Source organism: Solanum verrucosum, unplaced genomic scaffold (assembly GCF_900185275.1).
Source record: "Solanum verrucosum unplaced genomic scaffold, falcon-dt-bn FXZP01000306.1, whole genome shotgun sequence".
Lineage (NCBI taxonomy): Eukaryota > Viridiplantae > Streptophyta > Magnoliopsida > Solanales > Solanaceae > Solanum > Solanum verrucosum.
In genome coordinates this window covers 2,999,515-3,143,693 of record NW_026020398.1, presented here as the reverse complement: position 1 = coordinate 3,143,693, position 144,179 = coordinate 2,999,515, and the positions used below count along the sequence as shown (strand labels likewise).

The 144,179-nt window shown below is 31.5% G+C and overlaps 13 protein-coding genes and 1 pseudogene across 13 annotated transcripts in view; 6 read left to right on the top strand and 8 right to left on the bottom strand.

The window, feature by feature from the left end:
- Window positions 1-8,937, bottom strand: part of LOC125839387 (putative GTP diphosphokinase RSH1, chloroplastic) — a 12,980-nt gene extending 4,043 nt beyond the window's left edge. The window contains exons 1-15 of the mRNA XM_049518369.1: window positions 8,525-8,937; window positions 7,635-7,828; window positions 5,306-5,470; window positions 4,768-4,833; window positions 4,495-4,587; window positions 4,284-4,415; window positions 4,054-4,152; window positions 3,902-3,979; window positions 3,749-3,820; window positions 3,279-3,386; window positions 2,989-3,086; window positions 1,103-1,163; window positions 948-1,010; window positions 379-435; window positions 190-291 (exon numbers count right to left, since the gene is read on the bottom strand). Of these exons, the coding sequence (XP_049374326.1) occupies window positions 190-291; window positions 379-435; window positions 948-1,010; window positions 1,103-1,163; window positions 2,989-3,086; window positions 3,279-3,386; window positions 3,749-3,820; window positions 3,902-3,979; window positions 4,054-4,152; window positions 4,284-4,415; window positions 4,495-4,587; window positions 4,768-4,833; window positions 5,306-5,470; window positions 7,635-7,828; window positions 8,525-8,549 (1,413 nt within the window). The 5' untranslated portion in view covers window positions 8,550-8,937. The remainder of the gene's footprint in view (window positions 1-189; window positions 292-378; window positions 436-947; window positions 1,011-1,102; window positions 1,164-2,988; window positions 3,087-3,278; window positions 3,387-3,748; window positions 3,821-3,901; window positions 3,980-4,053; window positions 4,153-4,283; window positions 4,416-4,494; window positions 4,588-4,767; window positions 4,834-5,305; window positions 5,471-7,634; window positions 7,829-8,524) is intronic.
- An 11,810-nt stretch (window positions 8,938-20,747) lies between these two features.
- Window positions 20,748-24,467, bottom strand: LOC125839458 (uncharacterized; annotated as a pseudogene).
- Window positions 24,468-28,561: 4,094 nt separating this feature from the next.
- Window positions 28,562-30,303, top strand: LOC125839582 (protein SEED AND ROOT HAIR PROTECTIVE PROTEIN-like). Its single transcript, XM_049518571.1, has 2 exons — window positions 28,562-28,803; window positions 29,862-30,303. Exons 1-2 carry the CDS (start codon window positions 28,569-28,571, stop codon window positions 30,245-30,247), a joined length of 621 nt encoding a protein of 206 aa, XP_049374528.1. The 5' UTR covers window positions 28,562-28,568; the 3' UTR covers window positions 30,248-30,303.
- Window positions 30,304-34,621: 4,318 nt separating this feature from the next.
- On the top strand, window positions 34,622-35,833 carry LOC125839653 (ethylene-responsive transcription factor ERF073-like). The gene is made up of 2 exons (XM_049518648.1): window positions 34,622-34,935; window positions 35,018-35,833. The coding sequence occupies exons 1-2, from the start codon at window positions 34,779-34,781 to the stop codon at window positions 35,680-35,682; spliced, it is 822 nt and encodes a 273-aa protein (XP_049374605.1). The 5' UTR covers window positions 34,622-34,778; the 3' UTR covers window positions 35,683-35,833.
- A 7,998-nt stretch (window positions 35,834-43,831) lies between these two features.
- LOC125839686 (60S ribosomal protein L19-3) lies at window positions 43,832-46,157 on the top strand. Its single transcript, XM_049518679.1, has 5 exons — window positions 43,832-44,075; window positions 44,978-45,100; window positions 45,388-45,701; window positions 45,826-45,896; window positions 45,973-46,157. Exons 1-5 carry the CDS (start codon window positions 43,964-43,966, stop codon window positions 45,998-46,000), a joined length of 648 nt encoding a protein of 215 aa, XP_049374636.1. The 5' UTR covers window positions 43,832-43,963; the 3' UTR covers window positions 46,001-46,157.
- Window positions 46,158-47,614: 1,457 nt separating this feature from the next.
- LOC125839685 (probable ethylene response sensor 1) lies at window positions 47,615-54,650 on the bottom strand. The gene is made up of 6 exons (XM_049518677.1): window positions 54,512-54,650; window positions 51,201-52,126; window positions 49,115-49,483; window positions 48,739-49,005; window positions 48,199-48,326; window positions 47,615-48,015 (listed from the first exon to the last, which is right to left on the bottom strand). Exons 2-6 carry the CDS (start codon window positions 52,101-52,103, stop codon window positions 47,775-47,777), a joined length of 1,908 nt encoding a protein of 635 aa, XP_049374634.1. The 5' UTR covers window positions 52,104-52,126; window positions 54,512-54,650; the 3' UTR covers window positions 47,615-47,774.
- Window positions 54,651-59,974: 5,324 nt separating this feature from the next.
- On the bottom strand, window positions 59,975-70,923 carry LOC125839511 (fumarate hydratase 1, mitochondrial). The gene is made up of 18 exons (XM_049518495.1): window positions 70,786-70,923; window positions 70,513-70,662; window positions 66,282-66,399; window positions 65,971-66,120; window positions 64,169-64,279; window positions 63,985-64,068; window positions 62,927-63,025; window positions 62,780-62,830; window positions 62,656-62,705; window positions 62,373-62,454; window positions 62,151-62,245; window positions 61,939-62,005; window positions 61,785-61,835; window positions 61,524-61,619; window positions 60,777-60,875; window positions 60,651-60,680; window positions 60,432-60,497; window positions 59,975-60,353 (listed from the first exon to the last, which is right to left on the bottom strand). Exons 2-18 carry the CDS (start codon window positions 70,656-70,658, stop codon window positions 60,267-60,269), a joined length of 1,482 nt encoding a protein of 493 aa, XP_049374452.1. The 5' UTR covers window positions 70,659-70,662; window positions 70,786-70,923; the 3' UTR covers window positions 59,975-60,266.
- Window positions 70,924-71,990: 1,067 nt separating this feature from the next.
- LOC125839457 (uncharacterized) lies at window positions 71,991-73,492 on the top strand. The gene is made up of 3 exons (XM_049518431.1): window positions 71,991-72,186; window positions 72,472-72,574; window positions 72,916-73,492. The coding sequence occupies exons 1-3, from the start codon at window positions 71,991-71,993 to the stop codon at window positions 73,490-73,492; spliced, it is 876 nt and encodes a 291-aa protein (XP_049374388.1).
- Window positions 73,493-73,828: 336 nt separating this feature from the next.
- On the top strand, window positions 73,829-74,732 carry LOC125839652 (uncharacterized). The gene is made up of 2 exons (XM_049518647.1): window positions 73,829-74,179; window positions 74,292-74,732. The coding sequence occupies exons 1-2, from the start codon at window positions 73,829-73,831 to the stop codon at window positions 74,730-74,732; spliced, it is 792 nt and encodes a 263-aa protein (XP_049374604.1).
- A 902-nt stretch (window positions 74,733-75,634) lies between these two features.
- On the bottom strand, window positions 75,635-81,230 carry LOC125839456 (uncharacterized). The gene is given in 12 exon segments (XM_049518430.1): window positions 75,635-75,863; window positions 75,937-76,517; window positions 76,608-76,743; window positions 76,871-77,295; window positions 77,380-77,447; window positions 77,584-77,698; window positions 77,971-78,075; window positions 78,146-78,346; window positions 78,413-78,508; window positions 78,570-79,013; window positions 79,110-79,925; window positions 81,096-81,230. Coding segments are annotated over 12 exon segments (3,351 nt in total).
- A 14,226-nt stretch (window positions 81,231-95,456) lies between these two features.
- LOC125839494 (probable polygalacturonase) lies at window positions 95,457-99,498 on the top strand. The gene is made up of 5 exons (XM_049518468.1): window positions 95,457-95,660; window positions 96,640-96,957; window positions 97,347-97,732; window positions 97,835-97,905; window positions 98,410-99,498. The coding sequence occupies exons 1-5, from the start codon at window positions 95,565-95,567 to the stop codon at window positions 99,069-99,071; spliced, it is 1,533 nt and encodes a 510-aa protein (XP_049374425.1). The 5' UTR covers window positions 95,457-95,564; the 3' UTR covers window positions 99,072-99,498.
- Window positions 99,499-100,562: 1,064 nt separating this feature from the next.
- On the bottom strand, window positions 100,563-102,188 carry LOC125839495 (uncharacterized). The gene is given in 6 exon segments (XM_049518470.1): window positions 100,563-100,762; window positions 100,860-100,873; window positions 100,875-100,916; window positions 101,032-101,111; window positions 101,372-101,462; window positions 102,044-102,188. Coding segments are annotated over 6 exon segments (384 nt in total). The 5' UTR covers window positions 102,155-102,188; the 3' UTR covers window positions 100,563-100,716.
- A 1,396-nt stretch (window positions 102,189-103,584) lies between these two features.
- Window positions 103,585-111,371, bottom strand: LOC125839558 (kinesin-like protein KIN-14I). Its single transcript, XM_049518546.1, has 19 exons — window positions 110,621-111,371; window positions 110,239-110,405; window positions 109,877-110,020; window positions 109,475-109,705; window positions 109,313-109,381; window positions 108,303-108,371; window positions 107,949-108,026; window positions 107,724-107,840; window positions 107,546-107,627; window positions 107,337-107,432; window positions 107,070-107,243; window positions 106,824-106,930; window positions 106,560-106,738; window positions 106,200-106,358; window positions 105,846-106,099; window positions 105,588-105,751; window positions 105,297-105,479; window positions 104,225-104,712; window positions 103,585-104,052 (listed from the first exon to the last, which is right to left on the bottom strand). Exons 1-19 carry the CDS (start codon window positions 110,742-110,744, stop codon window positions 103,935-103,937), a joined length of 3,003 nt encoding a protein of 1,000 aa, XP_049374503.1. The 5' UTR covers window positions 110,745-111,371; the 3' UTR covers window positions 103,585-103,934.
- A 13,188-nt stretch (window positions 111,372-124,559) lies between these two features.
- Window positions 124,560-137,348, bottom strand: LOC125839396 (nicotinamide adenine dinucleotide transporter 1, chloroplastic). The gene is made up of 9 exons (XM_049518382.1): window positions 136,967-137,348; window positions 136,726-136,821; window positions 136,254-136,360; window positions 127,683-127,731; window positions 127,453-127,562; window positions 125,801-125,895; window positions 125,616-125,704; window positions 125,390-125,484; window positions 124,560-125,081 (listed from the first exon to the last, which is right to left on the bottom strand). Exons 1-9 carry the CDS (start codon window positions 137,037-137,039, stop codon window positions 124,845-124,847), a joined length of 951 nt encoding a protein of 316 aa, XP_049374339.1. The 5' UTR covers window positions 137,040-137,348; the 3' UTR covers window positions 124,560-124,844.
- Between the last annotated feature and the right edge of the window lie 6,831 nt (window positions 137,349-144,179).

The window sequence follows — 144,179 nt, the reverse complement described above, 5'->3', positions numbered from 1 at the left end:
AAACATCAAAGGGGAGTTCAAATTTGAAGAGTGCAATGTATTTGAATTCTTGAAATTGAAATTTTCTAGAAGATAGAATGGTGTTAAACATTTTGGTACATTTCAAAATAGGTGGGACATACATATTGGAATAGAGGGAGTAACTGATATATTTATTATTCCTTAGTTTTGGGGGTGCCATAAGTATACCTGAACCTCCAAACGAAACATGCTCTCATAAAGAAATGGAATCACTGTTGTATGAAGACTTTGATAGCCATTAGGCTTAGGGGTGGCAATGTAGTCTTTCATCTGTTGCAAAATGTTACAGATAGAGCGACAAAAGTCCATTAGCATATGACAGAGGAAACAGATGCAGATACATTATCCAATACTTACAGCACGAGGGATAGGTGTCCAGATTCCATGTACTAGTCCAAGCAGATGATAGCATATCTGTAAAGGAAAAACATGTCAGAGATACCTCTATACAGTATACAGTATACAGTATACATAAAGAGGTGCAAATTTCGGTATTGATTAAATAATTTATATTAGCAATTCTTTCTGCTCAATTTCCAAAGTAATAAAACTTAGGTACGATTTGTATATGATTTACAATACATTATTAAGTGATCTTATTTCAAACCAAAATGCATTGATCACAAAGTGATATCTAATGAACTCTATTTCCACGAACAAAATAGTATACCACCATCACCCCCACCCCCAACCCCTTTTTTTCTCTTTAATGTTAGGAAATACAAGTTGTAGCAAGTTGTACACTTCCCGAAGTTCTGGTCAAAGGTTTGGAAATTGAAACCCACTAGAACTTTGAATAATATACATCATAAACAACCTTAGAAGTTTTACCAATAAAAAATAAAGACAACCTTAGAAGTTCCGTGAAACCAAACAAAGTATTAAACTTCAAAGAAAGCTGTATCTGCATTGTCATAACACATTACCTGCTGTGCATTGCAAAGGGGCCTAACTCCGACACAAGGCTTTGGTTTTATAATAATTCGAAGCTGGCAATCCAAATATACAAAAGTTAATACATAACAGTAGACATAAAGGAACATTATGTATCAAATTTATCAAGTTTATCACAACAGAAGACCTGTGCAATTTGGTTTACTTCGTTTATTGAACTCTTAGACTTGAGTACTGCTTTGTAGATGCTGCAGATAAAATCAACAAAGCTGATGAGGCAATATTCACCATTACAACAATAAGGCAGAACACATAGAAGGCTCTCTAAACTTGCAAGCAATTTTCACTTAGACACCTCAACTGGGGCTTGTACCTACCTTAATTCAAACTAAATTGTATCTATTAGACAACTCACTGACATGAAATAGAGCTTAAATTTCACTACAACAGAGTGCATGAACAGCATAATCTCTTTTGCCTTCTCTCTCCCTAGTCCTCACCGGTCACCACCACCTTCACCACCATATCCACCCTAGGCAGTAGGCTCTCTCCCAGTCACCAACTCCACCACTACATCCAAAAGAGATTCTTCTTAGGTCACATGAAAGTCTGCTTTTCTACACCAAAAGCTCTAGCCTTTGCTTTTTCTTTCTTTATTTTTTTCCTGAACCTTTTCTCGTAATTATCCAGTTTAGTCTAGAAGATTCATGGCTGTGAATAAATGGCCAAGGTTATTGCTTATAATGAGAGTTCTTGAATTTCCCATATATGCTTTAGTTTCTCATATTTGAATGAAAGCTCGAGTTTTCCATATAGGCTTTCTCAAATTTGAATAAGACACCATAAAAAAATGGGGTCCACGACAGATGACAGAGGGCTGTTGGGAGGGGGTCATTGATCCATAGTAAGTGGGGGCATCTGTTGGCCCTTCTCTCTCCATTGTCTTGTGGCTCTACTTTCTGACTCCAAGAGTTTGCTTTTTTTACACCTCAATAACTGATGGACTCAACTGTTTAAGACCTCTTAATTCATTGGTTTGTCGAGCTCATCTCAATCACTCTGGAATAAAGAAAATGGTTTTCAAAAGGAGCTAAAGAAGTCAGTCTTAGAGAACCATCACTGCCAGCGACCACGGTGGGCAGCGGGGGAGTTCCTGGAAAATGCATTTGAGAAGGAAGCGTAATTTTTTTCCCCCTTTATTGCTTCAAAATCCTTCTTCTCAATTTGCTTTCTTAGTGTAGCCAAGTCAATGTGCGTGCAGCAGTTCACACACTGTTTTTGTTAGTAGCTAGTAACGAGTGGTTTAATAGGCACAACTTGAGTTCGGTTGCTCAATAGGTACAAGCCTTGAGGTGTCTAAGTGAAAATTGCTTTCAAGTTAAGAGGACAATTATGTATTCTTCACCAACAACAAAGTACTAACCTATAGGAATGTTACTAACAGGGACATATTTCTAGCATGAAAAAAAAAAAATAAGACCGGAAGAACCGGAAACTTCTTCAATAGGTTTGCTATGGAAAATGCACACTAGCACCCAGGTCATGCCTGAGTTTGGAATGAGCTGGAACAGATCTATGCAAAAAGATCACTATGGTCTAAAAAATATTGCAAAAAAATGCCATACTTTGCTTCATTAGATTTGGAAAGAAATTGGAGAAAATGACTTGTGGGTCCAGTACTGGATATTCCCTAGATCTTAACAGGAGTGCTAACCGTATAACTTTCTCTCCTCTTTCCACTCCAAAAATGCACAACCATTATGAGGAATTGCAAAATTAAAAAGAAAGAGGGACCACTCTTCAGGGCAGAAGAGCAACATGCTGATCCAGTGGTTGTCATTAATCAGCAATTTATCAGCTAACAGTAAACCCGATGATAGAGCAACTTTTTTTTATCAGACAGATGGTAGAATTTCACTCTTTCCTTTGAGGCTGGGAGAACCCACCAGTAAAAAAGTACTACACCAAATAAAGAGAATCTAGAAAGAGAAAGAGAACTGCAAGAATGCCTGAGACGGAAATAAACAACAAACTAAATATGAAATTAGTAGCAGGAAATAGGCATATGAGCACCTGTAAGGTTCCTTGCATATTGATTGAATTTCCGTCTTCACAGTCACAAGTTCTAGGAATTGGTCTTCCTCTATTTTCTTCATCAATATTCTTTTTGCCTAGGGAAAAAAACCCATGCAATTAGGAGGAGGTAACTGATAACTACATAAGAGTTGCCATAAACACCACAGTGATGACAGATAATGTTCTCACTTCTCAGCTTATAAGTAAAAGTTGCATGTCGCAGTGTGGATGGTGGGATGACTGAGGTTTTCTAGTAATCAAATTTCAGAAGGGTGAGGGATAGGTACCTCTTCGAGTTCCTTTTCATGTTCTTTATAAAGTTCTGCAATCCTACGCTGCACCCTGGCATAGTCTTGAGCATTTGTATACATAAATGCTAAGTTTTCAAGCTCTGACTGCATGATGAGAAGTCAAACGTTCATCAAACTAAGCAGATATAAGAATATAAGTTAGAAGAAAAGAAACTGTACATAATGAAACAAGCAACAGTTAACCCCGCCTTAACTCTCTCACCAGGCAAAAGAAACACAGTTCCATTCCATTTAGGATAAAGGAGGCTACGAGTATTACTATCATTAAACATATCCAGCAAAAGGATTAAGAAAATGAGATCCTCCATATACATTAACAGTTATACAGTTCTAAAGGCCACACAACCAGTCACTAGGGGGGAGGAAGAAGAAAAGGAATTTTCAGTTAGGGAAATATCTTAGGCATGTCAAAGCATGTAAAACTCTTGAGGAAGCTAAAGAGAAACCTTGATTTGGTATATTCCGAGAAGTTTTGCCAAAGGAGCAAAAACCTGCAGCGTCTCTGTTGCGATTCCAGACTGATGGGGGCATAGAGCAGCAAGAGTGTTAGAGATTGGATAGAAACAGGCAGAAAAAGGAAAAAAATACCATCTACATACCTGCTTGTGTGGAGGCATGTGTGAAAGAGTGCGCATGTTATGTAATCTATCAGCTAATTTGACAATTATAACACGGACCTGAAACAGAAACATTTGAAGTAACGGATTGTGAAGAAAGTAACGAAATTTGTGCAAGTTATTAGAGGCATTACCTCCTCTGTCATGGAAAGAAACATCTGCCTAAGGTCATCAGCTTTGACATCCTGTACATGGCTTTCATCCTTGCACTTGATCTTTCCCAGCTTGGATACCTAGCACATCAATCCCATTTACATCAAATCAAATTTGTTTTAATTTGTTACCTACACAAACAAATCAACACACACAAGAAAAAGATGGAGAAAAGAAGATTCTACAGTAACTATATCTTCTGAGAAACTACCTTAGTCTCCCCTTCAACAATACGGCGAACTGTTGCACCAAATTCCTTCTCTATTCTTTCAAAAGTAACTACATCTGTGTCCTCTACAGTATCATGTAATAACCCAGCAGCAACCGACTCCCAATCCAATTCCTCAAAATAGAAAAAAGAAAAGTCAAAGTCAGTTTATTCCTTCCTAGCCAGGAGAGTACAATAGTTCCACACAACTTACAAGCTGTCCAAGGATCTGTGCAACTGCAACTGGGTGAATAATAAAGGGCTCTCCACTACGACGCTTTTGACCATCATGTGCCTCAAAAGCTAGCTGTAATAATGATCAGTAGATAAGAGTTTCTTTTAATATAGTGATTTAGATGGAGATCATGGCATACCAAGTATTTGGTAACAGATGCTTATCTTGCACAGACAGAAAAGGAGGAAGGAATTTAAAGCCGGGGAATAAGATCAATCATGTTGAATTTTGATGATATGGGAATATACTTACATTCAAAGCCTTACGAACCAATTCCAATTCCTTGCAAGAAAGATATGAAATAGTAGGTTTAAGATCCTGCACAAGAGATAACTGACATTATCAAAATACTGACATAACATACAATTGAATTAGCCAATGACCATAAAATTCAAGCACTTTGAAGTGAGAGGTTGTTCTGTATCTTCAATTAATGTAGTAAGAAATGCACACTAAAGACCGCACCTGCTTAAGGTTCAACATTGAAAGAAATGAAAGTTTTATGTATGGGAAAAGAACAACAGTAGAATGTGAATTAGACGTTCTGAGACTGGATTGGGCTTTCTACTTCTAGTCCGAACATTTAGCAGTTTGAAATTTCCCATTAGTTCCTTCCAGAGAAATTTTGCTTATTCACAACTGGAAAATCTTAGTGCTTCTTAATTTCAAACAAAAGTAACTGTTAATCACAACTCATGATCTTTCCATCATGACAGAGAGTAAATATTTAGCCAAGCTTTGTCGATGATGCCAGGAATCAGAGATGATTTATAGCTAGAGGATCACAAACCTCCCACAAACTTTCAGGAGATATCGCTACATACGACTCTGAAGAAAATGATGAAGAGCAACACAATTTCCATTTGCTAGAAGCAGATAGTAGAAGCATTGAGCCAGGGACTCCTCGCAGAAATTCAACAGGGTAGCGTTCATCCATATCAGAAGTATAACATCTCTGCCACAAGTAAAAACTAGTAAGACAAAAGCATGTGATAGATATAACAGCTTCTCAAGAAAATCAACTATAAAACCTTTATGTATAACTTCTCAAAAAATACATATATTATGTATGCTCAAAGAAAAATATACATGTCTACGTGAATCCAGCTTAAACTCATTCTAATTGAATCCTTGATTCAGCTCTCGAGAAAAGCGTTTTGGGAAACTAGATAGGGTCCAAAATCAAAGCCTTATCCATGTATTTGCTACAGTATGCCCATTTCTATTTTTATAACGTGTCATTTTATGAATCTCTATGACATTTAGCACTAGGTTGTGTTAGGCATAAGTATTGAAGAAGAGCAGATGTTGTATATCAGAAACTTTGAAACAATTACACCTCAATTCCAATTTGGTTGGGGTACAATATATGAGTTCTTGCCATACACTCCACTCAGTTAAGGTCCTGAAACTTAATAACCAACAAAAGAAATTCTTAAGATACAGAATCACCTTTTTTACCTTTTTTTACCTCATTCATCAAGCCTAGCTAGGTTTACACAGAAAAAAACAAAGGCCACACTAGAAATATATGAGTGCATAATCCATATATGTACTTCAATTATCAGATATCAATCTTCTAATAGATAGCAATCCGTGGCCCTATACAAATCGTATCTTTCCTAAAGGCTTACTCTAAGGTCTAAATAATGTCCATGCTTTGACAAGAAGAAATAAATGAAAGAGCTCACCTAATAACCTGGAGACCAGGGTACAGAAGAGATGAAATATGCTAAGAGCTATTTTATTTTTTTTGAGATAAGGGTAACTTGCTAAGAGATATTTTTCCGTGCATTGGTCGGTAGAGTTGCACAGTACCATTACCGGTGGGAGGTAGTAGGTACCTAGTCAAATATTAGAGGAACGCGCAAGTTGGCTTAAGCAATATTGTTATTAAACAAAACTTTTTAGCTTGCTGAACATAATGTGTCAGTTAAAAGGTGGATGGAATGGAAAGAAAACATGATTCATCTCAACTTAAATTCTGAACATATATCAAGAAGTACTGAGGTCAAGTTCTCTAAGTCGGCCTCCTCATATTAACAAAGAACAAGAATCTAACGAACTACTTATTAATAAAGAATCAAACAAACTAAACTTTAAATGATATACAGATATAATCTATGAATGTTCTAATGAGAATATGAACTGTTCTACTGAGTTATAAAAGAAGTTCTACATTGGGTGTTTTAAAGATTTTGAGATACTCTACTTATTCACTTAAGGTTTCGAGTTAGATGCTTAAAATCTTTCATCTAATATCAAACTCAACCTTTACTAAGTTCATCTTACATCTGTAAGTCCCAATTCAAGTCTACATGTGAACTCAAAATTGAGTTACATTTGGAAGGTTGTTGAGCTCTATAGAAACATGCCACAGTGGGTATCAAAGACATTATAGTGAGTCAGTATAAATCTTGTGCAACTACATACGTTGCCTTAAAGTTCTGAATTGGATTCTCAGATTTCTCCACATGTTCCACAGATAAGTAACGCAATATAAAGGACCAAAATTTGCACAAGGATTATTTATTTATATATGAATGAAACTTGCAGTAGTTACCACCAAATTTCCTACACACTCCTCTAGCAAAGACTACTAATTTAACCATAAACAAAGCAAAAAAGAAAAGAGACCAATTAATAGCAAATCAATCCTCTGTCTCATCACACACAAGTTACTATTACAGGCAAAACGTGAATGACCAACAAGTTTTTTAAAAGTTCAAGGCAGTAAAGCCTCTGAAGCTGAAAACTTAATGGTAAAAAACAAACCTAAACTATCACTTTTTTCACAAGTTTCATACCTCAACTATCACTCCCTTTTTATTAAAACACACCTCGATATTGAGTTGGCCTACTGCGCATGTTGTCAATTGGGAACAAATATTTGGCCAACTAAGCGTTGAGGTGTGTTTTCATACAAAGGGATTTGTAGTGATAGTTTAGGTAGGCAAAGAGAACAATGGATAGTTGAGGTACGGAACTCGTAAAAAAGTGAAAGTGTAGGTGTTTTTGACCATTAACTCAAACTAAAATAAAGCTTTTTGGACTCAAATTTGCTTTCACTCAATGAGATTAATTCCAAACAGTGTAAGTTGGGAGTTGAGTAAACTTACACATCGGCGGAGACGATCTCTTCTTCCATATCGCCCAAAAGGAGTAGAGGAACACTGAGTAGGATGAGTTGTGCTTGCAAGGAACCCAGTCAAGGCCCTTGGTGCCTTCCAGGCACAAGATAACGCACTACAGTCGAGTCTTCCACTCACATCTCCTTTCCAAGACTTACATATATTCACACATTCGATAGAAACTGCAAAATTGAAATTTTAACAAATTTACACATCATTCACGATAGCTCCAATAATCGGACGAGCAATTTTAGTAGATTTAGTGAACCTCCAGTTACAAAAAAAACTCTAATTTTTCCTTGCACCACAAATTGTTTACCAGTGGAATGAAAACGGATGGAATAGACTTCACATAACTTAAATAGCCTGAGTTCGACTAATTCACAATTAAGATGTACGTATCCATTGGTTAACACGCCATTCACGCACAATGAAATGAAATTAATAAACAGTTCACACGTCATTCATGTTAGCTCCACGAATAATCATAAGTAGATTTAGTAAACCTCCAGCCACTAAAAACCTCTTATTTGCCTTGCAACACAAACTATTTAGCAGTGGAATGAAATAGACTTACATAACTTAAATAGCATGAGCTCAACTATTTCGCAATTAAGGTGTATGTATCAATTGATTGACAAATGTTCACACATCATTCATATTAGCTCCACAAGTATATTAGTAGAATTAGTGAACCTCCAGCTACTGTAAACCTCTAATTTGCCCTTGCAACACAAATTACTTAGCAGTGGAATGAAACAGACTTTAGAAAACCTAAATACACTGAACTCGACTAATTCGCTATTAAGGTTTATGTATCAATTGATTAACACGCCATTTTCGCACAATGAAATGAAATTAATAATTGCACTGATTACCTGACATTGAAGTAGCAGAAGCCATATCTATTCAAAAGCATCGGTACACAGTAGAGAAGCAGAATTGAAAGCAGACGCTTAAGAAAAATCAAGCCAACCGGAACAAAAACTCGTTCGTCTGGAAATACAAAGATGCAGCAGATACATACACATATTCGGCCGGAGAGGGATGGTAAAATCACAGCGAGTGAAGAGGATCAAAAGATGATTAGCATTCAGAGCTGCTGCTGCGACGATTGCGGTCAGGTGAAAATTGTGGAATTCAGAGAAATTAGGGAGCAGAGGATAAGCCAATGGTGGAGCAAGCGAGCGAATATGAGAGAGAAACTGAGCCAACAAAATGGCAAGGAGATAATCTAGAGAGAGAGGGGGAGAGATATTTCAGTCACGGAGATTTCACCCTAAGACCACACGATTAAAAAAAAAAGTTTGATAAAAGATATTTTATTTTTTTTTGGAAAAATGATCTAAACATCTTATTTTATTATAATTTCTAAAATTTTATAACATTTAAACAAAAATTCTCTCACATACATAGCTCTCCTCTCTGATACATCCTTCACCCTCTGATACATCCCTTTCCGGTACATCCCTATCAAATCTCTAATATCTTACTCCTCTCTTAGGTACATCTCTCTTATTTATATCCGGATGTGTCCTGATGTATCCAGAAGTATTCAAAATTCATAAATTTTAACGAATTTTTGTAATTGAAAGAAGAATAGGAAAAAATGTAATTAGCTCTTGCCACTATCGAATTTACGTAAATTATACTTTTTCTCTTTTTTTTGTCTCTTTTTTTGGGCTTTGTGTAGCAAAATATATGAAGCGGATATATTTTAAGAATCCTAGATTTATTTTTAATTGATAAAGATTATTAAAAAGGGATAACTTATTAAAGATAGATTTTGCTATTATTTTACTAAATAATATTTTATTTTGATCTTTCCTAAGTAGGCGTTTGGCCATGCTTCATCGAGTGAACCAAGCTGCTCCAAAGAAGACAGACTTGAGAGGAAATTTTGGTTAAGGTGTAGGAGTTGAGTAATTGTAAGACATTTGTTTCAAAGTACCTACACGTGGCTATAAAGTACAATTGTTAAAGCACTTTGGTACAGGCACCTACAGTTGTATTCCTACAACCTCTCATTTTTTGGCTTATATTTGTTTGGCAAAGAGAAGTGTGCACACGTGTATTCATCAATCAATAAATAAGACTATATAAAAGTACAATCCACACAACATGATGTACAATTATATATTGCAATGATAGTCCTTTTCTTGTTGGCTTATATATAAGGGTAATAAATATAAATATATATATATATATATATATATATGAAGTAAAAAATAATTATATTTACACTTTTTGTTTGTTCTTCTTTTCTTCATCTTGTTGTGTTTTCCTTTCTGTTTTCACGGTTAACATATTAATTGTTAGTGTAAGTTCTTATTAGTGTCACCATAATATATAAATTGCATACACATTCTTATTGTTAAAATTAAATGATTATGTAAGTAACTTTTTTAATAACTACGATAATTTAATGTGAGTTATGGCTATTACTAATTAAGAGTAAAAATAATGAAGATGAAGAAGTGTGAATTATGAGAAATATGACTTTTTTTTAAAAATAAAATATAAAAGGGGGATAAAATTCTTGATGAAAGAGAAGTGTTACTTATTATTAATTTCCCTTGTTATTTCTCAACTTTCTAAATATCTCTCATATTTTAAAAGCTAAAAACATCAAACATTAATAAGTAATATCATCCCCTTCCTTGTTCAATAAGTATATTTTTTATTTATTTGTTGGGTCTCAAGTAACCCTAGTAAAACTATTTTAAAATTTTAATTTATCCAAATCTTTTTTTTTTCAATTTCAAAAGGATCTATAATTTAACTTATCTTAATTAAATTATGCATATATAACTCCGATTTTAAAGTAAATCTTGAGTATTTGAGTGGTATTACTTATTATTTCCCAACTTTATAAATATATTTCATATTTTAAAAGCAAAAAGCATCAAATATTAATACCATCCTATTCCTTGTTCAATAAGTATAATTTTGATTTATTTGTTGTGGCTCAAGTAACCGTAGTTACACTATTCTAAAATTTTAATTCATCCAAATATTTTTCAGTTTCAAAAGGATTTATAATTTAATTTATCTTAATTAAATTATGCATTCATAACTCCGATTTTAAAATAAATTTGGATATTTGTAAAAAAAAAATACTATAAAACCTAATAACATCTTTCTCCCCTTTTGATTTTTATCCTTATTTTCTTATTATATTATTGTTAGAATGACTATCTTAGTTAAAATAAAATATTTCTTACTAATTATATCCTTTTTTGGGTAATTAATTCAATTCTCCTTTCCTTTTTGATTATTTTATTCAGAATCCCCAAAATCAATTTCTCCTATCATTATGATAAGTCCATTAGGTCTCTATAAATTCAACAAAAAAGATAAAGAAAATCAACCGATTTATACCATACAAAGAGTTCTTATATTAAAGAAATCTCTCTTGTCAAAGAGAAGAAAACTTTGTCAAAACTAAAAAAATTATAGAAAGTGTAAGGTGCTTCAAGAATATTCTTTAAGATTTTATTTTTATTCATATATCATTTGTTTTGGGATGAAAGAAACAATTATGTATTTTTAATATGTCTTATTTTGAGAGCATTTAGAAATCGTATAAGGAGAGGTTTTGTTTGTGAATAATAATAATAATAATAATAATTATTATTATTATTATTATTATTATTATTATTATTATTATTATTATTATTATTATTATGCAAAATGGATTGGTTTTATCACAACCTAAAATGGCTTTGTTTAAAACAAATGTCATATTCCTTGGTCATAATATTGAAAGAGGTAATATTAGCCCTATTAATAGAAGTATTGAATTTGCTTCAAAATTTCCTGATATTATTACTAATAAGACTCAGTTACAACGATTTCTTGGGAGTCTTAATTATGTTGCTCCTTTTATTAGAGATTTAGCAAAAGATACTGTTGTTTTATATGACAGGATAAAAAATAATCCTAAGGCTTGGTCAGATAATCATACTGAAGCTGTCAAAAGGATTAAGGAAAAGGTTAAAAACCATCCCTGTTTAACATTGGCAAATCCTAATTGGGCAAAAATTGTTGAAACTGATGCTTCAGATATAGAATATGGGGGAGTATTAACCCAATATTGTCCTAATAATAAGCGTCATTATATTGTCCAATTTTATTCTGACAAATGGAATGATCCCCAGAAGAATTATGCTACTATAGCTAAAGAAATCTTGGCTATAGTTAAATGTGTTCTTAAGTTCCAAGGCGATCTTTATAATCAAAAGTTTTTAATAAAAACTGATTGCCAAGCAGCTAGGTTTATGTTTAATAAAGACTGTAAACATGATGTTTCTAAAAAAATGTTTGCTAGATAGCAAGCCCTTTTAGCACCTTTTAATTTTGAATTACAGTATAAGAAAGGTGAAGATAATAGTTTTCCTGATTTTCTTACTAGAGAATATTTAAACTAATAATAATTTTCCTTTTCAAGATGAGACCAGCATGGCCCCCTCCCTCCAGGAGAGGAAGAGGAGGTCATATCCTCGCTCAACAAGGCAACAGAACATTAACATCATTTAATATTAATGATTCAGCTACCTCATCAAGTGGAACTAGTGGCATTAATATAAACCACCCGATGTATAAGGAGTTCATGGATTTTATGAAATCCAAAAAAGAGTTGGATAATAATCCACCATCATACTCTTCAATTCTAATGGACGATGAGAACATAGAGGTCTTTGATATGAATGACAAAAAAGAAGTTATACTTCTTTTAGAAGAAAATGATCTCAAATGGAGGAATGAGCCATGGCAAATAATGGCTAGGTATTTGGATACAGTATCTTATACTATCACTGTTTACAAATACATAATGCATTGTGAGATAATACTCTCATCTACAGGGTGCGAATTTCAGCACTTCTACCCTGCCAATACCAAGAAAGTTTATAACTTTTCCAAAATAATTATAAAAAAGATTATAGCACCTGAAGAATGGAGTATGAGTACATTGAAGAAATTGGATTATATCCACTCAGAACAAAAGATCGCAGTAAAATACAATTACTGGGATTATATTGATGGATTTAATAAAGTCTTTTTATATGAGAATTGCTAATAGAAAGTATTCATGGTTTGTTAAAATATGTTCTAATATATTTGACAGGCATATTCCTAATTGGTTTTGCAAATGGTGGACTTTATATGGTCCTTCGGTAAAAATCTTACCAGAATTATACAAGAAATTATATTTAGAATGGGTAGACATATCCCCAAAATTAATAAATTTGCATGAAGAAAATATATTCTTCGGGAATATCCTTGATGTATTTTTTTTATTGAATTTTCAATTCCTTGGATCATGAAATGGTCAATAGAAATTAATAATACTTCAGAAGGACTTCCTTGTTTGCAGAGGATCTTTTATACAAAGTTCTGGAGTAAGTTACTTCAGAAGAACCCTGAAGGCCAAATGCATGGCCAAGAGATTATTGATTTAATCAATGTTAAAATCAGCAAATATTATGATACTGCCACCTCAGAACCACAAGTAACAGAGGATTTGAGTCCATTCAAAAAAATCACAAGAAAACTTCAAATGAAGAAAGGACTTATCTCCAAATCAGAAGTCATAACATTATATATGGAGGAAGTCAAAAAAGATTTGATGAGAAATCTTGACATAGATATAAAGATTATATCTCTATGGCATCAGCAAGCCATACAAATGAAGAATATGATAAAGAAAATGATTCATGCATTGTTGGGGAAGAACAAGATGTTGATGAAAAGATAGATATTGAAACTATTCTCAAAAGATATCAAAGACAAATAGAAGAGTCTTCTAGTGCAAGCACAACTGGCAAAGAAAAAGAAAAAGCATAATATTGCAGCTATTATTTGGTCACATGTCATAAGAGACCAAAATAATTAAAGTTACTTTTATAAAGATAGAAAGCATTGTCGGCTTACAAAAATAAAAGAAGACCATGTGAAGACCATAGGGGCTTGTTGGTCTTATCGTTTGTTTATTGGCCAATGTAAAGGTTGTGGGTCACTCATTTTATTCATTTTTGGTTTGAGACCTCTATATAAGAGGAAGTTTGTGTTAGTGAAGAGGTAGGTTTTAGAACCCCCTCTCTTTTAAGAGTTCTCTCTCTCTTTTGTAATATTTTCTAACCAATTTTCAATAAAAGTTTGCAATTTGGTTTGGAAGATTTCGTCCAAAGGTATTTCTTACTATTATTTTATATTTCTTTATGTTCATAAGCCCAATGATGGGCTAAATTGTTTGTGTTGAGCTGTAGCATACTAGGTTACTATGATAAATGGTGTAAGTTACAATCATGAATATGGTTTGAACATTCAGATTAAGGTCATACATAGATTATCCCGGCATAGTTATGAAAGATCGCTGAATTAATTCGTTGGATTACCCATGTGGAGGGCGGACCCGGACGCACCCGGATAGTAAGGATTTTCATATATTATAGCCAGGCTAAATCTATGATTAGTAAAGGTTCCTCACAGTCTGAATGTACGATCCGCGTTTGTTTTGGTATCAGAGCCATGGACTTATACTATAGGTGTTATAGTTCAACACAGTTTCTTTAATGAATATCATAAAGAAAAGATCTACTGTTAAAAACAGTAGAAAAGAAGAATATGATATACCTCAACATCTTGATCTACTTAATAAGTGGACTATTCCAAAAATATCGCATAGAATCATATATCAAATGGTACTTTTGAGAAACTAGGTCTCAAACAGGTGGTTAAAACCACTAAAGAAACTATCACTATTGATAGTGATAATCAGATTTTCAGATTATTATCTGATAATGATCTAGCCCCTTATAGGGATATTTATAGATTCATGCATATATGTTTAGTGCAGGTTGCTTTTAAGCGTCTTACTTTATGAGGGTTACCAGAAAGCTTTATAGCAGCTTTACGTGATGGTAGAAATCATAATTGGAAGAAGTCTCTTATAGGGACAATTCAAACTAGTCTAGCATATGGACCGGTCTATTTTAATGTTTATCCTAATTTGCAAATTTCTTTGCAGGATGAGAACTCATTAAGTTCTCTTATGCTAAATGTTAAACTTCATAGTTATGATTATATGTCTGGCACTGAAGTTGTTTATATATGTTATAGAATTTACTATAAATTATTGCATACTTTAAATCCTATGTGTAAAGTAATTGATTTTAAAAATGAAACTATTTTAATAGAAACTAATTTTGATAAATCTAAAGTAGTTACTAGAAGACCTATCAAGTGGGAAGAAATTGATTTTCCACATGAATGGGTTATTGAGAATGCTACCCAACCTCAAAATAATATTAATACTGATGTTTCTGAAATTGAACAGCTGAATGATAGAACTGTTAAAATCAGATTTTCTGAGTCTAATAACATGCTTATTGATAATCGTAGTAGTATGTCTTCTAGAATAACTAGATCTAACTCTTCTTATATATCCCCTGTTGATTACCTTGTACAGGTTCCTTCTCGTGCTTCCACTTCTCAAATTAGAGAAACTTATAGATGTGATAATATAAAAATTGATAAAGATAATATAGCTAGACCTATCCATAGAGCTAGTTCTGATTTAGATATAATTGAATCTGAAATGACTTTTTCAGATGGAATAACAGGTTAAACATGGTTTTTAATGACTGACAAAATTATTGATTTTAATCTGGGATCTCCGGCAAGAGCTCGTATCGCTAAAGATTTTGAGCGAAAGAAATGGAAACTTTTTAGAAAATGGTTTTCAAAAACTTTACTAAAGCTGAACAACATGATTTTCAAGAAGAATTTTATAAAGATCTTATTGATTCAGGAATAAATTGTCTAGTTGCATTTGTTCCATGGTTTATGTGCAAACATGTTCATAACTATGTTTTTATGCTTGAAAGAGATCTCACCTTAAGTAATGGAGAAATTACTAAATCAGTCTTTCCAAATTAATAAAAATGATAAGGTTGTGAATTTTAATGCCTTTTCTAAAATATTTGAAAATGACACTGCTTTAGTGACTGCTCAACATGTTAATGTCATGATTAAGCAAAATAATTATGCTAATATTTATATGAGTATTATGGGTGATCATATTGTCTCTTTACATGACAAAGTTGATAAGATTATTTCCCTTTTACCTACTAAGTCAAAAGGAAAAGAGAAAGTTGCTCATAGCAGTTTGCAACCACCGCTAGAGATTGAAGACTTCAAGATTAAAGATTTTTCAGATCTTGAGCATTTATTGGAAAAGAAATTTAAAGGTGGTGGAGTTCAACCTCTAAATGTTGAAAACTTTGAAGAAGGAGAACTAAGTAGTAAGAAAGAATTTTATGATAGTCTTAATAAGATATCAGAAAAGTATGCTAGGAAACCGGTCCAAAGGATGTACTATTATCCCAGACCTACCCCACATGATGTTTTATTGGAAGAATATGAACATATTATAACTAATAGTTATAATGATAAAGAGATCTATGAATGGAACATAGATAGTTATACCGATAGACAAATTTATACAACTGTCCATAGAATGCTAATGTACAGTACTATCTGTAAAACCAACAAAAATAGTGATAAGACTATTGATGATATAATAACGGCAGGGCTTACTGGCCAATTGAAAGGATGGTGGGATAATTATCTCAGTCAAGATCAAAGAGATAAAGTTCTTTTGGCGGTAAAACAAGAAGGAGAACAATTAACTCAGAAGGCAGTTTATACACTAGTTTTGAATATTATTGAACATTTCTCAGGAAGATGGTCAGATAATAGTGAGACCATTAGAACTCTTCTCCAAAACTTGAGGTGTAAGACCCTTACATCATTCAGGTACTATAAGGATGTTTTCCTTTGTAGAGTAATGGAATAACCGGAGTGTAATAGCGCTCATTGGAAATTCAATTTTATAGATGGATTACCGACTTTATTTGCAGAAAGAGTCAGGAAGGCCATTAGAGGAGATAACCATAGCATTAATTATGATGATTATACTTATGGGAAACTTATAAGTGCATGTGTACGGGAAGGTTTATCCTTATGTAATGAAATCAAGTTGAATCAGCAGATTAAGCGACATCGCTTAAATGAAAGGAAACAATTAGGAGAATTTTACGAACAATTCGCATTTGATATTCCTAAACAAAAATCAAAAGACAAGGATACTCCTCATAAAAAGAAGAAATCATCAAAAAGAGATTATGAAAAATGGAAAAAAAAAGAGGATCGAGAAGAAGCTCAGAAGAGCTGAGGAAGGTAAAAGAGACTCTTCTAAAAGAAAGAAAAGGTATTGCCAGAATTATAATAAATCAAACACTTGTCACAAATGTGAAAGATTTGGTCATTATGCCAATGAATCTGACATTTGTTTTAAACAAAGCTATTTTAGGTTGTGATAAAACCAATCCATTTTGCATAATAATTTTCTTGAATAATTCAAGGTGTTTAAAATGAGTTTTCACATTTTTTGAAAATACTAAAATATCATCTATATAAACTATTATAAAATTACTATAAGGTATGAATATATCATTCATAATCTTCTAAAATTCAGAAGGGGCATTTTTTAGACCAAAAGGCATAACATTCCATTCAAACTGCCCCATTGGCATATTAAAGGCTATCTTAAACCTATCCGACCTAGCTATCTGAATCTATCAATAACATGATTTTAAATCAAACTTAAAAAATATTATAGCATCATAAATTCTATCTAATAAATCCTTCTTATTAGGAATGAGATACATGATCCATCTTAATGCTTTATTAAGAGGTTTATAATTGATTACCAGGCATGGAGCTCCTCTTTCTTGCTCAGCATGTTTATTAACATAGAATGTTGTACAAGACCAAGGTGACTTGGATTGTCTTATAAGACCTTTCTGAAGTAGTGAACTTATTTCCTTTTTGCATAACTCTAAATATTCAGAGTTTATCTAGCAAGGTCTAGCCTTGGTGGGAATATTATTTTCATCAAAGTCATCCTCATAAGGAAGACTAACTACATGTTTTTTCCTGTTCCAAAAAGCATTAAGATGGATCAGGTATCCCATTTCTAATAAGAAGGATTTATTAGATAAAGTTTATGATGCTATAATATTTTCTAAGTTTGATTTAAAATCAGGTTTGTGAATTTTAATGCCTTTTCTAAAATATTTGAAAATGACACTGCTTTAGTGACTGCTCAACATGTTAATGTCATGATTAAGCAAAATAATTATGTTAATATTTATATGAGTATTCTGGGTGATCATATTGTCTCTTTACATGACAAAGTTGATAAGATTATTTCCCTTTTACCTACTAAGTCAAAAGGAAAAGAGAAAGTTGCTCATAGCAGTTTGCAACCACCGCCAGATAAAGGTGGTGGAGTTCAACCTCTAAATGTTGAAAAAGATTTAATAAAGTCCTTTTATATGCGAATGCTAATAGAAAGCATTCATGGTTTATTAAAATATGTTCTAATATATTTGACAGGCATATTCCTAATTGGTTTTGCAAATGGTGGACTTTATATGGTCTTTCGGTAAAAATCTTACCAGAATCATACAAGAAATTATATTTAGAATGGGTAGACATATCCCCAAAATTAATAAATTTGCAGGAAGAAAATATATTCTTCGAGGGAATATCCTTGATGTATTTTTTTATTGAATTTTCAATTCTTTGGATCATGAAATGGTCAATAGAAGTTAATAATACTTCAGAAGGATTTCCTTGTTTTCAGAGGACCTTTTATACAAAGTTCTGGAGTAAGTTACTTCAGAAGAACCCTGAAGGCCAAATGCATGGCCAAGAGATTATTGATTTAATCAATGTTAAAATCAACAAGTATTATGATACTACCACCTCAGAACCACAACTAACAGAGGATTTGAGTCCATTCAAAAAAATCACAAGAAAACTTCAAATGAAGAAATGACTTATCTCCAAATTAGAAGCCATAACATTATATATGGAGGAACTCAAAAAAGATTTGATGAGAAATCTTGACATACCAAAACAAACGCAGATCGCACATTCAGACTGTGAGGAACCTTTACTAATCATAGATTTAGCCTGGCTATAATAAATGAAAATCCTTACTATCCGGGTGCGTCCGGGTCCGCCCTCCACATGGGTAATCCAACGAGTAATTCAACGGATTAATTCAGCGATCTTTCATAACTATGCCGGGATAATCTATGTATGACCTTAATCTGAATGCTCAAACCATATTTATGATTGTAACTTACACCATTTATCATAGTAACCTAGTATGCTACAACTCAACATAAACAGTTTAGCCCATCATTGGGCTTATGAACATAAAGAAATATAAAATAATAGTAAAAAATACCTTTGGACGAAATCTTCCAAATCAAATTGCAAACTTTTATTGAAAATTGCTTAGAAAATATTACAAGGGAAAGAGAGAATTCTTAAAAGAGAGGAGGTTCTAAAACCTGTTTCTTCACTAACACAAACTTCCTCTTATATAGTGGTCTCAAACCAAAAACGAATAAAAGGAGTGGCCCACAACCTTTACATTGGCCAATAAACAAACGATAAGACCGACAAACCCCTATGGTCTTCACATGGTCTTCTTTTATTTTTGTAAGCTGACAATGCTTTCTATCTTTATAAAAGTAACTTTAATTATAATAATAATAATAATAATAATAATAATAACAATAATAATAACAATAACAATAACAATAACAATAACAATAACAATAAAAATAACAATAACAATAACAATAACAATAACACAATAACAATAACAATAACAATAACAATAACAATAACAATAATAATATGTTGATGTAAAATTAATATTTTATTTCTTAAATTTAAAACAGGGCATTTACCCTAGAAAAATAAAAATTTGTTACATTTGATTCACACTATAACTATATACAAGCTTGCAACAGAAAAACACATGTAGATAAAGGTCATATATATGTTGCTCTCTCCCATATTCTAACAAATAAAAATCAGGCATGAAAATTACATACAAAAATAATAATTGTGGAGATAACACTGATAATGCTAAAATAAAAAACAATTAAAAAAAAGGAAAAAAGAAGAAAGAAACTTCTTGAAAAAAGAGTTTCAAATGAAAAGAAGCAAAATAAAAAGAAGAAAAAGGAAATTATGAATGAAAAAGACAGAATGTTGTGTAGTGTAAGACATTTGCTTTAGTATTTATAGTTAGTAAAATAATTAGTAACATACGAATATGAAAAGATAGATAACGTACATTAGAGTAATTATAATTGAATGACTTTAATTGTGACTATCTGCAATATTTAAGTGATTTTTTTTTGTATTTTAAAATTTGAAAAATGGTAAAAAAAACCATAAAAAAAGATAAATATTTTTCTAGCTCTTAGAGGCATGCCACATCAGCGATTCTAGATTCAGATTTATATATATATATATATGTAGATTTTTACAAATTGTGAGGTTTCATATTTATGAGAAAAAATATAACGTAACTTAAGAAATTTAAATTATATGTTCAAATAAAATTTTAACTTTAAGTCAAGTAATTTCAAGTCATGTCCAAACGATCTAGAGATAACTTCCCAGCAAGTGTGTTGGGAGCCTAAAATCCTAGAAGATCAGTGCGTCTTGAATCTTGGCTACAAATAGATTGAGAACAACTCCTGTATCTAGAGTTGAGCCTGGCCCTTCCAAATTATCCGCCACTTAATTTTGTCCAATGTACGAGTAAATGTGTGATTGTAACATTGTGTTTATCGCTCTGATTAAATGTGGATCGCAATTGGAAGGTTCATTTTGGGATGACACTATCAATAATATAGGCTTCTGCGCCCCACCACCAACCCGAACTCCCAACAGAAAATGTAAGAGTGCACACATTGCAGTTGGCTATACATGCTAAGTTCGCATCAATTGTCACAATGAAATACAAATTGGATCTAACTTTGTCTTCAAATAAGGCTTAAAAATACACTTGTCCAACAAAATCAGTTACGTTAAGCATGCGTTTAAAGCATAAGAGCAAGTCAAAGAAAAAGATGTAAGCTGATGAGTCTGTTACATCAGACTTCCTATGGCTCTATACTGATCTCCTTGAAGAAATCTCGTGTTCCATATAGCCAAACTTCATAATGTGTACTCCATTTCACTTTCTTTTACATGTCCATCATTTTTCTCCTCTCGAAGGCAGCGCTTAGTCTACATTGCAGCAGGTGCACGTACACCATTCCTTTTTTCCGCTCAAACTACATATATTTATTTATTTATGTCTAGTCTGACACCTATTATATAAGTGAGTGCAATACTATTTCGCACTCACTGATTTAAAATCTTGAAACCGCCTATAACAGAAGGAAAAATGCCTTTAAGCACAAGGTACCAGATTAGCGCCAGTAGTGCTCCAAAAAGCACTCTCCTTCTCCTGGTGATTGCAGTTATATCATTCAGGTACATGAGCTTCGTTCGGTAGTTATCAATAACATTCATTGTTGAATCATCTTTGCCATCATAGCTCTGTTGGCAACTTGTTATGGCGCCATCATTCTGTGTGCTTTCCAAATTGCAGTTTTCTTCTTCAATTGTGGTTCCTTTTTCCTCTTCTTTCATTTTCTCTACTTTATGTTCCAACAGAAGTTCCTGGTTTGAGTCAGCTGGCCAAATTTTGTCACTGTTGGATTGCTCATAGGAGTGTCTTGCTCCTTCCAAGATGTCATCTTCAACTTCATGTGCATCATCATCTTTGTCTACGTCGTTGTCATTGTCATCAACATCTTCTTCTTCTACTTCTTTTTCTTCATAAACAAAAACACTTTCTTCTATGTCATCCTTCAGTTCTTTGCTGTGCACTTCCAGATCTTTCTCTGCCTCAATGTCCATAGATAGCCTCTTTGTGGCCTCATTGTCTTCCTCTAAAACATTTCCTTGACAATTTTGTTCGAAGCTATACTTCTCAACCAACTGGATAGGGGAATGATCTGCTTCTGGGCTCTGCTCTATACTTGCTGCAGGATCCATCACATTTGTTTCTTTTTCTTTTATCACTTGAATCACTTCAGCAGAATGCTGATCATCTACCGAGGCATTTCTGATTTCAGAGGCTGCCAAATTTTGCGCATCCATAATGTAAGTTCCGCAGTGGCTGTTTTCTGATGTTGCCTCCTCATAGCAGGATTTTGCCTGATTATTCTTATTGGCACGCTCTTTTTCATCACTGAATTGGATTCGTACATCGCATTTCTTGACAAATTGATCAATCTGAGTTTCTGCAGTAGCACATTGTTCTTCAAAATGCATAATCTGCACATGACCTTTATCTTCATCTTCATAAGCTTCAGCAGAATGCTCATCGTCTATCGAGTCATTTCTGATTGCAGAGGCGTCCAAATTTTCCACGTCGATGCTGGGGCTGTTTTCTGATGTTGCCTCCTCATAGCAGGAATTTGCTTGATCATTCTCCTTGGCACACTCTTCTTCATCACTGAATTGCATTCGTACGTCAGACTTCTTGACAATTTGATCAATCTGAGTTTCTGCATCAGCACATTGTCCTTCATCAGCTGCTTTCATTAATTCAAAGGCAGAGTTGAGTGGTTCATGCTCATTAGAAATGCTGGTTTCTTGATCACCCGTGGCTTGTTTTTCTTGTTCTTGAATTAGACTCTCCTCAAGATTATCCGTCTCGATCACACCAGTATGTTGCAACTCATTTGATTCTCCTATATCATTATCTACAAAGATTTCTCTTTTATAATCCATTTGCAAATCAGGATTGCTGAATATTGTCGCGTGAGCTTGATGCACACGCGATAGTACCTCAATCTTCTCATTTCCTTGGATTACATCAATTCTTACTCGAGAAACCTCATCCAGTTCCTGTTCAGGATTAGGGAGCAACGAAATCTTGGTCTCCGATAACTCCAATCTTTCGAAAGATGGAGCTTTTGGATGATCAGAGACTATAGCATTGAGGGTATCCCTTTTTCCATCAAGCTTAGGCTTCCCATCCTGGACCAAATTACTTGCATTATTAGATTTCATTACCTAATACTTCAAGTTGTTATGTAATTTCTCAATTCTTGAACCATGTTAAAATGCTCTTCTTCTTTTTTCTTTTGGGAAAGAAACAAATGAGATAGTTAATACCTGAATTAAGCATGGAATGGAGAACAAGGAGGTGGTAGAATCATTATGACATAACTTGTCAGTCTCATTGCTGAAATTTAAAATCAATTGGACATTACATTAGTTGGAGATGAAGTGACAGTTTTCTTATGGGCAGGACATAATGGAAGCAAAAGACTTAACTATATAAGCTTATACCAAATTAGTTGGAATTATGGAAGCAAAAGACTTAACTATATAAGCATATACCAAATTAGTTGGAATTAAGGTTTAATTAGTTGTTGTTACACTTTCTTAGGTATAAGTTTGTAAAAATTAAGTTTCAAATTTTGCAGGCAAAAAAGTACTTGTGATTTCATCGTATCTGTGTAAACATCGGTAGACAGAATTAGTTGGTATCTATATTGAGTGAGATACCAGAAACCTGATGGAATAATTGAGATATACGTAAGTTGATCCAAATATCACCATCATTAAAATATAGTTTATCGGGAATTTGGGCAGAGCTAGAGAGAAAGCTACGAGTCTTTTTTCTTTTCTTTTTTGGTTTTCCACCCGGTGTCCGGAGCCCACATTGGAGCTCCGATTAAATCCAGATCACGCACTGCAAGGCCCGTTCGGAGGCTCGAACCCGAGACCTCTGGTTAAGGGTGAAGCACTCTCACCAGTGCACCACAACCCATGTTGGTGAAAGCTACAAGTCAAAACTTTCTATTTGTGTTTAAAAAAAAGTCACTTCATAGGTATAAGTTTGTCAAAAGTTTCAAATTTAACAAAGCCGGAAAATTACTTGTGACTTCTTTCTATCTGCCTAAACATCGGTACACAAAAGTTACTTGTGATTTCTTCCTATATGCCTAAACATCGGTAGACAAAAATTAGTTGTGCTTTCTTCCTATCTGCCTAAACATAGGTAGACAAAAATTACTTGTGATTTCTTCTCATCTGTCTGAACATCGATAGTATTTATATTGTATGAGATACCACGAACCTAATGAATAATCGAAGTACGTGCAAGCTAATTCAAACATTACCATCATTACAAAAATAGTTTTTCGGGTCTTTCTTAGGCTAATTAAAAACTTATATTCACCAGCCGAGCTATAGAAAAACTACGAGTCAAAACTTTATATTCATGTCTTTTTTTAAAAAAATCACTTAACATACATATAACTAACTTTGAATTTATTAACTCGTAAACTCAAAATTCTGATTTCGCCTCTGATAATACTACTAGAAAGTTGTTGTTCAGGTAGAATAAAATGAAGCCCTTTATTACTTGATTCATCTTCAAGTTTCTCATTCCCCTCTTTCTTTGTAACATTCTTAGTGGATTTCTTGTTTTTTCTTGAAATAAAAAATGCAGAACCCATAGCAGCAGCTGTTATTAATGCTCCACCAAACAAAATTACACAACCAATGCCACTCACATTTTTTGTTGTGCTAATTTTCATCATGAGTTTTTGATTCTCTAATTTATTTGTTTTTTTGTTGGATTTGGAGTACTCATCCATCATAATTTATCTAACACAAATTTTGTTGCTAGCTCCAAAGTTTTTGGGAGTGAAAATTAAAGGAGAATGGGCTGTTAGGTGAGTTTCTCAAAAAGAGTGCATTTTTTTTTCTTGGGATTATCAATGCTACAACAGCACTTTTGGTATGACTTTGGAAAGAGATGTTACTACTGCTGATTTTGTGCTGAAATATTTGGTGTACTTTTTAAGTGATTTTTAGTTATTTTATTTTATTTTACTTTTTAAGAGAGTTTTACCTTACCAAAAAAATTTTAAAGAATGTTTTATATAATCAAGATATTACTATTTATTAAGGGTCAATTAGTAAAAATATTTTTGATTTTTTAGAATGAGTATTTTTTTAAAGGGGCGTGTCTAAGCTAAAAACATCACTTATTTAAAAACTGTGGGAGTATTGAAATTAACTTTCCTTCTTATCTTTATTAAAATGATAGATAAGAAGATAGTGTTTTTGACTATTTTACCCTCTTAAAAAATCGAACAAAAACTAATTTCTTTTGACATGTGAACTCATAACATTAGCCCATCACAAGAAAAAAGGTACACATGCCTTAAACAAACATTAATAAAGATAGTGTTTTGACTATTTTATCCTCCTAAAAATACAAACCAAAACTACTTTGTTTTTGACATGTGAACTCACAACATTAGCCCATCACAAGGAAAAGTTACACATGCTTTAAACACAACATTAATAAAGGCCTAACCTATTGTTGGTCACCTAAAGTTGATATTAATTTTTATTTACATACTTTAAATAAATTTTGTTCATTTTAGAGATCTCATATTATATCATATTGATGTGACATAGTGAGTGTATCACACTCACTACCAGCACGTCAAAAACTTATTTAATAATTTTTTTATTTAATTTTTTCTTCTTCTTCTTCTTCCCCATTTTTTAATGGACATCTTCCAAAACTTAAACTCCCTTTTAGAGAGAAGTAGATTCGATGGTGGTAATTAGTTAAAACAAAAACAACTACTTTATAGTAGATTTAAACTATAGATAATTAATTATGAAAAAATATAGAACCAGTAAAAAAAACAACTGAGGAAGATTGAACAAAATGAGTCTTGCGTGAGTGAAAAACTGACGGAAAAGATGATTTGGGTAGGGGGTTCAGGCTGTGTGTGTTTTTTTTTTTTTTTTCTCAATTATTTGGGTTTTAAAATGACACATGTCATTGAGTGATTGATCATTTTTTTCCTACTCAAAATTCATTATTTAAAAATTATTTTCAATATATATATATATATATGTCACATGTCTTCATTTAATTCGTCATTTTGACACGTCATCAACGAGTATGTTACACACATTTGATTGATTGTAAAAAAATTATCAAAATGATACAGCGAGGCATGACGTGAGGTATCTAAAATAAACAATGCATAATTAAGATTTCTAAGTGAAAATAAGAGTCAACTTTAACTGTTTACGATGGATTCGACCTTAATAAAGATAGTGGTTTGATTATTTATCCTCTTAAAAATGCAAACCAAAACCCTTTCCTTTTTTTTTTGAAATGTGAACTCGTAACATTAACCCATCACAAAGAAAAAGGACAATTAATTTTTGAGATATGTAACAACTATACGAGCGGACTCATTATTATTATTTTTAATTTAAAAAAATCAATTAGTTCCTTTACAAAATAATCTTGATCTTCCTCTCCACGTAATAATATTCATCACTATTATTTGTCATAATTAAAAATATTATGAATTAAAATTGATCTTCAAATCTATATTTTTACATGCGGGGACAAAAATATTAATAACACAATTGAACCCACTTTAAAACAATCTTTCTATTTATTTTTGAATCATGACAATTATCAATTTGTCCTGAGTACCCCACAAATCCTCATTTATCAAAACCATCCAAATTAGTTGTGAAGATAAGTTAGAAAATAATCATACAAAACGTTAAAAAAAAAAGATGAAGTATTCAAATTCAAATTGGATATACAAACTCGAGTTTGAGTAAAATGTTAAAATATATTTTTCTTCTACTTTCTAAACTGCACTAATATAAATATTTACTTTGTTTAAAGTTCATAAATATTTACTTTTCTTTTAAATTTATGATCTACGATGATTGCAAAAAAAACAAATTATGTACTTTTAGTTTAAGTAAGAATTTTATATCAATAGTATTCCGATGGCAACTAAATATGTACTATTTTACGTGTCAGTTTGTTTATCCTATTTTGATTTGATACAAAAAAAAAAAAAAAACTTTAATTTTTATAATTTTAAATTAAAAATATGTCGAATATAATCAAGCCAACAACTAAACCTTTGGCACTAGTCCAATGGCCATAACATTTTGGTTGGTCTATTTCATCAAATTTGGTCCATCCATCTTGTACATTCTTTTAAGAATGTCCTTTAATGTTAATTTGTATTAAGTTTTTTGTACCATTTAAATTTTAACCTATAAAAAGTTTTGACAAACATCATATAAGTAACTTCTGAAGTTTGTATAGCCAACGTTCATGCGAAAAATTGTTGAATTCAATTATATATGCAGGACTTTCAAATAAAAATACCTAAACTTGACTTCAATCATATATGAAACTTTGTCCGAAGTTTGTTCAGAAAGTGGAAAACATGTAAAATTAATAAACTTAGGGCATAACTTAAATAAAAGTGACATACGAAAAATAATTTTGGAGGTGAGTGATAATTGAACTTTTTACCTCATTTGTCCCATCAACAAAATTTTAAGTTAAACTAGTTTTCTCAATGATCATGGTTAAACCTGTTAACTTTAAACTATGAAGGTTTATCCATATGGCAATCAGAGATCAAAAGTTCAAAATCACTAATTTTCAAAATTTTGGAATGTTATAGAGGCAAGTTACATATTTGACCGGTCAATCAAACAGAATTACATTCTCAAGACCAATATACAAAATATAAACTATTTTGACTTTTAAAAATGTATAACTTATGTATAGCATAAAAATCATCATTATTGGCTATTATTTTAATGTGGGGCTATTTATGTCACTTCTCAATGTTTCATGCCCGCTTAGGATTTGGTGCTGGCCCACGAGCATGCTATCAGTAACAAGCCCATAAGTTGACGATTGTTGTTCCTTTGCCAATATTCTCATCAAATCATAAGTTTTCGAGATAGTCTGTTTGATCAAGTTTTTCGGAGATCAAATATTATTGTTGTCATTTTAAAAAAAAAAAAAAAAAAAAAAAAAAATCTTATATATATATAAAGGAGGTCTTTAGCCAAGCTTTTGGATAAAACTAATTACATATGTTGATTAGAAGAAACTATTTTTCAGAAGCTAAAAAAAAAACTTTTTGCCTTAAAATACTTTTTTCTTTTTGAAATAAACACTTTTTAGAATAAGTTAATTTTAAAAGTTTAAGGAAACATGCATTTTTTATTCTTGACAAAATTTATAAAGATTCTGTCTGTCTATATAGACAATCTAATAACATCTTTTAATATAAGAGTTTCCGAAAGGATTTATAATAATCACAAGCTACAATTATAATTACTCATATACATTTATTCATTGGAAATCCTCGTAAATTATCAAATAAAATTGAAGAAATTACATAATGTGCAAAATTTTGAATCTTCAATCTACACATGAGCTTCAAAATGACTATATAATATATATATATATATATATATATATAGAGAGAGAGAGAGAGAGAGAGAGAACATGGTAAGGAAATTTTATAATGTTTATACAACATCCCAAATTTAATAGGTAAGCTTCAAATATTTAACATCCAAATATATTAGTATATATATAAGGATTCCCAACTTGACTTTATAAGTTGGAGCTTTTACCAATGCTCAAATTCTTTGAGTCCATTTGACAGATTTGTTCGTATAAAAACATATAACTCTTACAACAATTCGTTTGAATCTCCATTTCGAAAAGTATCACATAAATCAAGACGAAAGAAGTAATTACATGAAATGATAATAAATTCCTAATAAAAAATTATTTAAAATTATATCAAATCAACATAAGTCAAGTAAAATAAAAATTAAAAGAGTATAATAATTCAACATATAATTACTCGTGTATATAATTAAAATCCATAAAATAGTAAGTTGAAATGATCATTAAATAAGTTAGTGGTCCACCAAATCATTAAATCGTGCAACCCTCTAATGCTATGACATGACCTCCAATCAAATACGTGCACAACATCACCACAAAATTTTGATAATTTTTTTCTATATATTAAGCTTTGAGAAACAAAGCCTAAATCATCAATTAATCAAAAATCAAATACATTAATGGCTTCAAACAAAAATTTGCCAGTATTTTGCATTGTTTTGTCAATTGTAGCAGCAGCTACTATTGCTTCTGCAAATAGCAATTATGAAAATGGTTATTATGGTTATGAAAATGATGTCCCAAAAACTTACAAGAAGGATGTGCATACAAAGGGATTAGTCCCAGAAGCAAATATTATTGCTGTTCAAGGAATGATTTATTGCAAATCTGGATCTAAACACATCCCACTTAAGGGTAAGTGATTAGTCACATTGCTACGCATTTCGTCGATAATCCATTGTTATTTTGTTCGTAGATAACATAAATTTGTTGCTAAAAAAGATTAGTTGCAGATTTTACTGTTTTGCAATAAATTTTTGTTTGTCGCTATTTTTTTTTAATTTAAAAGTAGTATACGAACTACGAAGAGATACTTGTTTTAAACACACCCCCTAAAAAGAAAATATTAATTTCTCATATTTGGTTAATTTATTTTTCTCGGAAGAAAGAGTTTTGAACTTTATAAATTGAGTTCCTTCCTTTTTACTCGGTACCATTCACAATATAGCCATAAGAGTTCTGAGAGGTTATTTCGCTCGATATTTTGTACTTTTTTTATATGATAGAATATTGCTCATTTCTATATGTAGATATAGGTAATTAACTAATCGATCCACGTTAAATTATTGTCTCATCTGATATATTTCTCTTTTGTTATTTGATTTATCGTGTTTTAATATTTACCTTGTTAGTTTCCGCATGACGTAGATGTGGTTATTTTTATCAAAACATGTCTTTAACTTAACACTATTGTTTCATCTTGTAGTCTTAAACTAAGAATGCGTATAATATAAAATGTCATTTGATCTCGTCAATGACGAAGCCGTTGAGGGGTGTTGAACGACCTTTGCCAGAAAATTACACTATGTAGCTAGAATAAAAATATTTTTTTATGTATATATATTAAATATTGACACTCGACTTCTATGCGATTTTTCTTCTTTATATTTTGACACCTCTTAATCAAAATTCTCTCGTAGTTATAAACTAAAAATACATATAATGCACCAAAATGTCATTTGATCTCATATCTTAAACTAAAAATATGTATAATGCACAAGAATGTCATTTGATATTCTCATAGTCTTAAATATATCATGTAAAATGGTGAAAAATCACCAAATTAGGAAAGAAACATTCCTACAAATTGAAACAGATCAGGAAATTGCAATCTAGAAGATAACACAACACAAAAACATGTTAACTATCAGTACATATAAGTTAAATCCTTTCATCCTTGTTACGTCTTGCAGGAGCCGTAGCAAGGATAACATGCCTTGGCACGGAAAAACACGGACACGAAACAGCTCCATTCTCCTTCTCAAGTTACCAATCGGACGCAAAAGGTTATTACTACGCAGTATTTTCACTAAACGAGCTCAAAGAGTATGATCAATCTTGCACAATTACACAATGCAAAGCCTTCTTAGAAAGCTCTTCACTTGAAGAATGTGATGTACCAACTGATGAAAATAATGGTAAAACAGGAGCTATTCTTACTTCTTATCGATTACTCAATGAATATGCTGAGAAGAAAACAGTATTGTACTCTGTTGCACCTTTTGTTTACACTTCAGAAGATGAAGGCGATGCTGATTACACTAAATCCAATTATTACAAACGTGAAGGGGGTTATTAGATTTTTTTTCTTTGTTTTTTTTTATATTAATAATTTAACATCCATGAGATTCGACATTTTAATTTATGTTTTTGGTTGTAATTTGTAATTTTGATGATTTATTTGTATGCAAGAAAATGGGAGAATTATTTGACTTGAAGTTTGTGTTTTGATAATGAGTTGATCCTTTTTCCTCTATGTTTCGAAAGATTGTGGAGTGGATTAGTTGAGTGACTATACTCTAAACGAGATCAATACTATCAAAAAGAGAGTAGCAAAAATCATAAGAGAAGAAAAGTTTACAGAAGGTTGGGACTCACCAGATAATACTACTGCACGGCCTAATCATACTAAAAAAAAGGATTTGATTCTGGCTCAAAAGAAATGCTAGCAGAACATTGTTTTCGGAGAGCTAAGCAGAAGTAACTTTTATTCATACCAAATAAGTACCTATATTTTCCAACAGAAAAAATAACAAGCTTTTCACCTATAAATATAAAGGTTACAATTATTGGGGGAAAAAATGCAACATTCCGATGTGTGTGTTTTTACTTTAATTTTATCCCCTTTTTTATTTTTAATCTAATAAATACATACATACTAATTAAAAGAGGACAAATCCAACACAATTTTTTCAATGGATCGAGAACTATGATTAATAGTAACTAGTAGTCCATAAAATTTCATTTCTTACCGTCTAACAAAATATAAGACTTTTCGATATTTGCTTCAGCTTATATTCTTTCATATTGGGTGTCTGATCCATAAATAGATAATTAAATTTGTATAAAGTTGAACAAGTAGATACAAATAATTATTTTTTTCGTATGTGATCGTCCGCGGCTGAATTTCAAAGAGTCCCTATTGTGTGAAATTGTGAATAATGTATTAACCTTAAACTGTGACTCCAGAGTTCGTCAATGTTGTATAAAACCTTATTCCTGGTAACAAATTACTCATAAAACGTTATGATCCGTTAAATCTATTTGTTGTTAATTTTGCCCGTTAGATTTTACAAATAAAATAATTCCTAATACATTAATGTAAATTACGTTTACTCTAGTTTTGAAAAAATTCCAAAAAAACGTAGTATTATTTTAGTGAGTTAGTAGAATAACGACTTACTAATTATGTAAAAAAATCTTGTAATCATAATTATGTGACTATTTATGAAATTTACCATTTATTTTTTCTTCATATATTGTCATTAATTAGAGGAAGCCAGACTGGCTTACATAATTCAAAGCTTGCATCATTGCATGCATGCATATGATACATGTTTGACGACAGAAGTTCAAGTCAACCACTCAAAAATATTAGTATCAAATAAGTTTACATAATACAATATGCCAAGTCCATAGGTTTTCAACAAATTAATGAAGCATAACATTAATTATATTTTAAAAACTGATAATTTTAAGATCAAGACAATCTAACTGGGGTCATAATTGATATTTGTTTCGAGTAAACTATGTTGTAGTTGTTAATTAATTATGTATTAAGTATGCTTTTCTTTGACGTACTGCTCGAATTGAAGAAATTAATAGGAGGATGTTTGGTAAGTGAGAGAATTATGTGCTGGTATCACGTAAAACGTGTTTGATAAAAATGGTGAGACCTTTTTTTTGAAGGATTCGACTAACGAAATATGAAAAAATTGAAAAATATTTTTTTACATCGAGCACACCCTTATTAGTCGGTGATGCAGATGTGGTTAGACCTTAATTTGCATTTTGAAAATTCGTTTGGTCAATTAGGTTGCTGAATAAAGTCATATATTTAACAGTCATGTCAACATATATCCTTAAGTCAATTTTGACATAAGAAAATTAGATTTTTAATTGACTAAATAAGGATTATGGAAAATCAAGTTTTTCTCCATCTAAATTGAGATTACTAAAGTTTTTTGAATAGATAGTGGTTACATCAATTCGAGACATTTATCATCCATGAGATTGTGATGGAATGAATATGATTCTTTTATTGTTAATAAAAAATCTTGAGTTCAAGTCTGAATATGAAAATAATCATGATACAAAATGCTTTTCTTTTAAATGAGTCTTACGTACGTGACACAAATTCAAATTAGTCGAACTCGAATAATTAGTAGGCACAGTATAATGTATTATTGCTATCACAGCATCGTCCAAATTGTCTGGTTAATTGCATTGATGAGTAATGAGAAATATGTTATAGGTATTAAGTTGGATAAGATTAATTCTATAATTTTACCCTTAAATTTTAAAGTAAAGTAAGAAATAAAAAGGTAATCAAAGGTTTTATTGGATGGTTGCTAATCTCAATATTAGAATCCCATGTTGAATAATATTGAAATTCTGGTATAAATTAATCTTATAATTATTTAAAATGAAATAAAATTCTAATCACACGCGAAACAAATGATTCTAAATTTTACATTAAAATCACTTTTTAACAAAACAGTGTTTTATTTATATTTTCGTGAGATCATAATGAATATTTTATTATTATATATTATATAATACTTTATTTATATCGGAATTAATTTTCTGTCTTGAATTTTATATGTGGATATTTATATGTAGAATATTTTTGTCAATTTTGTCTAGCTTTATCCTTTGGATATCTATCTTAGCCCAACTTGTTCACCAAGTAAATTCAAATCAACGCTACACTCAGAAATTTTTATAGCGACAATATTTATTCGAAAATTTTATGATTGTACACTCAAACATTTTCTTCTTAAAAATTATACGATGAATGTAATTTTTAGTACAATAAATTAAATAGTTAATAAAAAAATATTAGTCTCTCTAATTCCTGAATACTCTAGATTTAGAATTAAGTTAGAGTTAGTCATTTTTGTCCTTTTTTAGTTATTGTCTTTCAATATGATTTAGTTTATTTTTTATGTTTGCACATCTATAATTGATATATTTTAAAGTATTGTATTTTACGTTTTACTTTTGATTATATTAAAAAGCATATTTAAGAGATTCATTATTATTATTATTTTTAAATTGTAAATATAACTTTGATTATGTTTCTAATTATTGACACATCAAACCGAACCGAAAAAATCAAACCAATCAAACCAAATCAAATTTATTTTGATTCAAATCAGGTTACACTTTTTCAAAGGGAAAATACATAATTACCCCATCAAACTTGTACCATTTTTTTGAAGTAGACATCTAAAGTTTGCGGGGGTCCTATTACCCCATCCAACCATTTTCAACAATTTTAAATACACTACTTTTACAATATTTTATATGTGTTTCACCCCATATAAAATAAATTTTTTTTATTTTTCTTACTTCTTTAATAGTGGGTCGGGTAAAACCCTGACCCACTCACATTTTAACCCTTAAATCTTTTTAGAAAATTCATCGTTCATCTTTCCCAATTCCTTTTCCCAATTCTTTCGATTTACTTCACTTCAAAAGAAATTTTTTTTCTGAATTTCTTTGTAGATATATATTTATGTAAGTTTTGTTTGTTATTGTTCAGTGTTTTTGGTGTTTGATTTCAAATATTTTTCTTCAAAAATTAGTTTAATCCTTTTTAGCTTTGTGGGTATTCCGAAATCAAGACCAACTTTGAGTTCTATAAGTGAATTTCACATTTTTTTGAATTTGTTCAAGTAGATTCTTTGATACTTTTGATCTGGGGAAGCTTTATGAACAGAAATGGGTTCAAATTTCTTTGCTGAAAGGTAAATTAGGTGCTAAATTGATCAAGGATTATGTCGTTGTTAAGTAGATTTTTTTCTAATAAAAGGCTTAAGATGAATTGCTAGAACTTGATGATAGATATACAATAAAAAAATTCGCTTCAAGTAGTAAAGAACCAACTTTTGCTGTTGAGAAAAGCTCTCAACAGCCATTAATGGTGGTTTGGGGAAGAAGAAATGTGGGCCTCTTTTCACTTTGGTTTAATAATGCCATGTGTCAGTTTTCCATTGGATTGGGGCCGCAATTTTACTCTTTCACGCGCTTTTCTAGTGTGAAATTACAATTGCTGTAAAAATGGGTCAAAATGGCATATTTATTGTAGATTTAAATGGTTTCGTGGGGTGATAGGACCTCCGCAAACTTAAGGTGTCTTCTTCAAAAAAGGGTCCAAGTTTGATGGGGTAATTATGATTTTCTCAAAACTAAAAACAGAAAAACCCTGACGGACCAAACTGAAAAATTAAATGCACATCATTAGTATAATGAACAACTATTATTTAACGATACGAAAGTAGTAGGGTACTAGGTACTAGTAATAGTGTATAGATGTGAGAAGAATTCAAAGAACCCAAAGGAAAGGTACACGACACGAAATTTCAGCACTTAGGAGTTATCACCAACCCCCCCTCCCTCCACACTACAAATACCTCTCTGCCCCCTCCCATTTCTCCCTCACACCAAAACCAAAACTAAAACTAAAACCAAAACCAAAACCAAAACCAAACTTCTCTCTTGTTATAAAAAAAAAAAAACTCGACCTTTGTACAAACCATTTTTCATATTTGTATCAATCTCTTTGTTTCTGCCATTTTGAGTAAAAGAGTTTAAATCACACTAAAATGTGTGCTGGTGCAATTCTTTATGATACTATTCCTCCTCGTGACCGCCGTTTGTCATCCACCGACTTATGGCCAAGTTCTGCTGATTTCTGGCAAACTTCTTCTTTTTCCACCCAAAATGTTCCTCCCAAGCCTAAACGAGCTCAACCCTCTAGAGGTAATTAATCAAACATAAAGCTTATACGTGTTTTGTTTTGTTGATTTTATTTTTATGCTCACTTAGGCATTTCTACAAACAGGTAGTGAGCAGATGAAGAAGAGGCCAAGGAAGAATCTTTACAGGGGAATACGACAACGTCCATGGGGTAAATGGGCAGCTGAAATTCGTGACCCGAGAAAAGGGGTTAGGGTCTGGTTAGGTACTTTCAACACTGCTGAAGAAGCTGCAAGAGCTTATGATAGAGAAGCTCGTAAAATCAGGGGAAAGAAAGCTAAAGTTAATTTCCCCAATGAAGACGACGACCACTACTACAGTCATCCAGAGCCGCCTCCTTTGAACATTGCTTGCGAATCTTATGATACTACTAGTACTTACAATCAAGAATCAAATAACTGTTACCCCTTCTACTCAATCGAAAACACTGAACCTGTTATGGAATTCTCAATTGCTAACAAAAACTCATCTGGGTTTGGTTATAATGGAATTGAAGATCAGAATGTGGAAGAAGAAGAGCAGACGGTGAAAAATTCGAACAACAGGGTCGTAGAGGAAGAGGAAAAAACAGAGGATGAAGTGCAGATACTTTCTGATGAATTGATGGCTTATGAGTCATTGATGAAGTTCTATGAAATACCGTATGTTGACGGGCAATCAGTGGCGGCGACGGTGAATCCAGCGGCGGAGACCGCCGTGGGCGGTGGCTCGATGGAGCTTTGGAGTTTTGATGATGTTAGTCGTCTATAACCAAGTTATAATGTAGTTTGATTATTGTTTGTTTAAATAGTTGCATTTTTTTATTTTTCGAATTAGGAGAATTGAGTTTTTGTAATTTTTAAATCAATTGTGTGAAACTATGTTTCTAGTTCATTACTCTATTTACTTGGGTATTTATGTTTTGATATGCTTTATTTGATAAATGAGATTATACCGAATATGTTGTTATAGAACATTATTCCGTTCATGTGCTTTGTTTTTCCGTTCATGTGTTTTGTTAGGGATTTTTTTCATATCCCGATCTCGAATCTATAACTATCGGTTAAGGATGAAGCAATCCACTGCACTAGAAGTCACGTTGTGAAGGTATATAGTTGAAATCTCCTTCTGGAGAAAAAAGGTTTTAAGTAGAATTGTTGTAAAGATTTCAACCTTTCTAGTTTAATTTTGGAAATAAAAATTTGAAGTTGTTTAAGTTGATCTCTAAAGTTAGTAGCAGTAACTTTTGCAGGAAAAATGACTAAAGAGAGGATCAAAATTGTTTTGTTTTATTAGTTTTAAAGAAATACTAATTATTGATTTATTTCCTTGTTATTTTTTTTAAAAAAAGTTCTAATAATCACTTGATGTCAATCAAAAAGATTATAATTTATAAGTAAATGAAGACCAGACAACGCGGAGTTGCAAAAATTAATTCAGCTGATTGAAACCTTTTTGACCATAAAAAAAATAATTCTAGAACTTTGTTTCTCGAAATTTCAGTTGAATCATCGTATAATCGAAGTAGCAAATCAATCGAAATTCCTCGTTGCAATTTTTAATTATTTGATGATATTTCCACTAATCACAAGCTTCTTTAATAATAGTAATAATATATTAGATAGAAAGACCCATTAAAAATTGCAAATATTTCTATCGTCCATTTTTACTTGTCAACGGTACTATTTTGAAATGTCCAAATATCATTTATTAATTGTCAAGTCAATAACAGACAAGGGAGTAATATTTTTATAATTAATTGTTCATTAATAATTAAATTATACCATTACTACTACTATTAAAATCAGAATAGTAATTTTTTAATAAACTTTTCTAGAAAGAAAAAAAAAATAAGCAAGTTGATGATGCAAAACAAAAATTGTCGTCATTCCTAAACACAGTGAAAACTTACGGCGCTACCGGTTTTGTTGTAAAACAAATGGCGCACCTCGTAATAGAATAGTAATTGCCAGTTGCAACGTGTTGTGTGATTCTCATTCCTAACAAATCTACTTCTTAACAAAGCATAATTTATACTTAATGAAGTTGTAACTTTTTCTTTGTGATTTATTTTAAACTAGATATGGGACCCCATGCCAGCACGGGGCCCAATATATGTTACTGTTTCTGTTTTAATTTATGTGCTACATATGAACTTTGAAATTAATCAATTTTTTAGCATGTTTTTATATATTTTAAGTTGCTAATTATTTTTATTTAGAGTATGTTTTACGTAAATATATTATAAATCACAATAAATAACAAGTTAATTTAAAAAAAAACTTATAAAAAATTCATTGACTTTTGAAATTTCATTTGTATCACATAAATCAGGACAAAGCGAGTAATATATATGAAAATGACATAAAACGTACTATAACTCACAATAATTAACAACTTAAAATATCTATATATCTATATTTCTCTCAATTTATGTAGTATAGATGAAATTTTGAAAGTTAACAAAAACTTTTTATATGTTTTCAAATATTTTAAGCTATTAATTATTATAATTTATAATACTTTTTACATAAAAAATTTATTTATATAAAGTATAAAAGAAAAAAATTTTAAAAAGGAAACATAAATGTTAGCAGGAGTCCAATCTATGTTAATTTCTATGTTTTAATTATTGTAATACCGATTGAATTTGGAGAGCCAACTAAATTTTTTTAAAGGATTTTTTTTATAAATTTTAAGTTGTTAATTATTATAATTTGTAATATTTTTATTAATTTTAAACCAATATATGTTTTTCTCTGTCTCAATTACATGAGACATATGGAATTTGGAGAGTCAACTAAAATTTTAAAATATGTTAAGTTGTTAATTATTATACCTTATAGTACTATTATGTGATTTTCAAATAAAATATGTAATTTTTTTATTTCAATTTATATGTCATTGATATAATTACATATATTGAGTAATGAAGAATTAATGTCTAAATTATGTGACACGTATGAATTTTGGAGTGTAAATCAGATTAGTTATATGATTTTTTAAAAATAAAGCGGTTAATTATTACAATTTATAATACTTTTTATATATTTTTTAAATGATATATATATATATATATATATATATATATATATATATATCTTTATGATATTGATATTAGTATTATATTAAATTAAATTTTATTATTTTTAAATTTATGATCTCAATTGTCAGCCTATGCCACGTTATAAAATGTTCCAAAGTAGATATCAGATTTACAAAAATGTCGATGCCAGCTAAAGTAATAAAATAACATCTAAGGGCATGAACCTATATATGTATATATAAAGCTGAATATAGACAATCTGATGTGGCATCTCTCTATGACCAGTATTTCTATTCATCTTTTTTCTCCTTTTTTTGACATTTTATCTTTGTTTTGTATTTCTTATTTGTATTTAAAAAAAAAAGTATTTATATCATACCCGATTAATTATGCCCTTTATAACATCCAATACACAAATATAGATTTAAGTAAATGAAAATAGAAGATGAAAAGATAAAAACTATTCATTTTTCATAACTGTTTATAATTATTTAGCCTATAAAATAAAAAAAATAATTGACCATTTGTAACAAATAAGAACAAATTTCTTCACTTTGGCTCTTCTTCTTCTGACGATGATGATGATCAATATATGGTATCAACTTCTGTCGCTAAGATGTCCATCAAATTTCTAGGTCATGTGACTTTTTTAACAAAAGAGAAAGAGAGAATATCTCATGATTCTTGTGAAGACATTGATGTAAAGAAAGAGATTATGTAACAAAAAGTTCTTTTCAAAATAAAAGACTTTTTGAAAAAATGTTTATTCATCCTACAAGGAGAGAAAATTCATTGTGATTGACAAATTTATAAGAAGGTTGATTATTGTTTCAAAGGGTAAGAAAAATTATTTGGAGAAAAAATCATTCTATTTATGAAATTCGTATCAAATTAGGAGGAGAACAAGCAAAAATTGATTTTGTGATTTGAAAAGAGAGAAAATTAGATATTATTTCTTTCAACCTCATTATTCTTCTATTAAAGTTTTTTTTTTCTTATTTATCTTTAATTAAAGTTTATATATATTTTCTTAAAAAAGAATTTAAAAAGATGATCATATTTAGTTCCTTTCCTCATCAATGCTATTAATCTCATAATTAGTGTTATTTATATTATTTTCTTAATTACTTTTTTTTCTTTCATTTAATTATTCATTTGAAGAAATTAGTTATTATAACTTTATAAGAATTACACATGTATTTTTACATAATTGATTTGTTATTTTAAATTTTTTTGGATCATTCTTCATCTTAAAGTTTCTATCTATATGTAATAATAAAGCCAAAATAGAAAATGTGGGATGACACCTTCTTAGCAATAGATACTTATTTATTCTTATCAATGTTTCTGACATTTTTTGTTATTTTTTCCTTAAAATAATTGTTGCCTCGATTTTTAGTTTTAGTTTTTTTTTTAGCATTTTCTAATTTTAAAAGACTGAAAAATTTATATTGAAAATTTACAAAAAATAAAAAATGATTTATTTAACTCCTATCATCATCAATATTATTATTAATTTGTTTTACTTCTTTTCTTAATCTTCATTTCATCATTAATGTAATTTATATCATTTTCTTAAATATATATATATATATATATATATATATATATATATTTGTGACATTTCTTAGAAGTTAGGATTATTATTTATTTAATTTTTTAAAATTTTGAACTCTTTTGTCATACTAAATACAACATGTTTTATTATAATTACATTTAATATATTAATGAATATGTTGTACGAATGAAAAGAAAATTATCATTTCACAAAAACAAAGGTTAAAATATAATTTATTATGATTAAGGAAAGCTAAAATTATTATTCCAATATCCATAACCATATATAATACATTAAAAATTAATTGAAAAGCTGTAAATGGAAAAGGAATCACCATTTAAGGAATCATTATTTTTAAATTTTTGAATCATTTCTTCTTCTAAAAGTTTCTATCCATATGTAACAATAAAGTTAAAATAGAAAATGTAGTGACACCATTCTTAGTAATAGATACTTATTTATTTTTATCAATTTTTTCTGACAATTTTGGTTATATTTTTCTTTAAAATAATTATTGCCTCGATTTTTTTTTTTAATTTTTAATTTTAAAAGATTGGAAAATTTATGTTAAAAATTTAAATAATAGAAAAAATGATTTATTTAACTTTTATCATCATCAATACTACTAATTTATTTGACGTTTTTTCTTAATCTTCATCTGATCACTAATGTTATTTATATAATTTTCTTAAATCACTTATTTTTTCTTTTTTAACTCTTTTATATATATAAAGTTGGATATGTAAATGATGATGTGACATTTTTTAGAAGCTAAGATTACAATTTATCTAATTTCTCAAATTTTTGAGTTCTTTTGTCATACTAAATACAATATGTTTTATTATAATTACATTCAATATAGTAAACAATATGTTCTAGGAATTAAAACAAAATTATCATTTCAGAAAATAAATGTTAAATTATAATTTTATTATGATTAAGGAAAGATAAAAATATTATTTCAATATCCCATAACCACATTCAATACATTAGAAATTAATTGGATATAACTGTAAATGAAAAATGAATCACCATTTAAGGAAAATAAATGTTTGCAATACCATAATAATTAAGGAGAGAGTAAGATATTATTTTAATATCCTAATTCGGAACTTTTAATCTACTACTCAATTAAAAAGAAAATGCATTTAATAACATTAAAAAGTTATTAGTTTAATATTTTTTCTCATTGTACTAATTCAATTCAATCAAACTTAATTTTAAAGATAAAATAACAGTTTCATTTTAATTGTTATCAATATATTTTTAAAAATTATCGTGAAAAGGCTTTTCTTGCACCTTATTTTAATTTTCATATACTATTATTATTTTTTCTGTCATTTTTCAATGATTTTTTATTTCGATTTAAAATTTAATGTTTATTCTTAAAATTCTGATGGTACAATTAAGGTGGAGTAGAATATAATAAATGATGATTCTTCTACTAAATAAGAAGATATAACGAAATTGAAAAGGTGAAGTTTTTTTTTTTTTTAAAAATGGATAGGAAATTCTATTAAGGTATCATTACGTCATCATTCAATATATTTTTAATATAAATTTCATTTGCTGATGCATTTGTTTAGTACTCCCTCTGTCCCTAATTACTTGTTCACTTTTCCTTTTATAGTTGTCTCTAATTACTTGTCCATTTTGACAAATCAAGAAAGAACATTTTTTTTACCTATTATACCCTCAATTAAATGACTAATTACTTTGAAAATTGCAAAAATTTTCATCTACTTCATAATTAATAGGGGTAAAATGATAAACTCACTATGTCATTAATTGATTTCTTAATAAATGTGTCAATTTAAAAGTGAACAAGTAATTAGGGACAGAGGGAGTATTACAATGTTATTTGACATTATGAGATATTTCTTAGACATTTGAGGAGAATGGTACACCGGAATATATATTATATATTAAAGGATTAACTTCATGCAATGGAAGAATTTGTTATTAGAGCAAATATATTTTAACTTATTTGATAAAAAATATATTCTTCCTCATTTAATAGATGTAAAATTTGTGAAGCTTTATTTTTTTCACAATCTTCTTATTATTAAAACAAATAATAATATTACGATTAAACAACAGAGTAAATATAAAATTAATCAAAAATATTTAATTTTAATGATTGTGCGAAGTGCGGCCAAGTTCTCTAATTTAAAACAAAAAAGTCAAATTTAAATGGGTCTACTATAGAATTCCTACAAATCCAACTTCAAAAATTATGTTAAAAATGGAAACTAAAAAGTGAAATAAATTTAATTGAGAGTTATCCTTCGTCTGTCCCATTTTATGTGACACTTTTTATTTTTCAAGAATCAAATAGTTTAAGTTTGACCATAAATTTGCGTATGATATCTTCAATTTTTTTAAAATGAAATTTATATATTTGTAAACTACGCAAAAATCAAAACATTATAATTCATAATAATTAATAATTCAAAATATTTTAAAGATGTATGAAAAATTTAAGATGAAAGATAAACTAAAGAGAGTAAAAGGGGAGAATGGAAAGTAGAAAAAAAGAATAGTTCATCTTTTTGGTGGGCCTCAATGTACAATTTCTATAGCTTTTAGTCTAACTCTTTAGTGCAATATTGATCCTCCCAAACTCTCATTTCTAAATAAGAGTAAAATAAAAAAAAAAAAAAGAATTGGAACAGTGAAGACATTGAAAATTGTAGGGAATTATTTGTATTTAAAATATTGAAACACATGCAATCCACATATTGATTCAACAATAAAGTAGGCCAAACATATATAGTACAATTCATGATACCTTTTGTACAATTTAATAGTGCAGTGTTGGTACACCTGAACTCTCACTTCTAATAAGTAGTAATATAACTTAAATTTCATAGTATTAAGAGTTAATTACATTATTTTTCTATTCTTTTTCAAATTATAAAAATATTTATGAATTCCGAATACGTCACTGGACTTTCGGATGCATCAACAAATATTCAGATACATAGGAGAGGGATGTATCAAAGATGTGAGGAGGAATGTGAGGTGATAGGGGGAGTGATGTATCCGATAGGGGATTTTTAATTTTATGATAAAATAAAATATGTATTTAGGTAATTTTTCCTTATTTTAAATCACATTTTAATATTTATAATTAATAAAATATTATTACATAAATTTAGATAAGAGTAATTATATTCAAGTTAAATTAAAAAGGGATATATGAAAAGATATTTAAGTGTTTTGAGAAAAAACTCTAAAACTCCAACTAAATTCTTTTTTAATCGAAGGATATCTGTAGACTCAACTCTCAACTTATATGTGTTTCAACCTAATAAATATTAGACTGTCGTATAATGTTTGTATAAATCAACAAAAAAAAAACAATAGTCGTGGTTTAACATTTTCTTATGTGATTTTCAATTTGGTCAAAAGAAACCATAATAATAAGAAATATAAAAAAAGGTTTATTTTATGAAAAATTGTACGAAATAGCAAACTATTAATTCAAATTAAATGTTATAACCACATTTTTTATTTAATTGGAATCCGTAGCAAACACTTGCCATTCGCCTCTCTCTCCAGAGAATCTCGCTTGCCACTCTCACTCGCCTCTCTCACTTTATACAACACAAATGTATAAATTGTGTTTGTGTTTGTATAAAGTGAGAGAAAACTGTATATACAAATACATATACATATATTTTCGTCCTATACACTTATAATTATACAAATACAGATCTTTCCCTATCAATTCTCTTTTGTCTTTCTCTCTTTATCACTTTATACAAACACAAATTATACAAATTACAATGTATAATTTGTGTTGTATAAAGTGAGTGAGAGAGAGATTTGATATACAAATATTTTATTTCGATTCAATTGTATTAAAATTCAAATTTTATGCAGATATACAATCACAATCATTGATACATATACATAATAGTTACATATATACTATTATCTAACCAATATACATATACAATCACTGCGCTTTTATACAAACGAATGTCTGCCTGCGATTTATACAAATCTGATGCTCTATAGCAAACATAAAATTTGTTATGAAGCGCAATTATGCAAACTATAGTTATATCATACAAATATGATTTTTATGTTTGCTAACCTAAAATTTACTCGTTTATCTTACTAAATAACTATTCAAAAGAAGGGCCGAATGATGAAAAAGTTCTCTTTGGTCCTTTCAATTTGTACTAAAAGAAGTATGGGCTTAGCCCAATCTATCTTTAAGGCCCATTTTGAACTCGATTTTGTAAGCCCAATACAATCAACATGGGCCATAATAAACTTTTCTTATTATTTTTGTTTACAAAAAACTAAGCCCTATCAAAAACCCTAGCTTCACTCATTGGTGGCTGAATATATAAGCCTTATCTGAAGCTACCTCCTTTTTTCTCCATTGTAGAAGAGAGCTTTGTGAGGGAGAGAGACCGAGAGAGGAAACAAAAATGGTGTCACTGAAACTTCAGAAGCGGCTCGCCGCCAGTGTCCTCAAGTGTGGGAGAGGAAAAGTATGGCTTGACCCTAATGAGGGCAATGAAATCTCCATGGCTAACTCAAGTATGATTACTTTTGAACTCTGTTTATTTTAAGATCTGTTGATGATTTTGATTGTTTTAGTTTATTTTAACTATACCCTTTATGTTTTCTTGGATTATTATCACTTTTTGTTTTTGTTCTTTTTAACTTTTGGGATTTGACGTGAGCTTGTGATTGTTAGATATGTATATGGTTTACATGATCAGATTACTAGTATTTGTTGCTTGAATTTTTTATGTATACTGGTTTTTAAAAGTTATAGCATAATGGAAGAAAGGATTCACAGAGGCAATCTTATATAGCTAGTTGAGACCAAATTAGCTACCCTTCTGCAGATAGATTTAGATAATTGTTAATTATCTTAATGACAGATTATTTAGTAGTGAAATGTAATGGATGTAGAGGATTTATCTAGCTGATGTCAGTTGATATGGGGTTGAGTATAACTGGAAGATTGATTGATAAGCTAGAGTTTTGGTTATGTAAGTGCTGCAAAGGGTAAAGTTGCAAAGGTGTGGGAAATGTTTCGTTTTCTTATTTGCTTCTTTTTGGTGGTAATGGGCGAAAAGTAGTGTAGAGGATTTATCTAGCTGATGTCAGTTGATATGGGGTTGAGCATTACTGGAAGATTGATTGATAAGCTAGAGTTTTGGTTATGCAAGTGCTGCAAAGGGTAAAGTTGCAAAGGTGTGGGAGATGTTTCGTTTTCTTATTTGCTTCTTTTTGGTGGTAATGGGCGAAAAGTAGTGGTCTTAACACGTTAAACATATAGCTTGACCTCAGCTGGTGTTTGAGCCTTTTTAGCATTCACATTGATAAGACTTGAGAAGGCTCTACTAAATGGATGCATTTTTGCTTGCTTTTTATGTTTGTTCTCTACACATATTGGTTGCCTTTAATCTCCTTGTTTGTGTTGAGTGCAGGGCAAAACATCAGAAAGTTGGTGAAGGATGGTTTTATCATCAGGAAACCAACCAAAATTCACTCACGATCTCGTGCACGCAGGATGAAGGAAGCCAAAAGGAAGGGCCGTCACTCTGGATATGGTACCTCCTAATATTGTGACATTGGTTACTTGATTAAGTAATAGTAGTTCCTGTTTTATGGTAGAAATGCTTCTCTGAATAAATGTAATGTATTCTAATGTGTGTAGTTGACCCCATTAATTTGTGTTTTCATGATACTTCAAACTGAATCACTTATGAAATTAACTTTTGGAATGTAAGCTCAGCTTGAAAAATGACAGAGATTTTCTCTTGGATTCATTCATAAAACAAAAAAAGTAATTTTCTTTTGGATGCCCGTGATACTCAGTATATAAGTCTTTTCTCAGGTAAGCGTAAGGGTACCAGGGAGGCTAGGTTGCCCACAAAGGTGCTGTGGATGAGGAGACTTAGAGTCCTCAGGCGTTTGCTTCGCAAGTACAGGGAGTCCAAGAAGATTGACAAGCACATGTACCATGACATGTACATGAAGGTGAAGGGTAATGTTTTCAAGAACAAGCGTGTGCTCATGGAGAACATTCACAAAACCAAGGCTGAGAAGGCTAGAGAGAAGACCTTGTCTGATCAATTTGAGGCCAGGAGGGCAAAGAACAAGGCAAGCAGGGAAAGAAAGTTCGCTAGGAGGGAGGAACGTTTGGCTCAGGTAATTAAGGTTTATCACCTGAGATTGCTTACTGCCCCAGCACCTTAAGGTTTATCAGTATCAAATTTGACTATCTACAATAGCACCAATAAAATTTTGCTCGTTTTTTTCTTCTAATTCACAGGGACCAGGAGAGAAGCCAGTACAACCTGCAGCCCCTGCCCCGGCAGCAGCACCCCCAGCCAAGACTGCCCAGTAAGTTATCACAAACTTGCTTTTAGTTTATCAAGTACCTTGAAACAAAATTTGATGAATGCTGTCCTTGTTGCAGGGGAGGATCTAAGAAGTCAAAGAAGTGAGGATGTCGAACTTTAAGGAGGGTTGGCTCTATATCTGTTTTTTGTTATTATGCCAGTTTAGTATCTTTTATATGTTCCCTATTTGGTTCATGTACTTTAAGAATCTATGTTTCACCTACATGAAGTTGAATAGATGTTTGGAAGTTTTGATACCTTATTCTTATGTTTCCCTCTGTTTCGTATTCAGTTATGTGCTTCCCTTTGGTCATTACTCACTATGCATCAGATAGAATATGCACTAGGTGACTGCGGATAGTTCGCAGGCAAACTCTGCTGCTCCGTTGCTTGCTTATGCTTTACATAGAGCGTGTTTGGATTGACTTTAAACTTATTTTTTTCATTTTAATTAAGTGCGTTGCCTTAAAAGCACTTAAAATAAGCTAATTCAAGCAGGTAGTGTGTGTTTGGTTGGAAGGAAAATACTTTTTAGGAAAACAAATGGGTGTTTTACTTTTCTGGTATTTGGTACGCAAATAAAATATATTTGTATATGATTTCATCAAATATTGTGAGAATGGAGGTAGGGAATAAAATTAATGTGGAATGTTGTTTATGGAATTTATTATTTTCTCCGTACCTGGCACACCCTAAAACATTATTGATGTATATCCCCTTAATTAGTTTATTACCAATATCACTCAGAGTTAGTTAGGGGTGTTCATGATTTGGATAAAAATCAATCTAAACCGAAAAATCAAACCAAACCGATTAAATGAACCGATTTAATTTGGGTTTTGGTTTGCTTTGGTTTTAGATTGTTAAGAATCGATAGTCATTGGTTTGGTTATGGTTTTGTTCGAAAAAAATCGAAGAAATAACCGAATCGAACCGAACCAACAAGTTATATACATAAATTTTATTACTATACATACATAATATATTATATTCATAAACAATTTTAAAGACTTTACATATATTTCATCAAAATTTATTTATAATTTACTTATGAAAGAAAAAATGTCCAATGTGAGAACATTTTTCTTATTGGTTTCATGTATATGAGTGTCTATGGAAATTCATTGTGAGACTGAAAATGTCCTTGTCTCTTCCTTCTATGCCAAAATAGTGAATTTTGAAGTTTTATTCAGTAAATTCAATGATCCAAAGTTCTGTAATGCCGGTCATTCTAACTATTTTTTTGTTTGAATGGATTGTTGCCACTTTTTTCATGTTTTGAATAAATTGTTTCTTTTATTTTTATGTACAGTTAATAACCGAACCAAACCAAACCAAAATCGAAAACAACCAAACCGATAAATGCATATTATATTTGGTTTGATTTGGTTTTGATAATTTTAAAACCGATTAAGTTGGTTTAGTTTTGGTTTTGACCAATAACTGACCCAAACCAACCCGTGAACACCCCTACTCAGAGTAGTCTATTTCAATATTTGCAGTGCTTTAAATCCATTTTTTTTGCTAGTATATACACGATGATCAATTAAATAAGTTAATATTCATCGTGATTTAAAGACAATTATTTCAAAATGTTTTTCAAATCATATGATATTATGATCTTTTTAAGTACGCAAGACACATTTCTTCACAAAAAGAGCCAGCCTACGGAGCGGACTCCAGTAGTGCTCCTTAGAGCATTGTAGGCCTAACATATTGTTGTCTGAAGCTCGATGTATAAATTCGATAGTTACATTTTCACGATGCTGGAATTCTCAATACTCTCTTTACGAGCATTGAATTAAGTTAGTTACAAGAAACTGTCATTGGAGCGAACAAAACAGTGAAGAAATCTCAAATTCACTAGTCACTTTGTCATTTACAGACTTCTTTGATAGCGTTGAGCGTTCACAGATATCCCACCATCATCTCCACGGAACTGTCTATACCTGAACAGATCATCGCTACCTTTGTTCAACCTACCTCTGGGAGGCACAGGTAGCAGAGGCAATGCACTTGGATGGTTGCAGATTCCGAGTTTCACTACAAACGTGACAGTGGTTCCCTTTCCAGAGCCCTCACTTTCAATCCAAATGTTACCTTTCATAAGTTGAATAAATCTGCATCCATCCGTTTCAATTGTCAAATGAGTACAGATAATGATAACCAAGGCACACAAAGCAACATACAAACAAGGCACTGTACCAAAGAGATAAATGAGGGTAAAAAGAGGATGTCTTATAGAAGCCTTTATAATATGGACACTAGGAATGATGATCCCAAATTTACAATTTGAAACATACCGTCTGCAAATGGCGAGCCCCAGACCTTCCCCTCCAGTACTTCGATTTGACGTAGGTCGTGCCTCTGCAAATTTGGTGAATACTAGCGGTATATCTTGTGGACTAATGCCACACCCAGTATCTCTAACCTGCAAGAACATAATCTGAAAAGGATTAATTTTCAAGTGAATGATATAGATCTCTTTTTCTGAATGATATTCTACTCGAGACGAAATAAGCAAAATCCAGAACTGCAAAGTAAACCTCCCACAACAATAAAAGTAACTGAAACCAAAAGGAGATTCTGTCCTGCAAGACATGGGACAATCCGAAGGGAAGAGGAAGAACATATATCTTCACATTTAATAGAAATATTTAGCAACCAAAGAGGGTTTCAACTTGTATCCTGATTCTTTGCTAGCTTTGGAACAAATAACACACTTTTTCCCTGGACGAGCCAACAAACAGCTCTTAGAACTGCATGCATTTGTATGCAAACTCATTTCATCAAGAAACATGGTACAACCATTAAGCCATGATAAGAGGATAGAAATGCTCAACCTGGACGCGCAAATAAAACTGGCCATCACTTGGCATAGGGAACATTTCAGGAGGATGACAATCTCTCGCATACTCTGGTTTGGCAACTGAAGCCTCGATTGAGATATGACCTTCTTTAGTGAACTTCACAGCATTTCCCGCCACATTTAAGAGAATTTGGATAAGACGTTTTGCATCACCCACAGCAAGAATAGGTAAATCCAGAGCCAAAGCAAGAGTTATAGATAATTTCTTCAAAGATGCAATTGGCTTTATCAAATTAACGGCCTGCAAATCAATGTAAAAAATGAATTCATGCTACCTATTTACTAGAGAAAATCTACATGTTACCAGTGTATGCTAGATATGCATAGGTAATAGGTTTGTCGTCATATACCTCTCTTAAGATTCCATGAAGATTGAATGTTCCATTTTCGAGTTCAAGAATACCATCTTCAAGTCTAGAAAGATCTAGAACATCATTAATCAGTGTTGCAAGAAGATTGCTACTCTTCAATATGGTCTCGATCATAACCCTCTGCTCTGGAGATAAGTCTGTTTCTAAAAGCAGAGAGCACAGAGCAATAACTGCATGCATAGGCGTTCTCATTTCATGGTTCATTACAGCAAGGAAGTCGTTACGTGCACGGATGGCCATCTCTGCTTCTTGTCGAGCTACATCCAAAGCAATATTCTGTTCCATGAGCTGATCATGGGCTCGCATGGAATCTTCTAAAATTGCAGCATGTGAAAGAGCGACAGCAACCTGATAAGCAATTGCACTTAATTAAAATGACAATGCTAATAAGAAATCAAATGCAGAAGTTCTAATTTCTGTTCTTCAGATAATGACATATAGCAGCCTTGTTCTGTTACTATTACAGGATTGCACTTAAAATGACACAATTCTAATTCAAAACGGATATGGACAAGTTCTAATTTGTGTTATGGAGTAAACAACATATAGCAGCCTTGTTCTGTTAGGGTTGCTAATACAAAGTATCTTCAGAGCACAAAACAGAAAGCAAGGGCAAAGATTGGACAAAGAACCAGCATAAATTTAATAATGAAGTAGAATCCAATTGACCAAAGAGAGCGGCTATTAACGCACCTAAACATCCTTACTCACACTGCAATTAATGCATTTATCTGTAGACAAAATTGCCCATGATGATTACAAAGAGAAATAATCATTCTTAGGTTGAAACTCTATGCTCCACTGTTTCTTTCAGTTCCAAGTAAATTAAAAAGAGGTAAGTAAAAGAATGGAAACTCATCTCTCATATCACTTATCTATTAGTTCTGTCTTCTTTCTCCTTCTCATCTCTCTCTAGCAGAAACCATGGCAATATTATGTGACTATCTTTAATGATTTATTTACAGGCAACACTATCCACACCTTAAACATTTATTTGGGGTTACTACTGAAGAAACTTCTTATTGGTAAATTATCAATAAATTGGACGGTGGAATGCATGTTCACGGTATGCATTACCTATTCATTCAATGGCTGCTTCAGCAAGGAGTTTCAAGTCATAAGGCTTCCAAAATTAGAATTTAATTGAAATATCTATGTTGCACAGACTCTTTAAATCCCTACCGCACCCATGTTGGCGTGGGTGTGGGATGGACACAGGAGTTGGCAAACTAACTTTGGGTGCTTTGACTACATCTACGACTGAGGTGTATAGATTGATTGGGTATTTGGTTTGATTTTTGGGTTTGTCATATTTATGGTTATATCAAGTATGAAAAGGCTTTGCTATTAAATGAGATATCTTACGACTATATTGGGTGTTTATAAAGAATTAAATTTTGTCATTCCTAGTTCAAAAACTTTAATTAATCAAAATTTATACTTAATATGTCGTGATATACAATTATTGACCATATCGCAGCACCCGTATTAATACCCCTGAATCCTAAAATTTATATAATGAAGAATTTGACTTCTAGATCCGTACCTATATCAGATATTGACACTAGAGTCCGAGTAACATAGGACATAACCTTACCAAAAAGATTCTGGACAAAGAATTGGAAAGGAGAAAATCACGCAGCTTATCAAAGAAGCGACACATAGTCCATGTGCTCTCATTGGAAAGTAATAGTTACCGACATTGTGCATCTAGCATTATAAGTTCATAACACCCATTAAGACGAGGATAATATAGCCTAAGCAAGTGAATACATTAAAGATAGTGCGGAGAAGTGTATCAAAAGTGGAAATAGATGCTCCGGTGAATAAAGTACAACACTTTAGGAGTAAAATAAAGTAATTGTGCAAGACCTTCATCATTTCCCATTTTATGTGGTCATTTGTCTTGATTCGAAAAAAAAAGAATGAGAACTTTCATTTGCTAAAAACTAATGCATGAAAAACATCTTTTTTAGACCATACTGAACTTTCTACACATCACTGACCTGCCTAGAAACTCGCCATATTAACCAGTGAGTAATAAGATAAAGTTAGCAATTAAAACCTGATCTGCGACAACTTGCACAAGTTCTAACTCATGTTCACGCCACTTTCTTAAGCCATTCATTGGGAGAACCAGAACCATTACCGCATAACTTCTAGTAGACAATTCAGCCCAGTCATTAGTAAAACTTGAGAGGTGTAAAAGAGGTACACGAACAGCAACTACTTCTGGTGGAATATATCTACCAACAGTATTCCTCATCCTTGCCAAAGGATTCGTATGTGGAATCTGTATTGCTTCAGGGCTACTAAAAATCTCATTGATAATAGGAAGATTAATTGGCACAGTAGATCCCAGAGGTATTAGATTGTTCAAATTATGGGAAAGTTGCAAAGTCAGGCCTCCTTGGCATGGCATCCACAAAGCACATTCTGCCAGGTCTAAGGTCCTACCTAGCTCCACAAGAGTAGTCTTCAAGATTGTGTGTCTGTCCAGTGTGCTTCTTATCTCATGAGTCAGCATCCTGACATGTCTGCCAGTTTCCTCTTGTCTTATTATTAGGCCCATTTCCTTGTCAAGCTCTTCCGCTCGAGTTTTCAAGAACAACTCTCGCGTTTTAACACTTAGCAAATCAGGAATAATGTGAACAAGCATCAAAGCTGTGATACAGGACACAGCAGCTGTTAACATTTTTGATATGGTCATAACCACAGCAACCGTCTTAGAGTGCATAAAGAATGTCCACAAGCTAATGAAGTGAGTTGCTCCACAGAGAACAATAAAAGCGCCAAATTGCATGAGAACCCATCTGTATGGGAAGCATGCAGATTTGTGGACAAAATAAATAAGCTCCAATGGAATGGAAAAGTAGGCTACAGCAATGAAGAAATCTGAGAGGTATTGGTATTTAACCAGCAGGTCACCAGTTGGCAGTAAAGCCTCAATGCAATCACAGGATTCCATTATCTCAGTTTCGTCCAAAGAATCTGAAAAGGACAGAATGAGGAATGGTTCTTCAGAAATAGTAAAACACACAATAAAGCTACGACAAAAAATGCATACACCATTGTCCACGACATCTTTGTCGTGCAGTGCACCCATTTGCTTATCGCAGTTCGAGGGAAAAAATAACGAATGAAGAGACATTAATAAACATTAGCGGTGGACAGACATTTGTTAGTTATTGCTTTTACGGTTATACAAGTTTCCTGATCATTGCAACCAAAAGACTGATCTGTGTTTTTAATATTACCACTCGTTAGCAGTTTAAGGAAAGATTTAGAAGCTTCCTACGCTGTCACAGTTATTCTAAAATAATATGTCCTCTGTTTCATTTTACTTGACCCATGTTGATTAGGCACAACACTATAGGGGTGTATTTATACTAACCTTATTAATGACGTTGAAACTCTAAATTTGACTACTACTACTACTACAATATGTGGTTATTTAATACTTCCTCTAGTCCATAATAAGCGAAATATTTGGATTTGGCTCACCCCTTAAGAAAGACATTCAAGGACATAATTCAAAGTCTACTTTCCACTATTGCCCTTTTGCTTATTCCCAAACTATTCTTAAAAGTAGAAAGAGTCATTACTCAAAAGGGTTTGTGATTTGATTATGATAATTACTTGTAGAAGTTAAGCAAGCAATTTGAAATCCCGACGTAAAATTTTTACATTGCTTGACATCAAACTTTTGGTTTTGTATTGAAGCGATAGACATTAGTTTCATGAGGAAAAGTTTGTACTATTGGAGCCAAACTTTTAAATTGAAAATTTCAGCACAATAGTAAACCTCAAAATTCAACCAGAAAATTTCTACATCATCAACAGAGTCTTCAACATCAAAGTAGTGAACTATCTCAGCAATCTTCAACATCAAATCCATGAAATCTCATCTCTTAATTCACTTTTCAATTTCAAATATAGATTGAAAAAATGAAATTTATAAGGTGGTACTCTCTCTAGTCCATATTAAGTGAAATTTTTGGGATTTTTTTCATAGTTCAAAATAAGTGAATTATACAAAGTTCAAGATAATTGTTTAAACTTTTTTCTATATTTGTCCTTTCCTTTAATGAGGTTCTTAGCTATATTTATGTTTTCTAGGAGATAAATTGCACTACTTACAGAGTTATATTTATGATTCAAAGTGAAATCGTAAATACAACTTTGTAAGTAGTGCAATTTATATCCTAGAAAATATAAAGTATAGCTAAGAACCTCATTAAAGAGAAGGGCAAATATGGAAAAAAGTTCAAACAATTATGTTGAACTTTGAACAATTACCCCTAAAAATTCACTTAATATGGACTAGAGAGAGTACTAAGGGTAGTATGGAAAGAAAACAATAAAATTCTCTTGGTTTGCTAAAATGGACAAGTAAAAAGAAAAATCCATTTTGTGCCAAGTATAATGAAACGGAGGGAGTAGCAATTTCTTGATCTTCTGACGGAAGGAATAGTTTATTTGAATTCTCTGTCTACAATATCCAAGCTTTCATAGTAGTATGGAAGGAATTACAGAAGAATGAATAACAAGAAATCAAGTAGAGCATGGTGTTTCTCCAACTCCAAGCTATTTTTGATGTTTGCTCTATTAAAGGATTTCTCCAGAGGGAATGCTCCTACATAATTATGGTATTATTCACATTCATTTCCATTGTTAAACATCTCAACTACCAAGCTGGTAAAAAAACAAGGCAAGAAAAGAAGAAAAAAAACTATAAGATCTTTTTATCTCCTGAACTTTCGAAAAAGTATACCTGTTTGTTTTCTGATGATTAATCTATTAAAAATGGTAGCTCTGGTTTTTCAACCTCCATGAGGCTACAAGATTATGCATCTAAAAGGTTATGGATCCATGCCAATACAAATTCACACTAAATTTCATTTTCCTCTAAGTAATAGACAGGCACATATCCTTCTCCCCAATCAAAATAGAAATTTGGAAGGAATTTATGCACTAATAGCAAAACCATAGTAGAATCAAATTCACTCCTTTTATTTTAATTGAAAAACCCTTGAACATTGAAAATGAAGCTACAATCTACAGTTCAATATCAAATTCCATTAAACAAAAAAAAAAAGTTACACCATAGAGAAACATAGATTTAAAATTTTATCTTCATATATCTGTTTGCCCATAAAATTTGATCAAATTTTGAAAATCTAATCTTCAAAAATTTTCAATTTTTTGGGGACTTATACTCACAAAACTTCAATATTTTTCCAATTAAAATCCATACCTAAACACAACTTCAAATTCCATAAATCACAACTCCAAAAACTCAATTTTTTAAGTTTCAACTTCAAAAATCTATAGCCAAACGGAAGCTTAAATACTTCAGGCATAGCACCTTATTACCAAAAAATTTCAGCAACTTCGAGTTTCCTTCCTTCCTTCCTTTAAGATGCTATTTCCTGCTGCGACACATACCTGTCTCGCAGCAAATTTTCATTTTTTTGCACGACCTAAAACATGAAAATCAGATCAGTATCAATTCAAGCGGAGAAAACAACGAGAAACTAAAAAAAAAGTACAAATCTGAGAAAGAGATTACTGTTTAATGTGAAAAATGGAGATGGAGAATGCGATCTCAGTTTCTACTACTTCACTGAACTACTACTCCATGTAACTTAGTTTTATCATTTTCATGAATTTGAACTGTCGTTTTGCTTGTGCCCATCGGATTTTCGTTGTGTTCTTCGATGATATACTGATTTTAATTTATAGAAATTAGGCGATTATCGAGAAAAGCTCCCCCAACTAAAAGTGAAGTAAAGTGGAGGGAAGTAATTAAGAGGAAAAAAAAAAGCCTTAAACTCCTCACCGGAATCACGCTGCTACAGTGAAGCACTTCATACGTGTGTTAACCATTTTCTTTTAGTTGGTGCTCATATGTATGATCCGAGAATTTCACTAGCTCAATTGATTAATACTCCCTCCGTCCATAATTGTTTGGCAGGTATACTAAAAATAGATGTTCAAGATTAATTGTCAATTTAAACAATCAAGAAATAATTAGTCACTTTTTTCCAATTCTGCCCTTAATGATTGTGTAGTTCAATTGAAAAGTTATGTGGACTTTTGATATTCTTGATATAGTAGGATTATATTAGTCAAATTACACCTTGTATTAAATTTTTCTTGAGGGATGTGCATGACCTTACCCTGACAAACAATTATGGACGGAGGGAGTATTATTCAACTAATAAGCACACTAATGCAATATTATTTTTTTCAATTCCGATAATGAAATAAAATCTCATTTACAAGTTTTAGGATTTAAACCATTTTTCGAACCAACGATCTTCCTTTTTCACTAAGAAACAATCAAATAAATTTCATTTATTCTTTTTATTCTACCACAGTAGGGATCATAATATTTAATTAGCGAGGATTTCAATTGTGACATTAGTTCTCAATGGGAATGAACTAAAAGATCAATAATTCAGGGATTAGTAATGCATGGATTAGTAATGAATGAATTGGTAATGCACATATTATTTTTATCAAGTGTTTGATTTATTATTTCTTACCTCGTTTTGTGTGTGTGATTTAAAACTCTACAAAAAAAATTCTTTCTAATTATACCCTTGAGTTATTATGGGATTTTCTATTTCATGAATTGGGTCAAGTTAGATAATTGACGGACAATATTATTTTTTATAGCATTTTAACTAGCTAGGAGAATAAAATTTTTATTGTCATGTTCACTATTTTCTCACTTAAATTATTTGAGAGTAAATAATTGTCATCTTAATAAATTAGAGTTAATATCTCAAAAGGTCACACAACTATAATAATTTATAGAGAAAATTTATTGAACTTTGTTTTGTATCAATAAATTAAAAAAAAACTCTTTATCATAAAATAAAAAAAAATAAAAAATATAGCAAAATAAATTAAACTATTTTTATACTCGAGATGGACTTCCGTTAAGAGGCAATATTTGACTTATGAATTGTTCTTAAATTCATACATCAACATTAGCATATTAGTCGGATTATAATATTTTATTATAATAATAAATAGATTAAATAACTCATATTTTAGAAACAAAAAATTATATCTAAATAATAAAATTTGTAAGCTAATTTATTTAAATAAATTTATTAGTATAAATATAAAACATAAAATCAAGAAAATAAACAAAATGATTAAAAGGATTTGAGGGGGTATTTTTGTCTTTACCTAGATTAGTCCCATGGTATTAGAACTAATACCACCAAATGGAAGGTATTAGTTATACACCCTATAATACCATGTAGGGTGTTTAACTAATCCATGGATTGATTATACAAGACCTAAAATTCCTACCAAATATAGTACTAAATAATACCACACATAATACTTGGACTATTTCTCCTAATACTTCCTACCAAACGACCCCAATTCTACTACAATAAATTGTAGATTATTTCACTAAAAAATTATAATTGCATTCCTTAGTTTAATTTCAAAATTCTTCATTAAATTTTATTTGACTTTTTATGTTAGAATTATAAATATCAACTAATTAAATTAATTTTTTGATAATTTAATTCATTGACTAATTTAGTTCTTTACACTTAATTTTAATATAATATGACAGGTAATAAAGTGTTTACCACATAGTGCTTACTCGAAAGGTAAAAACTATGATAGAGATTGTAACAGCCGTATCATGAAGTTCCAAAAAAAAAATCCAATCAAATTAATTTTAATCGTCATTCTTTCGCTTTTCTTAGCATATTTATCCATACACTACAGCAAAAGGGTGAATTACATGGGGATTAGTATGAAAATTTGCAAGAAAATAAGGTTCCTACGGATTTTCATACTAATCCCCACATAATTCACACTTTTCTTGTAGTGATATATAATTCAAAATATCATTATCCATGTTAATTTGTGGTTCAACAATAATGGCCAATTCACAACCACATAAGCCAATTATATTATTAATTCTGTTTAATTCTAGGGATATAAACTTAATTAATAAGTCTTTCAGTTAAATTTGATAACTTAAGGCCCCTAACAAGATTAATTCAATTTGCTTTGATATTAAACCTATTTGCTTCTATTCTGGATACAGCTAATTTAATTTAAAACAGGAACTAATCCCCTTTTTTAGCTAAACTTAATGAAATTCTATGTTATATGGTCAGCTTAGTAATGCTAACAATAATACTCATGGTAAAGTTACCATTAGTGTTAAACAGGAACCTCTCTTCCAGGAAAATAAAAAGGATTTACAACAATCATCTTCTTTATAACTCTATTATTTATAAATTGTGTTCCTGATGAAAATGTTAAAAGGTGATCAGGAACGAACCTAGAGTGTAACGAGAGGGGTTAACCTCAACAAAAAATTATATGGATACATAAAAGGTATTCTAAAAATTTTTAAATATAAAGTTAATGGTGATGAAATTCAAAATTTAAATTTAAAGCACTAAATTTTTTATTTTTTAAACTTCTTAATGAAAATACTCGTGAAAAAATATAGCTATTAAGGAATATAATCCAAGTTAAAAGGATCATGCCTACTGTAATTTTGCGATGCTTTTTTTAAAAAAAATTTAGCCACGCGTTAGAAATCTTTCTATTTCAATTATTTTTTTAGGTAAAAATTGAGAAATGAAAATACAATTATAAAAAAGGATTGATCTAATCAAAGCTGTGTCAGAACATCTTACTGAAAATAGAAGTGGTATTCACGAGTTAATATTTATATTGAAATCTGATTAATTTAGATTTATATCTTGTTGGAACCTATTCATATGAAAATGTTTTCTATCAAAAACTTTATGTATTCAGAATTAAAATTCGAAAATTTTGATTAAGAAAAATACTTCATCTACTACATCATATCCTTTGATAACGTAAATATAAGGCTGGCAGTTGGTTAGAAGCCTAATATTACATACAACTCCCCTTGCCTGGATTTGGAATTCATTGGAATTCTTTTTTTAGGGGTTGAAGGGGGTCCATTTCCTTCCTAAGACTCTCTTTTTTTTGTTTATAGAATAAGACAGATTAGACGTTATTTTTTATTATTAATTTTCTTAGTCAATTTTAATCGCTTAACTTTTGATTGATTTTCGATTCTAATTTTACTGATATATGATTTAATAGTTTTAATTCATTCAAATAAGGGTATTGAGAAACAAGATGTATGAATACTATCGTGAAGAAGTGTGAGAAATGATTATAGTAAGTATAAAAAAAAGATAAAAATAGATTTATTTATTATTTTTTTTTTAAAAAAGATTATATATATCATAATTCATCTGCATCTTATTAAACATTTGGATTTTCATTTTTACGATACAACAAACCCAATTACTTAAAAGGCGTGTTGTGATCCGTTATATAGGAAATATGTTGTATTTGATGTATTTTTAGAAATATATTACTATATTTCTTTTTTATTATTATTATCTTATTATTCAATATATATTTTTCGTCATAATTTTTTAATCTTGTATTTTTTAAACTTATTTTGAATAACGTTTTTCTTGAGTTGGGGATCTATAGAAATAACTTCTATACTTCCTAAAAATAAGAGTAAATACACTTAATGTTATTATTGTTAGAAGTATATTGCCCTTAAATACGAAGTAACAAACAAAATTTAGCAAGTTCGAACAATTAATAACTCTAGAAAAATTGTGAATATCTTAAGCAAAGGAATTAAAAGGGCACGTTTGAAATAATTAAAGATTAAATATATTTAATCATATATTAGAAGACTAAAATTAAAATTTTCCTATACCGAAGGGATCAAAAATATTATTCAGTCTTTTTTTTTGGTCGTGGGGTGGGGGTGGGGGAGTTGGGGGTTAAAAAAGGAATTCCATCACATATCAAAACATAATTATAAGATAAAAAATAATTAAATAAAAAACATAATTACAACATAATAGAAAAGTATGCCAAACAAAATGATCACAAGAAATAAATTAAAATACTGGAGTGTAAAGGTTGATCAACTAGATATAAATTGTAATGCAAGAGATGCATGAACTAACTGTCAAGACTATCAAAATGGGTTGCTTTATCATTTGATTAGATGACTCGAATTTGAGCTTGGAATACAATTTTTTTTTGTTGGGAGCGTCATCTCTAAAAAGGCTCTATATTACACGAAACGAATTTAACCAAAGCTTCAATACAAACATGAATAGAGTGAGAAAAACACTATTAATATGAAAAGTCATTTATAAAATTTGTTTTTTCTATTTTTCACTATAAAAATTATTTTCTCATATTTAAAGAACTTAATTTCTCAGAGAAAATATTATTTCAAAATTTTTAACTAAATTTTTAAAATTAGAAAAAATATTTTTCTCCATGGCAAACACAGTTGTAAAATGTAATGGGGTCCCTGTCCTAGGAAAGAAATCAATGACAAAAGGGACAAGTGAGGTTCATTCACCTGTCACCATCACATGAACTGATAGTGATTTCTCAAGTGCAAGGAACCTGCTACCTTCAGACTATACATTTTCCACCACAAAGTTGTTGTTAATGTCTCAACCCACCCGGTGAGAGGCCCTACTATGACAACATTTCTAGAGAATATGAAAGACAAACGACTTTGATCAAAGTAGCATAGTTCAACTTTTCATTAAAATAATTCAAAATATAAATTTTAATTTTATTATTACAATATAGTAATTTTAGGATGAAAAGGTTTTTGATGGAACCCTTGAGCCCTTAACTTCAACCCTGTTTGGCAGGGATAAAGAGGACAAATGATTTTCACTAACGAAATGACAACGCTGCTCAGTTTGGTTATCCTTTCTTTATAGTCAAGTGACTTTCAACTTTCAACCTGCATTACTAACGCTAAGGTTTCCATTTCATAAAAGATGATTTTCTCCTTCATTATTCACGGTCCAAACTCATAAAAAAAATACTTAATTCAGTTCATTATTTACTTGGCTATCGCTCCAGGGACTCATTACAAAAAAAAATGGAGGCATTCTCACAGTAAAAAAACACTGATAAATTGCCAGGAATGAGAAAACCTCAAGAATTGTGTCAAATGTTTATTTCCCTCGTCGAATCTGATGGACAGAAGAAGCTAGCCATGGTCCTCTTTCTCATTTCGAAGAGCTAATGAATCAGATCAGTCAGTTGGACCAATCATTTTCTCAGGGACTACAAGTTGATCAAACTCTTCACTGGTGAGGACTCCTAGATTGAGAGCAGCTTCCTGCAGATTTGAGTATACGACATTGTTTAGCATCGAATGAGAAGTGATCCCATAAACATAATTGGCGGATACCGTTACCTTCAAACTGGTTCCCTCCTTGTGGGCTTTCTTGGCAACTGCAGCAGCATTATCATAACCAATTTTCTGAAATAGGCAGCAAGAATATCCACAATCAGTCAAATTTCTTGAGTTTCAATACATTCTTGTCAGATCAACCCCTAACTATGAGGAAAAAGCAGTACTAGTAAAAATAGATAGAGGTAGCATGAACTCTAGATATGTTGATAGAATACTTACTGGGTTCAAACATGTAACGAGCATGAGCGACTGCAAAGTTAAGCAAGAAATGTGATCAATAAGATAAATCTTAAAATGTATTGTAGAAGAGGACACCAAAGTTTGTATTTTTAGATGCACACTGACCTCGTGCAACAATTTAGCAATTCTGTCTCTGTTAGCTTGGATATCCCTCACACAATTCTTTTCAAAGGAAGCAGATGCATCGCCTAGCAATCTTACTGACTGGACATGACAAAAAAGGAGAGGCATGTCAGTCTTGGGAAATTAAAAGCAGCAGCAGGTAACAACAATCAACAGATTACATTTGTCGACCCAACCTAAAACCCCCCCAAAATGAGGAGTTCTTCAGACTCCATCATCACACATATGCAAAGCAGAGCTAAGTTTAAGAAAGGGGGTTCAATTGAATCCCCTTCGTTAAAAAATTATAATGTTTAAATAGGGAAGATTTACAATTTCTTTTTGGGTATATTAACTTGTTGAGTTATGTTGACGAAAGGAAAAATCATAGTATAGTAACAAAGGGGGCCCAAAAAGTTTTTTAGGTCATAGGTTCATATCCAAGTGTGACAGTCCAGTATATATTTTTTTGAATCCCCTTCTGCAAATTCCTGGCTCCACCACCGCACTTATGGTCCATTTAAACCATCAATGGTACTAAAACAATGAGTCAATGACGAACACACATGCCTTTTAATCTATAGGAAGAATGGAAAGGTTAAGAAACCACAAATTAGTCAGAAGAAGAGGTGAAAAAAATTTGGACTTCATTCCACCCTACATGCTTCTCTCTTACTGCAGCTTAACTTGAAAATGCACACCATAATCTGATTTAGCGTAAACTAAAAACTAAAATAAAAGAGAGAGTACATGTAGGAGAGCATTAGCAATCATCGGCTTGAAGACATTCAGCTCAAAATGGCCATTTGATGCACCAACAGTAACAGCCACATGATTCCCCATAACCTGCCGTTCATGAAAGGTTCAAACATTAAACTTGAAAACAAAGAACTCCGCTAAATTACCCAACCATATAAATGCCCTCTCTTGGAACTCAACGTGCTATAACTCAAAGTCAAACTAAAGCTTCAAGACAATTTGATTACATCATCCGTCGGACAGAAATGTTACCTGAGCACAGACCATGGTGAGAGCCTCACACTGAGTAGGATTTACCTTGCCCTGCAATGGAGGTCATTTATGGTAAGATTGGGAAGAAAGGGCTAAACATGACCAGAGTATGCATACATATTCTTTCAAACAGGTTTAAGGGAAATGAAGTTACAGGCATTATACTGCTTCCGGGTTCATTTTCAGGAAGACTGAGCTCGCCAAGACCACAGCGGGGACCACTGAATAAGAAAGGATGTGAATTCAACAAATGAAAAGAATATGATAAAATCATATAACTGGTGGAACAGACATCCTTCTAAGCTCTGAAATCCTCAAAAGATAGCAACCTACGGAGGAAATAATTAATACATATGAAAAGCATACCTTCCCAAGAAGCGTATATCATTCCCAATCTTCATAAGGGAAGCAGCCAGGGTATTTAAGGCTCCACTAGTTTCAGCAAATGCATCATGAGCAGCCTGCATATGCCAGAATCCTTAAACACTAAATACCTGTTGTAATTCTCCTCGTATTCTATCAAAAGCAATGAGCAAGCAACCATAATCTTCAATTCACAAGCAATACACTCAAGAATCAAGATATTACCAATGCTTCAAACTTGTTTTCAGCTGTAACAAATGGCAAATTTGTTTCCTCTGCAACTGCTGCAGCAATTTTTATGTCAAACCTATGGAGAATCAACATAATATAACCACGATTCAAAACATATGGCATGGTTGAATAGAACATATGAAAGGAACAGCAAGAGATTTTACAAACATAAATTCAAGGGAATGGGCAGCTACATGTCCCCTCTGCCTTCACACACCAATAATGAAGGATCAGGTTGCTCAAATTGACCACAACCTGACCTTAATGGAACACTTACCCTTTCTTTGTATTCAATCCTGTCCCTACTGCTGTGCCCCCTTGTGCGAGCTGCTCAATGAAGCTGTTATCAGTTAAAACAGGGAAAAAAGAGGAACAAGGAAATTAAAGGGTTATGAAATAACCTGATACATGCGTGGAAGGGTGCATAAGACTCTATCGATTCCATATTTCACCTACAACGACAAATAACCCTTTAAGAACAAACACTTTTGCTCTACTTATAGTTACAACTTTAGCATTTGAAAATGCTGAATGTCAACAGAGCTTACTTGAGTTGCATAGCCACTAAACTCTTGTCCAAGAGTCAAAGGTGTTGCATCTTGTGTGTGGGTTCGCCCAATCTTGATAATGTCCTTGAATTCGACTGACTAGTAAAAGCAATTGGACAGTGAAACAGCTTAGTTACCAATTACTGGTGATATTACGGAAGTATGAAAACTGAGAAGATTTTGTGTGAGCATATTGTACTAGATGCTAAGGCAAGCAGCAGATTTTGAATTGAAATAGTAAATGACTCCAAACAATGTATGACTACAGCTCGGACAATATTAGCATTGGCCTTGAAGATCAAATTAGTTTTCCAATTGAGAAAAATAGGCTGCAATGACACAATCAGATCTAAAGGGATAGAAATTTGTTGAGGATTGTGGCAAACAACATTGACTTGGGAGAAGGCAACATAATTTTGTAGAAAGAATAGCAACATGTTGTCCTGTAAAAGTATTCCAAAAGTTTGAGCTGCACTTTTGTATTGGTTATATGGTATTGTACCATAATGTAATAAAAACATAAAAAATCCAGAGGACAACTGAAGATGGATACAGTATACACCATAATGCTATGATCTAATTCACTGTTTTTTAGCGTCTTTGACTTTTCTTATTCTTCGCCATCATAATGCTCAACCAACTACACCAATTTGCACCTGCAATTTAAAAGGGCAAGTTGCTCTGTGTTGAGCATTAATGACCGAATAGGCTAGAGTTGCAACATTGTGCACCAATACAATAACATCGCCAGTAAAGTAAAATCTGATTAACCATGTCCTAAATTTGTAATTTTGTATCATTACAAGTAACAGCGAACGTGGTTAAAACAACTTAAGATAGTTGCATTGGCTGCAAACCACTCACCATAAATACAACCATTACAAAGAATCTGGATCTAGCATTTATGTAAACACGCAAGCAAAATTGCAGAATATAAAAAACACATAATGCTGCATAATCTGCTTGGGAAGTTTATGGAACCAACTGTTTCCTTTTCTTCTAAGTATAGTATACTATATTTAAAACTATACGAGTGAAAACATAACTTAACACTCAACCTTTGAATTTAGTGAAGTATGCAACTGTTTCAAGTTTGGTACTAATCTTTTATTTAGCTCCATTGCTGCAGCAATGTGCATCACCTACACAAGAAGAAAAAAAACATCACTAAGAAGTCAGCATAATTATGTAGAAAGAATAGCAACATGTCTTGCAACAAAAGTAACACTAAAGATGGCTTACCGTAGGAAATGTATCATTTGAAGATTGCGATTTATTTACATGGTCATTTGGATGCACATGTTTGTCTCCGCGGTTATGGCCAAGTATTTCAGCTGCTCGATTTGCAATAACCTGAAGATATAAGATATAAATCATAACAAGGGGGAAAAAATACACGAGTCCATCAAAAATCATTTTTTAACAATCCAGTAAGTTAAGGATGATGACAAGAAGAAATAGTATGAAATTGTTCCAGTCTTCCTCAAAATGTTCAGAAGACAAAATTGGCAAGCTATTTATAGTCTGAAATATTTTAGCTACCTGAGAAACACTAAACACATACTGCAAATGAAATCCAATTCTGAAGCACGGTAGTTGAATTATCCTGGAGATAGCCAACTTTAGAAAAAGCCAGTAATTTCTGGTGCAATCACAGGAAAACCCCAAAATGGAAGTAAAGTTTTCAATCTTCCCTAAACCACCTGAAGCTAACCAGTAAATGCACTGAATATTTCAAGAGGTGGAATACACATTCATGCTGGGGTCAAAGGGGTGTCAAGGGAGCCACTAGGCTCAATGTTAGGTCTTGGAACATAGGAACTTTGACGGGGAGGTCTATAGAGTTGGTGAATATTCTCAAGAGGAGAACCAATATAGCTTGTGTCCAGGAGACCAAATGAGTGGGTACTAAGGCTAGAGATGTTGATGAATTTAAATTGTGGTACTCAGGAGGCTTGAGGAATAGGAATGGAGTAGGCATTTTAATAGGTAGGGAACTTAGGGATCTAGTAGTAGGGGTTAGGAAGATGAATGGCACGATGATGGTGATTAAGCTAGTCATTGGAGGACTTACCTTACGCACCACAAATGGGCTTGGACAAGGAAGGTAAAAGCGGTTTTGGGAGAATTTGGACGAGGTTGTGAAGGGTATCCTGCACACCAAGAAACTTTTCATAGGAGGAGATTTCAATGGCCCCATTCGAACAACTTCAATGGGTTATGACAATGTCCATGACGATTTTGGTTTTTGGGGATAGAAACAAAGGAGGAGTTTCACTTTGGACTTTGCGAGAGCTAATTTGAGTTTCCCGAGAGAGGATTACATGGTGAGCTTCCGTAGTATGGGGGTTAAGGTTTAAATAGATTACTTACACCTTAGGAAGTGTGGTAGAAGTCTTTGTAAGGACTGCAAGGTTATCCCAAGTGAGTATCTTACAACCTAACAAGCTCTTGGCAATGAAGAGGATGAAGAGGGTGTTGTATGATCTATCGAGGATCAAGTGGGTGGCTTGACTACTACTAGAGGTCAGGAGATGGGGGAAAAGTTGATGGCGATGGGGGCTTGGGTGAGTAGTGGGGATGCTAGCAGTATATGGGATAGGACAACTAATTGCATTGGGGAAGTAGCTAGAGAACCATGAGATCTCATGTTCAAATTCAAGTAAAGGCAAAATACACTAGGTGATTTTTTTCCATTTGCCTAAATCATGGGGTTTGAGTTACCTGTACCTGTGCAGGTAGCTGGTAAAATGGTCGAGGTGTAAACTAGGTGTGCACTACTGAATGGTCAAGGTGCAAGCTAGGCGGGCACTACCGTTAAAAAAACAGCAAGATGAGAAGTTCTATAGGAGGAGGAGACATGCTCAATCACAAAAAAATGGATAAATTAAATAAGAGCATCTGAGTTATTTTGTCAAACAAAAGCATCATTCTTTTGAATGGCCTTTAAGCATTAAGGTTATTCCTCGACCTGCTTGAAGCAGATAATAAGAATCAAGCCTAGAACAAGAAAAGGACCTGCACATTCATGAACTTCTGATTACCTCGTTAGCATTCATGTTACTTTGAGTGCCACTGCCAGTCTGCCAAACCACCAAAGGAAAATGGTCATTTAATTTTCCTTTTGCAACCTCTTCAGCTGCTTGCATTATTGCTTTTCCAATAGATTGGTCAAGGCCATAGTCCATGTTCACCTGCAATATAATAACTGCACAATTAAAATAAGACTCCAAAACAACTGCTGTCAAGCATTACAACACTCTTACAGCTAATATACCAAAATTTTGAAAAAATGTAAAAGATAAAGAAGAAGTTGTCAACAGCTTAAGAAGGGAACAACATTACAGATACCAACCTTGGCTGCACACTTTTTAATAATACCGAATGCACGTATGATTGGCTCAGGCATTCTTTCACGATCACCCCCAATTTCAAAATTCTGCAATGATCTTTGAGTTTGAGCCCCCCATAACCTGAAGGAGATACAAAAAAGACCGACAAGAAGAAAAGAGAAAGTACAATTAGAAGGAAACACACGATATGGTAAACTTATAAAAGAATTTCAAGACCCACCTGAAATTTCACACCTACAACTAGGTCTCTAGCTCATCAACGTTTAATGCACAGAAAAAGCAGAGAAGAGAACCAACTACTTTGAACATAAAGAGACCATTGATGCACCCTAGGTACCTCACCCCCCCCCCCCACACACACACACTACCACCACCCAAAAAACACTCAAGTAAGATCGCAAAATTTAATGACATCCATTGCTAAACAAGTCTACTTAATAGAAAGGAGATTGTTGCCTTCAGAATTATATTTCCAAAATAAGGAGTGAACTCAACAAATTTAATAGGCTATTGTACTCCACGATTTGTCTATCAGAGAAATCATAAAGATAATGGATGCCGCTGTCACCCCAAAACAAGAAGAATAATTGCACAAGCCAGAAAGAAAGTTATTTCTAGTTACGCTTCTACCAATTCCTAAAGACATCTGTGATTCCTTTCTCCAAGATGAAGCAGCAGGCATCGGTCTGTAGAACCTATAAAAAGGAGATGGTTGTAGCACAAGGTAACTCTTGTGCACCTACGTCCTTCAGCTCGCACAGAAGGTGGGATTCATAGTCTTCCAGGCCTTCTTTAGGGGCTAGTGTGCATGTCCGAATATATTCTCACCTTCTCGGTTGCGCAATTTGGGCTACTAAGTGGAACCAGACGATTCAAGTTGCCATAGCTATGTTGCGAGGGACAAGGCACCTGGGCCGGATGGATTCACCATGGCATTCTTCACCAATTGCTGGGAAATAGTAAGCAAAGAAGTAGTGGCAGCAGTTCAGAACTTTCATAATAAGAACATTTTTGAAAGAAGCTTCAATGCCACCTTCATAGCCTTGATCCCAAAAAAATTGGGGGCCAAAGAACTAAAAGACTTTAGACCTATTAGCTTAATAGGTAGCATATATAAGATCATCTCAAAAGTGTTGACTGAGAGGCTGAAAAAAGTTATTTCAAAACTGGTAGATACACATCAGATGGCATTTATTAAGGGCAGGCAGATCATGGATGCTATAGTGATTGCCAACGAATGTGTAGATGTGAGGCAAATTAGCAAGGTCCCAGGCATTCTTTGTAAGCTGGATATAGAGAAAGCCTATGACCACTTAAATTGGGGTTTCCTATGGAAGACTTTGGAAAACATGGGTTTTGGGGAAAGATGGATAAACTGGATCAAATTTTGCACCACTACAGTGAAATTTTCAGTTTTGATTAATGGCTCTCCCACAGGTTTCTTCTCATCTGAGAGAGGCTTGAGACAAGGGGATCCATTATCTCCTTTTCTCTTTATCTTGGCAATGGAGGGTCTCAATGATATGCTAAGAACAGCCCAAACAAACAAATTCAATGCAAATATGGAGGATAGACAGAGTCTAGCCATCTCACATCTCCAATATGCAGATGACATGCTAATATTTTGTGATGCAGACATCGGTCAACTGAAGTTTTTAAGAATAATATTGCTATTGTTTGAAGCAACTTCAGGTCTACACATTAATTGGGGCAAAAGTTACATCTATCCAGTCAATGAGGTACCTAGAATTGACAGTCTGGCAAATATTCTGGGAGGAAAGATAGGGGAGCTGCCCACAATATATTTGGGAATGCCTCTAGGAGATAAGAGCAAATCAGAAGGCATATGGAACAATGTACTGGAGAAATGTGAGAAGAAGCTTGCCAATTGGAAAAGTCAGTATTTATCCCTGGGTGGCAGAGCTATTCTCATCAACAGTGTTCTTGATGCTTTGCCTACCTACATGATGTCGGTGTACCCTATGCCAGCAAGTGTAAGAGACAGATTAGGTGCCATTTGAAGAAACTTTCTTTGGCAAGGAAACTGCGATCCGAATAAGCACAAGTTTCACTTGGTCAAGTGGAATGAAGTTTTAGTCAGCAAGAAAGAAGGGGGACTAGGAACAAGGAATCTGAAAATACAAAACCACAGCCTGCTAATGAAATGGCTGCGGAGATTTGCATCACAAGAACAGTCGCTATGGAAAGATACTATTAAGGCTAGCTATGGAATGGAGACAAGGTGGATCAGCAACATAGCAACACAACCATATGGCACCGGAGTGTGGAGGACAATCAGGAATCTATGGCCAAAACTTATAAACAAGTGCACAATTAAGATAGGAGATGGTGGAAAAACTCTATTTTGGGAGGAAGTTTGGGTGGGACAAGCTTCACTTAAAGCTAGTTTCCCTGACCTATTCAGCTTGAGTCTACAGAAAGTGGCCACTGTCAAAGAAATGAGAGATGCTCAGGGTTGGAATTTAAGGTTCAGAAGACCTTTAAATGATTGGGAGGTGAATAGAATGGTTGAATTTCTAAATATCCTGGAACGATACAAGGAACTCAGTAACAGTGAAGACAAACGGTTATGGGCTTCAGATACACAGGGGAGATTCTCAGTTGGAACAACTTACAGAAACTCACAGAAGACACACACTCAATCAAGCTACTGGCCATGGAAAATGATCTGGAAAGTTAAGGTGCCCTTCAAGGTAGCCTGTTTTACTTGGCTCTTAGCAAAACAGGTTGTTCTCACGCAGGATAACCGTATGAAGAAGGGCCTCGATTTGTGCTCCAAATGTTTTTTTGTGAATGTGAGACAGAGACAATAAATCATCTCTTTTTACACTGTAAGGAGACAATGAAACTTTGACAAATTTTCATCAATAAAAGGGGCATCAGTTGGTCTATGCCAGGAAACATAAAGGAAGCTTTGGCATGTTGGAATCGGGATGGAAATCAGTCGGGGCACAGGGAGAGATGGAAGATTGTCCCAGCCTGCATTTGGTGGACAATTTGGCTGGAAAGGAATCAGAGATGTTTTGAGAACAAGAGCTGCTCTATGGAGAAGATGAAGCTGGAATGTTTAGCTCTTTTCTATTTTTGGTGTAAACATGAATGTCCTCATGAAGATGAGGATATCCCTAGTATCTTAGAGTCCTTAATGAGTTCAGAGGAAAACAACAACACTTTTGTATTTCTGATTGTAAGTATTACTGGAATACGTCCTGAGTATTCCTGTGTTTATAATACAAGTTACCTTTTCTCAAAAACATTGTTTATGCCAAAATGAGGAAATATAAATTAAATGTATCCCTTTCTAGTAACGTTCTTGATTAGTGAGGCAGCACAAAATTCCAGAAACAGCAAATTACATTGATGGAATTGCAAGATGCGAAAATTATACTTAATTGATTGCTGCTGAATTGTCAGTCCAGAAATCTATGATTGTTCTGCACTGAGGCATTTCGGTACTCACTTGACTAGAGTTTTACGGAACACTTCTGATCGTATCTATGACAAGGACAGCTGATTGTTTAAGACTGATAAAGCACAAAACAGAAGAGAAACACATCCATAAGGCAAAAAGAACTGCAAGGTGCATTCAAATCCATTAACAACATAAATCTTCTAGTTAAATGAAATAGTTATGGCTTGTTGCCTAGTTGTTAGTGAAGATGGAATGGATAATGGTAAGCCAGAGTTTAAATCCCAATAGAACGAAAAAAATTTAGGTGAATTCTATCCCATTTGTCCAAGTCTTCACGGACAAAATTACCGTGTTTGCGCTGGTGGATGAGTATATAGTTGAGGTGTGCGCAAACTGACTATACACACGAGAGAAGTAGTTATGTCTCATCACTTCGGCAACCTACTTTCCTTTTAGAAACATGCACAAATCCTTACAACAACATAAAATCCAGAAGAACTTTAAAACACAACCAATCATTCAATCATTTATACCTAAATCCTAAATTAACTGGCTGGCTATATGAATCCTCCATATCCATTCATTACAAGATTCTTCACAATATGATTAATTTTTGTAGCAACATCAACCTACTAACAAAAAAAAACATCAACCTAATTCTACATTCGGTATCAATCAGACTGCTTTCCAAAAAAATCCACTTTAACACAACAAAAACATGGAAAATAGTTTAGGCAAAATATTAAACATGTGAAAATGGAAAAATAAAGGGAAAATAGGAGAGTAAGGGAAGCACGAACTTGTCCGATGGAACGAGAATAGGACCAAACGTATCTCTTTCCTCCCTGAAAGACGTAGAGAAAAACCTCCAGGAAGAAGTATAACGCAGTGAATCTGATAAAGCTGATCCAGCTGATAATCGACGAGCCGCATTTAACATCGCCATATCTCTACAGCTCAAACGATATCAAATCAACTTCCAATAAATGCTAAACTAGTACGAAAAATACAGATATTACAACTCTATTTGTAAGTGAAAAATATGTAGATAGATTTGATCTAAGAAAACAAACCAGCAGTCAATGCGCCGCCGCCTGTATGCGAGTTGGTGGGAATGTTGATGCTGAGTCTGAGAGAGCAATCAGCAGAGGTGATATTAGTTTTTGTAGGCTACAAGTTAGGAAGTTGAATGAAGCCAACAAATCGAATCCCAATTGTCAAAAAAGGCCGTATTATGGGCTATTTAGTAACGGCACACCTTTCCATAATATATATTGGTAGAAATTCCTAAAATGACGTTTTTTGGGTATTTCATAATTAGGATAACAACCAAAAAGGCTGAAAATGCCCTCAACAATGCAAAAAAAATGTTGCAACACAAAACAAATTTTGCAATGGTAAAAGATATTCGCAAGACATAAGTTCAGTGGCATAAGTTATGCCACATGACATAAGTTCAGTGACATGAACTATGTCTTACGACATGAGTTTAGTTGGACAAGTTATACCATGCCACAGAACATATGTTCAGTGACACAAATATATCGTATTACATGAGTTTAGTGATACATATTATGACAAAAAATAGAGTTATCTAAAAAACTTAACATGCCAATAAAATAATACATAACTTATGACGACCCAAAACATTCTCTAAAAAATGTTGTCCTCCAAAATTAGTTTTGTCTAGAAAAATTAGGTCATAGTTACACATTTTGGTCCTCAGATTCTTATTAAACAAACAATAAGGAAAAAAGAATCAAAAACTAAAAATTAAAGACGACCCATATGTGGACTGGATATTGGGTTGGAAGAGTGATGCAAGGCCCATAACCCATTGGCTATGAGAATGTACATTTACAGGGCCATTTTGGTTAACATATTTGTGAATTGTGATGTTTTTTTTCTTGTAAAAATTATATAAAGCACATAGTATAATAAACAAATTACTTCCTGTCCCTACTCTTTCATAAATTACGAATTTCCCTTATTTTTATTGTGTTACGGATACTTTAATATGCGGCCAGATACTTTAATTAAGAAGCTGTAATTATCAGGTTAGTGCGTTAAAAAAGGGATTTTAACAGATTTATGCGTTAATTAAGGGATTTAAAAATTAACTGCCGCAATTAACTCATACGTTTAATGCATCTGCAAATCGTTCAATCTTAAAACACTACTGAACTAAAATTTTGAAATTCAAATTTTGAAATTTTTATTTCTTGTTTTACGAAAAGCTCTGGAAATTCCAACATTTTTTTTTGGGTGAAGATCTGTAATGAATATTTCCATCTTGTTAAGGCATTCAGGTATATGGGAAAGTGATGTTAGGTACGAGCAATACAAAATTGATGGCATAGTGGTGGGGGAAAATATTTCGTTGGTTAATCTCAAATCAGCAATTGCAGCAGAATTGAACATTGATGAATCAAAAAAAAATATAGAGATCAGATACGTTGTAGAAGGTAATTCATGTCCATTGTGTATTCGGAATGATATGGGGGTGAAATTGTACATAGAAGTGAAGAAACATGAGGTAGAATTTGGTATATATCCACTATGCATTGATATATCGGATAGAAGTGATGAAGATATACATAATTTTGATGCAACAACAGGTGCAATTGTGTGTGTTGAAGGTGGAAAAATGGACACAAAGGCTCTAAGCATTGTTGAATCGAAAATTTGTGATTCTTATTACATACCAGAGATGGAGGTGGAAAATTATATATCAGATACAAATATTTCTAATGTGGAAGTGAAGCAATTGTACAAGGATAAGACAACTCTAATGGCTGTTATGGAAAAATATAAAATTAAGCATAGCTTCAATTTTAGAGTTAAGAGATCTGATAGCAAAAGGTATGTGATACTTCAATCTTATAAAATTGATGATTTTTTTGATATCGTGTTGATCATGATACACAAATAACGTGTGTATGGTGCAATTGTAGTTGTTAGGTATCATAAGGGTTTCTGCTTGACAGTTTAATTGAATTTTGAATGTGATATCGTGTTGATCATGATACACAAATAACGTGTGTATGGTGCAATTGTAGTTGTTAGGTATCATAAGGGTTTCTGCTTGACAGTTTGATTTGTATATCAAATATATAATATGAGTCGTCATTGAACTGAGTAACCATTACAATTTAAGTAAAAGTCTTTGTAATAATGTTTGGTGTACTGTTATTTTATTGCAGCTACGTACTAGTATGTCATTCAGATGCTTGTTGTTGGGAATTGAAGGCGTCCGTTAGGAAAAATACGGACATATTCAAAGTGAGATACTTCAATAGTGAACATACATGTCCATTGAGGGATAGGGTATTAAGTAACGTTCAAGCTACTGTTGGGTTTCTTAGTGGTGTGACAGCTCCAAAGTTAGTGAATCATAAAAGAAAACATACTCCAAACGATATAATTGAGGATGTTAGGGCACTATATGGAGTTGAAATTTCTTACCAACAAGCATGGCGTGCAAAAGAACGTGCATTGGAGATGATTAGGGGTAAACCTGCAGACGGATACAAACAGATGCCAAAATACATATATATGCTGAACATTGTGTATCCAAATTCATATATACGTATGCACAAGTCGGAAAAAAATGAGTTTATGTATCTCTTCATATCATTAAGGCCAATGATGAGAGGGTTTGAGTTCTGTAGGCCTGTTGTTGTTGTTGATGCTTCACATCTTAGCGGATCTTATCGAGGGACATTTGTATCGGCAAGTACACTCGATGAGGCAGGTATGACATGTTGTTTATTAATTTGATTTTTCAAGATAGTAATATAACATAATGGAACAATCATATATAAAGAATCGTAATGGTATGTGTTTCAATTTGAAGGTTGTATCTTACCGTTAGCTTATGGAATTGTAGACACGGAAAATGATTGTTCATGGACATGGTTCTTCCAACACTTTAAAAATGTATTTGGTGATAGAGAACAAATGTGTGTTGTATCAGATCGAAATGAAAGCATATTGAAGAGTGTAAGTATTGTTTATCCAAATATTCCTCATTTCGCATGCATATGGCACCTCTGGAAAAATGTGTGTACATACTACAAGAGAAGCAGAACCATACTAAGTGATATTTTCTATTCGATGGCAAAGGCTTATCGGAAAGATGATTTTGAAAAATTAATGGCTAAAGTGGAAAAAATAGATGGAAGAGTTAAGAAGTATCTTCAAGATGCTGGGTATGAAAGGTGGGCTAGATCTCATGCAACTGTGAACAGGGGGAGGATGATGACTTCGAACATAGCGGAATGTATAAATGGTTGCCTTGTTGATGCACGACAATTACCTATTATAGACTTTCTGGAAGAAGTTAGAATTCTATTTGGTACTTGGAATTGCAAAAATCGAGAAATAGCATCTTATACAAAGGAAACATTAGGGAGAAGATTTGAAGAAATATTGATTATAAACGCGTCGAAATGTGTGAAAATGAAGGTACATATTTGTATTATCAATTTTTATGATTCTAGCTTTTCTTCTCGTTATATTGTTAAGTATACCAATTACAAATTCGTTTGATGTATCTGTAATTTTTAAACATTTGCAGGTAGTTGCATCTTCTGAATATATCTTTGCAGTGTATGAAGGTGCGATAAGATACATTGTATGTCTTGAAAGAAAAACTTGTTCATGTGGTAGATTTCAACATGACGAGATACCTTGTGCGCACGCAATGGCTGTTTTGAAGAAGAAGAATATTAAAGATGTACATCCCTACTGCTCTGATTACTATAAACATGATGCATTAACAAACACTTATGCACTTCCAATAGAACCAATGCCAGACAAAAATGATTGGATAGCTCCAGAATCTGTTTTGGAAGAAGTAGTCTTGCCACCAAGATACAAAAAAATGCCTGGAAGGCCAAGAAAAAAGAGGAAGAAAAATCCAGATGAAAAGATTACCACAAACACGAATTGTTGTGGACAATGTGGACAGGAAGGTCACAATAGAAGAACATGTACTTTCTTCCCAAAAGATTCGTAATGGTTACTATTTTATGATTCAATAAATGAATAATGTTATGTTTTTGGCAACATTAATTGATTGTCAATTTATTATAAAAATTAGATTGGTATACTATGTGCTTTTTATAATTTTTACATCGATTAATAGTGTCAAATAGCTGTGATGTGTGCCAAAGTTAATAGAGACAACATTTAAAAAAGGTATCATATGAATCAATTATATATCATATACATAATATTATTTTCTAAATTTTGCATCTACTAATAATAGAATATCAGAATTTGTTTGTTTTACCAATATTATATATCATATACATAAAATTTCGATATTTATGGGCGAAATTTGAGTTTTCATGCACAAAAATAGTTTTCTGGAAATTAAGTATAAGATATTTAAAAATTTAGATTGATTTTAGTATAAAATAAGTATATGATACTTTATATCTTTGAAACTTTGTCATGAAATGATAAAACTGTATCAATTTGAAATGTTTTAGACACCTATGTATCATATACCTAATATTTATGTAATTAAAAAAAAATTAGTATCATCTTATAATCTTATAAAATATAAATTGTACAGTGTTGTGTGAACAAAAATTATGTCATTTTAAGATACTTTATTTTTTGTATCATATACTTAATATGATTGATGAAATTTTGTATCGGATTCACTGTTGTAAAATCTGCATTGACATGTATAATACTTATAATATAGAAAAATTAATGTACGGTATTAAAATGCAGTGAAAATTAATTTAGAAGCGACATAAAAATTGTGAAAATAACTACTCTTCAAAAATATAATAATTAATTACTTAGAAATATAATGTAGACCTGGAGAGGAATACTACAAAACACTTAATGTATCTTCAAAACAGTAAAACTTCACATCTTTACGGTAAGTCAGTCAATAAACAACTAATCTACATTAAACAATTCATCATCTGGCAATATTATGGAAGCAGCCTTTAGCCTTATAGGATCATCATTCTGGCTAACGTATCCAGCATTGGCCTTGTCGGTACCATATTTCCATAATAGTGTTGCATATCTTGAGCGAAGATATTCACTTTGAAAAGGAATCGATGGGACCTTGATTTCATCGCTTAGAAATTCAGCAAAAGCAGCTACATATGTTCCGCAGTCGCTGAAAACATAAAGAAGATACATTATAAATTGAAGGAAATGTGTAAATAAAGCTGGGTGGATTAAATACTTACAGGCTATCGCTTTTTTGTTGCATAATGCCTCGAGCAAATTCCACTTCAAACGGATGTTGTGGACCCATCAATTCACCAGTTTTGTTGTCTTTGTATGCATCCAATGTAGCCCAATCAATTCTGTCGGTTTTATCAAAGAATCCACTATCATGAAGGTAGTTAGGCAGGATGATAGACAACTGTTTTATCTCATCAGATTGACTTTTGTTCCTTGTTCCTAAATTTGAGTCATAAACTCGGATTAACCGGCTCCTTAAAACAACCACAGCCAACACCCAATGAAATTCTTCATCACAATTGATCGGAATATATACCTCATCTACTAGATGCCATGGTAAAGCAGCAGGGACAGAAAAACCATTGATGACTTCTTTGATGGACCTTTCATATACAGATACAACATCAGCTCGGGCAATGTGTTGCTGTGTACTGAGAGTATCATCTGCAGGACTGCAATGGTACCTTTTGTATGCATTTTTTATATAGGTATTGAACAAGCAGTTGCATGTAGTGTATCTGTATTGATCCATGCTTCTTAGTTTTGACTTCTTGCGTAGATAGTAAAAAATTACATCTATGTGCTGCAAAATTAAAGAAAAAAATAACACAATACATAAAACAACAATATATGATAAAAAGTATATGATACATAATTGTATTGTATATTGTACCTGATCAGTCCAACATTTTTTTGGCTGTGACATAGTATAAAACCAGTTCTTGTCCAAAGGAAATGCGACAACAAAATCCATATAATCAAAGCCAAATAGAGCATTTTTGCCTCTATATTTATCATCCGAAGGTTTCCTATGAGAATGATTATAGCAACATAAGAATAAGCTAATACAAAATAATAGTATAGAAATAATATAAAACGAAAAGTTACTTATTCGAATATGCTTTGCGAACAAGATACATTAATAAAAATACTTACTTGTTTGCATGTGTTTTGAGGAGTCCCTTCTGTATCCACTGGGAGTATTCTTGCATTAAAAGTGAAGAAACTTGGTAGGTAATGCCACATCCTTCAAATGGAGTATACGGGCGAATGTGATCGTCTATTTTCCCCTTGCCCTTATCGCTGGATCCAAAAGTATTCACATAAGGAGACTGCAAAATCTTTGATGGGATTCTGTTACGTGGAGCTGGAGTCTTTGTATCAAAATTGTGTGCAGATTCCTTGATTGGAAGTTGGGTGGGTAGCTGACTATCAGATAGAAAATCTTCACTGTTGGTTAGCTGTAGAGGAATGATTACACTCAGTGGTGCGACATTAATTGGCTCGTTTGGAAGTTTGTAGACAATTGTATCTATGACTATTTCAGTGCCAGATGAAATAGATGCCGCTTTGGAAGAATCCTACATGATATCAGTAAATTATAAGAAAATAGTACACTTTATACGCAACTGTTGACATTTGCATTAAACAAGTTAGAATCAGACAGATGTATCAACAATTACTAGATTTGAAGCATGTCTTTTGGAGTCTTGTTTAATTGAATCAGCAACAACTTTATCACAGCTCAATACTTTTGTGTGCAATTGTGTGACCTTATGTACTGCATCCTCCTAATAAAGAGAATATTACACAGCATTGCGATTTAATTTCAAAAAATGATTAATTATAACAATTCAAAAGCTCTTAACTTACCACTTCCTTATTATGAACAAACTCTTCTATCGGAAAATCACTATGGTGTATTGTGGGTATAACATTTGTTGAATCTTCCATAATCTGATCCCTAATGGACGTCTCATCAATCTGTGTTTGTAAACAGATATATTAAGATGCAATTACAAAGTATCAGCTACTAGTGATTCAAAAAAAAATTATAGTATCAACCGAGATTTAAGTGTTTACTGTACACCAATGATACACAAAAAAAACAATGATTATTTCATTATATGAATTAATATTAATAAAGTATCAGTCATTTGAAAATTATACATTGTTAATAATTTAATTTTAATGAAATTAACTAATGATTGAAAGTCATTAAGTTGTATAATTAAATTCAAGTATCATATGCATACCTTTGCAACATTTTCTTCGTTAACATGTTGTTGTTCAACCTCCACTTCATTTTCATCAACATCATGATGAACAGTTGCAAAATCCTTATTGAATGGCTCTTTAATCTATGTTTGTAAAACAAAATATAAGGAAGGAATTATAAAGTATATGTAAATTTAAGTATCATATGCATACCTTTACAATATTTTCTTTATTAACAAGTCGTTGTTCAACATCCACAGCAGATGCATTACCATTGTGATCAACAGTTGCAAAATCCATGTGCATAGGTGAAATGGGTTGTTGGAGTAATTGATCAGAAGCAGATTCTAAATCAACATTACCTTTGACTACTGCATCATCCACTATATGTGGCATAGAAATGCCACCAATGTCCTTCATGATGCAAAAATTGAGTATAACACAAAACTAAAAAGATAATCTAAAAAATAAAAATACTACCTTATCACTTTTGTTATCTTTCGCGGCCACTGCTTTCATCAACTCAGAATGATTTTTTATAATTAACGCCTCAAGAGCTCCAATTTTTTGGTCAACCTGAATTCAAATTAAGCATAGTAAGTGAGATTATAAATAACAATGAAAATGTTTAAATGACATAGTTATGTTTACTTACATAAGACTTAATGTGACCCTCCAGATCCTCGAGTCTTGCATTGTCCGATGATGTTCTTCGGGGAACTGTATTAAGATGAACACCAGATACATTATCAAACTTTAGGGGTTGTGAAATCGGAGTTTTAAATGGCTGATTATTTTGCACGTTTGGTGTTGTCTTTGGCACATTATTCTTTGTTGGATGTGCAACCTTTCTTCTCTTGGGGGGTGGGGTGGATCCTGTGGTAGAAACACGTGTGTATCTCCTTAACAGTTGCTCCGGAGGTTTTGATGAAAACTCTTCAAAACCAGAAACATCGTTTGGTTGCACCTCTTCCTGATTAACAACTGATGTGGCTGGCCGATTTGGAGGTACATGACTATTATTTGGTAAATCAAGTGATTCGAGTTCCTCTTGAGTTGGCTGCACGTTAGAACAATCATTCTATAGAAACAAAAATTAAAACATCGTTAGAACTATTTTAAATAATGTATCACAAATAAAACAATAAAATAAAAACGGATGTTATATACTAATTACCTCAGTAAAGATGTTTTCAATAAACATCTCGTATTTAGGCCTTGCACCCACAACTTTCCAATTGCATACTCTTGGTATACCATTTCCTTCTCTAACAGCTATCTCGTTATGCATTGCCGACGCACATTCATATACCCAAATATTAAGTGCGTATGGAAATCCATTCAACCGATACATTTGTTTGTCAGGTTTATACTCTTTCCTAAATGATTTCATTAACCTCGTGAAGGCAAGTTGTCCCCACAGAAACTGTTTATAGCTGCCATCTTCTACCATAAAGAAATCTTCTATAGGAATTGGTGCATCACCGAGTTGGGAGAAAACAAACGTATGAATGAAATACAATATAGCCATCTGAAGAGCATCATCACTGCTGTCCCAAATACCTAACTGAAAACGATCTACCAGCCGTCCTTTGGTTACGTTATAATTTGGACCAGGAAAGTATCGCTAAACCAGCCTACTGATTTTTGAAATAGGATATGTAAAATCTTTAACATTTTCGGTACACTTGAGACCAGTAATAATTGCAAATTCTCTAATAGAAAATTGCAATACATTTCCTTTAGCATGTCGAATATGGATTTCTTTGTCCAAATTATCATGCTCAACCTCTAGAAGATATAAACATTTGGTAATTTGTCCTTGGTAGTGGCACTTGGGGATATTAAGGTACTGGCCAAATATGGTATCCTTAAACATGTTCATACCTTCATCCTTTATTGACAATTCTAAATTTTCTTTAAAATTAGAATTGTAAGTAGGACCAAACTTTAAAGGTTGCTTTGGAATATGTTTAATCACATATTTCATATTCTGCAATTACAGAAAGATAAATGATGTTCATCAATAACTATATCGATAAATGATGCATACATAACTAAAAGGGAAATATCATAATTGATTCAAAATATTATGTTTCAGATCATTTTATACTTAGTATGCCAAAATTGCATTACTGACACAGGAAATCATATTACTTATGTATATACATTGGCTTCTATTTAAACATGATACAAAATGTTAACTAACATATATGTTAAATTCTGTTTTCGCATCATTCATGTGCATATCTAAGAATATGATACATTGTACAACAAATAACCTCTATATCATACAACGAATTGAACGCCTATCTTAAATACAAATCGCAGCACACAAAACTTGCCTTAAACTAGTCTTTTCATCTACAAATGTAAAACAAATACTTATTTTTCTATCATCTACATATATGAATCATAAGTGCCAGATACTTTATTTCAACCATGCAACCTTAAAACCAACAATAAGATATCAGCAACTGATAAACAGATATATGAATCGAAAATTAACAGATACTTTATTTCAACAACCATATCTTTCATCTACAAATTTAAAAGTAAAACTCAAACCCCAACAATCAGTGTTTCTACAGATTACAAAACTTGCCTATCTTAAATACAAATCGCAGCACACAAAACTTGCCTTAAACTAGTCTTGCATCTACAAATGTAAAACAAATACTTATTTTTCTATCATCTACATATATGAATCACAAGTAAAAGATACTTTAATTCAACAATTAAACCTTAAAATCAATAATAAGATATCAACAATTAATAAACAGATATATGAATCACAATTAACAGATACTTTATTTCAACAACCATATCTTTCATCTACAAATACTTATTTTACTATCATCTACATATATGAATCACAAGTAAAAGATACTTTATTTCAACTATGAAACCTTGATATCAACAAGTAACAGATACTTTATTTCAACAATGAAACCTTAAAATCAACAATAAGATATCAGCAATTGATAAACAGATATATGAATCACAATTAACAGATACTTTATTTCAACAATCATATCTTTCATCTACAAATTTAAAAGTAAAACTCAAACCCCAACAATCAGTGTTTCTACAGATTACAATATACACTAGATACGTTTATTTTTCAACAATGTGTAAAATTAAAAGCAAAAGATAGACATACCATGGGTAGTGTTGGTCGTAAAATGGGAGGGGCAACCTTTCTACCCCTTTTCTTTTTAGTTTTTGCATCCTTTGCTTTAGATGATGATCCCACTTTCGTTTTCGATTTTCTCTTGGAAGAAGTTCGATTCGCCATTAATGCCGTTGCATGCAAGCTTTTAGACCTCTGTTCATTCAAGTTTCGGTGTTCAGATTCAAAAATTTGTTCATTGTTAGGTGTTATTAATTGGGAAATCCCAATATTAAAAGAGGGATGATCCATTGTGACAAATAATCCAAAATCGATTGAAACAAAAAATTGATTTTGAAAGAAAAATGAAGAAGAAGAAGAAGAATACCTATTTTGAACTTTGACACTGTTGAATCGTTTGGAAATCAAATTGCATTGAAAGCGGTAACTGATTTGGTAGTGGGAGAGATTATAGGCGAGATTTTGGGGGTGAGGAAGATGGGTTTGATTTCTTTCACAATAAAGTATCCGGAAAATAGGAATTGGGGAAAAAATAGGGATTTTTGAATTTTTATGAAAGAGAAGGGATTAATTGATAATAGGTAAACATATGTAGTGTACTTTAGTAATTTTGCCTTTTTTCTTTCTATTTACGCGAATAAGCAAATATATACTAGTTAATTAGATAACATAACTATAATTTATCTAATTATAATTCGCCACTAACATTAAGAGTTACTTACATGGGTTGCGGTTCAGATTTATATAATTCACCAGGTTTTTTCATTTGATTTGTATTTGTATATGACAATGATTTCCTTTGGTTTTTCGGTTTTATCATCAGATACATTAAAAAAAAAAGTTGTATAACTTTTTAAAGTTTGTATAAACATGTATGTGTTTTCTAAATTGTATAACTTTTGTATAATGTAATTTGTATAATTGTTTAAAGTTCAGATATTTGTATTTGTACAAATTCGTTATTTCGTGTTTTATCATATTTGTATCAAATATGGACGAAAATAACTCAATTGTACAAATACACATGAATTATACAAACATACCTGCGAATTATACAAATGAGGTGCGAATTATACAAACGAATAAGCTATAGCTACAACCCATAAACATGCAAACTATAGCTAAGGAGCCTAATTAAGTTTATTATAGGGAAAAGGCATAAATCCCCCCCACCCCCCGAACTTGTCACGAAAAATCAGTTACACGCTTATACTAATGTGACGACTTATTACACACATGAATTACTTAAAAGTGAATTTATTTCAACCCTAACGCACATACAACCAGTCACATGATGAGAAATTGTTTCACACTCGCGCCACATCATCATCATGTCACTGCCACATCAATAATTACGTCAGAGTTTTTTTAAAAAATAAAATCATGTCACCCAATTTCTTCTTCTTTTCTATACACCATCAAACTCATCATTAAATCACTATCATTGTTGCTATTATCATCATATTCACTTCTCTCCACCACCATAGATTTCACCACTCATAATCAAATTTACCACCAAAATCTTTCCTCAACCATTACCATCTTAAAAAATTGATAACAAACATCATAAATTTAACTAAATTCACCATCGGAACCATATCACTATCATTGAAATTCATCACAATCATAACCATAAATTCACCGTCCACATCAAAATCACGAGTTTCATTGTCATTATCGAAATTAAAAGTCACACCACCTCTAATTTTTCACCCATCACAAAACATTATCATAATATACAAAATTCATTCAAGCTCAAAGAGGAGAATTGTGAAAAGTTGCAATATTTATATGCAAAGATTTTAGTTAGACAATTGAAAAATTAGTGCTCGATTTACTATTACTGATTTTGAAGAAAATCTAGTGAGGATTTTTCTGAGAGAATAAAGATCTATGAACATACCTTAAAAAATTGCATTTTGTGCAAAAACTCATAATTTTTTTACACTAAAAAGCAAGATCTTAAAATTTTCTTATTTCAATGCTCACAATCAACAAAAAACACAAAAATAAATTGAATAATTTGTTGTCTTGACTTGATGAATTTGATGTGGGAATAGTAAGGATTGACCAATTTTAGATGTCTTTGAACAATGAACCTAATTAATTGAACAACTTCGCGATCTTTGCGATGAATTTATATGCCGCAATGCTATTTTCTATTTTTCGCTTTGGAAATTTATCATGAAAAAAAATTATTTTTCATATAGCCATAGCAAAAAGAGTATTTGTGATAAGAAAAAGATGAAGGAAAAAGAAAGGTATGGTAACGTGAAGGAGAAGAGTAGCGGTGGAAAAAAATTGCATTTTTTTTTCCACTCAAACGCGCCTTATTTATTTTTTATTTAGTCTTATTTCCATGTCAGCTTTGAGGCTGGTATTAAATTCACTTTTGAGTGGTATAAGTGTGTAATCGGTCGCCTCAATAGTATAAGCGTGTAACTGACTTTTCGATACAACTTCAGGGTTGAATTTATGCCTTTTTCTTTTATTATAATGATTGTTTGCGAAATTTCCCCTTTTAATATTCCATTTTAATTTTCTTTTTATTTGTGAAATTCTATTTTTTCTACATTTTTAATTTAATACCATTATATAGTTTTCTACAACAGTCTGACATCGTCCTTGTCTCTTCATTGTTGACCCACCAACCTTTCATTTTCTCCAGCTGCTATAACTTTTAGCTCTATATGTATGCATTTTGAAAAATTAGAATTGTGTTCGATAGAAAAATAAGTGGGTTTTTTATTTGTTATTATGATGATACGTAAGTAAAATATATTATATTAAAAATAGTACTAATGTTCTTCACATTGAAAAATTAGGAAGCTTATCACCCTTTCAGTAAGAATTTGTTTCTCATCATATGTTTTTTCAATTAACTGAGCAGTAAATAGATGAAAAAATCATATTTTTTTACAACACAAAATTTTCATTAATTCACAGTGAAAAAAACTCTATTTCTAGCCATGACATAGTTAATGTGGAATGTCACAACTTTTTTTTCCCTATTTCAAAAGTCATTATCCTCAAATTTTGAAATAACTTGTTTTCTAAAAAAAAAATTTTTTTTTTTAACCAATCAAAGATGAAAAAATGAAAATCATTCTATTCCGAACACGTGTCTTGAACAAGATCGATTACCAAGAAGAATATGACACAGTATATACGTTAAATCGTTCCTTTCTACTGATTTAATCATATAGTGTACATTTTCTTCATTATTATATTATTTATCTTCAATTTATCAGTAAACAGTTAAAATATTAGTTCACTGAGTTCCTATTTAATTATATTATCATTTATGCCTCTCTTGTCAACTGCCAAGTAAGCAAATGATTGTTAAGGTTTTAATAATCAAAGGCCCTTTGCACTATTTTAGACCTAATTTTTAACATTTAATGATTACTACTAACATGGTGGTATGAACAGTGGCATGACTTTTTGATAATAATATACTCCCTTTATCCCTAATTACTTGTCTACTTTTAAATTGACACATTTATTAAAAAAATAACTATTGACATTGTAAGTTTACCATTTTATCCCTATTAATTATGAAGTGGATGAATTAAAGACTTAACATTTTCATGAAGTTCTACTTTTTTCAAAGTAATTAATTGAGGGTATAATAGGTAAAAAGAAATTGTCCTAACTTGATTTGTTAAAATGGACAACTAATTAGGAACAACTAAAAAAGGAAAAATGAACAAGTAATTAGAAACAGAGGGAGTATTAACTTAAATTTGTTGGAGGAAAGTAGTAAATAATTAGCGGGTTTATATCTCAAAAGAAAATGTCCCTCGTTGATTAAGAAGACACTTTTTTTTTGTACAAAGAATTGTCCTTGTAAAAAAAAAAATTGATTATAACTTTTTGATGTTAGTAATATATTGTGTAAGTGATCTATTGTCCATGCCTAATTATATCATATCTAATGTATGGACGAAATATTTCCAAAAATAATATATTGATCTTGACATGTTAGCTAAATCCAGTACAATTTTCCATATTCTTCTAACCAAATTTGGCCTATAAAATATCAATTCAAAATAAGCATTATCACACACTCCAAGTTGCATTACAAGTTTCGATGACCATAAAAGATTATCGTACCGTGGTAATTGGTAAGTGTACTTCTCATCAATCTTAATTAGAAATTTTGAATTGAAGCTCCAATTGTATGGAATCACATTTGATATTAGGTGTTTTTCCTCCCAAAAATGTAACTTTTTCGATGCGAATCTAAATTAGTTAAATTTCAAAATAAATATCAAATACCGAGTACGATCGAAAACAAAAGTTTCGATGACCATCAAGAGTTATGTTCTTACGAGTTCTGAATATAGAGTCATTTTTAATAATAAAGAGTGTTTAATACTTCTTTAACGTAAAATTAAATTAGTCGAACTTCAAAATAAATATTAAACACCGAGTACGGAAAAAAAACCCAGGTTTGATGCCGGCCGTATGACGAGTTCAGAAGGGACAAAAGAAAATGGTGCATGCATGTGGATGAGGATATTATTCATACATGGTAGGTAAAACTCTACCGTTACGATCTCTTCAAATGGCGCAAATGGAGGACATAATTCAATTCTAAACATACTTTTCAACCCAAAAAGAACAAAAAAAAAAAAAAAAAAAATCTATGTGCTATGAATTATGATGGTCAACACATTTTAGACTTTTGATCTAATATTATCTTAAAGTTTAGGAGAAAATCTCGTTTATTATACTTGACTTCTAACGAAGTATTAATTATATGCGGAGTGAAAGACGTAAGGAGGTTTATTTATTTCATTTTCATTAGAAAATTATATTGTAAATATGAAATTAATTTTTTTTTACGTATATAAAATTAATACCGTAAGAGGTGAAGCTAGCTAGGTTTCCTAGAATATTATTGATCTCTAACCTCCAACTATGTAAATAAACTATTTAGCCTTCTAATAGCATGAGTGTCAACAATTAACATTATATCAATTTTAGAATATATATATATATATATATATATATATATATATATATATATATATATATATATATATATATATGGAAAGATCGGGGGCTCATGTGCCCCATTTTAGTACATGATAAATTCACCATTTGTTGATATTAAATCACCATCTTAGCTACTTTGTGTATTTATATATTTATATTTTAAATTCTCTTCGTGAAAATTCTCATTACCCTACCTGTTCCAATATTAGAGTAATCTTAAATCATAAGAAATAAAAAAAATTGAGTAAATTAAAATTGATTCCATAGTATGATGAGAAACTTTAACACACTTAAAATTAGTTACTCCTAATTTTTGTCGAGGGTGAAGGTTTAACTCGAACTTAATATTCTAATTACTTTGATGCAACACAAAAACATATCAATATAATCTCATCTATCTATATATAATAGGAGAGGAAAAAACACCTACGTGTCAGCACCACAAAAATCATGTTTTTAAATAATTAATATAAAATTAGAATAATTAAATATATATTATTTTAAAACAATTTTAAAAATTAGTTTCAGGTAACTAAAAACTGTTTTATTCTTTATTTAAAAATATATATTGAAAAGTTAAATAACCAAAAAGAGAAACGGTTGATTGTGTAAGGGAATTGGGGTAGTTTTTTCTTTTTTTTTAAATTCACTAAATTCTATCCAGATAACATGCCCAATTTAATAAAATAAAGAAAATACTTTCAATCCAAAAGAAATAACAAATAAATAATCTAATAAAAATAAAAATTTTAAAACTGATTGTCAATAAAAAAAAAAACTGTTGGTTTTCGTAGGGTGAATGGGTAATATTATTTTTATTAAATCTATCCGGATAACATGCCTATAGTAGAAAGAGGAAACTTTTGATTCAAAATAAAATAAAAAACAATTAAATTACTAATAAAAAATAAGAAATAAATAATGTAATAAAAATAAAAATTTAAAAACTGATTGTCAATAAAAAAATAAAATCAAAACTGTGGGTTTTCGTAGGGGAAATGGGTAGTATTATTTTTATTAAATCTATCCGGATAACATGCCTATAATCAAAAGAGGAAACTTTCAATTCAAAATAAAATAAAAAACAATTAAATTACTAATAAAAAATAATAATTAAAACTTATTGTCAAAAAAATTTAAAAAATTTTAAACTGTGGATTTTCATAGGGGAAATAGGGTAGTTTTTCCCCTTTTAAAAAAAGATTATTAAATTATATCAAGATAACATGGCTTATTTTTATTCAATAATAGAAAGAAAACAATTTAAATCTGGATTAAAAAAAAGACAAAGAAGCCACGTCCTTTAAGAAAAAAACTTAAATTATCCATGATAAGATTTTAAATAATTAATTTAAAATTTGAATTTCAAACAATAACTAACCTTATCCCTAAAAAACATCTAAACATCATAATCCACATCTTTGGAAAATAACTACATCATCCACATCTTCTTAAATCAACTCTTCTAAATATGACTCCAATTCCAAACATGTGTAAAACAAAAATCTGATTACATTTACAAAGATCATAAAAGCATATTTAGAGGAAGTATAGTATAGTATGTTGTGTGTATATATGCCATCGCTCTCAATTGTGTGAAATTGCTTGATTATGATTGAAGGAAAAGAAAGAAGAAACTAACGATAAAGAAATGGAAAAATTCTGAAGAAATTTATGGCGGAGGATCATGTTCTCTTCCGTGTTTGATTTTTGTTTTATATATCATGTTTGTTTTTGTATTTTATTTATTTTGTTTCATGTTTGACTCCTCTTTAATCTATTTTTATTTTTCTTTGTTTGGACAGATTGTAGTCGTAGAATTGGAGGTAGCAGCTTTGTTGGCTCTTCAATATGCAAGGATGTAGTGTCAAAGGGTATAGAGATCATAAGTCTGAGAAGGTATATGTAATATATGACTGAGTAGTTTAATATGGATTTCAATTATTAAAATAAGTCTGGTAATTTATGTGCTACCTTTACTATTGATTCATGATGATTCATATAATTGTTCTATCCTATAGTGCTATTATTTTTTTACGTATTATGAATTCTCAAATTTTAGTCTTTCTTGCGTCCCTCTTATTCAGACTCATGGATAAATTAAGTCACTTGTATAATAATCATGTTCATTTCTTTATTATACACTTGAGTAGATAGACAGTGAACTCAAATGAATAAGAGGACATGGATGAGAGCAATGTATAAATTGAATTTACTCAACAATATTGGTAGATATATAGATGAAGTTGAACTATGTAAAAATAATTTCAAGCTGGATATAAATTTTTTGTTAAGTTATTGTAGACATTTCTTATTTAAATATAAAGTTTTGTGTATGAGATTTAAGCATTGTAGGTTATTGTTGTTGTGATGAGTGGTTTTCCATATTTAGCGTAACTATTTTTTAATATACTTGCTATTCATCCAATGTAATGAAGACATCAAATTATGAGTAAAATATGCTAACATTTTAACTTAATTAGTATATTTGTCTTAAACCAAATTAGACTTTTGAATATTTCATAGTGTTATTGTTTAACTATTTATGTTATATTTAACTTTTTGTAGCAATATTACTTTAGAAGTACTCTTTAGTTTTATAAAGTAGTTCGTGCTTATTGTATAATGTATTTTTTTCCCTTTTGTTGTCATCCGCACATCGCGCGGGCACGTATACTAGTAAATATAATATGAGAAAATATGATATGCACAATTTTTGTTTAAATTTCTTTAATTTATCTAAATGATTAACCCTGTTTTTAATAGTTTGTTTTGTGGTTAAAATTATTTAATTAGGAGAAAACAAAGAAATCGGCCTTTGATTAATTGACGGCCATTAGGGAATCAATTACAAAAACCTTTTTATCTTAATTATCATGTTCGATAAGAAAGTCCCTAACATATTATTATTTTTTGCAAAGACAAGGGGACAACGTTAATCAACTTAGGCATGTAATCAGTTTTGATAATTAACGTGTGATGAAAAGAAGAAGAAGATTACAATCTCTTTTTAAGAGTCTGAAAAAGAAGTATTCTTTAATTTAACCAATGATCATTACACTTACTCTTTCTAACACTAAAAAATAAAAAAAACTACATCGTATTTTTTTAATAGTGATAACTATTTTGTATTATATATATATATACTAATTAAGGTCACAACTCACAAAGCTATAGTGAAATCATTAAACTATGTACCTCACCACAATAATTAAAAGATAAACTCAATAAGCCATTGGTGAGATTAACCTGTTTTTGCTTCAAAGCCAACTTGGCGATAAACAAATCTGAGTATGATATCGTTTGATTAGATATAAAATTTACAAAACAAATAATATTGTATTCCTCGTCCATAATAAGTACATCTCCAAATGTTAATTATATATATAAGAGCCCATTTATTTTGCAAAAAAATATATTATAAAATAATACTATATAAATTCTAGATCTTCCCTTTCTTTGAAATATTTGTTCCAAACATTTTTTTTAATCTATGGTACAATCTGGTCACCTAAGTTTCTCCGAGGAATCCTTTTTAGGGTTTCGAAATATGCATTTTATGCAAAAAAAGAAAATATGCTCAACTAAAGTGTAACATGTTGTGTGCCCTATCTTGTTTAACCTTTTCCAATATCCATCATAAACAAGTCATTATGAATTCTCGTACGGTACTGTCTTTGTTTTTTTTTAATCAGAGGATCAAGGAAATTTTTTAAAAATTAAATCATATTTATAATAAAGATAAGGTGGAAGTGTTTTTCTTTGTAACAAACAAGATGTGAACAACGAGACTGAGATGGCTTGGACATGTGAAGTGAGGTACGCAAATGTATCAATAAGGAGGTATTGTGAGAGGCTACTATAACAAGTTTTGGGAGATGTAGAGCTGGATCGAAGAAGGATTGGGGGAGGTGATTAGTTGAACAAGTATGACACATAGTTTACTCAAGGCATGACCCTATATAAGAAGATATAGAGATTGAGGACTAGGATAAAAAGATATAAAAGATAGCCAAGTGTTGTCATACTTTTATGTGGGAGATGCAATTTATTCTCATCTTCTCTTTATTCAGTAGTATTAGTAATTAGTAGTCGTGTAATATCTTATTCTTTAATTTTCACTACTATCTGTTGCTATATTAATTTTCTAGCTCAGTATATCTTGCTATTTTGCTGTTGTATTTTTCTTTCAATTTTACTTTGATTATACTTCTTTTGGACATATGGTCTACCCGAAATAACCTCTCTATTCCACAAAGGTAGAAGTGAAGTCTACGTACATTCCATCCTCTCCAAAACCAACTTATGATATTACACTAAAGGCCCTGGTAATTGGATTTTGTGTAATTAGATGTAATTACACTGTCTGTCATGTTTGGTTGGACAGGTAATTACTTGGTCAGCAGGTAATTGGTGTTGTGAATTGCTGGTAATTACATGGTGTAATTACCAGCTGATTACTTTTTATTTATTATTTATTTATAATTTCTGTTTTTTATTTTTTGTTTTAATTTTTTTAATTCTATTATTTTAAGTCCTTTTTTTTTCTAAAAGTTTATTTTTTATTTTTTATTATTATATTTTATTTTCTTCTCGTTCTCAACCTTACTTCATGTGATTCTATGCAATTTTTTTTATATTATCTATTTCTTTATGCCATGCTTATTTTCTCATTAGCATAATTCTATTAGTATTCTAATTTTTAAATTAAAATAGAATTTATTGTTAAGTAAGGTTATAGACTTACGTTTTTTTTTAAAAATAAATAAATAAATAAATTATATTTATGTATGCTATGTTGAAATTTGCGATAAGAGTATCATGTTAAATTTTTTGTTTTGAATTTATAACCTATGTTATATTTTCAGTTTCATTTGTTTTTGTAATATTGAATTCACATTGCAAGTCAATTTTCAATTAGACCTGATAGATTATCATTTTGTCAAACATTTTAATAATTTATGATATTTTATTTATATAATAATCTTTTTATCAAACATGCATTTCACGATGTTAGTAGAAACTTCATACTTTTAGTTTTTTGATCAATTCAATTGAAATATATTAATTTGAAAAAATATAAATCAATTATTTTTTCATAATATTAGTTAAGAACATATGTTTATTAATTAATATATTTTAAAAAATAATATATATCTTAAATATTTAATTTAATACCATTTATATAGTTTCTTATTTGTCTAGTATAAATTTTAAATAATTAATTTTTATTTTTAAAATTTAATATAATATTATGATTGCTATTGTGCATCCAAACAGAACATGTGTAATTACACTGTGCCAACCAAACATGACATGTGTAATTACAGTGTAATTACGCTATGACAATTAGACAGGTCAGTGTAATTACTAGACTGTATAATTACTAGGCTGGTAATTATTACCCTAGTAATTACACTAATTCCAATTACCAGGTGGCTTTCCAAACAAACCCTAAAAATATTATTATTATAAATCGTATTTAGTTATAAACTCTTTTTTATCCTATTGAAAAGTCAGTAATTGTTTAATTTAACCGAAAGAATGATGAATGATTTAACTATTTTTGTTTCCCAGAAGGACAGTTTGTTGGTCTTAATTTAATATTTTTTACCAGTACTAATTAATTAAATGCTGTAACCCAACACTTGGACACTTTTGACATGTACCAAATCGATAAATTTATAAAATATTGCATCATGATCAGGGGAAAATAAATTACAATGAATTTATTAAAACTAACACCTAAAAATTTAAATAACTTATAGATTACATAGAAAGAATTTTTTATTATTATTTAGCATTGACTCCTGAAGTTGAATTAACTAATCTTGATGCATATATTTAAAATGTGGTCCTGCTGACAAACCTATGTTGGAAAATAAGGTAAAACTTTTGTTTCACCTTTTGCAAAAACTGGAGTTTGATTTTATTTTTTTTCAGGTTCTTGTTAAAAGAATTTGTTTGATGTTATTCATTAAAAAAAACATATAGGAGTAATATTTTTAAAATTTTAATGTGTTGATGGAGGTAATTTTCATACTTAATGAAGGAATCAGATTTGTCTTATTCGCGTATAATAATAAAAATAAATGGACACAACTGATAGGACTCTCCTAATCATTATGTCAAATTACAATAAAAACGAATCTAAAAAACAAACTCCTCGATAGTTCTTCTCCAGTAACACAAAAAAAAAAAAATTCCTGCTTATGACCTCTTAATCAAGTGAAGTTGTTGAGAAGAATTTTCTATAAAACTAGTGAATAATTTTCTATAACATGCATGAGCTTACACTATAACTTTTTTTTAATAATCTAATTTGTATTATTAGCATGTAATTGAACTTCATTTAATTACTTAAATACCACTAACATATTCAACATATATATATCTTTACATATGAAATTCAAAAAGTATAATGTGTATATATATATATGCAAATGATTCTATTCCTACATAGAAGATAGAAAAACTGTTTCCTTTAGATTATGAGCGCGTTTTACTTAATTTTAAAATTCTCCAAAAATCTCATTTTGAAACACATTTTTTTTTTTTCAAAAAGAAAAGAAAACTTGTAAGAAACACCTTAAAGACTTTTAGGAGGCAATTAGTAGTGTTAAGTTTTAAAAAAAGGGAAAAAAGAGATACTAACAAAATAAGACTAACTGGAAAAGCACAAAGAATAATAGTAATTATATTTATAATAATAATAATAAAAAAGTGGGAATAATTGCTAGATTGAGTTGAAGGGAGCAGAAGAGACAAGGAGGACCAGAAGAGCAGGGTAAATGTGTCATTTAATAATTTGTGAAGAAGAAGACAAAGGGCCCACTTAGACCCATATGATCTGGCACCCTCACTAATGCCAGCCTTGCATTTCCCACACATCATTCATGTGGGCTCACTACTATTTTTCTCATCAACCACATGCAATCCCCTTCATAAGGACCCCAATTATAATACTTATTCTATATATCGTTTGATACGCAGAATAAGATGAAGATATTTTTTTGGGTTGTGAAATTCATTTTGTATTCTATTTGATTCATCATAATATCTAAATTTAACTTTGATATTCCATCTTATAATATTAAAGTTGAGATTATTTTTGTTTCATCTCTTTGGTGGAATAAATTTAGAAAAAATTATCTAAATATATAAAAATTTTTTTTATCATAATCCATATCTCCTGTAAGATACATTCCTTCCCTTTCAGATACATCCTTTCTCTATGTATCTAGATGTTCTATCCCCTCTCTAATACATCCCTCTCAATGTGTATTCGAATGTTTATTGATATATCCAGAAGTCCAGTGATGCATCTGAAATCTATAAATTTTAAGGAATTTTTGTAATTTGGAAAAGAATAAGAAAATAATATAATTAGCTCTTAACACTATGAGATTTATGTAAATTATACATAAATTAATCCAAAGATGGTAATTTCAAAAATTAAGTCAATATGCAAACCAAACGACTTTTAAAGTAATAAATATTCGATGAAATAACTGAAATAACACGTTGAAAAAACTAACATGGCTAGCATTATTAACAAAAAAACAAAAAATAAAGAGGACAAAACTAGTCATAACGAGTTAAATTTCATGTCTGAAATTCATTGACTCGATTAGTTAATTTAGAGTCATTTGTAACATTGAAAATTTACTATGACTTGAGATTTTTGATTAAAGGTAAAGATGGAGGGTAATTTTTTTCTAAAATAGATGTAATTGAATTTCTTAACAATATTATTATGACGAAAAATAAATGCGTTGTTCACTTATAGAGTTTATACTAAGTCAATAAAAAATCATTTGATTCAAAATAAAATTATCTCAAATTTTATATGAGATAGATAATAAAAATCGAAGATCCTGAATTTAGTTAATACCCACAGCAAACACCTAATTCATGTAACAAAATGTCTCCTAAATGTATAGTCGTTTTCACCTACAATTTTTTCTCACTTTAATCAGGTATCATTTGTTTGTATTCTCACATAGAGTATTACTTAATTTTTAGCTTATGCCAAAATTAATATGCTTAGATGTAATAATAAATCTGAATAATTATTTACCATTAAGCTATCCTCTTAGAATAAAATGGTTATTTTTTAGTTTTGCTCACTTTAACTCTTTTAATATTTCAAAAATAAATTCACACATCACTTTAACATATTAAAAAAACAACAATTATTTTCCTCTTATTTTATCATTAACATTAATTACCCATTCTCCCGTTTATTTTCTAAGAGTATATCAATTCATTTTTATTTTTTATATATTAGTTTTCTACCCAGTATTCGGAGTTCACATTGGAGCTCCAACTAAATTTGAATCGCACATTGCAGAATCCATTTGAGGATAACACTTCTAACATAATTTTCTTCATACTTCATACGAGATTCAAAATGAACGAGTAAAAATGAACGAAACCAGTAATTTTGTGAAGGAGAGGAGTTAGGAACCTATTAATTGCTTAGTATTATGACCAAAAGTCATGCGTCTATATTACTGTAGCTGTAGTAGTTACACAGTCAATGCCTCGTACTACTCTCCAGCCGTTTGTTGTTCTGTTGATTGAGTGTCGGCAATGTCCGTTAGAAAAATAAAAATAAAATTACAGAGTGATTAATGACTAATAATTACGTTAATTAAATATTAATTATTCTGTACGTTTTTTCTTTTCCATTATTTGCATATAAGACGATATATACAAAAATGAACCCAATTAAATTGTTCACATTCATTCTGTTTTATTTTATTAGTGTTAATAAATAATAATAATATTATGTGTAGATGAAGAGCTGTCTTTTTCTAATTCTTCGCTGTCCCTTTCTCTTACCATCCGTTTTTTCTTTTTTCTATTGGTAGCCTTAGTAATACATTAGTAGTTCCAATTTAATTTAGCGAGTTAAGTGTCAAAAACAAATTTAAACTATTTTTAAAAAAGTTTTATATCTAAATTATTGAGAGTGTGAATTTCATACCTAAAATATTTGTCTGTCATAATTTATTTGTCTTAATTATTTTTTAATTTTCCATGTAATATATTTTTAACTCGACGTGGTTAAAGATTGTTAGGCCATGGTATTTAAAAGTCGTTATTTTTTTCTTAAATTTTGAGTTTGTTTGGACTGATTTTTGGCTTATGACTTATAAGCTAAAAATCTTAAATTAGAAATTTCACCTTCTGATTTATTTATTTATTTTCATTATTTTGACTTAAAAACAGGTGCTTATAAGTATTTTTTTTATTCAAACGCTTCAAAGTTGATTAAAAGATATTTTGGTTTAAAACCCTCTAAAATAAGTTGATCTAAATAGGGTTTTAGTATCGAGTTAAAATTAGACAAATAAATTGAGACGGAGGGATTATATATATTTTTTTCTCCTTAATTGCCACTCTCTCATCTATCATACAATTACAAACACCCTCTTCTCTTCTCTTCTCTACCTTCCCTTCTACATCCTCCCTCTTCTCATTTTGGTTATGAAAGTTTTAAGCTTTTTTGGAGAAGAGGGGGTGGGTGGTTCAAGATTTGTGAATGTCACTATGTCAGAGAAGAACACAATCATGAAGAGGCTAGTAAGTACGTTGGTTTATTTTATTTTTTTTCATTTTTGTGTTCTTGTTTTTTTAAACTGAGGGTGTCTTGTTATTTTGACTAAATCTTGATTTTCATATCTTTAATCTGATATTTTCACTTGAAAAATTAGTGGGTATTTGCTAGATTGTGATATTTGTGGTTAAAAAATGATTCTTGGTTCAATTGGTTTCACTTCTTTTCCTTGTTAGGGGTTGGGGGTGGGGTTGGGGGGTTTAGAACTTAGTATTTGTGCTCTGAATTGGATTTACTAACAGGGTTTTGTAGAGATTTGCTTGATCTCTTGTATTTTCTAACTGGGATGCCTAATGTTTTTGTCTACATTGTATTTTCAAGATAAGGATTTGGTGGATTCAAGATTTGTTTGGATGGTCTTTGCAATCATAAAGTTTTGATTTTTATAGTGAAATTTTGTTTTGTCTTCTAGCACATCAATCCTGGTAGAAGGGATCTGATTGGGAAACTACTAATGGTTTACAATGACTTGATGAAGTGTGATATAAATTATGAAAGCTGACTAAGTTATAAATACACTTTTTCTCTTTTCATTCTCATTTGAATTAACACTTATCAGGTACTGTAATTTCTCAGTGTTTTGTGCTCCAAATGAAGTCTCTATCTATAGGTTACTAATCAAGTTGAGAGCTTTTTCTATAAAAAGGAAAAGAATATCTACTTGTGTTCTTTCTACTGGTGTTTCCTGTTCCTTTGTCACATCAGCTTTTATGTAGTTGGTTCTTCTCAGCATATTTCTGTTTCTCTGTGAGATCTGCAAACAGTGAAAATATGCCAAAATATGTTAAGGTAGAACCGAGACAATGTATCTCAGTGATGCTGATTAGGGAACTTGCAAATATATTAGGCCACGACATAGATTTTATTAGCTTACATGATATTGAAAGTTTAGAAATTCAGTAAAATGCTGGATGATTTACCTTTTCTCTTTGATTTTGTTTCCAGGCAGTGCTACTTTTGCTGTTGGTGTTCAGTCATTGTATAGTACAGAGTGAAGCTCAATTTGAAGGAGAATGCAAGTTCAATAAGCATTTGAAACCCAGACCTCACAGTGTGTCAGTATTGGACTTTGGGGCTGTGGGTGATGGAAAAACTATTAATACTGTCGCGTTTCAGAATGCTATTTTCTATCTCAAGTCCTTTGCTGACAAGGGTGGAGCGCAGCTCTATGTTCCTGCTGGAAAGTGGCTGACTAGAAGCATCAATCTTACTAGCCACCTTACACTGTTCCTGGAAAAAGATGCTGTTATTCTAGCATCTGAGGTTAGCTTCTGAACTTTGTCTTAGTGTCCACGTTGCATTTCTTATCATTTTTTTTTGTGTTTTTAAACAAAAGACTAGCCTAGTTACAATGCTAAAACAGTTTCAGCATCATGTAATAGGGTTGTCAACCATTGGTTTCAAGGATGAGATACATTGGCACTTTGGGATTAGGATCTATGGATTACTATTTCACAAATAAAATGAAATTCTTGACATATACATGGTAACTCCAATATAGAGGTTAACTACATAATATGTTGTCACGACTGCAATAACTTAAATTTTGTTGATGATGGTTTTGATAAGTGCTTCAGTTTTTATCCATAAACTTAGATCTCTAAGCATTTTAATGCATGTCGCGGTTAATATTTTGTGCATTCACTATTCAGGATTTCGATCATTGGGATGTAGTTGAAGCTTTACCATCTTATGGCCGAGGTATTGAGGCACAGTATGGAAGATACCGCAGCTTGATCTCTGGAAATAATTTAACTGATGTTGTAATAACAGGCAAGGAATCCTTCATCGAGTGGTTTATAGTTTTACATTCCTCCTTATTTTACCTTTATGCAACCTGCTTATTTCTTAACAATTCTGCAGGTAACAATGGAACTATCGATGGCCAGGGCTCTATTTGGTGGGAGAAGTTCAATTCCCATTCCTTAAATTATACTCGACCTCACCTAGTAGAGTTTGTTAGCTCCAGAAATGTTGTTATTTCAAACTTGACCTTATTGAATGCTCCTGGTTGGAACATCCGTCCAGCATATTGCAGGTAACTCGATTTATCTGTATAAGGAGTTTAATGTTTCATCTACTTTTGCTTGTTGTAAAATCCGAGTTTATCTAATCCTTGAGAAAATTTTATGTCTTGCAGTAATGTGGTCATTCAGAACTTAACGGTTTATACTCCACAAGACTCCCCGTTCACCAATGGGATTGTCCCAGGTTGGTTAAAAGAAATCATTAATCTTATTTGTTTTAAAATGTCCAAGCTAATTAAAAGCTGTAACCTTAGACCTTCACCAGTTAAATGTTCATAGGTCTTCAAATATATAGCTTTGATTTATCTGACATGCTTCCTCAAGCAAAGGAAAACAACATTTTTAGGATTAAAAATTTAGCTGCTCATAAAGATTAAATGCTAGCTCTCCAAATACTGCTAAAAACTGAGTTCTGATCACACGAGTTTTCTTTAGTATCATAGACACATTTCTCTGGATTTTAGTTGGGCAAAGATGAAGTACTAGCTGTTTTTCCTCCCCTGAGTAAATATTCTTATGATTGGCACATGAGCCCAGAATAGATTTGTCGTTGAGACGATGTGAAATAGTTAGGCCTGATGTTTTGTGAAAACATGTATATTGGTTCCCCTTGTTTTTCTTTTTTTATTCAACAAAAGAAGGATTGGTAACTCTAGACTTGACATGCAACCTTATGTCCACTTTTCAGATTCTTCTGAGCATGTCTGCATTGAAAACAGCAACATTAGCATGGGTTACGATGCTATCGTTCTTAAAAGTGGTTGGGATGAGTATGGGATTTCCTACGGGAAACCTACCTCAAATGTCCACATTAGACGAGTGAGGTTACAGTCCGCTGCAGGTGCTGGTGTGGCTTTGGGTAGTGAGATGTCTGGTGGTATCTCCGATGTGCTAGTAGAGCTTAGTTCCCTACATGACTCCCTTTTCGGTATTGAGCTGAAGACAGCAAGAGGAAGAGGTGGTTTCATCAAAGATATTCTCATTTCAAATATTGTTATGGATAACTTGCAAGTGGGAATCAAGGCCACTGGTTACTCTGATACGCATCCAGATGAGAAATATGATCCTTCTTCGTTACCTACAGTTAGTGGAATCACCTTTGAGGACATTGTTGGTACAAATATCTCGATAGCAGGCAATTTCACCGGGCTATCTGAATCTCCCTTCACTTCTATATGTCTATCAAATATCTCTATCTCCATTTCATCTGACCCTTCTACACCATGGTTATGCTCTAATATATCCGGCTCTTCTAAAAATGTGTCTCCTGAACCATGTCCCGAGCTTCAAGGATCATTTTCCAGTTGCTTTGCTCTTCCAAACCCATACACTGAAGTTGCAGTTTTATAATCCTACCCCGATTGGAACTACTATTCATTCATTAAACCTGAACAACGAGGTACATATCGTGTTCTGGTTCTGGTGTACAATCTTCCAATAAGATGCAAGTCAGAATCTTCGGTCTCATGGTTTACCAAGTCAACGTCAAAAAACTCTGGTGAGCATTCTCTTCAACGCAGCAGCAGATCGTTCCTGTGTACAGCATCAGTTTCTTTTATTCATGTGTAAGAAAAGTTTTGGTAGTTCAGTAAATTCAGATACGTTGTTCCTTCTCGTGTCATTCTTCATTTGATTTTTTCTTTTTACGAAATTGCCTTACATTTGTAAATTGGGTTTATGGAGACTGCAGTAAGATTGGTTAAATGCTTATATGGTTGAAGGGGTGTTATTGTTGATTGTCATTGTTGCAATAAAAGTTCTAGCCATTTCATTTAAACATACAAAGCCTATTCTTCCTTCTTTGGTTAGAGAAACATTTGAAGATCATGAGGAAACAGTTTGTAATGCAGAACAATTTAAGTTTATTTCATTCATTCCTTTGATTTAAGTTGAGGTCCTGTTTGTATCCAGTAAGCTTGTAGGCTTGTAGCCATTGCTGATTGTTGCTCCAAAGGTAATCCAGAAGAATGTTGAAATACTGCAAGCTAACTTGAGAGGAAACATGATTTGAGCACTATTCTCAAACTATACAATGAATTATTGGCAACAGTAATTGTCTATGACCTATAGGTCACAGGTTCGAGAGGCTGTGGAAACAATCATTAATGTTTGCATTATGTTAGACTATCTACATCGTACTCCTACAGGTGTGGCCTTTCCTTGAACCCTGCTAATGTGAAATGCTCTATGCAATGCCCTTTCCTTGAGCACTATTCTGAAACAATACAATGAATTATTGGCAACAGTAAATTGTCTCTATATGATCTATATGTCACAGGTTCGAGTTGTAGAAACAATCACTAATGCTTGCATTAGGTTAGACTGTCCACATCATACTCCTTCAAGTGTGGCCTTTCCTTGAACCCGCTAATGTGAAATGTGATATGCTCTATGCAATGAGCTGCTCTGTGCAACGGCCTTTCCTTGAGCACTATTCTCAAACTATACAATGAATTATTGGCAATGGTAAATTGACTCCATATGACCTATTGGTCACATGTTCGAGACGTGGAAACAGTCACTAATGCTTGCATTCGGTTAGACTGTCTACATCATACTCCTTCAGGTATGACCTTTCCTTGAACCCTGCTAATGTGAAATGCTCTGTACGGCCTCCCCTTGAGCACTATTCTCAAACTATACAATGCATTATTGGCAACAATAAATTATTTCTATATGACCAATAGGTCACAAGTTCGAGTTGAGGAAACAGTCACTAATGCTTGTATTAGGTTAGACCGTCTACATCATATTCCTTTAGGTGTGGCCTTTCCTTGTACTCTGCTAATGTGAGATGCTATGTGCAATGAGCTGCTCTTAACATCGACAAAATATCTTAACTTCATACGATACAGGAATTTTAGCAACTTTAGAATCAATAAGAAAATAAATGTACATAATCAAGGTTGATATACACGTCTTTTTTTGGGCATGTTGCCATTAAGGGATTCATCAAAGCAGAAACTAAAATCTGAAAATTTATCAAATTCACTTGTCATGTCTGAAAACAGCTTTTGAAGTTCCTCCAATGTGTTTTCTCCCTGTTGCAATTTACAAATTTCAATCACGAACTTATTACAAATACTAAAAAATACATGAAACCAAAAAAAAAAAAAAAGGGTGCTGAAGGTAAATTACCTTAGATTTCTCAGCTTCCATCATTGTTATCATTTCTTGCATAAACTCACAGAATTCCTGTTGTGTTAAAAAGTGAGCAAGTAGAAATGATTACTTTTAAAAAAAATATATAACTGACAAGTAAAAATGAACGGAGAAATTATGATAAAGTCAGAAGAAAATAGAAACGGACTTTATCATCATCAGAATCATCTCCCATGAGGTGAAGCAACCTAGTGTCATATAGTGATCTTTTCCTCTTGTCTGAGAGAACTGCAAATTGATAGATATATATGGTCAATGCAAACATATATGGTTATATAAAATCGAAGCGGAATCAGAATTTTAATTTGATAGATTAGTAATTCATTAAACCCCTTGCTTATTAATATGCTTTTAATCTTATGTGTCCAAAAAATAGATACATAAGATCTGTTAGGTCAAAACGAACAATAAGCACATGCTATGAGCTATGTGACATGTAAAGTGCATTAATTTGGTGGGGAGGAGGTTAAGAAGGTAAATTCACACACCAGAATAAGCTTCTTGAACTTGTTGAAATCTATGTTTAGCTTCTCCCCTAATGCAAGGATCCTTCTTCATCCATCTATCTGGGTGCCATTTCTTCAATCAACACATAAAATAAATCATAAATCAAAAGCTACAAGTAAAATAAAGCACAACACAAAAAATGAAGCAAAATCTCGTGATCTTAAACAAGTCAGGTAAAATATTAAAGAGTAATCAAATGTAGAAAGAGATATGGGTTCATATATCAGTTCACGAAAACTCAATAGCTTTTATCATGAACCCTTTATATATAGTTTGAAATCATCTAAGTTAGCGTTTAATCATAAATTTGTTGAAATTTGAAAAAAATATGAGTTTTTAAAATTGTGTAAAAAATAATTCTTCAAATTGTACTTGAACATTCACTTTGAATTATATTTTAAATTTTTATAAGTGAAAGTGACTCAAAAATTGGCTTAGGCCAGTTTCTAGAAATTGAATATCCGATCAAATTTCATGTACAAACAATATTTTTAATTACTATTTTTTAAAATCTGCTCCAAAAATCTATGGCAAGGGAACTAAATATCTATAAATATATACTTTTAACACTTGATATCATTATAAAAAATCGTAAACTTTAAATAAAAAATATATATAGACTAAAAAGAAAAATAAGACACGAAAAAGACTACCAGAGCAAGCTTTCTGTAAGCACAACGAATTTCAGAATGTGAGGCTTGTTTACAGATTCCAAGAACATCATAGTAGCAGGAGCCTCCATTATTGTTGGACACAAATTCCATTTTCTTGAACCAAAAAAAAGGGAGAAATTTTATTTTATTTTATTTGGTGAATATAATACTAATATATTGCTCACTTGGTTTTAGCGTACAAGAAAAAGGTTGTTACTTTGTTAAGGTTTTGGTAGGTGCAAGAAATGAATTTAATAATAATCACAAATATCACATGATTCTAGAAGGGAGATTCATTAATAAGAAGGTTCTAGATCTTTATTACTACTTTTAGAAACTGTTTGGATTTCTAGAAGTGTAGTTATACCCACAAATTGTGCAAGTTGAGGAAAATGTGTATGTGGTGTTCCTATGAGGGAGGTTCTATGTGGTCACTGTCTTCCTTCTAGAAATTTCTTGCATCTTATAATCTTTCTTTGTTGATGGGTACGGGTCGTTTGATAGCTAATTAAAGTTACGCAGATATAATAATTGTATATAAGAGAATTTATATATTATTTTATAGAAATATGAGGGATAGCGTTATAGAGTTAGAAAAAAAGACAGTACTTTAGTGGAAAATAGTGAAAGATTGGCTATAGTAAACATAAGGAGAGGTAGATGTAGACAGTAAAAATCTTGAGGAAAGATGATTAGACTTGACATGGCGGCGCACATGTAACTTATCAGAGACGTTTTTAGATAGGAAAATATGGAGATCGAGGATTATGGTAGAAGGTTAGTAGGTTGAGTGTTGTCTAGTGCCATTTTTAGTATTGTTATATTACTTTCTTATTGTCTTATTCTTTGATTTTAGTATTACCTCATGTTTCATTTGCTTCGGTTATCATTTCTTTTCTAGTATCACGACTGTTCTCTTCTTTTTTTGTTTTCAGCATTATTTCTTCACTATTGCATTTGTTTGGCATACTGGTTTTTTATATGCTTTACTTGAATCGAGGATCTATTGGATACAACCTTTGTACCTTCACAAGGTTGGGTTAAGGCTTCACACAAAATACCATCTGCACCCCACTTTTAAAATTACACTTATGTATGTTGTTGTGACTATCTTTCACCAGCACAAATAACAAATAACTCTATCCATAAAAATTGGATGGATGAAAAAATAAACACATAATATTTTTGTTTTCACTATAATTTGAATTGTGACCTCATGAAAAATCCACCTACACACTCCAACTCCTTACTTTTGAATAGTTTTCAACCCACTTCATCGAATCCTGCACCTTACCTTGGGTGTGGCTCAAATATTTATTTCCATTTAGAAAATTGGGATGATTCCCTTCCTTTCTTTTCTTGTCTAAGGATCTCAACTCTTAATCATCTATATTTGGAATACCCTTTTGCCTTCATTGTTTTCATCATTGAACATACCTGGGACAACATTGTTTCCCACTATGTAATCATAATCTGTAACAGCCAGGACATCAATAAAACTAAGAATCAGAGAAAATTAATAGTTTCATAATCAACTTCAGTTTTTTTACTATAAAGCACAACCAAAATAAATTCAATATGTGCAAAATGTACATGTCGAATCCTCAACTGTGACACAAAATGTTATATGGAAGTACAACCTTTGAAGATCTTCACACTGATCTCTACCAAAAGAACTTGAACTCTACAAATCTAATGATGTAAAGATTACACGCAACGGAATTATTGCCTTTTCAGATAAATCAACATACAAATTTTGAAGGGAATGATCAAATAGGCCAGAGAGAGACTCTGTTAGTAAAGCAAAAAACAACTCTCTCATACACCCCCTCTGAAAGAATAACAAAAAAAATAAAAGAATTGGAAACAGCTTTGCCATAATACATCCTTACTACTTCCTGTTTCCTGCTTTTCGCTTAATTTCAGTTGGCATGGCATGCCTCCCATTCCGCTGAGGTGTATGGCCAATTCCATTTATCTTTCGTGATGGTGAAGGCCCTACTTTGTTCCTGCAACAATCAGTTAAATGAAATGTTAAAGATGAAATGAGCCAGAATCGAGTAGAACAAATATGGAGGATGCTTATAACCGACACCCTTACTAGTTTGGAGATTGAAATGTAGTTGATTGATTGATCAACTCTTCAAGTGTTTATAAATAGGTGAATGAACGAGAGACTACCTTGTTTCTGGGCTCTTTGCATGCTTTGGATTTGATCTCTGGATCCTTGACTCATTCCCATTGGTCAAACTGTTTAGTTTGGAATTATTGAATTGCCAAAGTAAATCTGGATCAGACGAATCACTGGTCGTGGCATCAAATTCTTCCAGCTCATCAGCAGGAGTGATGTCAAAGTGGTCACCCAATGGGATAAGCTTACTTGATTTTTCTTGGCATAATTTAGATGATTCTGAAAGATATTTCTGAGCAAAGGCATCAGACATGCCATTTTCAGATTCCCAATATCCAAAGGGCTTCCCCACTCCATGGATAGTGTCCTGTTTGTTCACCATTACTTTGTCTATCCACTCACCTGTGCCCATGTCTTTATCATATCCCACGTAGTTTTCACATGGACCATTGACTGGTGGCCATGGAGGGGAATTTCCTAGTAACTCATCAAGATCATAGCTTGGCTTCTTTTGTCTGAATGCAGAATTACTGGATATCTGCACATTAGTAGATGTCAAAGCAAGGTCTTGCAGATTACAACCACATGCATCAAAATGGATGCTGATAAGAAACTTCTATAACATTTTCGTACTTTTAAGTGGGAGAGGCAGGTAGTTAGTCTCCACTTCTCTTCTTCTCCTTATTTAGTCGTATTAGTTAGTATTCACGTAATATCTTATTCTTCATCTGCTCTGTTTAATTTGCTATGTTGCTATATTTTCCTTTCAATCCTGACCTTGATTACACTTATTTTGAGCCGAGGGTCTATCAGAAACAACCTCGCTACCTCACAAAGATAGGTGTAAGGTCTGCATAAATTCTACCCTCCCCAGACCCCACTTGTGGGACTACACTGGGTATGTTGTTGTAAGAAACTTCACTAATGCTATCTTGTGCTCTAGTTTTGGTATAAGCTTATTCAAGTTTAGTGCTCTTCCAAGTATTGCTGCATCTATTTATTGTTTGAGCTAAAACACCACTAAACACTAAAAAACTTTGATAAATTATTCTTCAATAGAAGAGTTTGTATTGTGTAATAAATAATTGCACTTTGAGAGATAATCAAGTCTAGAGACTCTACCTCTATGTTGCCTACATCGTCCATTGGTCTCCTCTGGACATTTGAGTCGCCTAGAATTTCTCTTTTCAGTGGGTTAAATTGAATGGGTGATGGCTGCATGCCACGTGGACTGCTCATTACCTTATGCTGCATGGGAACCGACTCCTCTTCCTTTTTTGCTAGTGCTGCTTTCAAAGTTGCAATCTGATAAAACAAAGATATTGTCCTTCAGAACAAATCAATCTATACTAGGAATACTTTTTATACTGGAAAGAAAAAGCAATTAAAAGGAAAAAAAGAAGAAAAGAAAACCTGTTCTTTGAGCTCTTTGACATCTGTAGAGTCTTTATTTACTCGTGCAGCGCCTAGTTCAACAGTAGAAACACGTTCTGCAAATTTAAGTGTGCTAATTGTTTCTCCTACTGCTTCAGGCTCAGGGCTTATGTGAACGAACATCAAAGTTTTGGCTTGCCCTCCTACAAAAAAGTCATATACCAAAAACCAATCATTACTAGAAAGAAAGAAAAGTCACAAGAACAATCGAGTTTCATCATTTAACTTATATCCTACCAAGTGAGTCTTGAAGAAGCTGTGTAAGTTTGCTGTTACGGTATGGGACATGTGCATTCTTTTGGGCAAGAGCAGAGATAACATCACCCAAAGCTGAAAGAGACTTGTTAATGTGCTGAGCCTCTTTAAGTCTATCTCCTGTTACTTCAGATTTGTTCACTCTCTCACTTCCTGCAAGATCAACCAAATGCATACAACCACGAAGAATAGCTCCAGAAGCCACGTCTCTTCCCTGAACATGAACTGTTAGGCAACTGCACATTCAAGACCAGAAAGAATTAGCATCTCCACTATAAGTTTCTTACAAAGCACTAGAAAGTAAATTAAGAGAAAGAAAAGATTCTACATTCAGACCTGTGGGAGCGGCTACTGCGGTCGTTGAGCGCTGTTGCACCCACTGAACGATTCTTTTGCCCTAAATTCATCAGATCAATAACATCACAAGTTGAAGCTACACGAACCAAGCTTGCATCTGGTACAGTTAGTCCTTGAGAAGCACTACGGATTTCTAACGTAATTTTGGGTTAAGGAATGCAGGAAGTTTAAGGCTTTAAGCACGAGGGTTGAGAATGAACATGTTGTGTAAGAACACATAACTTAAAGTCATTTAAAAGTTCTAATATAAGAATGTTTGTTGCCAAACATTCAATATGGACAGAAGAAGAATAGTAAAAGATCATTAAAATGTAAATGACAAGATATTGAGAAGGATATCTTTTGTTTACACCATCAGAAACGAGGAGATCCCTAACTTGCTCATTGTATATCTCAATCATCTGTACAGACACATCATAGTGGACGATGTCCTTTCTTTGTTCTGTGAGAAGGAATAGATCACCCAAGGCCCTGTAGTTTACTCCTTGACTTTGTTCTGTGAGATTGTTAGGTCCCGTCTGAATACAGCAAAGGAGCTTCTTAGCACATACAACAGAAAGAATAAGATTTTACTTGTGATGGAGATACTTTTCTTTAACTAACCATTGTGTAGGTTTTTCCTGATCCTGTTTGGCCATAAGCAAAAATGCAGACATTAAAGCCATCAAGAACTGATCTTATCAGTGGTTGCGTATCAGAAAATACTTCGCCTGCCAAAAAAAGTAAGTGGAAACCACTGAAGAAAGCTGAGGGGTCACAGAATTAAAAGTAAAGATTCCAATCTTTATAAAAGTTAAGCATTAATACCATTTTACCAACATTATATGCTCTTTTATATTTGACATTTACCTTGAGTTGAGCAAGATCCAAATACTTTATTGAAGTTGAAAGACTTCCGCCCTCTGCCATTCTTTGATGGAATACTAATTGTGATGGTACCATCTTCTATGTGATCCACAGAACTAGCAGAATTAGATTGCCCAGGCAAAAAGGGTCTTACTCGACAGTAAATCCTTATGCTTCCTAATTGAGCAGAAACAGACAACTGTCAGTTCAAAGGCTGAGTAAGAGATGAAGAAAGACACAATGATGTGGTCTAACACATAAGAATGTTACCTTTAAGGTCCTGAACTTGATTATAGAGCTTGCGATTTTCTTCAAGAACTCTATGATAACCAGAAGCTGCATGAGCTAGGCCATTTATGTGCACGCCTACAATCCAACATATAATTAGGTGGAAATGCTCAATCAAGGAATAAACATAAATCCATGAGATCCCCACAGCACACAACCAAAAAAAATAATGAATTGTGCAATATTCCTACCAATATTATGCATTTCCTCATGAAACTTCATCTGCATGAACTGCATACCCGCTTTGGTAGTCAAAAGAGTTTGCTTCAGGTTCTACAATAGGACAGTAAGGCTCATAAGAACATAGAGGAGAAATTGAAATTTTCATCTTTGAGGGTCTAGTCATGCCTAGCGATCTTCAGTGCTTACCTTAATGTCTCTTTGCTGTTGGTCAACTATGGTGTAATGTTTCACATATCTTCTTTCAAGTTCTTCATCCGGCAAGGAGTCCGCTTTCTTCTCAAGGGTCACATTCCTTTGGTCAACCTAATTTAGAAGAAAGAAAAAATTGCAAATATGAGGGATCATGTCTTTTGACATGAAATTGTACTTCTCTAATTAAAACAGGTGGACATTGTAAATTAGATACCTCACCTTTGCACTAGCAGAAGTCTGTCTCATGAGGGATTTGTTATCACAAGAACCAGTTGAATCATCTGTAGTTGCTTTACTCTGATGGAAGGATGTTACATGGTGTGTCAGAGCATAAGATGACACATGTAAATAACATTACAAATGTAGAGTAACTATTCTACTTTTTCTTATTTGTGTAGCTATTGTAAGAAGGAATCAAAGGATGGAGTCAATAAAACGAGTTTATACAAGCATAAAAATGGAAAGAGAAAACTGAGAGCACTGAATCAATTGTGACTACTATGGAAGTTAGAATCCAACTTCAACAATGAATAATCTAGTAATTAGAAGATAGATGAATATTAGTAAACCTACCAATTCAATTTTGCTTGCAACGCGTTGCTCAAATTCCTGAACTACCTTGTTTAACACCGACTCCACAAGCTGTAGCATGCATAACATTTCTGAAGTTTAGAACAAATGGCACTATATACCAAATAAAATCACAGATTATAGCTAATAACTCTCCAGCAGTTTACAGGTGCTGAACTGCAGGAGTTTGCAGGAAGTTCTACCATCACATGCATATCATAGGTTGGGTCAAACAAAGATTTCATATCTTTAAAGTAAATGATTGTGGAAAATGTTTTTCTAGTTAAGATAATGTCTAGTTAACATATATGTGAAAGAAATTCTGGTGCAGGATTTGACGGTCATGAGTTGTTATGACAATACCAGACAAAAGAATTTTAAAGTCATCAGAGAGGACATCAACCATATCTGAAGAGCTCTTCGTGTACATTGCTTTAAATGCAGAAGGTCAATATTTCTGATGACAAGGAACCAAACAATATTGAACTTGTGCATTAAAAAATACTCATAATTTACAGTGAAATCAAGAATGAAAAAATATTTTTCAACTGTCAAGCTAACAAGGAAAAGCCTGAGTGACAAGGGGTTCCGTTCCAAGGACTACAAGGTCCAGAGTTATATTCTACCAGACAACAAGGTCATTTATACACCTAACAGTAAATTAACTTCCCATCTCCATTTTCCCCAGCAAAGAATATTTTCCATAATCAACCCAAAAAGAAAATTCAATGTGAGGAAATAACATTTCATAAGAAATAAAATCTTGGGCTATTACAATGTTAAACAATTTCCTACTAGTCTAAGTTCACTTGATTGCTTTACTACAAGTCTAAGTTCATTTGATGCTTGTGTGACACTCCTTAGTTCAGCTGAAAAGATTGAACTAGTGAAAGTAATTTGAAGAAAAATGTAGGAACAAGTGAAAAGATTTGACGCTTTCGCAGAATGGCTTCCACATTACACTACAAAAATGTAAAAGGAGAGTTTATCAAACTTAATGAATTTCAACTTACATTAGGAACCTCTTCTGGCTTCTTATCAGTTAGAATTGCACGAACAAGCATGCTCAAGGAAGAGCTGGACTGTAAGGAGAAGAGTTGTTTAATGTATCGTCCACTGAATTCATTATTCTCAATGAATGTAATGCTTTCCTCAGTCAAGCAGAGGTTACCTACCATTTTGTTTGTTTCAGCTTCAATGCATGCACCATTTATAGGTTTCTCATATATACTCCTTGACAATGAATTTGTGAATGGCTCCGAATTTTTCCGCACAATTTGTTTCACTGATGCATTTGATTTTATATTTCCACCAAATTTCCAGACTCCGGTATTACCTTCTTGCTTCCAATCACTGTAGGATTTAAGTCCCAAAACACAATTCACGATCCTTGATGATTTTCCTCCCTGATAATTGTCAAGAATGCAGCTCTATCATTCAATGACCCCTTACTTTTATAGAAGTTCCAATAACAATCATGAGAATGTCTGTACAACAACACTGGGACTCAATTTACTAAGAGTCCCATTGTGATAATAAACTACTTTGGACCCCCATCAAATGCACTTAAATCTTACCTGCTCCAGATCAGATGCCTCAAACAAAGGAATCCCCAATTCTTGCACAGCAACTAAAAAGTTTCTGACATTCTCAAAGTACTGGTATGCAGACAAGGCAGGTCCATCTGAGGTAATTGCAGAGTCACATGGACTCTCAACAACCTGTAGTAGTTGATCAATGATAAAGGTCAATCTCTGAAATGAAAAAACAACAATTCTGCCAAGAAATAGGTCCATTATCAAGAATCTTCTTTAATCTTAAACTTGCAATTTTCCTTTTCGAATGATCAATCTCTACCAGTATTGGATTGAGGGATAGTTGATTGATTGGTTGATTTCCTTTATTATAATTCGGGAGTAGATGGGGTTGGATTGATTACCTTGGGCACAGCTCCAGGTTGAATTTTATTGAGTACATTGCAAAGGATCATTCCACTCCTTAAACCAAGCCTGAACTCTTCCTCAGATGGTTCAGCTGGCAAACATTTAGCTCCAACAATTCCAACTATCTTTCTTATCCACGCTGCTGCATCATACCTCCTTCTTGCTACAATTCACACATAGGATCATCAGATCACTCTCAACATCAATGATTTGGAAATGATAGTTCAAATTTCCAACTTATGCTTCTTAAAATCACATGAACATGCTAGTAATTACATTGAATCTACAGCCTCATCACTCATGATCAGCCACAAAGTAAAAGACACAAAATATCAAAAAAACTAAAAATCAGTAGCAGAAAAGAACAGTAAAAGTTACCAGCTTCTTCTGCTTTACGGGCATCCAAATCAAGATTTCTTGATCGGCTATTATTTCCATGCTGCTGAAGAACATCCTCTACCACAGACGTCACCGAGAAAGACAATGCTCCATCAGCCGCCATTTTTTAGTTCAAACAGCTAAAGAAACCACCTTTATCTTGATAATACTAATGAATTCCTAAACATCAAAGTTCCCTAAAAATCAACAGAACCCCAATCAACAAATTATCTGAAAGAACCCAAGAATGAAAGGTCAGACATCAAATCTCCCAAAACCAACAAAACCCCAAGTAGCAAATTATCTCAAAAAACCCAAGAATGATAGGTCAGACATCAAATTCCCAACAACCAACAAAACCCCAAGTAGTAAATTCTCCAAAAGAACTCAAGATTAAGAATTCAGAGCTCAGAACAAGATCTAAACTGATTAACAAAGCTCAGAGAAGACACCAAGTAATAAAGATCCAATCTTTTTCTCTGTAATCTTCTTCTTGTACACACTACTAACTCATTCACCAAATACAAATTACACTACAAAGTACTAGTAATGTGTTATAGACTTCAGTTTTTGGCTTGCTTGATTCCTTTTTCTCTGCTTTTTTTCACCTACCCCTCAAACTCAACTCACCTCTCTCCCCACGAAATGCAAGAAAAGCGCTTTATTTGCTTTATACAAACAACAAAAAAAGAGAGAAAGAAAAAACTGCTGCTTTGAATTGAATTTTGTAGAATTTTAGAAGACACGTAGTTCCGAGCCTAATACCAAACCCCATTTGAACCCAATTTTTTTTCTCTCTCTCAGCGCGTTGTATGACTCTTTTGTCGAGCAGGTGGTTAAGTATTTGGGAGTAGAATTTCTATTCTAAAGTAAAAGTAAAAATGTATGAACTACTCTTTACAATATATATATACTAGATATGGGACCCCGTGCCAGCACGGGGCCCAATATATGTTACTGTTTCTGTTTTAATTTATGTGGTACAAATTTGAAGTTAATCAATTTTTTAGTATGTTTTTATATATTTTAAGTTGCTAATTATTTGTATTTAGAGTATGTTTTACGTAAATATATTAGAAATCACAATAATTAACAAGTTAATATAAAAAAAAACTTATAAAAAATTCATTGACTTTTGAAATTTCATTTGTATCACATAAATCAGGACCGAGTAATATATATGAAAATTACATAAAACGTACTATAACTCACAATAATTAGCAACTTAAAATATCTATATATCTATATTTCTCCCAATTTATGCGGTATAGATGAAATTTTGAAAGTTAACAAAAACTTTTTATATGTTTTGAAATATTTTAAGCTATTAATTATTATGATTTATAATACTTTTTACATAAAAAAATTATTTATATAAAGTATAAAAGAAAAAATTTAGAAAAAGGAAACATAAATGTCAGCAGGAGTCCAATCTATGTTAATTTCAATATTTTAATTATTGTAATACCGATTGAATTTGGAGAGCCAACTAAAAAATTTTAAAGGATTTTTTTTATAAATTTTAAGTTGTTAATTATTATAATTTATAATATTTTTATTAATTTTAAACCAATATATGTTTTTCTCTGTCTCAATTACATGAGACATATGGAATTCGGAGAGTCAACTAAAATTTTAAAATATGTTAAGTCGTTAATTATTATATCTTATAGTACTATTACGTGATTTTCAAATAAAATATGTATTTTTTAATTTCAATTTATATGTCATTGATATAATTACATATATTAAGTAATGAAGAATTAATGTGTAAATTATGTGACACCTATGAATTTTGGAGTGTAAATCAAATTAGTTATATGATTTTTTTTTAAAAAGCAGTTAATTATTACAATTTATAATACTTTTTATATATTTTTTAAATGATATATATATATATATATCTTTATGATATTGATATTAGTATTATAATAAATTAAATTTTATTATTTTAAATTTATGATCTCAATTGTCAGCCTATGCCACATTATAAAATGTTCCAAAGTAGATATCAGATTTACAAAAATGTCGATGCCAGCTAAAGTAATAAAATAACATCTAAGGGCATGAACCTATATATGTATATATAAAGCTGAATATTGACAATTTGATGTGACATCTCTCTATGACCAGTATTTGTATTAATCTTTTTTTTCCTTTTTTTGACATTTTATCTTTGTTTTGTATTTTTTATTTGTATTTAAAAAAAAAAGTATTTATGTCATACCCGATTAATTATGCCCTTTATAACATCCATTACACTAATATAGATTTAAGTAAATGAAAATGGAAGATGAAAAGATAAAAACTATTCATTTTTATAACTGTTTATAATTATTTAGCCTATAAAATAAAAACAAAATAGTTGAGCATTTGTAACAAATAAGAACAAATTTCTTCACTTTGGCTCATCTTCTTCTGACGATAATGATCAATATATGGTATCAACTTTTGTCGCTAAGATGTCCATCAAATTTCTAGGTCATGTGACTTTTTTAACAAAAGAGAAAGAGAGAATATCTCATTATTCTTGTGAAGACATTGATGTAAAGAAAGAGATTATGTAACAAAAAATTCTTTTCAAAATAAAAGACTTTTTGAAAAAATGTTTATTCCTCCTACAAGGAGAGAAAATTCATTGTGGTTAAGAAATTTATAAGAAGCCTGATTAGTGTTTCAAAGGGTAAGAAAAATTATTTGGAGAAAAAATCATTCTATTTATGGAATTCGTATCAAATTAGGAGGAGAACAAGCAAAAATTTATTTTGTCATTTGAAAAGAGAGAAAATTAAATATTATTTCTTTCAACCTCATTATTCTTCTAATTTCTTTCTTCTTTTATTTTGTCTTGATTTTTTGTATCTTTAATTAAAGTTTTTTTTTCTTATTTATCTTTAATTAAAGTTTATAGATATTTTCTTAAAAAAGAATTTAAAAAGATGATCATATTTAGTTCCTTTCCTCATCAATGTTATTAATCTCATAATTAGTGTTATTTATATTATTTTCTTAATTACTTTTTTTTCTTTCATTTAATTATTTATTTGAAGAAATTAGTTATTATAACTTTATAAGAATTACACATGTATTTTTACATAATTGATTTGTTATTTTTTAAATTTTTGGATCATTCTTCATCTTAAAGTTTCTATCTATATGTAATAATAAAGCTAAAATAGAAAATGTGGGGTGACACCTTCTTATAGCAATAGATACTTATTTATTCTGATCAACGTTTCTGACATTTTTTGTTATTTTTTCCTTAAAATAATTGTTGCCTCGATTTTTAGTTTTAGTTTTATTTTTTTAGCATTTTCTAATTTTAAAAGACTGAAAAATTTATATTGAAAATTTACAAAATATAAAAAATGATTTATTTAACTCCTATCATCATCAATATTATTATTAATTTGTTTTACTTCTTTTCTTAATCTTCATTTCATCATTAATGTAATTTATATCATTTTCTTAGATATATATATATATATATATTTGTGACATTTCTTAGAAGTTAGGATTACTATTTATTTAATTTTTAAAATTTTTGAATTCTTTTGTCATACTAAATACAACATGTTTTATTATAATTACATTTAATATATTAATCAATATGTTGTACGAATGAAAAGAAAATTATCATTTCACAAAAACAAAGGTTAAAATATAATTTATTATGATTAAGGAAAGATAAAATTATTATTCCAATATCCATAACCATATATAATACATTAAAAATTAATTGAAAAGCTGTAAGTGGAAAAGGAATCACCATTTAAGGAATCATTATTTTTAAATTTTTGGATCATTTCTTCTTGTAAAAGTTTCTATCCATACGTAACAATAAAGTTAAAATAGAAAATGTAGTGACACCATTCTTACTAATAGATAGTTATTTATTTTTATTAATTTTTTTGGATAATTTTGGTTATATTTTTCTTTAAAATAATTATTGCCTCGATTTTTTTTTAACATTTATTTTTAATTTTAAAAGATTGGAAATTTTATGTTAAAAATTTTAATAATAGAAAAAATGATTTATTCAACTTTTATCATCATCAATACTACTAATTTTTTTGACGTTTTTTCTTAATCTTCATCTCATCATTAATGTTATTTATATAATTTTGTTTAATCACTTATTTTTTCATTTTTAACTCTTTTATATATATAAAGTTGGATATGTAAATGATGATGTGACATTTCTTAGAAGTTAAGATTACTATTTCTCTAATTTCTCCAATTTTTGAGTTCTTTTGTCATACTAAATACAATATGTTTTATTATAATTACATTCAATATAGTAAACAACATGTTCTAGGAATTAAAACAAAATTATCATTTCAGAAAAATAAATGTTAAATTATAATTTTATTATGATTAAGGAAAAATAAAGATATTATTTCAATATCCCATAACCACATCAATACATTAGAAATTAATTGGATATAACTGTAAATGGAAAATGAATTACGATTTAAGGAAAATAAATGTTTGCAATACCATAATAATTAAGGAGAGAGTAAGATATTATTTTAATATCCTAATTCGGAATTTTTAATCTACTACTCAATTAAAAATAAAATGCATTTAATAACATGAAAAAGTTATTAGTTTAATATTTTTTCTCATTGTACTAATTCAATTCAATCAAACTTAATTTTAAAGATAAAATAACAGCTTCATTTTAATTGTTGTCAATATATTGCCAAAAATTATCGTGAAAAGGCTTTTGTTGCACCTTATTTTAATTTTCATATACTATTATTATTTTTTCTGTCATTTTTCAATGAATTTTTATTTCGATTTAAAATTTAGTGTTTATTTTTAAAACTCTGATGGTACAAATTAAGGTGGAGTAGAATATAATAAATGATGATTCTTCTACTAAATAAGAAGATATAACAAAATTGAAAGGGTGAAGGCTTTTTTTTTGTAAATGGATAGGAAATTCTATTAAGGTATCATTACGTCATTATTCAATATATTTTTAATATAAATTTCATTTGTTGATGCATTTGTTTAGTATTCCCTCTGTCCCTAATTACTTGTTTACTTTTCCTTTTATAGTTGTCTCTAATTACTTGTCCATTTTGACAAATCAAGAAAGAATATTTTTTTTACCTATTATACCCTCAATTAAATGACTAATTACTTTGAAAAATTGCAGAACTTTTCATCTACTTCATAATTAATAGGGGTAAAATGATAAACTCACTATGTCATTAATTGATTTCTTAATAAATGTGTAAATTTAAAAGTGGACAAGTAATTAGGGACAGAAGGAGTATTACAGTCTTATTTGACATTATGAGATATTTCTTAGACATTTAAGGAGAATGGTAGACCGAAATATATATTATATATTAAAGGATGAACTTCATGCAATGGAAGAATTTGTTATTAGCAAATATATTTTAACTTATTTGATAAAAAATATATTCTTCCTCATTTAATAGATGTAAAATTTGAGAAGCTTTATTTTTTTTCACAATCTTCATATTATTAAGACAAATAATAATATTACGATTAAACAACAAAGTAAATATAAAATTAATCAAAAATATTTAATTTAAATGATCGCGCGAAGTGCTGCCAACTTCTCTAATTTAAAACAAAAAAGTAAAATTTAAATGGGTCTACTATAGAATTCCTAAAAATCCAACTTGAAAAATTATGTTAAAAATGGAAAATAAAAAGTGAAATAAATTTAATTGAGAGTTATCCTTCGTCTGTCCCATTTTATGTGAGACTTTTTATTTTTCGAGAATCAAATAGTTTAAGTTTAACCATAAATTTGCGTATGATATCTTAATTTTTTAAATTTTTTTTGGAGAAATTAGATAAATAGTAATCTTAGCTTCTAAGAAATGTGACATCATCATTTACATATCCAACTTTTATATATATAAAAGAGTTAAAAAAGAAAAAATAAGTGATTTAAGAAAATTATATAAATAACATTAATGATGAGATGAAGATTAAGAAAAGACGTCAAATAAATTAGTAGTATTGATGATGATAAAAGTTAAATAAATCATTTTTTCTATTATTTAAATTTTTAACATAAAATTTCCAATGTTTTAAAATTAAAAATAAATGTTAAAAATTAAAAAAAAAAATGGAGGCAATAATTATTTTATTAAAGAAAAATATGTGTAGAAAAAGTAGAAGTAGATGAAGTAACTTTAGTTCATCTTTTTGGTGGGCCTCAATGTACAATTTCTATAGCTTTTAGTCCAACTCTTTAGTGCAATGTTGGTCCTCCAAACTCCCATTTCTAAATAAGAGTAATAATTAAAATTTTGTAGCATTACCCTGTCAGAGTACGCAGATTCGGGAGTTGCAGTTTGTGATTTTTACAATAATTTTAATTTAATATACAAATAATAACTGAAATTATAGTTGAATAATTAGCATATCAATGAAATTCCACTTGGTAGATATGAGAAAAAGAGGGATAAAGTGTATGTTGATCTTAAGGTACAAATATTTAGTAGTACGAGCGAATGTTAGTGGGTTCTCATTAACTCGCATATTACCTATGGATTTGCGCTTATTGTTATTAATTTGTTTGTCGTATTTTTTCTTTTAAATTCATTTCAGAAAAAATGTCTTTTTTTTCCTACTCATTATAACTTTTCATATGACATCTTTTAGAACACAATAAGACATTTTTGTTCATTTTACATATCTTTAATTTAAGATCATTAGATTTAAAAGTCATCTTTATTTTCTTAAATTTTGTGTCAAATTAGAATAGAAGGAGTAATAAAGAACCAAAAAAAATTACGGTGAAGTGATAACTACCTGTTAGTTTTTAATAGGAGATTTTGGATTTGTAGATTTAATCAGATCCAAAATAAATATCAGGTATTAGGGTGAAAATTAAAATAAAAAATAAACAATAATAGTAATAATAATAAGGAAATTACTTATTTTAAAAGTATTTTTGTCTCTAAATAGTTTATTCTCGTATTGTCAAAACATGTATTGTAATTTCATAATTTTTCCGCCACAGAAGTATTAAAAATTAAAAATAATAATAATTAAATAACTTCTTTTAAAAGTATTTTTTTATCTCTAAATAGTTAATCCTCGTATTGCCAAAATATGTATTGTAATTTCATAATACCGCAAACCAAATATTGCATCATGCATTCGATTATTATATTTTTCTCATGCGACCAACTATAAATGTTGCATATTCAAATTGTTAGTACTTATTTAAATTAATCTTTAAAAAAAAATCGCAAGTTTAGTTTTAAAAGTTGTTACTGGAGATTACAAGTCTAGTTTTGTATAAGTAATTTAATTTAACAAAAACAATAATCTTGCTTGATTGCACAAATAAATAAATTAAATTTTGTACGACAATAAATAAAGGTGCATCATGTGATTTCAAAAGTTATTTAAGGGAAAGGAATGTTTCTTAAATTGATTGATTCGCACCACAATGTAAAGAATCCAATGGGGCAATAGAGGAGTCAAAAGAAAAAAGATAATTGGGTCGGTTCGATATGAGGAAAAATATTTTTTTAAAATAAATAAATAAGTTTGTTAAGTAATTTTTTTAATTATTTTCTAATATATATTTGGCAATTAAGCATGAAATATTATTTTTTTTTAAATTGTACATAATCTAGATAAACACTCTAATAGGGATGTAGTGGAATGAGGGCTGGATAGAGTGTTGAGTAATTCAAAACGTCTCCTGATCTTCAACCAATTATGCGCTTCAATATAATTATTGAGAGTAAGTGCTATAGTCTATTTCCAATACTCAACGGCTTGATTGAACTAAGTCTCTGCAATTTCAAAATCTCCCTGTTGAATAGCCTGTTCTCCCCTGCCGGAATAGGTAGTTCAATTTCTTCCCTTAGAACCGTACTTAAGAATTTCTTCTCTCATACGGCTCAGCAGTCAAGACTTTTGGTGTCCCATTTTGATCTATACCATATCTAATAAGATTTCTCACACATGAAGTCTAGAACTAGAAGACTTAACATCTACTACATATACATAAAAAGTTATTATTGATTTTCCATCGAAGGAGGTTTGGATAAACCCAAGCCTTTGCTCCCACTCGGCTCTGCTTCAGCACTCCTGATAGGTTGTTAGAGACGGATAGACAATCGATGTGAAATATGAAACTTGTTTTTTCTGTTTTCACTAGAAAATTAATTTAAAATATATATATATATACCAACTAAACGTACAAATTCCATAGAATTAAAAATAAAATTTGTTACACAACTCTGACAGGAATGGGTCTTTTATAATTTTCTAGAGCATCAAGTAACAGCTACATTTTCAAAAAGTGTTACTGTTTTATCCCTTTATTTCTCAATAATTATTCAATTCAATTCTAACAAAAAAAACAAGTCTTATCTTTGGAAGCTACATGGATGTTTATAAATTTATTATAATAAATGGAGAAATAAATTATTGGTATTTGAAATTTAAAAAATTGGCCAGCAGAAAACGATGAAATGTGTCACCTTCAAAACAACTTAATATCACTGTTTATTAGCCCACAAAAGAACTAAATATATACAACTATAGTAGTTGACAATTTATTTCCCCCCAACCTACATTCAAAAAAAAAATTCAAAATTGTGTTACTATACAAATTAGTCAAGCTCTTTTATTATTGCATATTCAACTACTTTAAATTTCCTATCCAAAGGAATGGCTAGATTTTATTTATTAGTACAAAGTTGGATATCAAATTCTTATTCATTTTAAATACATATTTACTCTTGTATTTAATTAAGAACTATAGTACGTAAGTTATTACAAGTCATAAAGTACCTCTAGACTAAAGCCATTGAATTTTTAGAAATATAGAATTCATAAACAAACTTTGCCCGACAAGCATACGATCGATTTGATTTGAATCACACCCTCACTTCATGTCTTTTGACAGCGGTTAGAAAGGAAATGACTCTATCTTTCTCCTCCGATTCCTATTGTATTGCCCAAAGGCTTCTCTTTTTGTTGTGCTCGTTGGATCATTAAGCCTAGGTTTGGAAGCTTTGATATTATAGTAATTACTCCTATTTAATTTCTTTTCATGCTTGTGCTTGGATCTTTGTGTCAATATTGTTGTTCTTCTTCAATTATATCCCTTTGTAAATCATATAGGATACGTAAATTATATAAGTTTAATCCAATGCGACGAGCCCAACTGGCCTCTAACCTCTGATCTCCTTATAATATATCACTTGCTGCACCAACTCAGTTTTTTACTGATTCCAATATGTGTAATATCGTTATTATTATAATTCATCATTTTGATCATCAAATCAAATGAAAAACCTCATTAGAAAGTTAAAATAAAATTCCAAAATCTCAATCTTAAATATTGTGCCACCACTTACTAATTAATGGGCCACGTCTCAGTTAGGCTAAAGGTAACCATCAAATTTGTTGTTAGACGGTTACCTATTAATTAATCATTCACAATAACAAAATTAACCTAGCTTAATTCAACTAACTCTGCACTAAAATTTCATTAGACTTCCCTTTTAAAATATCTTAGAAACAAAGCATCATTAACACTCCAAAAAAACATCATTATCCCGACATCATTAACCAATATTTTAAGAATTTAATCTATATATACGTTGATTTTACAAACAGTTATTATTTAGATGATTTGATAGTATTTTTTTAAAAAAGGTAAAAACTCGTAATTTGATTAGCCAGTTGGAGATGTGTATTTCTGTTCTCTATGATTATTGGAAAATTTTATTAATAAAAAATTGTGTTAATAATAAAATAATAATAAAGCCAATAAAGGCATACCAGTTTTTAGCTAACGTTCGAAAATTCAAATAAGTGGCTCGGAACCGAAGCTAGTAGGTTAGGAGATAGGTACACATGTAACTTGAGATGTGGTGCTCACGCGTTTGTAGGGGCGTTAAATTAGAATCTAGAAAAGTACACTTGACCTACAACCCCTTACCCCCTCCCAACCCCCACCCCAGTAGATTTTGGATTTAAGGCCAAAACTTATTAAACAAAAATAATATTTTTTTTAAAAAAAAGGCAAAACCAAAGTTAATTTTATTTATCGGAAAAATAATAAGTTAAATTTGTATGAGGTCAAAGATGCATGTCTTGACTTAACTCGTTAGATTTAATTATTAATAATTGAATATTGTGATATTAATAAATAAAAATAATGAATAAGGCAAGTAAGAAAGAGAATCGGATGAAGCTTTAGATTTCGATGAAGTTGTGAACAGTGAGTCTAGTTATGTTATCTTTAGATTCGATAATGATTATATGTAACGAATGCTATGTGATAAAGACTTGATGAAAAATGAAAACTTGGAGCTCAGGAATATAGATATAATGTTGTTATATTGCTTAGAATCAAAATTCTCTTACAAATATAGGAAATAAACTATTTATATATTATAATGGTGGTTTCACTCGAGCCATAAAGTACTAAAATCAATGAATGTTGGCCATATAATAATACCGTTAGTGATTAATATTTTTATGTCATGTTCAGGCTATCTGTATGATAATATTCATAATAATGTGCAGATTTAATTTGTTAATAAATCCATGAGATACATATTAAATATTAATAAATTCTTTTTTGGAATAGTAGGTATTATGAGCCTTCTTTGATTAGTTTATGCGCATTAATATTATTTTCATATATGTATAGCTATTATTAGGAATATTTTTGGAGTATACATGAGCTAAAATTGACCATGAAAAAAATAAATAAGGAGTGGTTTCCACCCAAAATTAACTATACATTATCTATATCACAAGATTCACAACTAATATATATTATTAATAAAAAATAAATACTAAAATAATTAAAATGTAATTTTACCAACCCCCTCATTTTATTATTTATAGTCTTTAAAGCCTCACGGGCTGAATAACAATGACTTCTGATGGCATTTATACTTCTCACATTTAAGCAATCACGGGAGTTAATTTGAAAATAATTAAAACTCTCCAACTAAGTTCCGCGCATAATTAGATTTTTCTGTAATTTCCATTTTAATCTATAATAATATTTTACTATACTGTTCAAGTTCTCTATTAACCAATTTTTCATGATATTGTTATAAATTTTTTGGTGAATCTGTCAATCCATAATAATAAGTAGTAAAAAATTACAATAGATGTGATATGATAACTTGAAAATTAAAATAAAAACTTGTTATATTTATTAGTTCTAAATTTTTTTTGAAGAAAATTATCTCCCCACCCCCACCCACCCTCAAGGTCTTTCATTGGTGCCCTAAAAGTGAATCAACTAATTATAAATCATAATTTGGCTTATATAATTCAATACTAATTATATGCTTCTGTCAAATCTGCTGGTGGATTATGCTCTCTTATCTCTTAACCATATAATTATTTCCCCCCTCCTCTAACCACTCACATTATCTTTTATTTTATTTTTATTTTATTTTTACTTTTAGACTAATAATAATAAATCATGATAAAACTCCCACAAAAAACAAAAAGTCATTATAGCTATGATGTCCGGGTCACGTTATGCACCCTGACTAATTTCATGAGATACCTACTATCTCATCAGTACCTCACGTCGGCATAGATATCTGATAACTTTGTCTATCACACTCGAACAGATAAGGAGTAATCGTCTAATATTTGTGTTTAATAAGATTTATAGAACAAGCTATCAAGCTTGTCATCAAACTTGTGACACAAGTTGTAGCAATTAAATGGAAGGAAAATATTATTCATACCTTAAGATAGACAAAAGGAAGTGTTAGTAATATAGAGCTTTCCCATCATAGTAATGCTTTGCTTTGGAGTTGGCCCAACTTATGGAAATGCCAGAGCAAAAGTTAAGACACAAAAAGTGAATGTGATTAGCAGTGAAAATATAATTAAACTAATCTATACTTAAGACTAATTAGTATTGTAATATTCTCTAATAAACTCAATACATCTTTTTTTGTGTGTACACATTGTAAAGAGGTCACAAGTCAATTCTTAGTATCACTAATCAAAGTTTTGTTTATCTTATAGTCATTTCTAACTTATTGAATTTCCTTAATTAACTATGTTATGGTATGATTATAAAAAAAAATCATAAGGGTAAAATGGTCCATTTTCCAATAATATCATGAAAGCCATAGCACTCCTAACATTTTTCCCCCTCACTTTTGTTATTATTTCTTACTTTAATTTGCCCACCGACCAGACTTCATGAGGAGTGTGGAAAGCAATTCCCCACATTATCCTTCTTTTTCTTTAAATCATAGAGGTATTACAATGACTTATCATGGCCAAAAATTTACTACTAATAATTGTTGAAAGAATCCAAAACCTTCATGATATTATTAGGTTATGTACAAAATTGATCCCCCGAAAAGCGGAATTCATCAGAAACTTTATTCTTTTATCAGAATCATACATGAGACTCCATCCTCACAAGGCTGAGCATTCGTTGATCCATGATTTTAATTCAATAGGTTAAGAATATAATTGAATTCCATTTTTGCTACTATATAACAACTTAATTCTATATATATGTGTGTGTGCTTCCTACATTATAAATATTCAATTACAATGTATGTGTAGCCTTGCCTATAGCATACTCTATTACATGGTGGTGAAATGACAGAAAGCAATGTAACTAGTAATAGTATAAAATGCTTCTTTTTTTAATCCATCAAGGGATTATTTTCTTGGAACAAATGAAAAATTGTTTGACTAAACAAAGGGTGTTTTGTTAGGGGCAAAAATGAAGAAAGTTGGATAATAAAACTTAAAGCAAAAGATGAACTATCTCAACTACAATTTGGTGAAGTTGAAAAAAAAAGATCATCTCTATTCTAGGATACCCAACTTTAGAAGAAAGCAAGATTAATCCTACTTCTATTTTATATTATATACAACAACAACAACAATTCTTGTGTAATTACAAATGGGGTGTGGGAAGGGTGGTATGTATGGAGTCTTATCCAATTTATTTATTGTGACGGTAGAGAGGTTATTTTTGATAAACTATCGACACAAGTAAAACATATCAAACTCAAATATGGAAAGAAAATACAATAATATATAAATCATGCTAGAGATAAAAGAGAAGAACAGTAGCAAAACGACAAACAAGATGTAAATGAAGCAAAGAAAACAACATGTAATAAAATAGAAGAATAAGATAATTGTAGGGAAAACTAGACAACGCTCAGATACAGAAATACCTATTAACCTTCTACCCTATCTCTCGTCCTTCATACTCTCTTATCTAGGGTCATGTCCTAGTAGTAGGAAAAACTAAACAACAATCAATTACCTATTGACCTTCTACCCTAATCCTCGCCAGGAACTATACCTCCTATCTAGAGTCATATACTCTATAGTTACTAATTTGATGTCTGAATTTACATTGGACATAGATTCTGCTTTGACCTTGTAAATTTGCTTTCTTATATGCCTTTTTCAAATGTAAATAAAACTGACATTTCATAGAAAGTTGAAAGATATTTCAAGAATAATGTGACTTTGCACCTGGCAGCCAATCATCTATTGGGGTTCCTTTGATGCTAACAGTTATTTAAATATCAGAGATATTTTGTTCCTTGAGATATAGTTTTTCCTTTTCCAAAAAGGTTGATTCCTCTTGCTTTTAGAAAGTCCTGAGACATGTTCTCATCCCATTTCTCACTTCTCAAGGCCAGCACTTCATAATATGAAACTAGCCATCAGTTGACAGTTGACGATGTATATAATTTAAACTCTTTCGAAATGATGACAAAAATGTGCAAATAATATATTCTGCATACATCTTTTTTCAGTTCAATTTTTCTTTATTATGTTCTTATCCTTTCTTGTTGTCTTCAACCAGACGACCACAACTGGTAAGGATGAAGGAATACTTACTAGACTGATATATAAGCTGGAAAGCCCAAAGAGTAAATGCCTCAAAAGTTCGACTAATATTCAATTTCTCAAACCTCAGTATAGTTTCTAGTCTTCCTACATTTCAGCTCCTTTTATCATCATCATCAATTTCAGTATATAAATGGTATACTAAATCTGTTTCACAATGGCCAAAATGGTTTTTCTATGTTGCTATGACAGCTAATAAGAAAAAAGATACACAACCGATGAGGAGATTGATGCAGACGAATCAGTCGCCTTGCTCGAGGACTTGATGAACTAAACTGCCTCTACTATGATGAATCAATCCCCAAGTCATTGTGCCATCCTACAATGTGTGAGGATGAGGATCAGGGGGGAACATGGTTACAAGGAAGCGGTGAATCATCTCAAAACTGGTAAATGTGATAACAGCTGCAGGGGTAGTCCGGATTAGGTTGGTTGCACAACCACGGTAAAAGCCTGTCATGCCTTCTTGATGAAAGACTTTCTTAATGCAGTCAACTACACCAGAGTACCGTTTTTCAGAATGGCGCCCCTGTTCTTGAAGCCTTGAACGTACAACCTACAACGAAAAATCCAAAGAATGATTTGGTGACTGTATGCTTGTCATACACTCGATTCCCTAAGCTTTCCGAACACATGCAAAATCTATTGAAGTGATTCAACCATAAATTGATCCAACAGAGAAGGACAACAATGTGAGAACACAGGTCCCCTAAATATCCCAATAAAAACAAAAAAAGAGGTAGGAAGAACTTGACTTGCAATATTTCTGTAAAATTGTGGACCAAGACGTCATAGGGTATACCACTTTATGTTTCAGTTAACCATTTAAAGTAAATTAACAACGCAACCAACGTAATAACATACCTCATGTGGATATGTCAATGTAGAAGCAAATATTTTGGAGACTGATGATGCAACGGCAACATCAGGGGCCCCAAGTTTATCCGTTGAAGTGTTAGCTGACATCATCACAACAAGCCAGCACATTCAGAAACGATGTCATCCTTTCCAAGAGGTGGGAAAACAAATCTAAAGATACTGAACTAACTAGAAGTGAAAGGAAACATTATGACCGGACATGAGTAATCACCTCGCTTGGCCAAGTAAATCTTAATTTTCTCATAAGTCGGAAATTGGATAGCTACATGACTAACACCAGCCAAAGCAGGCACCAGACCGCTGTTTACCACAAAGCAATTTAAGTCAGCAAAAACTGGTAGACAAGCAATTTGAAACATTAAGAGCGACAAATTTCTTGAAAAGACGAACACTGACCTGTACAACCCACGAATACCCTCTTCATACGCTATTCTCCTTAAAGCAGATAATGTACCCCTGTAAGGTTCAAACCCTGTTCTCATTCCTTGCGTCTACAGAAGTTTAAGACAAACGAGTAAGGGTGAGAATATAATTAATGCTTTGTTTGGTGGAGTGCATTTAGAAGCATATCTTTGGTAAACACATCTTTAACCATTATTAAATGGCATAACTAAATGACATCTGTGATTTGACAGTACTGGTCCAGCTAAAAACATATTCTTTACCATAATTTTTTACACCAGAAGTGCATAGATATTAATTAATCAATTAAATGGTGTAACAATTCTCACCACTACATTAGCTACATATTTCCCCACAACTTAATAGAAATTGAACATGGATTGTTATACTTATTAATATAAGCTCTCCAACTTGGGCATGAAAATGTGGCTGGGCCAAGCAGGTGAGAAGTCAGCTTGGCTAGCAATAGTCCCCCCCTGAATGCCTAACCTGTCCTCCTGTGAACACCCTCAAAAGTAGCCTGCTTAGAACTAAAAAGACCCATTTGGGCATGAAGTAATATTTTCACTATTTGAACTACAAGTAAAATATTGAAACAGAGATTTGGTTTTAATGTGTTTTCAATTGAAATATTTCACTCACGGATCTCTAACTTTCACAAAATTCTTTTTCATTGAAGTTCAAATCTCGCACTTCTTAATCAATTTCAACTTCAACTCAAGTATTGTCCAAATGCCTATTAAACCACAAAAGAACAGTGACAATTAGGCTGACTTAGAACTCAATTAACAAATCTTACAAAAATCAAAGTACACACACATCATGCACACACCAATCAAACTTGGGAAACTTTAATAGTTAAAAAACAAAAAAAAAAAGTGGATCACAACCATTCAGAAGCAGATACGAAAGTATAGACCATGAGATCAAATTCTAAGAAATGCCCAAAAGTAGAATACGGAACTGGAATGGACCTAAAGCAATTAGATCCCTACTGAGATAGAACAACATTTTATTGCATCCATCTACTCTGCTTTTAGCCAGTGACAAGCGTGTAAAAGCCACCCCTAAGATGCAAAGGCACAATGGCATTATTAGGCGTACAACTCTTAGGGTATATATATATAGAAGTACCACCTTGAGGAACTTTTCTGCAGGCCTGGCCACCTAATCACTTTGTCAGATCACATGGTTAAAAAAGTGTGCCATAAAAGCTAAAATCACACTCCCTCTCTTTCAGTTGGTTACTTGAAAACAAGGAGATATAGAACACACTTACACTTTCTTGTGAGAGAACTCTTCAACTTTCCATTTTCCTCTTGTAAGATACTGGAAAGTCACATGGTACATGTCTTTCTCCAACCCCCCCCCCCCCCCGACCAATTCTATAGTCATATAAGAAACCAGAAGGCCCTTCCAGCTGCTTTATTATTTGTAGTTTTTGACAACATATTGTTTCTCTCCATACCACAAAGTCAATAGCTCTAATGTCTGACCCAACTTTCGTTTAAAAGGATTATTACCAACATCTTTAGCTCTTTCCCCAAGCTAAATATTTTTTTCTGAAATGGAAGGAATGGGACCATATAGGATCGGGAGAATTACAAATCAAGCTAAATATTAAAATTTGGATTCATGAAACACACCTGAAGACGTGTCTTCACAACCCAGAGAGGATTTGTTGCAATTGTAGTTGCAGCTCCGGCACCAGAAGCAGCTAACATGTTTGCACCTATGGTGAGTTGATGACTTCCATCTACAACAACCACCAAATGGAAAGTATTTATGACTAAGTGCAATGTAGTTTATCAAAAATTAATTTGGAAAGCTAATCAATCAATGGAATAACATCTTTGAGGAAAGGTCATCTACTGACCATCAGAGCCAAGAAATCTTTTCAGCTGATCATATATAGTAAAATACACCTGCAGAAAAGGAAAATATGTGTGAGATCACTCTTTATATAAACTTAATTACTTCTCTATCAAATTGAGGAAGTCGTGATCAAATCTTTATAACTAAGTGCATATACACGATACTGTAATAGGAATTGAGCACAGAACTTCAATTTTAATTAGAGGAAGAGAAATAGTAACTGACTAACTGTAAGCCTCCCTTTGTCACCATCTGCGGCAACACTTAAGAGTTGAGTAGTTGACTAAATGATATGCTGATATGCAAGGGATACAGGAAAACTTTCAGAAAGATCTTTTCATTGGAACTAGATAGAACTCAGGAGATTCAGACGCATTGCGAGAGTGTTCGAATTAGCTTACCTAAACCATTTTCCCATACGAACAAAAATAAATGGGACAAAGATTATGACTAGAAGCAAAAGAATCTGAAATGACAAAACTACCATCTCATTTCTTAGAAAGTTACCTTTCTGTGAAAACAATTTGATCCTTTTTTCCTACTCCCCCCCCCCCCCCCACCGTACTTCAACGGCTCTCCACTGTTTTTTGCAACTTAAGTCTAATTTCTGGGACTCAAGTGTAAGTAGCATTTAACAGTGATATTTTAGAGAAAAACAATGTCCTTTTAGATAGGCTGTAGAACCAGAAGAATAATGCACTTAATTTATACTAGATATTGGTACGGCCTGTGCTTTTGTAAGTAAATCGATCAGTCAATCAACCCAAGATAGTTAGGATCGGCAATATGAATCTTCTAGAGAACTTCACTTATAAGTAAGCAAAAAATTTACTTATAACAAAGCCAAGAACTAAGATAGTGTTAGATACAACTATGCCTAAGCAGGGCGATGTCAGAGGAAATTCTGGTGGAGGCCTGCACCAATACTGACGTGCAAATCGCTCTCTCCCACTAACATAGTCTGTTCAAGTTTAAAATGAACTATTGAAATATATCACTGTATCCTCTTCATAGACATTCTGCAAAGTTCACCAGAACATTGACAAACTAATATGTTTTAGACTAAAACAGCAAGATGTCGCTTTACCCTCGAAGCATCATTAGTTCCTCCCTTTCCACATCAACGCATGGAATGTTTCTACAAATCTTCGTTAGTTCCTTTTTCATCTCATACCCTATCCAGGCCCAAAATACCTATTTGATGATCTTTCATATTATCCATGTCTTCCCAAAATTGTCTAAAAACAGGTTACACAGTAGAGTTGCAAACAGGCACTGCGAGCAGATGTGCTTATTGGCTTCATCTCCTTACACACACTCATGGTTTCTACTGCTCTGCATACCTTTTCTCCATAGTTGCTAAGTGAGACGGGCTTCATTTACTTTCACCAAAGTGAAGCATGGAACTTACAGATATGTAGCAGCCCAATCATTTTTTTGAGGCATTTTTGGACACAAAGAAAAGAAGAGAAAAGGAAATTGAAAGTAAAAGAGTTGAAAAAGAGAATTTGGTCCAGAAAATGAGAAGGATGCAATGGGATGAAGTTCAGCAATTACACAACCTGTATTTTTTTATGACAAACGCAATTACACAACCTATATACCAGTGTTTTGGACGGCGAGAGGCGACAAAAGGCGACAAGGGCCTGCCTCGCCACGCGGCGAGGCGAGCGGCGAGGCGCTCGCCTTTTTGAATCGAGGCGCCAATTAATACCAAATAAGTGATATATATATATATATAATAAAATATTACTAAAAATATTTATGAAATATATATAATAATGAATTGCATATTTTGATATAATTACATACAAAATAAGAGGAGTATAATTGTTAAAGAAGAGAGAAAATATAATAAATATTAAAAGTATAATTTATTTTATAAATAAAAAAGGACACACTTATCTAGAGAAACTCTTTGTCTCTAGTTTTCTTTTTCAAGAAAAGTTGAAAAGACTCTACTTTTTGAAAAAAGATACTAAAAAAGCTGTACTTCCTTTACTTTTCAAGAAAAAACTCCTCCTCTTCTTCTTCTCTCTTCTTCTCTGTACTTTACTGTACTTTTCAAGAAAAAACTCCTCCTCTTCTTCTTCTCTGTACTTTTTCAAGCTGAGCAGCAGCAGCAGACGCGAACTCGCAGCAGCAGCAGTCGCGACAGTCGACATCAAGTTTCCAATCGCAGCAGCAGCAGTCGCGAACTCTAATTCCAGTCGAGGGATTGATTTCAAGTCTCCGGTCGCGAAATGAGGAGCAGCAGTCGCGTCATAAGTTTGAAAAAATACCCAAAAAAAACCCTAATTTGATTATTTGGCTTTTTAATTATTAAAATTCAGACTTCTAAAAAAAAAAAAGAAAAAGGCGACGCCTATTGCATCGCCAATTCCACGTCACCCCTCGCCTTGGCTCGCCTTTTTGATCTCGCCACGCCTTGCCTGAAATAGGCGCAAACCCCTCGCCTCGCCTCGCCTTGTCGCCAAAGACGAGAGGCGCTCGCCTTTAAGAACACTGCTATATACTTTAAAAGAAAGCTTTATGTAACACAAGTAGCTTCACCCTTTATATCCAAAACTGTAACAACTACAGGGGTATCAAACTGCTAAGCCATACTATGAAGATTTGGGAAAGAGCGGTGGAGATGAGGGTGAGAAGAGGGGTGTCCATTGCTGAGAACCAATTTGGATTCATGCCGGGACGATCGACTACCGAAGCCATTCATCTTATGCGAAGAATGGTAGAAAAATATAGAGAAAGGAAGAGAGACCTACATATGGTGTTCATTGACCTTGAAAAGGCCTATGACAAAGTACCGAGGAATGTCCTCTGGAGGTGCTTGGAGGCTAAAGGTGTCCCGATGATTTATATTAGGGCGATAAAGGACATGTACGGTGGAGCCAAGACTCGGGTTAGAACGGTTGGAGGAGACTCGGATCATTTCCCAGTTGAGATGGGGCTGCATCAGGGATCAGTCCTTAGCCCTTTTCTATTTGCTTTGGTGATGGATGAGTTGACGCGGTCTATTCAGGAGAAGGTCCCATGGTGTATGTTATTTGCCGATGACATAGTACTGATCGATGAGACGCGGGACAGAGTTAATGCGAGGCTGGAGGTGTGGAGACAAACGCTGGAGTCCAAAGGGTTCAGGTTGAGTAGGACCAAAACGGAATATTTGGGGTGCAAATCAGTGATGCGTTGGATGAGGCAGATGGGGAAGTGAGACTTGACACACAGATCATTCCTAAGAAAGAAAGTTTTAAGTATCTTGGAGCTGTAATCCAAGGAAGTGGTGACATTGACGATGATGTCACACATCGCATAGGGGCTGCTTGGATGAAATGGAGGCTTACTTCTGGAGTCTTGTGTGATAAGAAAGTTCCACCTAAACTTAAAGGTAAGTTCTACAGAGTGGTAGTTAGACCGGCCTTGTTGTATAGAGCGGAGTGTTGGCCAGTCAAGAACTCACATGTTCAAAAAATGCATGTTGCGGAGATAAGGATGTTGAGATGGATGTGTGGGCACACTAGGAGCGATAAGATTAGGAATGAGGTTATCCGGGAGAAGGTGGGAGTGGCCCCTGTGGTGGACAAGCTGAGGGAAGCGAGACTGAGATGGTTTGGGCATGTGAAGAGACGGTGCGCAGACGCCCCAGTGAGGAGGTGCGAGGGGCTGGTGGTAGAGGGTACGCGGAGGGGTAGAGGTAGGCCTAGGAAGTATTGGGGAGAGGTGATTAGACAGGACTTGGTTCAGCTTCACATCACCGAGGACTTGACTCTAGATAGGAAGGAGTGGAGGTCACGTATTAAGGTTGAAGATTAGTAGGGTTAGCGTGTTGTCTTTCCTTGCGAGGGTATGGGTTGGTAGTGTATGTAGTAGTCCTAGCCTGGCACTTGTAGTTCTTGTCTGTGATCCTATAGTCATATGTTGTTTACTGCGCTTCGCCTCTCACAGTATTTTCTTGATGTTATTGTCTCTGTTGTTGATTATGCACTATTTTTCTTATTGGATGTTATGTTTTATATAATGTTTCCTCTTCTCTTACTTGGTTTGGATGTACTTGAGCCGAGGGTCCTCCGGAAATAGCCTCTCTACCTCCACGAGGTAGTGGTAAGGTCTGCGTACACTTTACCCTCCCCAGACTCCACTTTGTGGGATTCCACTGGGTATGTTGTTGTTGTTGTAAGTAGCTTCACCCTTCAAGTGAAGCCAGCAAACAAGGATCAGAACTGAGAAAATAGAGAATAGAAGAAAATTTTCGACCCAATCACCTAGCCACCTTAAGGTAAGTATTTATAAATTTTAATTTTAACACTTCAATCCTACCAATCAAGAATACACAATTATTGACATTCAAGATTAGAACCGATTGAAATAATTCCACCAACTCTACTCCATTAATGATTGTAGATAAGATTTGTGGTAGAGAGGTTGAAATAGATAAACCCTAAATTCTACCATTAATGAAGTTTGTCGGAAGAATGGGGAAGATGATAGAATACTTGAAAAATGGGTGTTGATTATCATGATTTGGTATGACGTTAATGATAGTTTTAAATCCATTAAATACAAGTATTAGGATGGGTGGAACCTAATCGATTAAATTAGCTAAGTTGAATTCATGTGTTACTAGATTATGGACTGAATCGAGTTAGTGTGTTGTAGATTGCATTTGTGAATCAAGAATGGCTTAAAAGGCGTGTGAACCTTAGTTTAAGATACAAGTAGGTAAGTTAAGGCTAATATCCTAGTTGGGATTTTTGTTAAAATTCATGCTTCCTCAAACATGCTTTCTGAAAAAGTTTCAAGCAATAGCTTGTGTGTTTGGAACTGTCATAATACACGAGGAGTGTTGATATATCTCCCATGGAAAAAGTTTTAAACAATGGTCCTGCGTGTATGGAACTGTCATCGTACATGGGGGAGCATTGTACAGTGAGTCAATGACATATCTCTAGTTTCATTTTCAAAATTTGTACTATTTTGCTTTCACTTTCTTTACTATTACTCTCTTTGTCCCAATTTATATGACACACTTTCCTTTTAGTTTGTCCTATAAAGAATGAAACATTTCTTTATTTGACAAATATTTGATGACACTATCAACATTTTATCCTTGTTGGGTCCCAATTATTTGGCAAAGGTGTACTTTTCTATTTAAAAATTTATTATTTTAAGGGTAGTTCCATCCATCCTAAATCCAGTATATGACACGTTTAAAATTATTATTAACATCACGCCGCGCAATGGCGGAGACAAAATTTTCGCCAAGGAATTCAATATATGAAGAAGTAAACACGCGAAGAAACCAAGGGGATTCAACATCTATTATATATAATTTTAAAAAAGCTATATTTTTTTAAACTAAGAAAAATATATAAGTTTTTTTATATATATAATAGATAATGAATACATAAAAAATCTTATATATATTGTGTAATTTTCCAATGAAGGGTTTCGAATAACCCCCTTTGCCCCCAACTTGGATCCACCCTTGACGCCAATTCATAATAATCAAATACCCAATTAAGTGTTCCATTGTCTTTCTCATTACTCCAACAAACTTCATTAATGGTGAAACTTAAGGTTTATCTATTTCAACCTCTCCACGGCCATTAATGGCACAAATGTCGTCAACCTTCATAAATATACATCATCAATGAAGTAGAGTCGATGGAATTACCTTAAAAGGTTCAAATTTTGAAAATCAATAACTGCGTGTTCTTTATTGATTCAATGTAAAATCTGTGAAGTTCCATGAATTGGGGTATTAATACATGCATTAAAGTGTTAATATCAACTTGTGAATAACCATAAATAATGACTTTGAGGTGTTGTCATACAAAAAATGACCTTGAGGTGCTAGGTCATTGGCTGAAAATTTTCTTCCATTTTCTTTTGTTTCCTAGTTTCCTCCATTCCAGTCACTATTCCCTGGCTTCACTTGAAGCTATTTGTGCATTTCATAAAACTCTCTTTTGAAGCATAGGAAGCGTACTTGATGAGCTTCAGCCTATTGCGTCCTTGACTTCTTTTTTCCCTTATTTTTTGGACTAAATTATCCTATTTTAACTCTTTATCTTTCTATTTCACTTTTTTGTGTCCAAAAATGCCTCAAAAAATAGTTACGCTATTACATGCTCTTCCATTTAAAATAACATTCAACCTTGAACATTAAACGAGCCATAATTGTGACAAGAGGAGTGTGGACACTTTGCCTTTATATTTATCTTGTCTTTCAAGTTTAATTTTAGCACTCTTTTGATAATTCACTCTTCAAGTTCAATCTCAAACCATTCCTCACATTGACCTTAACACTGTCTCGGGACTTTGAAATTAAATTTTCCAATCTGTATACACTTTAACAAATGTCAAAATTGCCAGGGATCTTTTAAAGCAATCCAAGTTTTTCACATCAAACATAATCTGAGGTTTAGTTGCTTATCTGAAATCTGAATTAAGTAGCATATGTATGTACATATAGCATTTAGAAATCTTAAAGGAATATCTAAGTTTAATTATTTTTCTCTTTGGTATGAAGAGTTGGGCACTCGCTTGCCACCACAAGCACTTAACCTCAAAAAATCTTTTAAACCTTTTATCAAACATGCAGGGAGCATGAATTTTAACAAAAAATCCCGCTGCAAGTTAGTCTCAATTTTACCTTAGCTTGTAGATCAAACTAGGACAGGAAGCGAGTCGACCTCCCTGGGTGTGAGTGCCAAAAGGCCAAGGTTGTGGTGGGATACAAACTGACACTCCCCTGTGTATGATGATAGTTTCATACACGCAGGCCATTGCTACCTTTTTTGGTGGGAGATAGGTCAATCTTTACGGTAGGTGCCAAAAAAAGAGTGACCAGTAGCCCAAAAGAAGTGCAAAAGAGAACATAACCTCTGATATGATAAGCAGAAAAAACAAATTGAGGTCCTGATAGTACGACTTAGGTATAATGTCCTTCAAATGTGGACTCCCCGTTTACAACAGTTCCCTACACACTGGTTGAAACTTTTTCAAAAAAACGTTTATCATCAGTTAAATCATTTTTCAAAGTGGATTCAAATATCAGCTTTTAGTATACATTTAGACTCTCAATTTATCAGTAATCAGCTTATCAGCTGACTAGTATAGCAGGTTTTCAGTTGCAGTAACAATCCAATATTAAGCTATGATCAACACATTATTATCTTTTCTGCATGTCACGTTTTCCTCAACATGTCTTACTCCGCCTTCTAGGGGTAGTCATTGAGACTTACTGAGACCCATGTTGGTAGTACCTAGCCCGTATAGGTCTGCTTCCTTTTTGGATGCAGATATAGGTAAAACTGAGCTCGATGCTACTACTTGTGGATTTAGTTCAGCTTCATCCTACCTAGAGTATGCAATAATCTGGCTCTACATTACACAGCAAATACTCTATGAACAAACATACCACCACCAGCATGCACACAGCCAGTGGAAGGGATTTGGAAAATACATCTTAAGTTACCTGGGATGACAAGTGAATTTGGTTTTGATTACCAGGTTAACTGTGATTTATGTATAAAAATATATATTCTGTGGCAGAAGGAAGAAGGAGAAATTACAGAACAAAATGCAAAGGTGAAAATGGCAAGTGAAATGTTTGATCACACAATCAATCAACTACACCTCAATCAGAAATTAGTATGCTCGGCTATACTATATCCATTCACTTTTTTCTAAGGTTCAGAAAATAGAGGTTGTCACCAGAATTAGATGAAAGGCTTCAGCTGAGAAACAGCAGACAAGAAGTCAAATAAAAAACAGATTTTTTACAACAAATTCAGGAGGTTGGACTTCAACAAGAAGAAAAGGACGTCAAGTCATGGATTAACCAAATAAGTGACACAGGAGAACAAGATATGGCGGAGATCTGCATCCCGATTTCACTGGAATCATTCACCACAACCAAAGATGCTCAAATAAGTTTTCTTACTTGTTGACACCAACTACAGACAGTAAAAAGAAGGTAAAGACTAAAGACAATAGACTGGGTATATAGTCATGCAGCTCATGCCCAAGTGCGTGCACATAGATAAATTATTAACTTATCAATTACATGTAAGCATCTTTTTCTTCTTTTTTGGAAGTGAGGATTATTGCAGAATGACATGATTTAAATGTGTTGGCAAAAACAGGCAAGCACACCAAGCATGAACTTGGAACAGGACGATTATGACCTAAGAACAGGATAATCGGAGTCCAGTAAACTTTACTCCCTTATCAACTAATTACTACAAGAAATAACAACAAGAAGTTAACGTGCAGAAGCTAAGAGAAAAAGTTAGTCTACATTAGCAACAAGGAGATGGAACAAAAGCTAGTAATTTCCATTAGGTTCTATATTTCATCTTCACAAACTGCCCCATCCTTGTAGCTATCCATTAAAAAAAACTAATAAGGTAACGATTATCCTTGTAGCTATCTATAACAACCAGATTCTCTAGCACGAGCCACGTTGTAAACAGCCTTTGATCTATCCAGATAAAAGAATAAAGAGACTACATAACCAGAAGTCAGTGTGATGCTAAAGTTAGAATTGTAAAATAATCTGACTCACCGCCCAGTTTGGAAGTAATGCTAGCACTGTTGGGGAAAGCCCTCTGTACATTCCACGCAACCCCTCTTTTTGAAATATATGCTCCAAATTCCCAACAATAAGACTACCTGATTAGAAGAAGAAACAAAATCAGCTACCGCTGATATATTCACCATGTAAATTTTTGCTTCTCGGTTCATTTTTTCATATGTTCAAGTGTAACTTGATGATAGATAATTATCAGTCCCAATATAAGCATGCATGAGTAAGTGTCAGTGGTCCATCAAACTACATAGTACTAGAACCATTTGGTAAAATATATACTTATACTGAATCTACACCTATTGCCGCGAAGTAGTGGGTTAAAAATCCGAATAGTGTGTGGCATGTAGACAGCACAATCAAATAAAAAGCAGCTTAGTGGGAGAAATAAGAACCCTAACAACATCAAGAATCATTTCGACAAATCAATGGAAATAGAATAAGGCATTACCTCTAACGTTAGCATTTCCTAGCTTCGGCAGCCCATGAACCTGCAACCTAGTCTTAATAACATCTAAAGGGCACACAAATGTAGCAGCAATTACTCCTGCAACATATTAATTTCCCAAATCAGAGCAAACCCTTAGATCATGTCCATATATACGTTTAAGCATATAGATAAAAGGGGGAAAAGGGGGTGATAATTCTTCCTTAGAAAGTGTAAAAAAAAAAAAACCTTATAAAAATCTTACCAGCAGCGGCACCAGCACCAGCATTACAAAGTACCCCTTTGGGAGTAGGTCCATGAGTAGTATCAGCAACCATTGCTAAATCTAAAGAAAACAGCTGCAGAGATATCAAAGACTCGACCTTGTTTCTTAGGGTCCTCTCTTGAGAGGGCGATCGCACAAAACCACAGTCGCATGGCCAGTGGGTATAACTCCAAATAAGCAAACTCAACAACCCCAATAACCTAAATTCAAGATTGAATTGCCCCCCAAACAGTTTTTTCTTCGAATCACAACTAAAGGGGCAATTCAAGATTCAATTTTTTCGAAAAGGGGTTTGTTCGATCAGATCAAGAATCGAAAATTCGCCAATTTGGCAGCAGTTGGGAAGAGGGATAAGGTCAGAAATTGAGCTTCATATAAGTACCCACCTCCTTCGCACGCTTGAAGTGTCATCAACCACAAAAATCACACAGATGGGTCCTCCAAAGTATACTTCATTGGGATAAGCAAAACACACAAAAAAAAATCCAAAATTATTATTTGCGATTTATTGTCTGTCTGCTTGCTTTTGCTACCAACCAGGTGACTTCAATTTCGTTATAATTTCAAATTTTCCCCAAATCTTTTATGTTTGTCAAATATGGTTCTGCTTGTTAAACTCAACAAGAATTATAGAAATTAAATGGCAAATTTTGTAACTTATGCTATTTTTGATCTATTTTAAGAGTTCGGTGTAATTTTTTTGAAGTGCAATTTATGTTATTTTTGTATCAAGAAATTTGGCTTCATTTTTTTAATATAGTTTTGGATAAATTTAACAATTGAAATTTGATAAATAATTGATGGAGATCAAAAATATTTATTTATGACAAATTTAAAGGATGAAAAGTACTATTCAATTGATTTCAAAGGACTATTTTAAATCTACTACAAAGATAATGGACCTTTTTGTCATTTTCACTACAAGATCCTTGGATATAGTTTTAAGTAGTTACAACTTGGACAAATATTTGGTTATAATTGGAAAAGGGATTATTATTTGAAGTTAAGATAGATTAAAATATTTAATATTATATTGACATAAATTTTAGCCAAAATAAGAAATAAGTTAACTTTCTATCCATGAAAATCATATTTGACTTTAAATGTACTTCAATTTTATCTTTTTTTGGTATTTCAGATATTGAAATTCTATGTACATAAATGATGGTCGCACAATTTTATTATTTGTATAATGATAATATTTATTGCTAAATAACAAAATTATTTAAATTTCTTCTTTCTCTTTTATATAATTTTTTTACGACAAACTTAACCTATAATTAGAAAGAAAGAATAATATACTTGGCTAAACAAAATATTGGTATAAACATGACCTAGTTTAAAGTTATAGCAAAAGGTTCGTGTCGTGTGAAATTCTATACAGTGAACATATGAATATGCATGAAAGATCAACAAATAAAGTTAATTATTTATTTGAATTATCACAAGAAGTAATAAAAATTATATATTGCTTAACGAGACACCTCAAGCGTACGAGAAATGAGAGATTTTGTGTGTATACCTACAAAAATAATATATCACCATGTTATCTAAGAAAAAATAAAGCAACATAATCAATATATCTTATTTAAAAATGCACCATGGCATTAAAAGGACAGAATCATTATTTATGTGACTAATAATACGGTATTGTCAATATCAATTAATAACATGCGACAAATAAGTAATTCAAGCAACATCTATTTCAAATGAGATTATTCAATTTAATAATAGTTGAACCAATCTAGTGTCATTTGTCCACAGTCACAAATAATTTTATAAAGAAATTAAAGATACACTTACAACAATATTATGTGAATAAAAAGTACTCTCTAGTTCCTTGTTATAAAACAAATGTCATTTTAGTAAAATAAATAAATACATTCAAATAAGTGTTATCTTAATAATGTTCGATTTTCAGATATATTTATTAAATATGAAAAGTTTAGTAAATTAAACAATATACTTATTAGTTTTTAATAAATATAATTCTCGATAAGATGACACTTATTTTGAGACGAAGATGATAATAAAATGATGTGTTATTTTATAAATTATTATCAATTTCGATAATGTTCCTTTGAATGGAATAACTCAAGTGTCGTGCTAGGTTTTTATTCTTTAGAAAATCTTCAACTAAAACTCAGCTTATTAGACAAGAATTCAAATTGCATATTTAACTATTTGATATGACTTATTGCACAATTTCATATGAATACTATAAATAAAAATTGTTAGGTTAGTGGTCTCGGATCAATGTAGAATTTCATGCTCCATGCAATTATAAAAAAGTTTAAATACATTATTCAACTAATGATTTGTCTAATAATGACTATATCTTTGACTAACCTTTTGTTTTATGTAGAGCAAAATACAACACACAAAACTAACTTTTTGTTCTATGTAAAGCAAAATATATTTAAATTATTTATTTATTTAATAAAAAAAATATTAATTGAATAATAATTATATATTAGTTTAATTTTAATTAATAAAAAAATTAATTTATTAACCTTTTTGTGAATTTTCATCTTCATATGCTGAACCCGCTTGATAAATATCCACTACACTAACTTCAACAATGATAATTTTTCTCACAAATTGAATAGGAATACCAATAACATGAAGTAAATGATCATAACTATTCATTATTAATCATAGCCACCATTTCACTAATTGTATTTTCCTTTTTCATGTACATACCTTTATCTGCAAAAATAGCTATTCCATCTTGTGTCATAATAAAAAATTTCATTCTTAGTTATATTAGGCATGCAACTCAAAGTTAATGAAGTTACCAAAACGTGATTATATTCATGAAAATCAAATGAAGTTTTACTAACTATTTCATTAGATTCATAAATATTACTGTTAAAATAAAAGTAAATTCTAATTTTCCACAATTGTCATTAAATAGGCATACAAGGGCCCGTTTGATCATGCGATATGAAATCATGAGATGAAATTGAAATTTTGTTTGGACATGCGATATGAAATTTTTGTGTTGTATATTTTCTCATAAACGTAAGAATCTCATAAGTTGTAAAACTATTAAAATAACTCCAATTGTTTTTAAAAATCACATAATAAATTATTACAAAGTTATTTTGTTTGGACATGCGATATGTAAATTTTTGTATAGTTAATTATTGTATTCATATAATCATATACATATATAGTTTATAATTATATACAAACACAAAATAGTTTATATTTGTAAAGCATATAATTGTACAAATTGTGTCATTCGATTTTTCTAACCAACAGTTAGAATATAATTGTTAATATACAATTTCTCTATTTTTGTATAAACAAATATACATACTTGCGAGCCATTAGAAGTTGATAATTCGTTTTTGAAAATTTCAATTATATACTATACAAATCAATCGTATTCTTTTTTGCCGTTCAAAACATGATGTTTCTGCGTTGAATATACAAGAATATTAATGAACTAGAATTTTTTTCGTGTCATATTGCTTTAGTGCTATGGGGAAACCAGTTGTTATGGTGTTTGTATCGTTATAAAACTAATTTTTAGAAAAAAATTTGATTTAAAACTATTAGCTTGAATCATGAGATTATGTAAATTTTCGGTTACCTTATTTAGAGCTCATGTATATATTTAATAAAAAAATATATTATATAAATTATAAACAAAAAACGTAATATACAAATTAAATGCTCTATAGCAAACTAAACTATACCCATAGAATGTAATTAGATAAACTATATATATATATATATATATATATATATATATTGATAGATAGATAGATAGATAGAGTGTTATTATATATATAAAGCGTTATTTCATTAAATCAGTTTGCCATATATGAAATTTACCCTTTAAAAAATTCCAAATCATTATATGGAATTCTCAAATCAAGATTTTTGGAGAATATGGTATTCCAACCCATGATACGAAATCATGAGACGGAATCAACTTGAAATCCATATTCAAACGCTGATCCATCTCACGATTTCATATCATGATATGGTATCGCATGGCCAAACTCCTACATAGGGCTCGTTTGGCCATGCGACAAGGAATCGTGATATGATATCATAATATGAAATCTTGAGATGAAATTGAAGTTTTGTTTGGACATGCGTTATGAATGTTTGTGTTGTATATTTTCTCATAAACATAAGAATCCTATAAGTTGTAAAACTATTAAAATAGCCCTAATTGTTTATTCAATCTTACCAAATAAATCAAAAAAATTATAAAATCGCATAATAAATTTCTTAAACACAAAGTTTTACTCATAAATCGCATTCGCTGAATGCATTTTATGCCTTATAATCTCAGCTCTTTCTATTTAGGTATCTAAGAAGCGTTTTTTCAAGTTTTCAACGACATGATATTTTTTTTAAAAGATAAAATATTTATCTTTTCTTGATATTATAAAAGTAATAAATGAAATAAATAAATATATTTTAAAAGTAGTGGACAAATAAAATTTAACGGAAGGGGTAATATAGTAATTTCAACAATAAATAAGAAGACAAATAATTTTACTCATAAATCGCATTCGCTGAATGCGTTTTATACCTTATATTTCCAACTCTTTCTATTTAGGTATTTGAGAAGAATTTTTTCAAATTTTCAACGACATGACTTTTTTTAAAAGATAAAATATTTATCTTTTCTTGATATTATAAAAGTAATAAATGAAATAAATAAATATATTTTAAAAATAACGGACAAATAAAATTAAATGTAAAGGTTAATATAGTATCTTCAACAATAAATATGAAGACACAGAATTTTACTCATAAATCGCATTCACTGAATGCGTTTCATGCTTTTCATTCTCAGCTCTTTCTATTAATTAGGTATCTGAGAAGAGTTTTTCAAGTTTTCAACGAAATGACGTTTTTTAAAAAGATAAAATATTGATCTTTCTTGATATTATAAAAGTAAGAAATGAAATAAATAAATATATTTAAAAAATGGTGGACAAAGAAAATTAAACGGAAGCGGTAAATAGTAATTTCAAAAATAAATAAGATGACACATAATTTTACTCTAAATCGCATTCACTGAATGTTTTTTATGCCTTATATTCTCAGCTCTTTCTATTTTGGTATTTGAGTAGAGTTTTTTCAAATTTTCAACGACATGAAGTTTTTTTAAAAGATAAAATATTTATTTTTTCTTGATATTATAAAAGTAATAAATGAAATAAATAAATATATTTTAAAAGTAGTGGACAAATAAAATTAAACGGAAGGGTTAATATAGTAATTTCAATAACGAATAAGAAGACACGAAAATTTACTCATAAATCGCATTCTCTGAATGCGTTTTATGCCTTTCATTCTCAACTCTTTCTATTTAGGTATCCGAGAAGGATTTTTTCAAGTTTTCTACGACATGACCTTTTTTTAAAAGATAAAAAATTATCTTTCTTGATATTATAAAAGTAATAAATGAAAATAAATAAATAAATTTTAAAAATAGTGGACAAATAAAATTAAACGGAAGGGGTAATATAGTAATTTCAACAATAAATAAGAAGACACAAATTTTACTCATAAATCTCATTCGTTGATTGCATTTTAAGCCTTAAATTCTCAGCTCTTTCTGTTTAGGTATCTGAGAAACGTTTTTCAAGTTTTCAACGACATGACGTTATTTTAAAAGATAAAATATTTATCTTTTCTTGATATTATAGAAGTAATAAATGAAATAAATAAATATATTTTAAAAATAGTGGACAAATAAAATTAAACGGAAGAGGTAATATAGTAATTTCAACAATAAATAAGAAGATACAAAATTTTACTCATAAATCGCATTCGCTAAATGTGTTTTATGTCTTTCATTCCCAGCTCTTACTATTTAGGTATCTGAGAAACGTTTTTTCAAGTTTTCAACGACATGACATTTTTTTAAAATATAAAATATTTATCTTTTCTTGATATTATAAAAGTAATAAATGCAATAAATAAATATATTTTAAAAATAGTGGAGAAATAAAATTAAACGGAATGGGTAATGTCGTAATATTTCAACAATAAATAAGAAGACACAAAATATTACTCATAAATCGTGTTCGCTGAATGTGTTTTATGCCTTATATTCCCAACTCTTTCTATTTAGGTATCTGAGAAGGATTTTTGAGCTTTCAACGTCATGACGTGTTTTTAAAAGATAAAATATTTATCTTTTCTTCATATTATAAAAGTAATAAATGAAATAAATAAATATATTTTAAAATAGTGGACAAATAAAATTAAACGGAAGGGATAATATAGTATCTTCAACAATAAATAAGAAGACACAGAATTTTACGCTGAATGCGTTTTATGTTTTTCATTTCCAGCTCTTTATATTTAGGTATCTGAGAAGGATTTTCAAGTTTTCAACGATATGACGTGTTTTTAAAAGATAAAATATTTATCTTTTCTTGATATTATAAAAGTAATAAATGAAATAAATAAATATATTTTAAAGATAGTGGACAAATAAAATTAAACGGAAGGGGTAATATAGTATCTTCAACAATAAATAAGAAGACACGGAATTTTACCTAAATAGAAAGAGATGAGAATGAAAGTCATAAAACGTATTAAGCGAATGTGATTTATGAGTAAAATTCCGCGTCTTCTTATTTATTGTTAAATTACTATATTACCCTCCCGTTTAATTTTATTTGTCCACTATTTTTAAAATATATTTATATATTTCATTTATTACTTTTATAATATCAAGAAAAGATAAATATTTTATCTCTTAAAAAACGTCATGTCGTTGAAAACTTGAAAAAACGCTTTTCAGATACCTAAATAAAAAGAGTTGTGAATATAAGGCATAAAACGCATTTAACAAATGTGATTTATGAGTAAAATTTTGTGTCTTCTTATTTATTGTTGAAATTACTATATTACCCCTCCCCTTTAATTTTATTTGTCCACTATTTTAAAAATATATTTATTTATTTCATTTATTACTTTTATAATATTAAGAAAAGATAATTATTTTATCTTTTAAAAAAACGTCATGTCGTTGAAAACTTGAAAAAATTCTTCTCAGACACCTAAATAAAAAGAGCTGAGAATATAAGGTATAAAACCCATTCAACGAATGTGATTTATGTAAAATTTTGTGTCTTCTTATTTATTATTGAAATTACTATATTACCCCATCCGTTTAATTTTATTTGTCAATTATTTTTAAAAT

What these genes read in the sequence shown, in the direction of transcription:
- LOC125839582 (XM_049518571.1), top strand. Translation starts at nt 28,569, where the DNA reads ATGGCTTCAAACAAAAATTTGCCAGTATTTTGCATTGTTTTGTCAATT. An exon ending in TAAACACATCCCACTTAAGG is followed by an intron (nt 28,804 to 29,861) that starts GTAAGTGATTAG and finishes TACGTCTTGCAG; the next exon opens with GAGCCGTAGCAAGGATAACA.
- LOC125839653 (XM_049518648.1), top strand. Translation starts at nt 34,779, where the DNA reads ATGTGTGCTGGTGCAATTCTTTATGATACTATTCCTCCTCGTGACCGC. An exon ending in ACGAGCTCAACCCTCTAGAG is followed by an intron (nt 34,936 to 35,017) that starts GTAATTAATCAA and finishes TTCTACAAACAG; the next exon opens with GTAGTGAGCAGATGAAGAAG.
- LOC125839686 (XM_049518679.1), top strand. Translation starts at nt 43,964, where the DNA reads ATGGTGTCACTGAAACTTCAGAAGCGGCTCGCCGCCAGTGTCCTCAAG. An exon ending in GGGCCGTCACTCTGGATATG is followed by an intron (nt 45,101 to 45,387) that starts GTACCTCCTAAT and finishes GTCTTTTCTCAG; the next exon opens with GTAAGCGTAAGGGTACCAGG. An exon ending in CCCCCAGCCAAGACTGCCCA is followed by an intron (nt 45,897 to 45,972) that starts GTAAGTTATCAC and finishes TCCTTGTTGCAG; the next exon opens with GGGAGGATCTAAGAAGTCAA.
- LOC125839685 (XM_049518677.1), bottom strand. Translation starts at nt 52,103, where the DNA reads ATGGAATCCTGTGATTGCATTGAGGCTTTACTGCCAACTGGTGACCTG. An exon ending in TGCAAGTTGTCGCAGATCAG is followed by an intron (nt 49,484 to 51,200) that starts GTTTTAATTGCT and finishes ATTGCTTATCAG; the next exon opens with GTTGCTGTCGCTCTTTCACA. An exon ending in AGTTTTATTTGCGCGTCCAG is followed by an intron (nt 48,327 to 48,738) that starts GTTGAGCATTTC and finishes ATGTTCTTGCAG; the next exon opens with GTTAGAGATACTGGGTGTGG.
- LOC125839511 (XM_049518495.1), bottom strand. Translation starts at nt 70,658, where the DNA reads ATGGCGATGTTAAATGCGGCTCGTCGATTATCAGCTGGATCAGCTTTA. An exon ending in ATTCTCGTTCCATCGGACAA is followed by an intron (nt 66,400 to 70,512) that starts GTTCGTGCTTCC and finishes TATCTCCTTCAG; the next exon opens with GTTATGGGGGGCTCAAACTC. An exon ending in CCGGAAGCAGTATAATGCCT is followed by an intron (nt 61,836 to 61,938) that starts GTAACTTCATTT and finishes CCTCCATTGCAG; the next exon opens with GGCAAGGTAAATCCTACTCA.
- LOC125839457 (XM_049518431.1), top strand. Translation starts at nt 71,991, where the DNA reads ATGAATATTTCCATCTTGTTAAGGCATTCAGGTATATGGGAAAGTGAT. An exon ending in CGTTGTAGAAGGTAATTCAT is followed by an intron (nt 72,187 to 72,471) that starts GTCCATTGTGTA and finishes CTAATGTGGAAG; the next exon opens with TGAAGCAATTGTACAAGGAT. An exon ending in AAGAGATCTGATAGCAAAAG is followed by an intron (nt 72,575 to 72,915) that starts GTATGTGATACT and finishes ATTTTATTGCAG; the next exon opens with CTACGTACTAGTATGTCATT.
- LOC125839652 (XM_049518647.1), top strand. Translation starts at nt 73,829, where the DNA reads ATGGCAAAGGCTTATCGGAAAGATGATTTTGAAAAATTAATGGCTAAA. An exon ending in CGAAATGTGTGAAAATGAAG is followed by an intron (nt 74,180 to 74,291) that starts GTACATATTTGT and finishes AAACATTTGCAG; the next exon opens with GTAGTTGCATCTTCTGAATA.
- LOC125839494 (XM_049518468.1), top strand. Translation starts at nt 95,565, where the DNA reads ATGAAAGTTTTAAGCTTTTTTGGAGAAGAGGGGGTGGGTGGTTCAAGA. An exon ending in ACACAATCATGAAGAGGCTA is followed by an intron (nt 95,661 to 96,639) that starts GTAAGTACGTTG and finishes TTTTGTTTCCAG; the next exon opens with GCAGTGCTACTTTTGCTGTT. An exon ending in ATCCGTCCAGCATATTGCAG is followed by an intron (nt 97,733 to 97,834) that starts GTAACTCGATTT and finishes TATGTCTTGCAG; the next exon opens with TAATGTGGTCATTCAGAACT.
- LOC125839558 (XM_049518546.1), bottom strand. Translation starts at nt 110,744, where the DNA reads ATGGCGGCTGATGGAGCATTGTCTTTCTCGGTGACGTCTGTGGTAGAG. An exon ending in AGGCATCTGATCTGGAGCAG is followed by an intron (nt 109,706 to 109,876) that starts GTAAGATTTAAG and finishes GACAATTATCAG; the next exon opens with GGAGGAAAATCATCAAGGAT. An exon ending in AGACTTCTGCTAGTGCAAAG is followed by an intron (nt 107,841 to 107,948) that starts GTGAGGTATCTA and finishes CTTCTAAATTAG; the next exon opens with GTTGACCAAAGGAATGTGAC.
- LOC125839396 (XM_049518382.1), bottom strand. Translation starts at nt 137,039, where the DNA reads ATGGTTGCTGATACTACTCATGGACCTACTCCCAAAGGGGTACTTTGT. An exon ending in AAGATTTCTTGGCTCTGATG is followed by an intron (nt 127,563 to 127,682) that starts GTCAGTAGATGA and finishes TGGTTGTTGTAG; the next exon opens with ATGGAAGTCATCAACTCACC. An exon ending in CATTGACATATCCACATGAG is followed by an intron (nt 125,082 to 125,389) that starts GTATGTTATTAC and finishes TTTTCGTTGTAG; the next exon opens with GTTGTACGTTCAAGGCTTCA.